Source organism: Pecten maximus, chromosome 1 (assembly GCF_902652985.1).
Source record: "Pecten maximus chromosome 1, xPecMax1.1, whole genome shotgun sequence".
NCBI lineage: Eukaryota > Metazoa > Mollusca > Bivalvia > Pectinida > Pectinidae > Pecten > Pecten maximus.
In genome coordinates this window covers 59,666,180-59,810,358 of record NC_047015.1, presented here as the reverse complement: position 1 = coordinate 59,810,358, position 144,179 = coordinate 59,666,180, and the positions used below count along the sequence as shown (strand labels likewise).

The 144,179-nt window shown below is 37.2% G+C and overlaps 2 protein-coding genes across 2 annotated transcripts; one reads left to right on the top strand and one right to left on the bottom strand.

Annotated features, from left to right (window-relative positions):
* Window positions 1–40,749: 40,749 nt before the first annotated feature.
* On the bottom strand, window positions 40,750–43,144 carry LOC117339621. The gene is made up of 2 exons (XM_033901317.1): window positions 43,035–43,144; window positions 40,750–42,230 (listed from the first exon to the last, which is right to left on the bottom strand). The coding sequence occupies exons 1-2, from the start codon at window positions 43,071–43,073 to the stop codon at window positions 40,980–40,982; spliced, it is 1,290 nt and encodes a 429-aa protein (XP_033757208.1). The 5' UTR covers window positions 43,074–43,144; the 3' UTR covers window positions 40,750–40,979.
* A 21,839-nt stretch (window positions 43,145–64,983) lies between these two features.
* Window positions 64,984–129,081, top strand: LOC117339614 (substance-P receptor-like). The gene is made up of 5 exons (XM_033901305.1): window positions 64,984–65,542; window positions 112,362–112,801; window positions 124,226–124,330; window positions 125,146–125,254; window positions 128,522–129,081. Exons 1-5 carry the CDS (start codon window positions 65,167–65,169, stop codon window positions 128,623–128,625), a joined length of 1,134 nt encoding a protein of 377 aa, XP_033757196.1. The 5' UTR covers window positions 64,984–65,166; the 3' UTR covers window positions 128,626–129,081.
* The last annotated feature ends 15,098 nt before the right edge of the window (window positions 129,082–144,179 follow it).

Sequence of the window (144,179 nt, the reverse complement as noted above, 5' to 3'; positions counted from 1 at the left end):
TTTTATATAATAAAAAAATTGTTCAATCTCCGCTTCGTCTGTGCGGCCAAGTTGAAGACGCTACCCATTTCCTTTTAGAATGTGCCAGGTACGACGACATAAGAAGGCAGTATTTATATTTCTTACCTTTTAATATTACAACAGATGTCCTACTATTTGGGAACCAAACACTTTCACTACAAGAAAATAAGGCCATCGTCTAAGCTGATCAAGATTATATACTTAAAACAAACAGGTTTTTATAAAATTTTATTTATCCCAAAAGCATGTTTTTGTACTTAAAGTCAAGTTATCTGTACCAACAACCTAAACTCTACACCAAGTATTCACCATTTTCCTTTTCTTCTCCTTGCTTGAACTTTTGTTATTTATTGTTATTATATAGTCTTATATGGCAAATAATATGTTGTCCATCCTCATTATATTTGCTGTCTATGATAAGGTGATAGATTTACATAAGTGTCCGAGACACTTTTTTCTATTTCCTATTCTGTACATTCTATTTTGTAACAGCGGGCTGAAGTTAGCAGCGGATACGTTATTCGTTATTGGGGATTAGAATCCCCAATCACATATTATAAGAAAAATACTTCGATGTTACTGAATCCCCAATCCACTTCTGCAGCGGATTTTTTTATTTGAATCCAATCGTCAAAATGTCAATAAAAAGAAATATCATTTAAACATAAAAAACTGCTTGCAGCGGATTCGTTATTCGAATTCCCAATAACGAATAACGAATCCGCTGCTAACTTCAGCCCGCTTTTTGTAACTATATATGTTTTGAAATGCCTGAATAAAAGAAAGTTTAAACCAGGGAGGTGTACAAATGATAAATGTTAAAAATAATATAGAAGGTCTTACGATAGGATGGACCAGGAGAAATTTTAGCTCATAAGATATAGGAATTCTAAAAAAATGTAGAAATACTTTCAGGAAAGATGTATTCCAGACTATATATAATGGTAGAGTTAAAACAGATCTTGTAGGAAATATTAATGATGATGAGGAGTGGACACTTCAAACTCCATTATTGTTTAACAAAAACATTGTTAATAGCCAGCCAATCGTATTTTATAGAAAATGGTACAATACAGGAGTCCGTATAGTGTATGATAAACGACAATATAACTTTCTCTTTTTATAATTTGATGAATTCTGTACTGTGTTTGGTACAATAACAAATTATTTATAGCATTAGGGAGTAATCCAAGACTTCAAGACATATTTAAGACCTTTTGAAGCTCCAAGTATAACATTGCCTTTCCCGCGAATTATCGTAATCATGAGTTAATCCTACAGATTAAAGGGCCGTAGGAATTCTACCGTTTATTGTTGAGAAATAATACCAACATAATTGGTCAGCAAAAATAGGGGGAAAATCTTTGACTATAATAAAGAGAATTGGAATTATTTTTACAACATTCCTTTTCGTACAACTCAAAAGTCTAAACTCAGCTGGCTACAGTTGAGGATTTACCCCGCCATCCTAACAACCAACTCCTATGCGTATCAATTAGGATTATCTAACAACCCTAATTGTAATATTTGCAATAGAGGAAGGGAGACAATCGTGGATATGTTCTGGGAATGTGAGAAGGCCCAGAAGTCTCTGGCAAGTCTTGAAAGATTGTTAGATGTACTAAAAACTACTTTACTAATTAATAAAGGAATATTGTTATTTGGAATGGCAAATAATATAGGCATTTATAATCGTGTCGATAATGAAATTGTTCTAATTAAGTCTTATATATACAGAACCAGAAATATACACGATGCTCTCCCTGTAATGGCTCTAGTAAAGGTAATAAAAGAAAACTATGTGGTTAAAAATATATCTAATATAGAAATGATGTCACATGTCTACATTTTTTTTTAAATGAATGGAAAAAATGGATCAAACTAATAGCTATTGCTTAAAACCTGACACAACTGATACAATATCTTTTCAACTTTTGAAATTTCAATATTCAGTTACTATCATATGACTAAATTAGCTCAATTTTGATTTCCTTCGATGATGTGCTTGTTCTGTTTTTTTTGCTGTTACATTTCCTTTTTTATTTTATTTTTTTATTTCTGCCTCATCATCATCTTTTCGCTCTTTTTTCCTCCTTTCCACTATATCAATACAGTATTTTATTATAAGAAATGATAATTTTCTTTATGCAGTCATTGAAAAACTTCTTTGTATAATCTATATACTGTATTAAGAGTTGTGACTGTATAAAAGACAATTTGTTTTAATGGATATTTATTTAGTATGAATGAACTACTATTGTCGCTGTTTTGAAAAAAAAAGAACACAAATTTGCCATGTTTCATCATTGATATTAGCTTGCAGTATCTCGTGTTGCATTTCCTTTGTCTAGTTTGTTCTATTTCATTGTTGTTAAGCTACACTTCATTGAAGTATTTTGTAAGGTAGCACACTACAGTAGGACAGCCTGGCCATGGGCGATTTTTTTGTTAAGTAAATAACTCCTGTATTATGATATGCATAAAGAAATGAAAAAAAATCAATGTACACTATAATTGGTATATTCAGTGTGAAGTAGTACATACAGGCTTCACATTTGTTAAAACAAAAATCAATAAATTGGTTCCGGATTTTAAATTTCCGGATTTTCCGAAAGTGCGTTTACAAAGGAAATTTAGTTTTGCCTACAGCGAAAAATGGAAGCCCACAGAAAAGGTAAGATAGTAGGAAAACTTAATTTACAACATATGTCAAAACAAGATTAATTCTGTCTTTAGGATAGAGATATTTAATTTTGAATAGGTTTCAGAAAAAAAATTGTGTAGAGAATTGTGTCATATTGGGTCAAATATCATAATATTTTGCAATTTTTGAGGCATTTTTACTCTACACTGCTGCCTAACTTTATCATTTTTTTTTTATTAATTTACTCTTTCATTTTGCAGTTAGTCGTCTGGATCAACACATTATTTCGTCCTCTCAGGATCCGCTTCCTACGGAAGCCAGTTAGGGTCACAGCGAAAAAATATATTATGTCGTAATAACGACATAGTATCTCGTAATAACGACTTAGCTATGTCGTAATAACGACTTAGCTATGTCGTAATATCGACTTAGTATCTCGTAATAACGACTTAGCTATGTCGTAATAACGACTTAGTATCTCGTAATAACGACTTAGCTATGTCGTAATAACGACTTAGCTATGTCGTGATAACGACTTAGTATCTCGTAATAACGACTTAGCTATGTCGTAATAACGACTTAGCTATGTCGTAATAACGACATAGTATCTCGTAATAACGACTTAGCTATGTCGTAATAACGACTTAGTATCTCGTAATAACGACTTAGCTATGTCGTAATAACGACATAGTATCTCGTAATAACGACTTAGCTATGTCGTAATAACGACTTAGTATCTCGTAATAACGACTTAGCTATGTCGTAATAACGACATAGTATCTCGTAATAACGACTTAGCTATGTCGTAATAACGACTTAGTATCTCGTAATAACGACTTAGCTATGTCGTAATAACGACATAGTATCTCGTAATAACGACTTAGCTATGTCGTAATAACGACATAGTATCTCGTAATAACGACTTAGCTATGTCGTAATAACGACTTAGTATCTCGTAATAACGACTTAGCTATGTCGTAATAACGACTTAGCTATGTCGTAATAACGACATAGTATCTCGTAATAACGACTTAGCTATGTCGTAATAACGACTTAGCTATGTCGTAATAACGACTTAGTATCTCGTAATAACGACTTAGCTATGTCGTAATAACGACTTAGTATCTCGTAATAACGACATAGCTATGTCGTAATAACGACTTAGCTATGTCGTAATAACGACTTAGCTATGTCGTAATAACGACTTAGCTATGTCTTAACTTGGAGCAAGTCATGTGTGGTATTATTGCGTGCACAAATATACAACAGATCAACAACGACCGGGGTTAAAGCAACATACTCCCAAACAATCTAAAATTCTAGTTGCACACATGTATTAATAGCAATCCAAGATGCTCATTCACTCTCTCCTAACATTAAAATGACCACTGGCCTGGACGCTTGACCGGGGGAGTCATTGATATATCAGTGTATACAAATATTTATCGCGAGATTTGTCACGGAGCCGAGAACGAGGCTACTACATCTGTATAACAACGTGCACTGCACATAAACTACACACATGGCCGTTCACATATCGAGCATACATGAACAAATGTATGTATGTATGTCTAATAATGCTTTCATTTAAACATATTAACAGAATATTCGCGTAATAACTGAACAAGATAATCATAGTTTAGATTTAGATACGTAGTTTTTTAATGTAGCAATATGCATACAACAAAAATTCGATAAAATTTAGATCGGTGAAGTTTGATTGAAATGCAGTGATTTGGTTGATTATTGGATGACAACTTGACTTGCCATACAAAAAGTCAAAACATTAAGATACAGGTTCAAAACTTTGGGTCTTCGTGACCGTCTTGGTTTAATGAGGACCATAAAATACTTACCGACAATGATAATACCTTGAACTCATATTTATGGCTGTACGTATAATCTATTTTAATACACTTGCTGTGTAAAACCATCGAAAGAGTAGGTGATGAGTAACACTTTTGTCGGTGCTAAGCAGAATTCATGTCTCAACAGTTGCAATATGTTCGTTATACTTATTTCTGAGTGTGCTTACCATGAACACCATAGTACAAACTTATTGAAGTACGCAATCCCATGGACATATATCTTTAACCGGATGATACTTAGCAAAACGAACATCAAGCTAACATGTATTTCTTACTTTTACTCATTTCGTTGGGTTCACTTAAATTTAAACAATGATAGTTCAATCACTTTATAGTCAAGTGCATTCATCGTGAGTCCCAAACACCGGTCTCATTGTTGCATTACTCAATCCATGTTCAAAGAGTAAGAGCCGTTTCACAAAACGTTTGGTTGTAGCTATTAGTGTGTAAACATTTTACAAATTCAACGATGTTTGCATTAAACCGATCAAATTGATGCTACAGTAACTAACTGTTACATTTTGAAAGAAATAAGGAACACAATACAAAAATGTAGTTACATATTTTGTCGTAACAAGTTTGTACAAATGATTGTTTTTAACTTGATGGACGTTGGACCATCTATATTCTATCATGTTTCGGAGTTGAGAAGCAGATTTTTGAAATATGTGTCATTTTGACCTTTTCTGGCCCCGCCTCTCAGGCTTCCTGGTGGTGAGGACCACATATTTCACAGTTTTGGTTGAACATTCATCGAATTTTGTCGCAGGTAAATTGTTTACAAACGCACAAAGGAAAACGATGGATAAGGGCAACCTAAAATCATGTCTGAAAGTGGCACTGGAACAAAGAGCTTCACCTTTACCTCTCACCAATTATGACCTTTCAAATTGTTCCTTGCCAAAATGCCAACAACGTATATAATATTTAGATACTAAATGACTTGCTTAGCCATATTTTACACTGCGCTCCAATATTTATATATATATATATGCATATAATGTACCAAACTTGTAGAGTCCAGTTGAACATTACCAGTTTTTGTGTACTCTTAAAACCCGAAATGACCACTTGGTGGCGATATTGTGATTCTGGTCAGTCCCTAAATTAGAATGTACAACTAAATTAAAATGGGATTTGAAAAAGTTATGTGCAACATTTTCTGATAATAAGCAATCAAAAGCTGAAACTGATCAATCCAATGAAGTCACATGTCCCAACAGATGACTTGCTGCAAGTTAAGACGATTACGAGATACTAAGTCGTTATTACGACATAGCTAAGTCGTTATTACGAGATAGCTAAGTCGTTATTACGAGATACTAAGTCGTTATTACGACATAGCTAAGTCGTTATTACGACATAGCTAAGTCGTTATTACGAGATACTATGTCGTTATTACGAGATACTATGTCGTTATTACGACATAGCTAAGTCGTTATTACGACATAGCTAAGTCGTTATTACGAGATACTATGTCGTTATTACGACATAGCTAAGTCGTTTTTACGACATAGCTAAGTCGTTATTACGAGATACTATGTCGTTATTACGACATAGCTAAGTCGTTATTACGACATAGCTAAGTCGTTATTACGAGATACTATGTCGTTATTACGAGATACTAAGTCGTTATTACGACATAGCTAAGTCGTTATTACGAGATACTAAGTCGTTATTACGACATAGCTAAGTCGTTATTACGACATAGCTAAGTCGTTATTACGAGATACTAAGTCGTTATTACGACATAGCTAAGTCGTTATTACGACATAGCTAAGTCGTTATTACGAGATACTAAGTCGTTATTACGACATAGCTAAGTCGTTATTACGAGATACTAAGTCGTTATTACGACATAGCTAAGTCGTTATTACGAGATACTAAGTCGTTATTACGACATAGCTAAGTCGTTATTACGACATAGCTAAGTCGTTATTACGAGATACTATGTCGTTATTACGAGATACTATGTCGTTATTACGACATAGCTAAGTCGTTATTACGAGATACTAAGTCGTTATTACGAGATAATATGTCGTTATTACGACATAGATAAGTCGTTATTACGAGATACTAAGTCGTTATTACGACATAGCTAAGTCGTTATTACGAGATACTAAGTCGTTATTACTACCGTAGAACTCTACAAATCCCATCTCTTATAATATTTTTCTGTGCGCCTTTCAAAAGATATAAAACAATTTCTTTACCACAATATCATCAATAAAAGAAATTATATTAAAAACCAATGTTTGTAGAAATCAGATCTCATTATGCCAAATCGGTTGAGCAACAATTTCTTCTGAAGTTGTGCGTGGCTTATCTTCGAATACGGATGCCCTTGCAAATGTTAATTCCTTAAAAAAGCTAAAAAAAAAAAAACAAAAAAAAACGTTGAACATTTTTGAGATTCTAACTTATCCTTTTTAGTCATTTTGAAAATGTTATACCTTCCTAAATATTATATCTTATCTAAATACTAATGTTTTCCATTTAAAGCAATGGACGGGATTCAAATTCATTTTTCATTCAGGAGAGTTTTGTTTGATTATCAGGAAAACGGGCCATTGTCTTATGAATGAAGGCTATTTTTTGTACACTAGTAGACACCTGTCGATGTTCCGTTAGTGACTGTGGAGGTTTTTAGCGCTAAAACCATAGGTCTTAGCAGCTATTGTCAGCGCTTTTGAGAGATGGGCACGCAACGCGCTTTTTACCCCCCCCCCCCCCCCCCCCCCGGTTGGTGTTTTGTAAAATTACTTGACTACTATGATATCTATAGTGGCACATTTGCACAAATAAACAACACTGTAAGGTTTGTCATCATTCTGTTAAATTATTTTGCAATGAAAATATAATATAAAGATGAATTTTGAAAGAAAAGAAAACTAATGTTTGACTGAGTAGCCTCTTATTTATAAAATATCACCATTTTGAAGAACTACCCGGATATCTCAGTAGGTTGAGGCGAAGTATTCTACCGGGAGGCCGGGGTTCAATTCCCGACAGCGGAGTTTTTTTTTTTTTTTTTTTTTTTTTATAAATATATTTATTATAATAATATCTATCTATATTTCAAGAAAAGATATATATTCGCATGTGTGTTTTAATTCATATTTGCTCGGAATGTAAATTGTCATTTAACACAAACAACAGTAAGGCTAAGCTGTAGTACAGTAGGCTAAGATAGATTTAGTACTATCTTTTCGTAGCTCATTTGCAAATATAATTTTATAATAATTTCAATATCTTAAATCAGTGCATTGACGCAGAAAATAATTTGAGCCGCTCGTCAATTTGACGCTTCAAATTATGACTAACACTAGTGCTGTACGTTCTTTTGTGTTGTTGTTTATACAGACTTCCCAAAGTGTAGGTTAGCTATGGTCAGTGACACTAATTGACCCCAAGGGGTTAATTACAAGAGTCAGCCAACCGTGAAACACTCTGACTGTTGCCAAATTAGGTCACAGGTGAATTTTCCAATTAACAACTTTACCTGAAGTGAAATTATGTTATTTACAACCTAGATATATTTGCTAAAAAACAGTATATTTCAATTGACTTAAAAATATTGGGACTGAACTGCAGCCATTCTCTCACAAAAATCGGCAAAATCTCTCTCTCTCTCTCTCTCTCTCTCTCTCTCTCTCTCTCTCTCTCTCTCTCTCTCTCTCTCTCTCTCTCTCTCTCTCTCTCTCTCTCTTTTTCTTCAAACGAAACTTATAAACATGAATTTTTACAAAAAAAAGACAGAGACGTATATACTTATATACATATTGTGACTGTAATAACTATATGTTTAAAATGTTCTGAGTATAAAAGAAACACAGATATATTAAATAAATTCTTGTAAAAACTCTGTCGTCTATCTTCACCGGAAATCGTTTTAATATTGATCCGAAATTTACTTTATCAATTTAAATTGGAATGTAACAACTTTTTAATCATATCTGCACCGTGTAAATTTTGAATTTTTATAGCCATCTAACATTTGATGGTCTTATTCTAATTATTATATTAATTGTACAAGTACATATGTTTTAATGCAAAAGAAGTGTAACTAGATCTAGCTCAGTAGAGTTTTCTAATCCGATACAAAACGATAAATTATACTGTATCTTTAAACCTACAGTCAAAGATGATTTACATCTAGTTAAAGTTATTATAAAGACAATCTTAAGAAATTCTGGGTAAACCTCGCAGGTGTCTTCCCACTCATCCAACATATCCTATTTTAACATTGGGGGTAGGAACAATAGAGAACAATAGGCACTAATTACAGGTAAGTTATAGCCTGTTTTGGAGAAGTAATTGATTCTCAGGTTACCTATGTTACCTGAATTACCTGTGCTACATGCTGTTAACAGTTTGTAGATAATGTATACTAAATATATGTATATCAAAAAGACTTTAATATAATTAAAAAATTTAAAATAAAATAACTCATAACTCATATTTTCATAAATTAGTGAAAATAATTCATTTTTCTATATCTTTCATTGTTACAAATTTCACACTTTATCATAATTATTATGTTTTATAAATAAAACAGAAAATGCATTTGTTCAATTTTAACCTTTACATTGAACGGTCACATTATCAATAAGTTTAAGTCAACGTCCTGTTTCATTGTGATATATAACATGTATATATAATGTACTTAAGAGAAAACGATTAAAAACAACACATTATTTCTTTGAATGTGAAAATTATGTAAATTGCAGAGGCATTTTATTTGACAATTTAAGAAACTTAAATATTAATATAACATTGAATGCTTTATTGTATGGTAACAATCTATATGCCGATAATGTAAATCTAAATATTTTCAGACATGTGCATTATTTTATAAAGTCCAGCAAAAGATTTTAAGATATACATTCGTACATATATATACATGTATATAATGTGTTATATTTCATTAATATTGTCTAGGCCAATAAATATTATATTGTATTTAGGAGAGGGCGTCAATAAGTTGACATAACTTGTGCCTTATCCCTTTGTTCACTTAATTGACAATAAAATATGTTTAAACTAAACTAGTATCAATATTTCATTTTGGGACCACGCATGTGGGTTAATGTTGCATTTATAATTAAAAAGAACAAAAATCGTCATGTTTTTATATAAATTCAATATTTAATGATTTCCCGGTAAGTTCTGTTTGTTTTCTTGATCGGATTTTAATGTTAGGTGTCCAACGTCTTTATCGGGATGTTTTCGTCGGTCCTCCAGTTCTCGCGTGGTCACGTGACCGGCACGAAGGACTACATTAACACTTGGTCGGTAAATATGGCCAGAGCACCCGACCAACGTATTTTGTCGTACAAACAAATATGATGCACTTATTCATCGTGCTAAGAAACCGAGAAAAAGTGCTGTACATTCTTCTATTTATTCAAGTATGGTTACATAACGGCGTTATAAACTGGTCTTAATTGACGAAGTGCCGATTAATTGACTACTTTTTTATGGGCGGCCGTTTTAGGATAAAATACAGACACTACTTAAGTGCAAAAACTTTTGCACTTAAGTGCAAATCTTTTGCACTTAAGTGCAAAAAAATTAACATAATGGCAAAAAATTACATAATGGCAAAAACTTTTTCACTTAAGTGCAAAAACCACATAATGCAAAAAAAACTCTTTTGCCATTATGTAGTAATCTTTTTACATTATGTACCTGTGCACATAAGTACAAAAAAATTCTTCGTATCCCTCTCTTCAAAATGGATCGTTCCAGTAATACTAGAACTCTTTAGCACTAAACAACACAAATGTTATCCCTTGTCTGCGCATGTCGGGTGACCCTTAAATACATGTACGCCATAGGAAAATATACGCCATAGGGGTTTTACTTGCATTTTGGGAATTACTCAACAAATAGAGATTTTGATATTTTCTTTTCTAAAACACATTTGTTATCATTATTTTCCTTAAGGAAACCATGACAATATCTCCCAAGAGGAGTAGCATAGCAAAAAACTTTTTTTTACACTTAAGTGCAAAAAACTTTTTTTTTACACTTAAGTGCAAAAAACTTTTTTTTTACACTTAAGTGCAAAAAACTGTTTTTACACTTAAGTGCAAAAAACTGTTTTTTTACACTTAAGTGCAAAAAACTTTTTTTACACTTAAGTGCAAAAAAACTTTTTTTTACACTTAAGTGCAAAAAACTGTTTTTACACTTAAGTGCAAAAAACTTTTTTTTTTACACTTAAGTGCAAAAAACTTTTTTTACACTTAAGTGCAAAAACCTTTTTTTTTACACTGAAGTGCAAAAAACTGTTTTTACACTTAAGTGCAAAAAACTTATTTTTTTACACTTAAGTGCAAAAACCTTTTTTTACACTTAAGTGCAAAAAACTATAAATTTGTCCCTAGATTATCATCCATTTACATTATCAGGCCTGGGGGGGGGGGGGGGGGGGGGGGGGAGGCTTTTACTTTATATTTTTTACTAAGAATTTCCTGTAATTGTAAATATGTCTAAATTAATACATAAAAGCATGTGAAGTGTCCTTATTCCTTCACTGTTTACATTATTTTGGTCATAAATGTTACAGTTAATCCCATTTATCATGCTACACTCCGGAAATGTCGATATTCGCAATGACATGTGATACTCTTTGCAAAATAGGAATATTTCTTTAAACAATACTTGGGGTGTGACATAATAATTCAACCAGCACAGTTTCAAGCTCTGGTTTTCAGCTTTGCATTCAAGTCAAATGCAGTTGCATTTATTTCCACAAAAAGTAAGTAAATTCATAGATATTTGCGTGGTAAAGACAGTACTATGTAATATTACCATAATTATAACTTGTTACCAAACATATACTGGAAGACGTGGTCAAAGAAGGTCTACTGTAAAAAAACCTTCTATTATGGTTTATATTTCACATTGATCGATTGTACCATTTCAAAGCAACAAAGCTTTTTTTTTATGATTGTTTCACTTCTATATGTACGGGTTACTTCCCTCATCACTACAGCTAATTTCGATAAAATTGTTTACATTCTATCTTTATATTAATTGCCGAGCATTTGTTTCAACTGAGGACACCTGCATGAAATTCGTGTCTCGGGCGACATTTGTCGGTTATAATTTATTTATCTATTTATTTATGGGTTTTACGTCCGCTATTACGGCCTTTCAGCTGACGAGTCGCTCGGTTACAAGAATAACACGAGGTTATATAGAAGCCGCCATATTGTTTACGTATCGCTAGGGCACACTGCGACAGTATGTATGATTTGATTGGTCGATACGAAATTGATAGAACTTCGCCCATTGGTCGACCAATCATTGTACTTCATTTTGGACCAGTCGAAAAAATTACTTCTGTAGGTGAATTTCTTGTTGGAAACCGTTTCATTTTTTTGCACTTAAGTGCAAATAATTTTTTTGACACTTAAGTGCAAATCTTTTGCACTTAAGTGTAAAAAGAACATAATGGCCATTTGGCTTTTTTTGCACTTAAGTAGTGTCTGTATTTTATCCTAAAACGGCCGCCCATACTTTTTAAGTAATTTTGACGATGTTTGTCATTTTCGTAAGAATGTACAGCACTTCACTGATCTTGGATGGAACAGAGGAATCCCTTAAAGAATCTATTGATGAATTAAAATCTTTTGCAAAAATATCAGGATTGAAAATAAATGTATCTAAAACCCAGGCTATTTGGATTGGAAGCAAAAAATATAGTGATGAAGTTGTCTACCCTGAACTGAATCTACAGTGGGGAAATCAAACATTTACACTTTTAGGAATCGAATTTCATGTTGACCTTCATCGAATACCTAAACTAAATTATGATAAGAAATTAGTAAAGTTAAAGGCACTTATTAGAATTTGGGAACGACGAGTCTTAACTCCAATCGGTAGAATTCATATTATAAAGGCTTTATTAATTTCTCAGTTCAATCATCTCTTTATCTCTTTGCCAAATCCAGATGAGAATTTCTTGAACAAATTAAACACAGAACTGTATTGTTTTCTTTGGAAAAGTAAAATAGATAAGGTGAAAAGAGATGTAACTATTAAAAAATACATTGATGGGGGGCTAAAAATGTTACATGTGAAGTCATTCATTGAATCTTTGAAGCTAACATGGTTAAGGAGACTTTTTACAAGTTCAAGTAAATGGCAGTTAATTCTTAGATCTTTTGTTGATGATCACCTTATGGCTAACTGTGGGATGGAATATATCTCAATATGTCACAATAAATGTAAAAATCTATTCTGAAAGATGTCTTTAAAGCATGGATAAAACTATCTAATAAAAGCTACTTATAAATCCCCAGATATGTTGGCTAAAACACCAATTTGGTATAATAAATTAATTAAAGTAGATAATCAGAATATTTTTTATCAAGATTGGTACAATAAAGGAATTATTGTAATTAGTGACTTAATTAACAAAAACAATAATTCATTTTACTCCTTCGAAGAATTTCAACGGGTCTTTGATATTAATACAAACATCCTTAAATATCGAGAACTTATCTCAGCTATTAGAAAACATATTAAGAAACAGGAATTATCATCTCCTATCTACCCATTTATACCAATTGATATGGAAATTCTTTTTCGCAGTAAAAAGGGAACAAAAGACTTTTACTATTTACTCAGTAAAAATAACATAATATCCACTGGAAGAAAAAAATGGGATATCTTCAACTTTGATAATGAAACATGGAGGAAAATATACAAATTGCCTTTTTATATAACCAAAAATTCAAAACTACAGTGGCTACAATATAGAATTAATCAACACATCTTAACAACAAATTCATTTCTATTTAAGGCAGGAATAGCAGAAAATCCGTATTGCTACTGGTGCAAAACTGATATTGAAACAATAGAACATACACTTTGGGAATGTGATAAGGTGCAAGTTATGTTACAAAATTTTGAGTTTTTATTAGATTCTTTAATGATACCTTTCGCATATAATAAGGAAACTTTTATTTTTGGATTATATAATCAAGATGGAATAAGAACACCAATAGACAGTACAATCATTTTAATTATTAAACAGTATATTTATTCAACAAGGTGTCTACAAATTAATTTATCTTTGACTGGTCTCAAAAAAACTATTAAAGATCATTATGTTACACAAAAATATATTGCAATGGGTAAAGGGGACAAGTATAAGGAAAATTTTCAAAATGAATGGAAAAAATGGCAAAAATTACTTAATATCTCTTAGAACTTCAATTTGCTGATTATTGTCCTTAGATTCTTGTTTACTGCTATACTTTGTAATGTTATATGTAACCAAAGTTAACACATATTATTGTTTCTATAAGATTTCAAAATAAAATTTTATTGCTATAATCATATGTGGTGACACTTGCTGACGACAATACATGTTTAAATCCTCTTGTCTTTCCCTTGCCAGTCTTCATTCATATACAGTAAGGCTGGTCTAATTATAAGTCAGACCTAAATTGTCTTACCAGCAATTCTGTCTGTCCTGGGTACATCTGGGTTAGACTACAGTCCATACTGTAAATATTAGATTTTCTGACACCTCTCTCTGTCTCTCTCTCCCTCGCTCTCTGTCTCTATGTCTGTCTTTGTTACTATATATATGTCTTTGTCCATGTTTCTTGTTTCGTCCCTATTGCTTTATTGCTTTGATTTTTCTGTCTGCTCTACACCTTCTCTTCTGCTTTCTTCCTTTCTTTAAATACAGTGGGAAAGTAACATTTAGAAAATTCATCAAAAGTAAATGATTTTATGAATCTGGATTAAGATGTGTGTATTTGTGTTGGATCATCTACAATTCTATGGTGCTGTAATAATGATTATTCTGAATACAATTGTATACTATGTACTTTACACTGTATGAAAATCTCTGAAAAAATAAAACAAATACAAAAAAAAAAAAGAATGTACAGCACTTTTCGTTCTTCTCATACAATTACCTTCACGCTCTTACCTGTAATTATTTATAATTATTGATTTAGGGTAGTCGGGTGCTCTAGAACGATTTATAGAGCAAGTGTTAATGTTCATTCTCCAATATTGGAACTCTTCAGTGTTTTAGGTATCGAAATCGGCATATAGAAAAGAACAAACGTTAATAAACGAATGCAATGGATCGTAATTAATTCAAATTATTATTTACAGATGATTTCCAAAGACATAAGGTATAGTTAGACGTTTTCAGCTGTACATGCAAGTTTGTAAATTCGACACTGTTATAAAACCACCGTCCTCGTCGTTGCCATGACAGCCGATCGAAGCTCCGATCACGAATGCACTGTCAAAGTGAAAGTTGAAGTATTTTTCGCAACATGCCGTTTAAACTTAAAATTACATTCACACCTCATATTGATTGGGATTGTTTAATCATACCTGATCAATTGAATTGTAAGAAAACTAACAAAACACTAAAAAACACAGAATGAAGCCTTCGTGTCAGGCAGTGCAGACACAACGCGGGATTTGTAAACAATGTGACGTCATTGGAATGTACAAGTTGCAACAATGTACAACAATGTATTTTTTACATGAATACACTAATGAGCAACAAAACGGGACGCAACATTAACCCACATGCGCAGTCAGAAAACAACATGGCCGACAGGCAGCCATCTTGGATTTTGACAATTGAAGTTTGTTATCGCTATTTCTCAGAAAGTACTAAAGGGATCTTTCTGAAGTTTCATATGTAGGTTCCTCTTAATCCCTCGTATTGCATTTTGGGACCAATCTGAAAACAACATGGCCGACAGACAGCCATTATCGCTAAATCTCAAATTTCATATATAGGTTCCCTTTGTACTGACCGTAGGCCGGTGTTTTTTTCTCCGGGTACTCCGGCTTTCCTCCACCTCCAAAACCTGGCACGTCCTTAAATCACCCTTGCTATTTATAGGACTTTAAACAAACTAAACCAAACCAATTTGTTTGAAAAGTACTGGAGGGAAGTTTCTCAATTTGCTCAGGCTAGTAAGAGGAAGAGAAAATAGAGAGAAGATCAATCTGACATGGAATCTATAAAGATCATTCAATGGTGGACGCCAGGATCCCTCTGGGATCTCTTGTTTCTCTCCGTTTCGGTAATTCTAAGTCCGTTTCGGCAAATACATCAAATCCACCAAACACCGTTGCCAGCTCCCGGTACTCTTCGTCATAACTCCGTCCCCCATTTTTTTCGCAATTTCATGGCATTGACATAGAAAACAGATATAAATATTATGGAGGCATCGACCAAGCCATATATATGTGATCTTGGGTTGCCATTAATACATGTGTGCAAGTAGAATTTTAGGTTGTTTGGGAGTACGTGTAGTCCGAGAGATTTCCATCAAACTTAGTAACAGGTTGACATGCCTTAACAGTTCGGCCATGTTCGATTGCCACTTTTGCATTCGGTGGATTTGTGGCCCGTTTATTGATAAGATATACCACCTACCCTTTCCATGTATTGGCTGAATCAGAATATGGCGGGTTTACTTAAACTTAGAAGAGTCCGACCAAATTCTTCATTCTTTAAGATCTAATTAATCTGATAGCGTTGAGAGTCGGAATAGTCTTTTCACTAAATCTTCTCAATACAATGACCAGGGTAAAAGCTTCAAAATGTTGCAGTGTCCGTCTGACATTCATTTTTACCTTGACACTGCTTCACAAAATCAAAAGGCCCTAAATTAGTAACAGTTGACTTGTGCGTTCATGTAAAACAACATGTGTTGGAATAAGTTAACATCAACCATATTCAATGAAACACCTGTGTTAACACTTTCAAACGGCTTTTGGCTAACTAAATGAATACAATGGACATGTGAGTTTGGTCAGGTCCAAACGTGTCATCTGTCAAATTACGGTATCGAACCAATTGAAGAACTGAATATCGACTTGCTCAAAAATAAGGGAAATCCTGTTTGTGATACAATTCCAACAGAAAAAAACGTGTAAAATATTGTCAACTGATAAAATTGCACAAGAGTTTTAGCGCTACAGTACTTACAGTACTTTGATCAGTTCCGTTATTGACTGTGAAGGTTTTTAGTTCCGTTATTGACTGTGAAGGTTTTTAGTTCCGTTATTGACTGTGAAGGTTTATAGTTCCGTTATTGACTGTGAAGGTTTTTAGTTCCGTTATTGACTGTGAAGGTTTTTAGTTCCGTTATTGACTGTGAAGGTTTATAGTTCCGTTATTGACTGTGAAGGTTTTTAGTTCCGTTATTGACTGTGAAGGTTTTTAGTTCCGTTATTGACTGTGAAGGTTTTTAGTTCCGTTATTGACTGTGAGGGTTTTTAGTTCCGTTATTGACTGTGAGGGTTTTTATAAACTAGTGTCGATACCTGTTGATTTACGCTGTAATACTAAAGAAACCAACGTGATGCTAATGTAGGATGGTCCGTTTGATTAAAAATCCATATTTATTTTATTACGAGGTGAACTAGTCAGTGTTTGTAGAGATTTAAATGGTGACTTTGATGCCAAACATGCTATCTATTTCATTAACCATTGATCTACAGGCTGCCGTCCCTATCAGCTGACATCCTGTTACATGAGTTATGGGCGAGTTCTGTCCACTCGTGCCACTTTTATTCATTTTCTGTGTTATTTATAATCAATATGTTTCACGGTTACACAGCGATCGTTATCACTCCGACGCTTGTAGCGTGCCGATCTCGATGTGCACCGCTTTGTGATCGTGATCTCCCAGATGCTTTGCTTGTTTGTTTTGTCGCCCACTGATTTCATGTCAATATGCATGTGTGATTTTATGTGATTGAGTTTAAGGTATTTAAAATGGATGGAACACAAGTTCCGTAGAGAAATAAAATATGATGTAACCTTTACAAATATCAGTTTTACAATGTATGTAGTAATTATACAGGTGTTTATGTATATTATAATGTATATTATAATTATACATGTGTATTATGTACATTACAATGTATGTAATAATTATACAGGTATATTATGTATAGTACAATGTATGTAATAATTATACAGGTGTTTATGTACAGTACAATGTATGTAATAATTATACAGATGCATTATGTATAGTACAATGTATGTAATAATTATACAGGTATATTATGCATAGTACAATGTATGTAATAATTATACAGGTATATTATGCATAGTACAATGTATGTAATAATTATACAGGTATATTATGTACAGTACAATGTATGTAATAATTATACAGATGTATTATGTATAGTACAATGTATGTAATAATTATACAGGTGTATTACGTGCATTTATTTGAAACAAAATGATAATATGTATTCCCCTATAATGACTATCGATTATATTATAATAGACTAACTATCGAATATATCAATTATTCATTTATTGTTAATGTTTCTTACTTTTGTACACTAGAATAAAAGTAACTGATTAAAAAAATAAACTTAAAACGATAAAACGAGTCCAAAACATATATATTAACATTGGTACCCTGAACAGGGAGAATTAGAGTCTCGGATGTGACACTGTTTCTTTGACAATCGCTTACAATTATGGGCCGAATCCGGGTAATGTCACGTTCTCAAGGCGAGAACTAGGGTAGAGACGACCATAAAATTGGTGGCCAATCAATAGGCGCAGTGATAAATTGGCAAAACAACAATTGTAAGCGGGGTACTTTCATTGCGTAATAATATTAACACCAACATGCGTTTATTGCTATAATTGAAATTTCAGTTTTCCTTTTTGCATTTTGTGAAAAAAACATGACTGTAACAGTGTGATAATGATTTGTCCATTTGTGATGTGTTTGAGATAAAGTTCTCATCTTGTCCATTTGTGATGTGTGTGAGATAAAGTTCTGATCTTGTCCATTTGTGATGTGTGTGAGATAAAGTTCTCATCTTGTCCGTTTGTGATGTGTGTGAGAGGAAGCTCTCATCTTGTCCATTTGTGATGTGTGTGAGAGGAAGCTCTCATCTTGTCCGTTTGTGATGTGTGTGAGATGAAATTCTGATCTTATCCATTTGTGATGTGTGTGAGATAAAGTTCTGATCGTGCTCTGATTTGTAGGCCACTACTAGGAATTCCAGGAAATAGTGTTAAGTTATCACAATCTACTTAGCTATTGTATTAGAGGGCGTGTACTATATATAACTGTGAATCATCATGTCGTGGGCCGAAATGGACGTTTGGATGTCATCGATTCATGAACTGACGTGGAGTCAAGAAAGTCATTATCAAGTCTAGTTTGATAAGTCTTATTATCTACTTTTATAATCTGCTATCAACGATTGTAACCTACATGTACTTACAATACGACATTCCCGTCATTGGACTACGGCCGAAGAGCGGAGACATTATCGTCAGGCAACACGTGACTGTGTATGTCGTTAAGTGCGCAGGCGCCATCTTTGTTGATAAGTGAAGTGGTGTAACGACCTTGTTATATTACAGGAATAACGATAGACTTTCGGAATAACTTCGATAATTATGTTAGAGTACTTTATGATTGATTAAGAATGTTGTATCACATATGGAGAGTGAGGCGTGCGGACTACATTATGTGTGAGACAGTATTAGTACGCTCCTGGAACTACAATCGTCGTTAATAAATAGTGCAGGACATGCTTAGAAAAAAAGTGTCACACGCCTTACGGAAATCGAGGAACGTACAATATGTATTTACCAGCTGATAAATAAAGAGAAATGAACGAATGCATAACAAAAATGCTATCCATTTAAGAGTGTTTTTCGGAACCCTGTCCGAGTTTTAGATATCAGACCAATTGAATGGGAGTAAATATGAAGACTGTTATTGATTATACTTGTAAATAGTTTTCCAAGACAAAGTAATAACACTGTATTTGTCTGGGTCAGCAGTATTTCCTTTATTTTATAAGTAGGTTTGATCTCACCAATTGTCCAATTTCCCGGATTAGACCAGCATCAAATATAATGATATATTAATGTTAAGCCACGGAATTCTAGTGGCTTTGTCAGATGTGCTCAGTGACAGCTAGTTCTTGATCATTGCTCCTTCAAGGTATTCAGTCCAGCCAAGATGGCTTGGGATTTATAGATTTTTCATATATTCTCATTGTAACAGAGCGCATGATTAATTAAATTCAAATCACTGCTTCCGCTAGGATCGAACCCAGAACCTTTGGCTTAGTAGTCTTATGCTCAACCGGCTAAGGGGATATCTCTCTAGCCGAGCGGTATATTGAGGCTAGTATACACCAGGGTAACAACATTACTAAGCCATAGGAAACATTTCGTAATTAAGGTAATTACAATATAAAAGTTTAGTTCCATGCATAACAGTCTGTTTCTATATAATCATTGAAGTAGTTATCTCCCCTTTACTAGTTACATGTATAGAGTTGGTATATACAAGAGGTCCAATGGGCCTGAATCGCGCCTAAAGCAACTTTAGAGTTGATTTAGGTCATATTATATGTAGATATTAACTAGTGCTCGTCACCACTTCATTAAATTATTAGAGAAAGCCGACTCCATGTACATTTTGTAAGCCTTCATTCCAGCATACTAATGGCCCAATGCCAGGTCTCAGGATTCTCTTGGCTATCAAATATTTGACCCTTGCAACTGTAAGTCAAAGTCATTTATAAGAACAAACTTGGTAGCCCTTCACCAAATCATGCTTCACGCATAATAGCAAGTCTCTTGGCCTCTTGGTTATTGAGAAGAAATCGTTTAAATATGTTAGCCTATTTGACCATTGTGATCTTGAATGTAGGTCAAGGTCATTCATTTGAACAATATTGGAAGTCCTCCATTTAAGCATGATACATGCTTAAAATCACCTTCCTGGACCTTTTGTTTATTGAAAAAAGTCGTTTACACGATTTTAACATATTTGACCTCTGCAACCTTAAATGTGAATCAAAGTCATTCATCTGAACAAACTTGGTAGCCCTTTACCCATGCTGTGTCGCTGTGTGTCCTATCTCTCTCGAAACAAGCGGGAGAAAATGTGACTATAAGGAAAGTCATTGGTGTTATTGCAAAAATAAAATACGTTCTTCTGTAACAATTCAATAGACTTGGAGAATTTCTTCATTTTTTTTATAAGTGGCTCCAAGGTGTAGTTATTAATTTTGGGAGTTTTCCGTATGCTTCCATAAATACACATTTTCCTCCAGGAAGACCCAAGATCCTGTAGAATGAACGGACGTTTGATATGTTGAACATGATTGATCTATTGAATGAAGGAACTATTGCAACTCCGAACAGATTCATATTTTATCCGTTAAGTGTGTTAAGAGTGGGCGGTCAATTCGTCACAGCGGGAGAGTGGTCGGTCAATTCCTCACGGCGGGAGAGTGGTCGGTCAATTCGTCACAACGGGAGAGTGGTCGGTCAATTCCTCACGGCGGGAGAGTGGTCGGTCAATTCCTCACGGCGGGAGAGTGGGCGGTCAATTCGTCACAGCGGGAGAGTGGGCGGTTAATTCCTCACGGCGGGAGAGTGGGCGGTCAATTCGTCACAGCGGGAGAGTGGGCGGTTAATTCAACACAACGGGAGTGCGGTCGGTCAATTCGTCACAGCGGGAGAGTGGTCGGTCAATTCAACACAACGGGAGTGTGGTCGGTAAATTCGTCACAGCGGGAGAGTGGGCGGTCAATTCGTCACAGCGGGAGAGTGGGCGGGTAATTCAACACAACGGGTGTGGGCGGTCAATTCAACACAGTGGGAGTGTGGTCGGTTAATTCAACACAACGGGAGTGTGGTCGGTCAATTCGTCACAGCAGGAGAGTGGTCGGTCAATTCAACACAGCGGGAGTGTGGTCGGTAAATTCGTCACAGCGGGAGAGTGGGCGGTCAATTCGTCACAATGGGAGTATGGTCGGTCAATTCAACACAGCAAGAGAGTGGGCGGTCAATTCGTCACAGCGGGAGAGTGGGCGGTTAATTCAACACAACGGGTGTGGGCGGTCAATTCGTCAAAGCGGGAGAGTGGTAGGTCAATTCAACACAACGGGAGTGTGGGCGGTTAATTCAACACAACGGGAGTGTGGGCGGTCAATTCAACACAACAGGAGTGTGGTCGGTAAATTCGTCACAGTTGGAGTGTGGTCCGTCAATTCGTCATAGTGGGAGTGTGGTCGGTAAATTCGTCAAAGTGGGAGTGTGGGCGGTCAATTCCACGCAGCGGGAGTGTGGTCGGTCAATTCAACACAGCGGGAGTGTGGTCGGTCAATTCAACACAGCGGGAGTGTGGTCGGTCAATTCGTCATAGTGGGAGTGTGGTCGGTAAATTCGTCACAGTGGGAGTGTGGTCGGTCAATTCGTCACAGCGGGAGAGTGGTAGGTCAATTCAACACAGCGGGAGTGTCGACGGTCAATTCAACACAGCGGGAGTCTGGTCGGTCAATTCAACACGGCGGGAGTGTGGTCAGTCAATTCCACACAACGAGAGAGTGGTCGATCAATTCGTCACAGCGGGAGAGTGGTCAGTCAATTTAAGGATTGTGGAGTGTTTATTTTTTCCATTTTCAAAACAATGACAATTTTCTTCTCTCTCCTTTTCCAATATCAACGCTTATAGAAATCAGAGCGGCCCTTTCATCCGAAATGAACAAGATGTCAGTCATCGTTTTTCACTGATTCTGTTGACGGTGATTATCAGTATGCTGGCTTCGTCATGCCGAAATTTTTCGGTTAAATCAAAATGACAGGGGTTATTTTCTATGATGTCGACTCAATAGAATATTCGGAATAACTGGTTTCTCATCCTTCTCAGTGTTAAGCGTTACTACAGAGGACTCCAGCTCTTTACAAATACAATTCGCCTGGAATATCACTTTCAATAACTGTCAATGACGGGCGTTGAAGACCCGCTGGCGTATAATACCCATTTCTCTCCTGTCAATACATTAATGACGAACCACACTTTATTGACATTCAAAATGGGAACCATCACAACAAAAGAGAATCAAAATATGAAGTTGATTCAGATTATTTCAGATGGATTCAATAAAATCAGCGGTAACAAACGTGATTCCACAGCTATTAAGTGGTCTTGGTGAAATAACTACACGAAATGAAGTTTCTACGGGTTATTTCAGAGACTGGAAATGAAATCGTGATTATTATACGGTTGATACGGAGCCTAGATATGTCACCAGTACGGACACAAATGGTAATACGTTTGTGTGAGAAACACTGATGTCAATCATGAAGTGGTGTCAATTAAAATATGTTACTGTTAGCTAATATACGATACAGTCAATCAAAATATGCTAATGTTAGCTAATATATGATACAGTCAATCAAAATACGTTACTGTTAGCTAATATACGATACAGTCAATTAAAATATGTTACTGTTAGCTAATATACGATGCTGTCAACTAATATTAACAAATCTTAATTAAGTACGAAAGTGTCAAGTTACATACCGTAAACATAAATATATACCTGCTAGTGTCATGTAATACACGCTACTAAAAATAATAAAGTAAATAAAAATAGGCAAGTCATTAATGAAAAATCTCCATAATAACTACCACAGTCCTGAACACGCAAATAACGATATGACAGTCGTAATCTCTATTAACATAGCAGGCTTGGTTACGATTTTGACATTAAACAATTACATTGTAACATAGCAGAGTTGATTAAGATTTTGACACTAAACAATTACATTGTAACATAACAGTCTTGATTACGATTTTGACAATAAAAATTTAACATATATCAGCTACTATATAAAAAAAAAAAAAAAAAATAACAATAATAAAAAAAAAAAAAAAAAAAAAATCTAGATTTACATATAAGCCTGTGATGATACTAATACGGGATATTTATTGATGGAAATTGACCCATTCTCCGCCCAGTGTCCATAACTTGTTATCGGGATCATTTTATACCCTTCTGTATGCTTGACCTTTACTGTTCGATAAGAAAAACAGGAAACGAGAGCTTAGAAACAGCACTAATGAATTCCACAATGGCTCGGAAACTTGGTTTATCATGGATTGGTGTCGTAGAAAATCTGTTGGAATAAATAAAACCTTCCTGGATCGATAGACAGTTGACAATGTAATCGGCCCGCTGAGCGACAGTCGTTAACGATACACACTGTCAGCTTTTCTTTAAGGTTTACATTTTATGAATCTTTGGAAAGTCGTTTAATTCTGTGAAAATATAGCCATATTAGAATGTTTTGAACGGTTCCGTTGAATTCCGATATTACTGAGGAATTATGGTGAGGATTTTCATGAGATAGTAAATATGAAGACTAGTGGTTAGCCTGTGGACACTTTAGGTGATTGACGGTTTTACTGAGGAGTACAGTCATGCTGTATCCGTCTAATTAATGAAGAAATAAATATACTTTGTACACTTAAAGGACAAGATACAAACAAGGAATATGGTGTCATGGATTCCCTCAGCGTCAAATTGTCATGGAAATGGATGAGTCGAAATGCTGATTTCATTATCGGGATCACTTTCCAGCGCTTTCTCGTAGATCATGTAATTAATTGAAGTCAAAGGGACAGAGCCTCAAACTGGAAGGTTCTTTGTAGGAGATAGCAAGGTTATCCACGGTACACGGGACACCAAACAGCACGGGGATTACACTTAACTCAGGGGTGAAATCATAGAATAACAGGAAGGGTTAAATCAATTAATGTAACGGAACGAATTATTGGAAATACGACGACATGGGACAGAGAAACAGATAGACAGAAAGTAAGACTGGTCATGGAAAAAGAGCGGACAGAGGACACAAGGTCAGGTAGAGGACGGACAGAGGACACAAGGTCAGGTAGAGGACGGATAGAGGATACAAGGTCGGGTACAGGACGGACAGAGGGCAAAATATCGGATACAGGACGGACAGACGACAAAAGGTCGGATACAGGACGGACAGAGGACACAAGGTCAGGTACAGGACGGACAGAGGACAAAAGGTCAGATACAGGACGGACAGAGGACACCAGGTCGGATACAGGACGGACAGGGGACACGAGGTCAGATACAGGACGGACAGAGGACAAAAGATCGGATACAGGACGGACAGAGGACACAAGGTCAGGTAGAGGACGGACAGAGGACACCAGGTCGGATACATGACGGACTGAGGACAAAAGGTCGGGTACAGGACGGACAGAGGACAAAAGGTCGGGTACAGGACGGACAGAGGACAAAAGGTCGGGTACAGGACGGACAGAGGACAAAAGGTCGGGTACAGGACGAACATAGGACAAAATGTCGGGAACAGGACGGACAGAGGACAAAATGTCGGGTACAGGACGGACAGAGGGCAAAAGGTCGGGAACAGGACGGACAGAGGACACCAGGTCGGATACAGGACGGACAGACGACAAAAGGTCGGGTGGAGGACGGAGAGACGACAAAAGGTCGGATACAGGACGGACAGAGGACAAAAGGTCGGGTACAGGACGGACAGACGACAAAAGGTCGGGTGGAGGACGAAGAGACGACAAAAGGTCGGATACAGGACGGACGGAGGACAAAAGGTCGGGTACAGGACGGACAGAGGACAAAAGGTCGGGTACAGGACGGACAGAGGACAAAATGTCGGGTACAGGACGGACAGAGGACAAAAGTCGGGTACAGGACGAACATAGGACAAAAGGTCGGGAACAGGACGGACAGAGGACAAAAGGTCGGGTAGAGGACGGACAGAGGATAAAATGTCGGGAACAGGACGGACAGAGGACAAAAGGTCAGGTAGAAGACGGAAAGAGGACAAAAGGTCGGATACAGGACGGACAGAGGACACCAGGTCGGGTACAGGATGGACAGGGGATAAAAGGTTGGGTGAAGGACGGACAGAGGACAAAAGGTGGGGTACAGGACAGACATAGGACAAAAGGTCGGGTAGAGGACGGACATAGGACAAAAGGTGGGGTAGAGAACGGACAGAGGACAAAAGGTCGGGTACAGGATGGACAGAGGACAAAAGGTGGGGTACAGGACGGAAAGAGGACAAAAGGTGGGGTACAGGACGGACAGAGGACAAAAGGTCGGGTAGAGGACGGACAGAGGACAAAAGGTCGGGTAGAGAACGGACAGAGGACAAAAGGTCGGGTACAGGATGGACAGAGGACAAAAGGTGGGGTACAGGACGGACAGAGGACAAAAGGTGGGGTACAGGACGGACAGAGGACAAAAGGTCGGGTAGAGGACGGACAGAGGACAAAAGGTCGGGTAGAGGACGGACAGAGGACAAAAGGTGGGGTAGAGGACGGACAGAGGACAAAAGGTCGGGTAGAGGACGGACAGAGGACAAAAGGTCGGGTAGAGGACGGACAGAGGACAAAAGGTCGGGTACAGGACGAACAGAGGACAAAAGATCGGATACAGGACGGACAGAGGACAAAAGGTCGGATACAGGACTGACAGAGGACTGGGGACCTCCAGATGGTATATCGTTCCAATCAGAATGTTGTTGGTTCTTTAGCGTGACTCTTTGATTCCTGTTAAAGATAAAATTGACCGTTCCTTTGCTAAGATCCTCGCTGATTCCGTATGACGACTAGAACTGCATCGAACGCTTTCTGAAAATCCATGTATATGCAATCAATCGAGTTACCGTTATCCAATTGTTCGGTCCGTTCATCTAAAACCTTCAACAGATGTAATGACGTAGCCCTTCCAGATATGAATCCATACTGCCTTTTTTTAAAAGAATGCATTTTGATTCATATATTTATTGATGTGATATCTCACTATGGTTTCTAATAGTATTTTGCATCAAATTGAGGTCAAACTAACCGGTTGGTAATTACTCGGTCCATATCTGTCCCCCTTTCTAAACATTGCGGTTATCTGAGCTTTCCTCCAGACATCCATGACTTTACTTGTTTTGAGGGAAATATTAAATAGCCTAGCTAATGGCGGTGCTATCGTTTCTGCCATTTTTCGGCATAGCCTTTTAATTTTCTTTTGGCCCCGGATATGACGCGACAGGTGGCGTTACTGGTCAAGATGCAGTATGTGATTGGTCAATGTAGCGGTAAATGCAAAATGCAGATATGCAGTTAAAAACGAAACAATTAAAGATAAAATTGAATGCAAGCTGAATAAGTAGATTATCTTTTTAAATGATACATTAATAAAATCATATTCCTGATTCAAATGCAGTCTTATTATTTCCAAAAATGATTCAAACTGATATAATTTTGTTATTCGTGCTAAAACGCATTAGTTCGTTAATTTATTTCACCATCAGTTTTACTTTATAATCACCAGCATTAAAACTATGCCGTTTATCTTTTTTAAAGATATTTCTTGTTAGATTTAAAACGGACTCTCACTGATTGGCTCCATCAGTGACATTCTTTATCTAGAAGAGTAGGTATTTCTACATCCTTGTCCGGTTCTGTTGCAAACATTAAATATTTTTTTTTATACATTTGATATATCTACTTTCTCTTTATCGTTGAGTTCCTTGCGAGATTGTTTCCGGGCTCTGTTTACAGATCTCCTATTTCCGCTTTCGATTTTGACTTTGATCGATCTTCAAATTACTTTTGGATTGTATGTATTGTATTTTGCGCCTGTTGATATTTCATTTTCGCAATCTGTCCTTAGTTTTCCTGTTACTGACCTTTCTTTATATCTAATTTTACTGTAGTCCCTCCTTCCTTGTGTGCCACCTGAAATTGCTTTTTTTCCGAGAGTGTTTTTATTCTTTTAAGATTGGTATCGTTGTTTATGGGAAAACATCTCGTTAATATGCTAACTTCGGCATTTTACGGTGACTGATTTGTGCCATTTCGTCCTTTCGTGTTTTCACCCCGGGAGAATTAAGATATTTGATTTTCATCCTTTCGGGGCGAAAAGACGAAAGGACGAAACGGCACAAATCAGTCACTGTAGTTAAGAGAGGGAGCCAAAGAAAAGGAGAAAAAGTCATCGTGAGAATTCGTGTATAGGGTGCTGGGACTCCCGTGAGCGAGGCAGATAGTCAAGATCGCAGCAAAGGGATCCCAAACCGATGTAAAAGGAAGGAAATCAAAAAAGGAAACGCTTATAAACAAATGCAGATCAATTAAGAAATAAATTGGATGAACTCTCGATTCGAGCGGCGACAATAGAAAGCCTTATTAAAGCATTATTGGAATTACAGAAGTTAAAGCATAAAACAGCAAAACTATGGTTACGGAATCGGAATATCGGAGAAAATTTTAATATGTTTTCGAAAAACTTAGACAACACCACTGGAAGGGGTCTTATGCTGTACAATAGTAAGGACCTTTTAAGCGGGGAAGTAATTTAACACAACTTACGAGAAATACATCTGCGTAAGTATAACTTTACACGTTACAGGTGAAATTTTGCTGTGTTTAATTAACAGGTCTAACAGTGGATCGAGAGAAAACAATGAACAATTGTTAACATTTTACACGATAAATCTGATAAGGAATACTCACATGTTCTTGTGTTTGGGGACTTCAGTTATCCTGAAATAAACTGGACAATTTGGAATACAAAAGTAAAAAGCTCAAAATCACAGGAATACAATTTTCTTGCATGTGTCAAAGATTGGTTAATTTACCAACATGTAACCAAGGAAACAGCATGGCGAGGTACAAATAAACCGAACTTGTTCCATCCGGTATTGACAAATAAGGGAAATATGGTAGCCACCATCAAAGTCCACTCGGTAAAGGTGATAGTTGTGTTCTTGTCTTTAATTTCCGATGTTGTTCAGAGACAACGAAATCCCTTCCACAAAAGAAGTTATATGATGAAGCAGATTTAACATTCAAACCGAAAAATCGAGGAATTCGATTGGATGAAACCTTTCAGGGACAATGATGTAAATTACATTTGGAAAATATTTTACAATAAAATTAAGGAGTTTGAGGAAAGATATGTCCCAGACAAAATACTACGGTGGCTGATTTGTGCAATTTCATCCTTTCGTCCTTTCTCCCCGAAAAGCCGAAAGAACGAGAATTGCGATATTTGATTTTCGTCTTTTCCGGACGACATGACGAAAGGACGAAATTGAACAAATCAACCACCGAACTTAACTTCTTTTCGGATCTTCTTTCATTCAGGGAAATATTATGGCTTACATTTTTATCCTTGAACATGTCTTTGTTCCTAAGATTACTGGTATTTCCGATCCTAAAACAACTAGTATGGACCTCTTCGAAGTTTCACCGGCTTCCTAGTGTTGAGATTTGCAGAACTTCCTCTCCCTCAAGCCGTATTTGGTTTTATGCATGCCGAAAATATGTTCTGTATTCTTTCGAAATCCATCTCCTTTCTGTCGTTACCTCGCTCTTGTTAATGTGAGATTGCTTGGCCCATTTGTTACGTGCCATGTATGTAACTATCTTGAGCACGAACGTATTATGAATGGGTATGAGGATGTTTCAATACGCTTTCTAAAATTATTCATACTTTTGTGTGCTGACGATATCACTCTGATAGCTAGTTCCAGTACAAGTTAACAAAATGAATTGAACATGTTGGATAATTATCATAAATGGTGGAAACTGAAAATAAATGTTGAGGAATCTAAGGTAATGGTGTTCAGGAAAGGGGAACGAATACCTGGAATTTAACATTCTATTTTGGGGAGAAGGTTGTACAGATAGCTAAAAACTTTGCTTTTTAGGGATTATTTTTACATCGTGAGTTTTTTTTCTGAAGCTTAATTGACTAGCGGGTCAATGTTCAAATTTCATCTGGAAAAATATCTACATCTATATTTGGTTATGTTTGGCTTTAACAAGGATTTGGCGATATTGGTATATTTTATTCCAATCAAGGGTACGAGACATATTTATACAAGACTGACATAGAGAGTTTGTAGACTCGCCACGAGCCAGATGGTATATGCCTTTCTTAAATGAATTTGGTTACAAGAGATATCTTGATATTCTTGATATTAAAATAAAAACAAGGTTTCGGGTATTTCTCTTAGATTAAACATAGAAGCGGGAAGATGGCATCGCCCGATTCCAATACCTCCGGAAATGCGTTATGGTAATTTTCGAACTCAAAACGAATGTCACGTAATTATGGAATGTCCCTTATAATCAGAAATTAAGGCAAAATTTGTGTACATGAAATATTATGTTAGACCTAATACATGTTTGTTTAAATTTGTGGAACTGTTGTTATCAGAGAACTGTACCTTCATTAACAACCTGGCAATGTATATTTACCAAGCAAATAAATTAAGAAATGAAATACTGTTTAACTAGAGAGACACTTGAAATAACGTGTATATTATCATTCGCTTACTTTATGGAAATACTGTTTTCCATGTTTTAATTGTCTGTCAAAAATACTACAAAGACATATTTCATTGATCATTTTATCAATTGTTGTTGGCTGAAATCGTACGAAAATAGCATTATTATTATTTTTTTACCAGTGAAATATCAAAAATTATTCATTCTATAAAAGTGATATTTTTCACATATTTTTCACTAGTGAAAATATCACTTTTGCTGATTTGACCAATCAAATTAATGATTAGAAAATACCAAAATGATTGACCAATCAGAAAGCCCGACATATATGTCAGCACCTGGACAGGGGAAACTACTTTTTTTGTTTACAAATTATCGCTGTAGGCCTAGTTAGCATACGGGGTAGGTTTTTCGTTGATAAAAAATATAATAAACAGAATATCTAACAGTGTCTTCAGTAATACCAAATATATTTCACGAGTGGGGCTAATATTTTGATATTTTTCACTCGTGCTGCTGCGCACTCGTAAAAAATATCAAAATATTAGCCCCACTCGTGAAATATATTTGGTATTACTGAAGACACTGTTAGATATCCTCTATATATGTAACTGTTCCCGCTGAATATTAAAAAAATAGTATTATTAAATTAACTTCCATAGAAAGTCGGGTCGACTTAAGATTTTGTACTCATTGTCTTTTATTTTTAGGCATTTAATGCAAAAACGATCTTTACAACGCCCGCATTCTGTTTTTTTTTTAGTGTTTCTCCGTTTTGCATTCGGAACGCTCGATTGGACTTTTCTGTTCTCCTTCCGAGTTCGAGTTCAAAGTGAAAGTAGACTCCGCATCCTTTGTTTTGCCCTGCGTATCGCCCTTTCTAAACAATCGCGTTGTTCTTACTAGACGGTCGCGTTGTTCTAACTAGACGGTCGCGTTGTTCTTACTAGAAGGTCGTGTTGTTCTTACTAGACGGTCGCGGTGTTCTTACTAGACGGTCGTGTTGTTCTTACTAGACGATCGCGTTGTTCTTACTAGACGGTCGCGTTCTCTTACTTGACGGTCGTGTTGTTCTTACTTGACGGTCGTGTTGTTCTTACTTGACGGTCTCGTTGTTCTTACTAGACGGTCGCGTTGTTCTTACTAGACGGTCGCGTTGTTCTTTCTAGAAGGTCGTGTTGTTCTTACTAGAAGGTCGTGTTGTTCTTACTAGACGATCTCGTTGTTCTTACTAGACGGTCGTGTTGTTCTTACTAGACGGTCGCGTTGTTCTTACTAGAAGGTCGTGTTGTTCTTACTAGACGGTCGCGTTGTTCTTACTAGAAGGTCGCGTTGTTCTTACTAGAAGGTCGTGTTGTTCTTACTAGACGGTCGCGGTGTTCTTACTAGACGGTCGCGTTGTTCTTACTAGACGGTCGCGTTGTTCACTAGACGGTCGCGTTGTTCTTACTAGAAGGTCGTGTTGTTCTTACTAGACGGTCGTGTTGTTCTTACTAGACGGTCGCGTTGTTCTTACTAGAAGGTCGCGGTGTTCTTACTAGACGATCGCGGTGTTCTTACTAGACGATCGTGTTGTTCTTACTAGACGGTCGTGTTGTTCTTACTAGACGGTCACGTTCTCTCACTAGACGATCGCGGAGTTCTTACTAGACGGTCGTGTTGTTCTTACTAGACGGTCGTGTTGTTCTTACTAGAAGGTCGCGTTGTTCTTACTAGACGGTCGCGGTGTTCTTACTAGACGGTCGTGTTGTTCTTACTAGACGGTCGCGGTGTTCTTACTAGACGATCGCGGTGTTCTTACTAGACGGTCGTGTTGTTCTTACTAGACGGTCACGTTCTCTCACTAGACGATCGCGGAGTTCTTACTAGACGGTCGTGTTGTTCTTACTAGACGGTCGTGTTGTTCTTACTAGAAGGTCGCGTTGTTCTTACTAGACGGTCGCGGTGTTCTTACTAGACGGTCGTGTTGTTCTTACTAGACGGTCGCGGTGTTCTTACTAGACGATCTCGTTGTTCTTACTAGACGGTCGTGTTGTTCTTACTAGCCGGTCGCGTTCTCTTACTAGACGATCTCGTTGTTCTTACTAGACGGTCGCGGTGTTCTTACTTGACGGTCGTGTTGTTCTTACTAGACGGTCGCGTTCTCTTACTAGACGATCTCGTTGTTCTTACTAGACGGTCGCGTTGTTCTTACTAGAAGGTCGCGTTGTTCTTACTAGACGGTCGCGTTCTCTTACAAGACGATCGCGGTGTTCTTACTAGACGATCGTGTTGTTCTTACTAGACGGTCGCGTTCTCTTACAAGACGATCGCGGTGTTCTTACTAGACAATAGAGACGGTCGTGTTGTTCTTACTAGACGATCTCGTTGTTCTTACTAGACAGTCGCGGTGTTCTTACTAAACGGTCACGTTGTTCTTACTAGACGGTCGTGTTGTTCTTACTAGACGGTCGCGGTGTTCTTACTAGACGGTCGCGGTGTTCTTACTAGACGGTTGTGTTGTTCTTACTAGACGGTCGTGTTGCTCTTACTAGACGGTCGCGGTGTTCTTACTAGACGATCTCGTTGTTCTTACTAGACGGTCTTTGTGTTCTTACTAGACGGTTGTGTTGTTCTTACTAGACGGTCGTGTTGTTCTTACTAGACGGTCGCGTTCTCTTACTAGACGATCTCGTTGTTCTTACTAGACGGTCGCGGTGTTCTTACTAGACAGTCGTGTTGTTCTTACTAGACGGTCGCGTTCTCTTACTAGACGATCTCGTTGTTCTTACTAGACGGTCGCGTTGTTCTTACTAGAAGGTCGCGTTGTTCTTACTAGACGGTCGCGTTCTCTTACAAGACGATCGCGGTGTTCTTACTAGACGATCGTGTTGTTCTTACTAGACGGTCGCGTTCTCTTACAAGACGATCGCGGTGTTCTTACTAGACAATCGAGACGATCGCGGTGCTATGAGCCGCCATCTTTGGTGTCCTTTTCCTGGGATTCTCTTGTCATTTCCGAGTTGGTAGATGAATTTAGTAGCTAATAAATTGTCCAACGTAAAGAGGAGGCTCTGTGTGCTTGTTATATAATTTTTCCTGATTTTATTTTTCTGTAAATGAAAATGATGCGAAGAGTATGAGCTGGAAGAGGAGACAATGATTAAGAAGTGTGTAAAATGTTGTGCGAATCCGTTGGAAATTAAGAGGAAATAAAGAGGAAAATTGACATTTTTATTGTATTTTTCCACCCGGGTGTGTAATATCGATGGCTTTGTATGTATAAATGCCTTGAGTTTGATTTTCGCATTTTAGCTGGATTTGTTTTCCTGTTTATAGGACTTCCATTTAGAAAACTCAGTCAATAAATTAAGATTAAGAAATAAGCATCCGCCGTCTACGGGACCAGAGAAAAACTTTTCGGAATCATGATTGCCAACACCTCTGCCAAACTTGTAGGTTTTTAGGGCCTCTACTTGTTGTGATATATGTCACTTTCTCGACATAATTTATGTCGATTTGTTCACTTCTAACAAGACATGTCGTCATTGAGATGTCGACATGTTAAAATAACATCACAATTTGTCGTAATATTTAAGTCGCGAAACAAAAATATCAAGATGCATCAAGTCGATTTAGTTATGATGTCGATATATGAAAGTCGACTTTTTCGTAACAACACAACTTACCGTCGTATTTAAGTCGTATAAACAAATTAAAATGTTGAAATGTGTTGCGACTTGTCGTGAAAACTAAATTACGTCGATATCACGAACATCGACTTGATGCTTTAGATCGCCTTTTTCGGTGTTCACTAAGAAATACCATTGATAAAATACCATTGATACAGGACTTTTGGCTAACTGGGGTCCAGAATACATCAAAGAATGTTAAAGGAAGTGTAAAAATAGTTTTTGGAAAGATGTATGCAAAGCTTGGAGATATCTTAAAGATCACGAAAACCTTTTAACTAGTAAGAATGCTTCCATACTGAAAACTCCTATTTGGTTTAATGAAAATATAAAAGTAAATACATTTTTTTTGTAGAAAACGGTATTTTACAGGAACTGGTACAGTAAGGGCGCAAGTTTAATTAATGACCTGTTTATATTACCAATTTCAAGAATTTAAAGAAAAAATATGACATCAATACCAACTTTCTTATATTCCATGGTATAATAAGTTCTGTGAAAAATTACATTGCACATAAGGAATTAGATAACAAACTTCCATCTTATTCGATAATACCCCCTAACCTTGAAATTTTGTATGACAAGAGACTCAAAAGATTTCTATAATAGACTTTCTTTAAATAACTGTGTTTCTACTGGGAAAAGAAAATGGAATAACATATTTCAATTTGATGAGCAAACTTGGAAAATTATTTATCTGACTCCTTTTATTGTCACTAAAAGTTCAAAATAACACTGGCTTCAATATAGAATAAACCAGCATATATTAACTACCAACTCATATTTATTCAAAATTGGATTATCTGATCATCCGCAATGTTTCTTTTGCAAAACAGAACAAGAAACAATAGTGCATTTACTGTGGGAGTGTAAGGAAGTGCAGACTTTTTTTGAGGAGTTTGTGTTTTTGTTAGATTCTTTATTTATACCATTTACTATCAATAAAGAAACTTTCATCTTTGGTATGAGAAACAACAAAAATGTGTATTTTAAAACTGATAATTTTATTTTACCCCTGATAAAGCAGTATATTTACTCAGCAAGATGTTTACAACAAGCCTTCTCAATACCCGTTCTAAAATCTATAATCAAAGACAACTACAGAATTCAGAAATATGGATGCACAAGTAAAGGTAATGAAAGCCTAGTGCTTAGTATAATTTAATGATAACTGGAAAAAATGCCATGAGGGCTGTTTTAAATAAAAATCTCCAAGAAGTTCACAAAATTGATATAATTTTAAGAATTACTTGTCATGACTAGAAACTAAGCATTGGCCACGGATTGTTGACATTAACAGTTCAGGCTTTTGTAAATACGAGTTATTAACTAATGAAATGTCAATTGCACTTTTTTCTCAGGGGCTCTTTCCCAAATTAGCTGACAAAAACCCTGCTGCAACCGATTCCCACATCTCTTTAGTCGCAGGATGTGGGAAAGTTAAAAGAGGTTTTTTTTAAAAATGTTTTTTAACTTTGTGGATGTGAGGGTTTCATGGGTTAATATAGAGAGATGTGCATAGTAACCCTCAAGTTGTGTGCATTTTACTGCTGCTTGTGGCAGGAGGTTCCATTGTATTATTGAATGAAAGAATGAACATTTATATGTGTCCTTTGTTTGAAGTGATAGGTTTGAGTGTGAGTGAGTGTGTGAGTCTGGTTCCTGGGTTAGTTGGTATTAGTGTGGAGTACAATTCTGTAGAGTAGTATGAGACAGGTTTGCATGCGTCTTGCTTGTAGTGCTGGGTACTGTAGTGTATGTAAAATGTCAGAGACTAAACTAGTGTTGTGGTATCTGATTTGTACGTATCATGCTGCTCCGCGTTGTGTTTTAGCTCACCTGGTCCGGCCGTCCGTCAACAATTTCTTCAAATGACTTCTTCTTCATAACCGCTGATCATAATCTAACCAAATTTGACTGGAAACATCCATATGAGATAGGAATTCAAAATTGTACAAATGGTGGGGCTACCCCCCCGGGGCCTGATGGGCGGAGCCTAAAGGGATCAATTTGTCTATAATGATATAAACGACTTCCTCTGTGAAAGTAAGCAATGGATCTGACTCATATTTGGCTGGTAGCATCCTTATGGGTTGGCAATTCATAATTGTACAAATGGTGGGGCTGACCTCCCTGAGTGGTCTGAAGCGCGGGGTCAAAAGGGGTCACTTAACCTATAATAATATACAGCAGTACTATTGTAGCAGATCTTTCCAATATTTACTGAAATATCCAGGTGAGCGATACAGGCCCTGTGGGCCTCTTGTTTCCATTTGTTGTGTTTCAATTTAGTGCGTGGGTCCCAGATGGAGGCACAGTACTCCAGTTTGGGTCTTTCTATGGCTTTGAATGCATGTTTATCTATGTGTGCTGAATTTATGTTTCAGTTGCGTTTAAGAAAACCTAGTGACCTGTTCGCGTTACATGTAATGTTATTGATAGGCTTGTGTTTTGCAGTGTAATGCCTAGCTATCTGCTGGAGTCAACTGACTGTAGAATGGGATTGTAAAGTGTGTATTGGTGGGTTATCTTGTTATGTTTGGGTGTGATGTACATTACATTTGTCTGGGTGAAAAGACATGAGTAAGTCAGACTCCCATTTTTTGCTACTGTGCGGTCGTGTTGTAGTTTGAAATTGTCGTTTGCAAGTGATGCATGTGAAATATATGGATCTGTAATTTACATAGTACTTATTATAAAAATTACAACATCGGATTTCGGTATAATTGAAGTTTAACATGTCAATCAAATTTAGCACCACTGAGGAGTCCTAAGTGTATGGTGCGGTTAAACTTACTTGGGTATTTTACCCGGATTTTACCTACATTTGTATGGCGAGTGTCGTCGATGAAGCAGAGAACGCTTACTCTTCTGGAACACCTGGTTCTATTCTCCTTGTACCTTTCAGGAGTCTCCATGCATGTCTAGATTTTTGTTGATGTTTTGCCCTTGTTTAATCGATGTTGAGTTTGAATTATGATTATGTTGAGATGATGGTATTTCTTATTATTTGCAAGACATTTAATAACGGACGATGAATGGCTTCTTTTTTCGTTTATGCAACTTTTGTTCCTATTTTGTTTTGTAACTCCTAGTCTATTGCAACAAGAGCATATTTAACTAAAAATTTCGATCAATCATGGTTTGCAACGAATGGTGTTTCAATTTCTTAATTTGAGCCGACTCTCATACAATGCACTTAACATCCACGCTGCACAACAAATTGTCTTCCCAAATGTTATTTCAACAAGACTTTGGAGATATGATGCAGTCGTTTGTTAGTGACCAGAAAGAACTAAACCTACAGTGATCAACTGCTGGCAGAAGATGCAGAACAATCATCCTGATAACTATGAAAGCCAAAACAAGTGGTTGTTTGCTTACCACTGTAAACGTCAAACCATAGAATGATCTTTAAAGAAGGCTGGATATCACATGACTGTGATAAAGGCGGGTAAAGTAGAGTATACGGTAAAAGTAGATCATAATTTTTCGAGTTTAGAATTAGGGTTTAGGATTGATCAATTTAAAGGTTGGGGTTAAGGTTAAGGAGTTTGTGTTGAAGGTTAGGTTAGGGAATAATAATCAATATGCTACCATCACCAGTGACATTTGTCAGCTAAGATTACAATGTCGGTATTTCATATTATTTATTGCAGAATAAAAACCTCTGTGAAAATAATGCAAAGAAACATTAAAGAAAGTTGAACCCCAATCATCGCACCTCCATCTCAACAGCTTCAATTAGTCCACGAAATGAAACTGGGAATGGTGTCCACAATGACTTACAGCTGGACTGGATTTTCCGAGGTTATCGTCATCTCTAAAAAGAGTTGCACAGATGAGAATCTCACAATCTTTTTGTTGTGGTAGAAGCCATGTTTTGATGTAATATTAGGTTGACAAAATAGTACTTTATGCACCAGTCAACCTTAAAGGCCGAAATCTGTTTAGGTACTGATGTCAAAATTGCAAAAATGCAAACGTTCCAAGTAAGTTGGCAAATATTATTCATTATCGACACAGTCACAATATCATACCTGAAACTCAAAATCGGTCAAACGAGGGCAAACCATATTGTAAAATGTAAAATATTCATTAGCTCACTTGCCCTTATGCCATGGTGCGGTGTCCGTCGTCCGTCCGTCCGTCCGGCGTCAACTTTTTCCATTTAAACGACTTCTTCTCATTAACTAAAAGGCCTAGACACCTCATATTGGTCCAGTAGCAAGCTTGGATGGAGGGCTACAAAGTTTGTTCAAATGAATGACCTTGACACTCATTCAAGGTCACATGGGTCAAATAGGCTAAACTCTTCAAACGACTTCTTCTCATGAACCAAGAGGCCTAGTGACCTGATATTGGGCCAGTAGCAAGCTGGGATGGACCGCTACCAAGTTTGTTCAAATGAATGACATTGACCTTCATTCAAGGTCACAGGGATCAAATAGTCTAAAATCTTCAAACGACTTCTTCTCATGAACCAAAATGCCCAGAGACCTGATATTAGGCCAGTAGCAAGCTTGGATGTAGGGCTACAAAGTTTGCTCAAATGAATGGCCCTGACTTTTATTCAAAGTCTTTAAAGTGGTTTAACTCACACTATGTTCATAAGTTAGCAGGTGAGCGATTCGGGCACATTGTTACTTATTTTGCTGGTAACTATAATAATCCCCCAATAAACAAGAAATTGAATAAAAGACTTGGACGCTTGTTAATTCTAAGATAAAGCAGTATATATATATTCTCTAGCATATACTGTATGTATTATAAATAAACAAAGCAAAACCTGCTTAATGTAGACGATATATAGAGGATCTCAAATGGGTTTTCATTTCGTATTCGATTTTATGAAACGACTCTTGAAGTTACTTATTGTTTTGCGAGCCTGTGGCGAGCAAAAATAATAACTTCGAGACGAGTTTCATAAAATTGAATATGAAATGAAAGCTCATTTGAGATATTTTTTATCGCATAACTTAATAGGTTTCTCTTTTGATAGATGAAAGTCCAAATCGTGTTGGAATAGGCAGATATTTCTATTCCGCCATCTTCATTTCATAACATCGCATAATTGTTTCCAATGTCACGTCATTGTTCTTGTCAGCACGTCATTGACTCTGTCACAACGTCACAAAGGTTCATATGTAACTAGTTACAAATACGAAAAATATTAAACGGGCGAATTCACTGGATAACAGCCAAGTTGTGGGATAATATGAATTATCCAATATATCGAATGCAGAGATGAAATCAGCAATTAAAACATGTACCGCAAGTAAGTAGTAATTTTTTGGATATATACATGATAAATGATCTTCTGTTTGGATAATTCTTCCCCGTTAAGAAGATTCACACAAAAAGTTGCCCAAACAAACTTTTTCATATAATTCACCCCTATTTTCACATTTGAATGGCAGACATCTTCAAAAATATCGAAAGTAGTTTTGTCATCTTATTTTATAAACTTTACATTTTAATGGTCTGAAAGTGCTTCCTGGATATTTAAGGATTAGCTTGAATATATTTTTATGTTATGGAGATGTAACACAAAAATCAGAGTAAGCGGTTTATGAAAAAGAGTACACTCTGATTTTTGTATTACAGCTTCATAACATAAAAATATGTTCAATTTAATCCTTAGAATTTAATTTACTACACGAAATTCTGTGAAAATTCCAATTTGTTCAGCGAATATATTTTTGAAGAAATCACTGCGCCATATTGTATCAGCCAATGAAAAACGACGTTACAAATGGTGACGTCATTTTTACGTAATGAGATGACAATCTCTCCCAGGGTTCCTTGCGCTATGCCCCATTCACCTCTGTCAACGTCTCACAAAGTACGCCAAATCGCGACGTTATGTATTGTTATGTGCATTATGACGTCACATAACACAGCGGCCGGCGTATGCAAATCGTGACAATTGGCTCACAAATACCCGTCCGCGATATAAAATCCATAACGTTTATGTAAATATTCTAACGGTCTGGTTATTTTCACGAACAATTAGAAATATTTTATAAATGAACCAAACAGAAAGAAGTTAAGAAATGCTTTAAAAATATTATCAATGGTCTGAAATACGTTTTACAAGAATCTTGAAATTCTGGTAAGACGTTGACAGAGGTGAATGTAGCAGAGCGCAATGCACCCTGGGAGAGATTGATGAGATGATAACGTTATTTTTTCAGTCAAAAGAAATGCTTGTTGCAAGGAAAATTGAATTTTATATATACAAAGTTTAATATGATTGAAGGCAAAGCCTTGGAAGAGCGCAGTTACATATGTAATCTTTTAAACTAATTAAAACAGCGTTACTCGGATTAGCATTCGTACTGTCAACTGCAGAACTGATCAAACTGATTGCCTGTATCGAAATTCTCTGGAAATAGTAGCGTCATCTTTGACGTAGACTGGATTACCTGCCTTAGTACCAATTCTCTCCGCTAGGCTGCGCTCATTAATACTAATTTTCGGAGCGAAGCCTAGCGGAGAGAAGAAAAACTACGGCAGGCAATCCAGTCTATCTTTGATGTTGTATTTAATGACGTCACTCATGGCAACAAACAGCGTTATCTCGTATGCGTTTTTGTTTCCGACGCAATTTCAATGCGAAAATAAAAAACAAAAGCAAATTAGTCATACTTTCTTTTTTTTTAATTTAAAGCAAAAGAAATGTGGCTAAAATATTTCCATACTCCAATTAAGTTTTTTTAAAAGATAGCAACTTCCGGTGACTTTGGTTTAAGGTTATTTCATCATTAGACTGGATTGCCTGCCGTATTTTTTCTACTCTCCGCTAGGCTTCGCTCCAAAAATACAACTACGCGAAATTCTTTGAAATTAGTATTAATGAGCGCAGTCTAGCGGAGAAAATTGGTACTAATGCAGGTAATCCAGTCTATTTCACCATGAAATACTACTTCCGGTTTTGGACCATTAGACCATCTTTGTCCGTATGTATGGAAAGGGAGGCAACTCTTTTTAGAGGTACCACTTATCAGTCATAGACAGAGCTCCGCTCGCGGCCCTTCGAGCTGCGCTCTTATAAAACTTGGTTTAGTACCCTTACCTCACCATGCTTTAAATTCATTATCAGCGTTATAGATACATAACCTTGCAAATAGTTGTAGATAACTTCTCATAAGGGCCGTTCAAGTAGCACTTAATTCCAGGTACCTACTTTCTAAACACAACTTTAAAGAGCTTTTTTGTTACTGAGAAGAAGTCGTTTGAACGAAAAGTGTTCGTGCAGCGGACGACGACGGACAGAGCAAGATGGCTATCTGTCATCCTGAACCTCCGAGTCAGATGACCTTAGTGATAGGTATCAATGTATCATGAAAAAGAAACAAACAATGTTTCCATACAACGTCTATCAATTATTTAATCACGCATACTAAGAAATTGATAATTAATCACATGTAAGTAATCTAACAATCAAAACATTAACACTTAAAGCTATCTAATGAAGTAGAGATTCGAATGCATTATATCTTTTTTTTATCTATATGCATCAAAATAAGATCCACACTCAAATCCTGAAAGGTTAGCATGTAGATTGTTCCAATATTATGAACGTAATCATTCTTTATTGAGGTCCATTAAATTGGTCAAACATCTGTATCAAAGCAATCAAGAACTCATCAGCATCCCTTAGTGTTTGAATACGAGGAATTTCGTCTCTAGCCATTCCAGTTGCAAGTTCAAGAATTTGCAGCAACTCATCTTTACAACCTCGAGACGGATATTCTGTTGTGTATTCACTTGCGATTTCGTCTATGGTCTCCAAATTACAAGGAAGTGGATGAGAGCAATCAGAAGTTTCGTAGATATCAGGTTGATGGTAAAGTACATCTGGGATTCCGTGAGGTATTCGGAGTTGTCGTTGGGCTCTGATTCGGTGAGAGTTCCAGTTCAAGACGAATATATCCAATTGTTCTTGAATGATGGGTAAATAACAAAATCGTATGCATTCAATATGCAGAGGATTTGTTGTATCCAACATGCCGCTATCTCTCATGTCTTGGAATTTATTTCTCCAAAAGTCAGTGAATGTAGTTCTTAAGGTACCCCATAAACGTTCAATTCGTTGGTTACCGCTTGATCTGGCTGTAATGTAACTTCTAATGCCGTCCATTTCATCACCGTGATGCATTCGGAGACTCGTTTGCAAGTCCTTTACTAATACATTCTCGGTACCAGCATCTCCTCTTACAATGTGCGGAACCCTTCCCAGCGTGATGATGAACTTAAGATATAAGTTTGCAATTAATTTTGGATTGTTATTAGAAAATCCAGCTTTTAACCACAATATCTTTCTTGAGAATCCATCTATAGCTCCATGAATAGCAACACCAAACGGTTTAAGCTTATCATATCCATCGATGTGTACGAGGTAGTTAGGACCTTTGCTATAATATAATCTCCGTCTTAAGCAACGTCTTGATCTCAGATACACTCCTTCTACGTCCATGATGCTTAAACATGCTCTTACTGTGTTCTGAGTTACTCTTATCCCATGGACAACATTTAGTAATCTCCACATTGCTTTGTAACCTAAATTGCAAAAACCATCTCGGTGCATATCAATAATTTTCTGTATTATTATTTGTAATGGAACTTCACATGCGTGTCTCCTTAATCCAAGTCTTAATTTCATTCTTTTCAGTGTTGACGTACTTATGAGAACTCCATGAACAAACAAAAGAAAACCGCATATTTCGCGTGAATTATACAAAAGTCCGAAGTAGTATCTGACTAGGTCTTCAACTTGTGCATTATCGCCTGGGTATGGAATAACAGCCTCTGACCGCATTAAACAACACAGAAATATCAGGTACTGAAAATAGAACCACATTATTTTGATATATATAAGCACCTTTATAAGCTTAGTACACATACAGCTATAAATAATGCACGATATACACAAAGAAAACCTCATTTTAAGTTATGGAGATAAGCCTCAAACTGTGTAATATGTGTGAGAATGAACAGTATCCGTCAGGGCCGAGATTTGTTCATTCTCACACATATTTCACAGTTTGAGGCTTATTTCTAACTTAAAACATAGCCATCCTTTGTGTTAATATAGAACACATATACGTTTAATTTAAACCAGAAATGCAGCCTTTTGTTTATTAACTTTCTAAAACAATGCAAACTCTAGAGCAACATACTAGTAATATATGCAGGTGCATTTTGTGCAAGTTAACAAGTTTTGTTCTCATTCAATTTTCCCCTATTTTGCTTTGAAATACAGAAAATGTGACCTTTTGTTTGTTGCTTAATGCGAATACAAGGGGATTATGACGATATTACCTTTTACTTTGTTATATGTTACTGTGTTATATTAGAGTCACATATAAGACGGTAAAAGGTAACATTTAGAACAGTTACAGGAAAATAATTTTGCATATGTAGATATTTCTTTCTTTTTTTTTAACAAATCAAGAATTTATCGATCTTCAATATAAATAGACAAACAAAAACAATAAAGCTTAGTTATAGTAATTCACTCATATTGTTTTCATCAAATACATTGTATTTTCATTACGTTCATGATAATAAAATCCTTGGCAAACTATGTAAATTACTTGTATCATGCATATACTTATTTGTACTGCATTAACAGTGTTGAACCTACCTTTGATAATTCCATCTTTATTATCAGCGTCGCCAACATCCAGCTATACACTCATGCATGGACATCACCAATGATGACTGTACACGAAGGAAGTTACCAAGTGATTTCACAACAAGACAACATCATGATGTCGACTTCTTTATGTTTCAAAGACAAGTCAATTTGATCATGTCGACATGGTGTTATAACTTTTGTTATACGGGCGACTTTATTAAGTCGTCTTTATGTCTAGATCGGTACAAGTCGATTTTGCACTAAGTCGTCTGTCGACTTTCGAAACAATTATCGCGATGGTTCATCTCGACATTCTGTGTTCTTTACTGCCAAGTCGAACAAAACATATCGCCAAGTCATGATAAATGCTCGTCATGTCGTTTTATTTAAGTCAATTTAAGTAAGTTTTATCACACCAAAAGAAGGTCCAAATACGTTTCCATATGTAGGTCTTGCTACCAAAACAAAAAGTAGACAGGAGAGAATAATAATGAATTCAAGTGTTGAAATGGGAGCAACGGTCTTCGTTGTCTTATTGATAATATGAATACCTTTTTGATTTTGCACGGAGTCTACCTTTTAATCCTCATAACGAAACTGGTACTAGAGGGTACAAGGAACAAAAAGACCACCTCAAATTCAAAAAAAGGTCGTTATGGATAGTACGGAGGGGAAGTGAGCAAGGTTTATGGGTAGGACGGAGGGGAAGTGGGTGAGTGTTATGGGTAGGACGGAGGGGAAGTGGGCAGTGTTATTGGTAGGATGGAGGGGAAGTGGGCAGTGTTATGGGTAGGACTGAGGGGAAGTGGGCAGTGTTATGTGTAGGACGGAGGGGAAGTGGGCGAGTGTTATGGGTAGGACGGAGGGGAAGTGGGCAGTGTTATGGGTAGGACTGAGGGGAAGTGGGCAGTGTTATGTGTAGGACGGAGGTGAAGTGGGCGAGTGTTATGGGTAGGACGGAGGGAAAGTGGGCAGTGTTATTGATAGGATGGAGGGGAAGTGGGCAGTGTTATGGGTAGGACGGAGGGGAAGTAGCCAGTGTTATGGGTAGGACGGAGGGGAAGTGGGTGAGTGTTATGGGTAGGACGGAGGGGAAGTGGGCGAGGTTTATGGGTAGGATGGAGGGGAAGTGGGCAGTGTTATGGGTAGGATGGAGGGGAAGTGGGTGAGTGTTATGGGTAGGACGGCGGGAAAGTGGGCAGTGTTATGGGTAGGATGGAGGGGAAGTGGGTGAGTGTTATGGGTAGGACTGAGGGGAAGTGGGCGAGTGTTATAGATAGGATGGATGGGAAGTGGGCTGTGTTATGGGTAGGACGGAGGGGAAGTGTGGAGTGTTATGGGTAGGACGGAGGGGAAGTGGGTGAGTGTTATGTGTAGGACGGAGGGGAAGTGGGCAGTGTTATGGGTAGGACGGAGGGGAAGTGGGCGAGTGTTATGGATAGGACGGAGGGAAAGTGGGCAGTGTTATGTGTAGGATGGAGGGGAAGTGGGGCAGTGTTATGTGTAGGTTGGAGGGGAAGTGGGCAGTGTTATGTGTAGGACGGAGGGGAAGTGGGCAGTGTTATGGGTAGGACGGAGGGGAAGTAGGCAGTGTTATGGGTAGGACGAGGGGGAGTGGGAAGTGTTATGTGTAGGACGGAGGGGAATTGGGCAGTGTTATGTGTAGGTTGGAGGGGAAGTTGGCTGTGTTATGTGTAGGTTGGAGGGGAAGTTGGCTGTGTGATGAGTAGGTTGGAGGGGAAGTTGGCTGTGTCATGTATAGGATGGAGGGGAAGTGGGCAGTGTTATGGGTAGGATGGAGGGGAAGTGGGCTGTGTTATGTGTAGGTTGGAGGGGAAGTGGGAAGTGCTATGGGTAGGATGGATGGGAATTGGGCAGTGTTATGTGTAGGTTGGAGGGGAAGTGGGCAGTGTTATAGATAGGATGGAGGGGAAGTGGGTGAGTGTTATGGGTAGGACGGAGGGGAAGTGGGCAGTGTTATGTGTAGGATGGAGGGGAAGTGGGCGAGTGTTATAGATAGGATGGAGGGGAAGTGGGCGAGTGTTATGGGTAGGACGGAGGGGAAGTGGGCAGTGTTATGTGTAGGACGGAGGGGAAGTGGGCAGTGTTATGGGTAGGATGGAGGGGAAGTGGGCAGTGTTATGTGTAGGTTGGAGGGGAAGTGGGCAGTGTTATGTGTAGGACGGAGGGGAAGTGGGCAGTGTTATGGGTAGGACGGAGGGGAAGTGGGCAGTGTTATGGGTAGGACGAGGGGGAGTGGGAAGTGTTATGTGTAGGACGGAGGGGAATTGGGCAGTGTTATGTGTAGGTTGGAGGGGAAGTTGGCTGTGTTATGTGTAGGTTGGAGGGGAAGTTGGCTGTGTGATGAGTAGGTTGGAGGGGAAGTTGGCTGTGTCATGTATAGGATGGAGGGGAAGTGGGCAGTGTTATGGGTAGGATGGAGGGGAAGTGGGCTGTGTTATGTGTAGGTTGGAGGGGAAGTGGGAAGTGCTATGGGTAGGATGGATGGGAATTGGGCAGTGTTATGTGTAGGTTGGAGGGGAAGTGGGCAGTGTTATGTGTAGGACGGAGGGGAAGTGGGCAGTGTTATGGGTAGGACGGAGGGGAAGTGGGCAGTGTTATGGGTAGGACGAGGGGGATGGGAAGTGTTATGTGTAGGACGGAGGGGAATGGGGCAGTGTTATGTGTAGGACGGAGGGGAAGTGGGCAGTGTTATGGGTAGGACGGAGGGGAAGTGGGCAGTGTTATGTGTAGGACGGAGGGGAAGTGGGCAGTGTTATGGGTAGGATGGAGGGGAAGTGGGCAGTGTTATGGGTAGGATGGAGGGGAAGTGGGCATTGTTATGAGTAGGACGGAGGGGAAGTGGGCGAGTGTTATAGATAGGATGGAGGGGAAGTGGGCGAGTGTTATAGATAGGACGGAGGGGAAGTGGGCAGTGTTATGTGTAGGATGGAGGGGAAGTGGGCAGTGTTATGTGTAGGTTGGAGGGGAAGTGGGCAGTGTTATGTGTAGGACGGAGGGGAAGTGGGCAGTGTTATGGGTAGGACGGAGGGGAAGTAGGCAGTGTTATGGGTAGGACGAGGGGGAGTGGGAAGTGTTATGTGTAGGACGGAGGGGAATTGGGCAGTGTTATGTGTAGGTTGGAGGGGAAGTTGGCTGTGTTATGTGTAGGTTGGAGGGGAAGTTGGCTGTGTGATGAGTAGGTTGGAGGGGAAGTTGGCTGTGTCATGTATAGGATGGAGGGGAAGTGGGCATTGTTATGGGTAGGATGGAGGGGAAGTGGGCTGTGTTATGTGTAGGTTGGAGGGGAAGTGGGAAGTGCTATGGGTAGGATGGATGGGAATTGGGCAGTGTTATGTGTAGGTTGGAGGGGAAGTGGGCAGTGTTATAGATAGGATGGAGGGGAAGTGGGTGAGTGTTATGGGTAGGACGGAGGGGAAGTGGGCAGTGTTATGTGTAGGATGGAGGGGAAGTGGGCGAGTGTTATAGATAGGATGGAGGGGAAGTGGGCGAGTGTTATGGGTAGGACGGAGGGGAAGTGGGCAGTGTTATGTGTAGGACGGAGGGGAAGTGGGCAGTGTTATGGGTAGGATGGAGGGGAAGTGGGCAGTGTTATGTGTAGGTTGGAGGGGAAGTGGGCAGTGTTATGTGTAGGACGGAGGGGAAGTGGGCAGTGTTATGGGTAGGACGGAGGGGAAGTAGGCAGTGTTATGGGTAGGACGAGGGGGAGTGGGAAGTGTTATGTGTAGGACGGAGGGGAATTGGGCAGTGTTATGTGTAGGTTGGAGGGGAAGTTGGCTGTGTTATGTGTAGGTTGGAGGGGAAGTTGGCTGTGTGATGAGTAGGTTGGAGGGGAAGTTGGCTGTGTCATGTATAGGATGGAGGGGAAGTGGGCAGTGTTATGGGTAGGATGGAGGGGAAGTGGGCTGTGTTATGTGTAGGTTGGAGGGGAAGTGGGAAGTGCTATGGGTAGGATGGATGGGAATTGGGCAGTGTTATGTGTAGGTTGGAGGGGAAGTGGGCAGTGTTATGTGTAGGACGGAGGGGAAGTGGGCAGTGTTATGGGTAGGACGGAGGGGAAGTGGGCAGTGTTATGGGTAGGACGAGGGGGATGGGAAGTGTTATGTGTAGGACGGAGGGGAATGGGGCAGTGTTATGTGTAGGACGGAGGGGAAGTGGGCAGTGTTATGGGTAGGACGGAGGGGAAGTGGGCAGTGTTATGTGTAGGACGGAGGGGAAGTGGGCAGTGTTATGGGTAGGATGGAGGGGAAGTGGGCAGTGTTATGGGTAGGATGGAGGGGAAGTGGGCATTGTTATGAGTAGGACGGAGGGGAAGTGGGCGAGTGTTATAGATAGGATGGAGGGGAAGTGGGCGAGTGTTATAGATAGGATGGAGGGGAAGTGGGCGAGTGTTATAGATAGGATGGAGGGGAAGTGGGCGAGTGTTATAGATAGGACGGAGGGGAAGTGGGTGAGGTTGATGGGTAGGACGGAGGGGAAGTGGGCATTGTTATGGTTAGGACGGAGGGGAAATGGGCGAGTGTTATGGGTAGGACGGAGGGGGATTGGGCAGTGTTATGTGTAGGATGGAGGGGAAGTGGGCGAGTGTTATAGATAGGATGGAGGGGAAGTGGGCGAGTGTTATAGAGAGGATGGATGGGAAGTGGGCGAGTGTTATGGGTAGGACGGAGGGGAAGTGGGCAGTGTTATGTGTAGGATGGAGGGGAAGTGGGCGAGTGTTATAGATAGGATGGAGGGGAAGTGGGCGAGTGTTATGGGTAGGACGGAGGGGAAGTGGGCAGTGTTATGTGTTGGATGGAGGGGAAGTGAGCAAGAAGGGTCAGAACCTTTATAATTGCTTCAGAAAGGCACTTTACTAAACGTTGCGACTATGAGCCAAAATTTATGTGAATGAATATTGAGAAATCGATGTGGGCTGGAGACAAACGCTGGGGGCCATTTACATGTTCTCCAAACAATGATGTTTCTCGTCCAAAACCATAACAGTAATTTAATAGTCTCCACTCCGTAACGACAATTCTATGTGCTTTTAAGGGAGATGTGCATGCAGACAGATCATAAATGCTTTACTGACTAACTGAATAACATGTGCATTATGTAAATAACGATTGCGCGATGTCCTCAGCTTAGAGGCAAGTTTGATTACGGAATAGGATACAGGTTAGTTGATAATAAACACTAACTCGTTTGTCCGACATTGTTATTACAATGGTATACGCATGTCGAGTGTCTAGCGATAAGTGCGCTGGATAATGTGACACTAATTTAAATAATCAGCGTGGATCTACAGATAAGTAGTTACGATAGTTTTCTCCGAATAGGATAAAACCTGTCAGATTTGGTAATGTAAACAGAACAGAGAGTGTTCATTTGGGCATTTTCGCACGTGCGGAACTAACCCTGTATTACATGTAGTTTCGTCATTTCAATGAAAATGTTTTATTTTTTACTCCGGTAGAGAAGACTTCTAGGGGTAATTACCGTATCAGATAGCTTTGGGGGCGACATACTGCAATTTAGATTCATTTATATATGTGTGTGTAAGGGAGGGTGTGTGTGTGTGTGTGTGTGTGTGTGAGGGAGTGAATGTGTGTAAGGGTGTGTGAGGGTGGGGATGGGTGTGTGTATGTGAGGGAGGGTGTGTGTGTGTGTGTGTGTAAGGGAGGGTAGGTGTGTAAGGGTGTGTGAGGGTGGGGATGGGTGTGTGTATGTGAGGGAGGGTGTGTGTGTGTGTGTGTGTGTAAGGGAGGGTATGTGTGTAAGGGTGTGTGAGGGTGGGGATGGGTGTGTGTATGTGTGAGGGAGTGAATGTGTCTACGGCGAATATTCAAAGTATCATACTTTGTGTTGCCATTTCAGGATTTAAGGATGTACCATTAACACGAGGTTCACTTCACTTCATCAGGCCATACACCATTAACACGATGTTCACTTCTCTTCATCAGTCCATGAACCATTAACACAAGGTTCACTTCCCTTCATCAGTCCATACACCATTAAAACGAGGTTCACTTCCCTTCATCAGTCCATGAACCATCAACACGAGGTTCGCTTCACTTCATCAGTCCATACACCATTAACACGACGTTCACTTCACCTTATCAGTCCATACAGAATTAACACAAGGTTCACTTCCCTTCATCAGTCCATACACCATTAAAACGAGGTTCACTTCCCTTCATCAGTCCATGTACCAGTAACACAAGGTTCACTTCCTTTCATCAGTCCATGAACCATTAACACGAGATTCACTTCCCTTCATCAGTCCATTAACCATTAACACAAGGTTCATTCTCCATCAGTCCATACACAATTAACACGAGGTTCACTTCCCTTCATCAGTCCATACACCATTAACACGAGGTTCACTTGTCTTCAACAGTCCATACACCATTAACACGAGGTTCACTTCACTTCATCAGTCCATACACAATTAAAACGAGGTTCACTTCCCTTCATCAGTCCATGTACCATTAACACGAGGTTCACTTCACTTCATCAGCCATGAACCATTAACAAGAGGTTAACTTCCCTTCATCAGTCCATACACCATTAACACGAGGTTCACTTGTCTTCAACAGTCCATACACCATTAACACGAGGTTCACTTCTCTTCATCAGTCCATACACCATTAAAACGAGGTTCACTTCCCTTCATCAGTCCACTTACCATTAACACGAGGTTCACTTCCCTTCATCATCCATGAACCATTAACAAGAGGTTAACTTCCCTTCATCAGTCCATGAACCATTAACACGAGGTTCACTTGTCTTCATCAGTCCATACACCATTAAAACGAGGTTCACTTCCCTTCATCAGTCCATACACCATTAACACGAGGTTCACTTCCCTTCATCATCCATGAACCATTAACAAGAGGTTAACTTCCCTTCATCAGCCATGAACCATTAACATGAGGTTCACTTCCCTTCATCAGTCCATGTACCATTAACATGAGGTTCACTTCCCTTCATCAGTCCATGTACCATTAACATGAGGTTCACTTCACTTCATCAGGCCATACACCATTAACACGAGGTTCACTTCCCTTCATCAGCCCATGTACCAGTAACACAAGTTTCACCTCCCTTCATCAGTCCGTACACCAGTAACACGATGTTCAGTTCTCTTCATCAGTCCATACACCATTAACACGAGGTTCACTTCTCTTCATCAGTCCATGTACCATTAACACGATGTTCACCTCACTTCATCAGTCCGTACACCATTAACACGAGGTTCACTTGTCTTCATCAGTCCATACACCATTAAAACGAGGTTCACTTCCCTTCATCAGCCCATGTACCAGTAACACGAGGTTCACTTCTCTTCATCAGCCCATACACCATTAACACGATGTTCACCTCACTTCATCAGTCCGTACACCATTAACACGAGGTTCACTTGTCTTCATCAGTCCATACACCATTAAAACGAGGTTCACTTCCCTTCATCAGCCCATGTACCAGTAACACAAGGTTCACTTCTCTTCATCAGTCCATACACCATTAACACGAGGTTCACTTCCCTTCATCAGTCCATGAACCATTAACACGAGGTTCACTTCCCTTCATCAGCCCATATACCATTAACACGAGGTTCACTTCCCTTCATCAGTCCATTCACCATTAACACAAGGTTCACTTCTCTTCATCAGTCCACTTACCATTCACACGTGGTTCACTTCCCTTCATCAGTCCATGTACCATTAACACGAGGTTCACTTCCCTTCATCAGCCCATGTACCAGTAACACAAGGTTCACTTCTCTTCATCAGTCCATACACCATTAACACGAGGTTGACTTCTCTTCATCAGTCCACTTACCATTAACACGAGGTTCACTTCCCTTCATCAGCCCATATACCATTAACACGAGGTTCACTTCCCTTCATCAGTCCACTTACCATTCACACGTGGTTCACTTCCTTTCATCAGTCCATGTACCATTAACACGAGGTTCACTTGTCTTCATCAGTCCATGTACCATTAACACGAGGTTCACTTCCCTTCATCAGCCCATGTACCAGTAGCACAAGGTTCACTTCCCTTCATCAGTCCATGAACCATTAACACGAGGTTCACTTGTCTTCATCAGTCTATACACTATTAAAACGAGGTTCACCTCCCTTCATCAGCCCATGTACCAGTAACACAAGGTTCACTTCCCTTCATCAGTCCATGAACCATTAACACGATGTTCACCTGACTTCATCAGTCCGTACACCATTAACACGAGGTTCACTCACTTCATCAGTCCGTACATGTACCATTACCTCGAGATGAACATTACCGATGTTAATTTCAATCTGGCCTTTCTGTCGTATTATCATTACTCCTTTGAATAATATAGTTCCACATATGTGACACAAGTTTCAAAGAAAAACTGATATATATATATAAAATAATAATAATGATGCAATGCTCAAACAGTTAAATACAATTATCCTAGGAGCAAAATATCATATGTTTTACCTCTGAAAAACAAAATGTTTGCGCAATAATTACACCGGCAATACAGCTGTCACAATATGTCGAAGTGATATGTCTGTGACTGTGAATATTGAAGTCGTTTGCAGACGGACACGGAACTTGGATACCAACATATCTTGACTGTAGAGACATGACTCTGTGTGTCATATTGAATCACTGTCAAAGTCAGGAAATAACCTCATGCGTTTGTTATTCGTTTTAACTGGCCCCGGAGATGGTATTTATCGTTACGAGTCACGTTATCGTTCAACGTGAGCTGAGCTCTAAAACTGGTTTGTTGTCCATGCAAGTTGATTTTTACTGACCCATTACTGATCGGATTCTCAGTGAACATTCCATAGTTAAAAAGCTCATAAAAGAAAATTGATGTCTAGACGAGTTTAACTTTTACTTGTGCGCGATTCCGGAGAAGTTTGGACGAGGGAAGATGATCGTGAGGGGTGATCATGATTTGGTGATGACAGAATACAGGAGATGTTAATTCAATCTTTGTCGTAGTTATCTAGATTGTTTCTTGTTTGCTGAGCAGCTTCAGTGATTGACGATAGCAGATATTGTACAACATGTGGTAAATGTAAAGGAACGTTAAATTCCTGGAGATAGATCCTTTGTTTTAATATTTACTTCAATGGCGAAATTGTGATGTTCAATCGAGTGTACATGTTCATCACAAAACATTTTATTTCACTTCGAATAATTTGATGAATAGAAATGTTTTATCTAACGAAACTTTAAACAGTCGATAGGAAAAGAAATTTACAAAATTTGGAAGTGCTAGGAATTAAAAAATCTTTCCTGAAAGTTTAAAAAAAAAAAAAAATGATTTCAACTGTCCCTTTTCATCAGATACGTAATCCAATCACCAAAATATGTAACTTGATCAAGAGGATCACAAAATACAACAATCATTATTGGGTTTGTCAATATCGGTTACAGTCACAACGTTTCTGGTATCTGACGTCACAGACCATTGGCCAGGCGCCGAGGTTTCTGGTATCTGACGTCACAAACCGTTGACCAGACGCCGAGGTTTCTGGTTTCTGACGTCTCAGACCATTGACCAGACGCCGAGGTTTCTGGTATCTGACATCTCAGACCATTGTGCAGACGCTGAGGTTTCTAACGTCTCAGACCATTGACCAGACGCCGAGGTTTCTAACGTCTCAGACCACTGACCAGACGACGAGGTTTCTGACGTCTCAGACCGTTGACCAGACGCCGAGGTTTCTGACGTCTCAGACCATTGACCAGACGCCGAGGTTTCTGACGTCTCAGACCGTTGACCAGACGCCGAGGTTTCTGACGTCTCAGACCACTGACCAGACGCCGAGGTTTCTAACGTCTCAGACCATTGACCAGACACTGAGGTTTCTAACGTCTCAGACCATTGACCAGACGCCGAGGTTTCTGACGTCTCAGACCATTGACCAGACGCTGAGGTTTCTAACGTCTCAGACCATTGACCAGACGCCGAGGTTTCTGACGTCTCAGACCGTTGACCAGACGCCGAGGTTTCTAACGTCTCAGACCATTGACCAGACGCCGAGGTTTCTGACGTCTCAGACCATTGACCAGACGCTGAGGTTTCTAACGTCTCAGACCGTTGACCAGACGCCGAGGTTTCTAACGTCTCAGACCATTGACCAGACGCCGAGGTTTCTGGTATCTGACGTCTTAGACCGTTGACCAGACGCCGAGGTTTTTGACGTCTCAGACCATTGACAAACCCACCACCCCTACCACCACCAAAAAATGAGGTTGTGTCACGTGATCCTGACGGTTTGTCGTATTTCTTGGTCTCCAAACATGGACCCTGCCGTATGCTGGCCAAATTATATATAAGCATTACTTGTTTGCACCTTCCAGTCATCAGAGGACGTTTTACTGATGTGTTGACTGTACGGCGGATAACGCGAGCGTTGTTGTTCCACTATGTTTTCTGAGACTGTTGACAGTGGTGAATCGCATCGCCTGTCAACACAGAAGTCGATCTTCTGTAACCGTAGTCTTTGGAGGTCTGCCAGACCTTGGACGCTCGTCAACATGCCCGGTTTGGTTCAGATGCTGTTACACCCGAGGTATAACAGTATCTTTAACATTCAAACGTGCCACTACTTGCCTGTATGTTATACCGAGTTTCCAGTCGTTTGCCATCTTTCAGCGTTTATTATTTGAACACGTGTATCACTTACCAGTAATACACGCGCAAAAGCAGATTTAGGTGGCAAAACAAACTTGATATGATTCTCGTGGTCATTGGTAACTGTTATACCCGAACAGTGGCTTAGTAACACTATTGAAAACACCTTTTGACCAGTTTAAATTTGTTCAAAGTGATGCGTTTTGGATATTAACAGGAGATCAGTATTTTGAATATTTATTTGTTTTTTGCTTTCGCCACCTGTATTACTGTGACAAACAAAGTCACATGTATTACTGTGACAAAGTCACCTGTATTACTGTGACAAAGTCACCTGTATTACTGGGACAAACAAAGTCACCTGTATTACTGTGACAAAGTCACCTGTATTACTGTGACAAACAAAGTCAACTGTATCACTGTGACCAAGTCACCTGTATTACTGTGACAAACAAAGTCACCTGTATCACTGTGACAAACAAAGTCACCTGTATTACTGTGACAATCAAAGTCACCTGTATTACTGTGACAAACAAAGTCACCTGTATTACTGTGAAAAACAAAGTCACCTGTATTATTGTGACAAACAAAGTCACATGTATCACTGGGACAAACAAAGTCACCTGTATTACTGTGACAAACAAAGTCACCTGTATTACTGTGACAAACAAAGTCACCTGTATTTCTGTGACAAACAAAATCACCTGTATTACTGTGACAAACAAAGCCATCTGTATCACGTTGACAAACAAAGTCACCTGTATTCTTACAAACAGTCACCGTTTGACAAACAGTCACTGTTATTACTGTGACACAATCCATTACGACACAAGTCACCTGTTTACGTGCAACAATGACACAGTCACCTGTATTTCTGGAACGTCCGATACGTGACACAAAGCCCTGTTACGTTACAAGTCACCGTATTACTGTGACAACAGTCACCGTTACTGTGAAACAAAGCACGTATTACGTTGACAACAAGCCACTGTATTACTCTGACAACAAAGCCACCGTATTACGTCAACAATCACCGTACATGAAGTGCACCTGTATACTCTGACAGTCCGTATTCTGTGACAAACAAAGCCACGTATCGTGACACAAAGACCTGTATACTTGACAACAAGTACTGTTACTTGCACAGTCCTGTAACGTCATCAAGCACTTTTACTGTGCAACAGTCCCTGTTACTGTGACACAAGTCACTGTATTACTGTGCAAGTCCTGTATTCTGTGAACAAGCATGTTTACTGTGAAAACAGACGTCCACCTGTATTACTGTGACAAACAAAGTCACCTGTATTACTGTGACAATCAAAGTCCACCTGTATTACGTGACAAACAAAGTCCACCTGTATTACTGTGACAACAAGTCACCTGTATTACTGTGACATTCACGTATACTGTGACAAAGTCACCTGTATTACTGTGAAAAACAAAGCACATGTATACGTGACAAACAAAGTCACCTGTATTACTGTGACAAACAAAGTCACTGTATTACTGTGACAATCAAAGTCACCTGTATTACTGTGACAAACAAAGTCACCTGTATTACTGTGACACAAAGTCACCTGTATTACTGTGACAACAAAGTCACTTTATTACTGTGACAAACAAAGTCCACCTGTATTACTGTGACAAACAAGTCACTGTATTACTGTGACAAACCAAAGTTCACCTGTATTACTGTGACACAAAGTCACCTGTATTACTGTGACAAACAAAGTCACCTGTATTACTGTGGACAACAAAGTCACCTGTATTACTGTGACAACAAAGTCACCTGTATTACTGTGACAAACAAAGTCACCTGTATTACTGTGACAACAAAGTCACCTGTATTACTGTGACAAACAAAGTCACCTGTATTACTGTGACAACAAAGTCACCTGTATTACTGTGACAAACAAAGTCACCTGTATTACTGTGACAACAAAGTCACCTGTATTACTGTGACAAACAAAGTCACCTGTATTACTGTGACAAACAAAGTCACCTGTATTACTGTGACAAACAAAGTCACCTGTATTACTGTGACAACAAAGTCACCTGTATTACTGTGACAACAAAGTCACCTGTATTACTGTGACAAACAAAGTCACCTGTATTACTGTGACAAACAAAGTCACCTGTATTACTGTGACAAACAAAGTCACCTGTATTACTGTGACAAACAAAGTCACCTGTATTACTGTGACAACAAGTCACCTGTATTACTGTGACAACAAAGTCACCTGTATTACTGTGACAAACAAAGTCACCTGTATTACTGTGACAAACAAAGTCACCTGTATTACTGTGACAAACAAAGTCACCTGTATTACTGTGACAAACAAAGTCACCTGTATTACTGTGACAAACAAAGTCACCTGTATTACTGTGACAAAGTCACCTGTATTACTGTGACAAACAAAGTCACCTGTATTACTGTGACAACAAAGTCACCTGTATTACTGTGACAACAAAGTCACCTGTATTACTGTGACAAACAAAGTCACCTGTATTACTGTGACAAACAAAGTCACCTGTATTACTGTGACAAACAAAGTCACCTGTATTACTGTGACAAACAAAGTCACCTGTATTACTGTGACAAACAAAGTCACCTGTATTACTGTGACAAACAAAGTCACCTGTATTACTGTGACAAACAAAGTCACCTGTATTACTGTGACAAACACAGTCACCTGTATTACTGTGACAAACAAGTCACCTGTATTACTGTGACAAACAAAGTCACCTGTATTACTGTGACAAACAAAGTCACCTGTATTACTGTGACAACAAAGTCACCTGTATTACTGTGACAACAAGTCACCTGTATTACTGTGACAACAAAGTCACCTGTATTACTGTGACAAACAAAGTCACCTGTATTACTGTGACAACAAGTCACCTGTATTACTGTGACAAACAAAGTCACCTGTATTACTGTGACAAACAAAGTCACCTGTATTACTGTGACAAACAAAGTCACCTGTATTACTGTGACAACAAAGTCACCTGTATTACTGTGACAAACAAAGTCACCTGTATTACTGTGACAAACAAAGTCACCTGTATTACTGTGACAAACAAAGTCACCTGTATTACTGTGACAAACAAAGTCACCTGTATTACTGTGACAAAGTCACCTGTATTACTGTGACAAACAAAGTCACCTGTATTACTGTGACAAACAAAGTCACCTGTATTACTGTGACAAACAAAGTCACCTGTATTACTGTGACAACAAAGTCCACCTGTATTACTGTGACAAACAAAGTCACCTGTATCACTGTGACAAACAAAGTCACCTGTATTACTGTGACAACAAAGTCACCTGTATTACTGTGACAAACACAGTCACCTGTATTACTGTGACAAAGTCACCTGTATTACTGTGACAAACAAAGTCACCTGTATTACTGTGACAAACAAAGTCACCTGTATTACTGTGACAAACAAAGTCACCTGTATTACTGTGACAAACAAAGTCCACCTGTATTACTGTGACAAACCAAGTCACCTGTATTACTGTGAAAAGTCCATCCTGTATACTTGTGTACAACCTAAGTCACCTGTATTACTGTGAAAAACACAGTCACCTGTATCACGGTGACAACAAAGTCACCTGTATTACTGTGACAAACCAAAGTCACCTTGTACTACTGGGACAAAAGCAACCTGTATTACTGTGGACACAAAGTCACCTGTATTACTGTGACAACGGTCACCTGTATTACTGTGACAAACAAAGTCACTGTATAATACTGGTAGCAAACACAGTGCATCCTGTATTACGTGACAAACAAAGTCACCTGTATTCTGGGACCAAACAAAGTCACCTGTATTACTGTGACAATCAAGGTCACCTGTATTACTGTGACAAACAAGTCACCTGTATTACTGTGACAAACAAAGTCACCTGTATTACTGTGACAACAAAGTCACCTGTATTACTGTGACAAACAAAGTCACCTGTATTACTGTGACAAACAAGTCACCTGTATTACTGTGACAAACAAAGTCACCTGTATTACTGTGACAAACAAAGTCACCTGTATTACTGTGACAACAAAGTCACCTGTATTACTGTGACAATCAAAGTCACCTGTATTACTGTGACAACAAGTCCACCTGTATTACTGTGACAACAAAGTCACCTGTATTACTGTGACAACAAGTCACCTGTATTACTGTGACAAACAAGTCACCTGTATTACTGTGACAAACAAGTCACCTGTATTACTGTGACAAACAAGTCACCTGTATTACTGTGACAAACAAAGTCACCTGTATTACTGTGACAAACAAAGTCACCTGTATTACTGTGACAACAAAGTCACCTGTATTACTGTGACAAACAAAGTCACCTGTATTACTGTGACAACAAAGTCACCTGTATTACTGTGACAAACAAAGTCACCTGTATTACTGTGACAAACAAAGTCACCTGTATTACTGTGACAATCAAAGTCACCTGTATTACTGTGACAAACAAAGTCACCTGTATTACTGTGACAAACAATGTCAACTGTATCACTGTGACAAACAAAGTCACCTGTATTACTGTGACAAACAAAGTCACCTGTATTACTGTGACAAACACAGTCACCTGTATTACTGTGACAAAGTCACCTGTATTACTGTGACAATCAAAGTCACCTGTATTACTGTGACAAAAGTCACCTGTATTACTGTGACAAACAAAGTCACCTGTATTACTGTGACAACAAAGTCCCTGTATTACTGTGACAACAAAGTCACCTGTATTACTGTGACAACAAAGTCACCTGTATTACTGTGACAAACAAAGTCACCATGTATTACTGTGACAAACAAAGTCACCCTGTATTCACTGTGACAATCAAAGTCACCTGTATTACTGTGACAAACAAAGTCACCTGTATTACTGTGACAAACAAAGTCACCTGTATTACTGTGACAAACAAAGTCACCTGTATTACTGTGACAAAGTCACCTGTATTACTGTGACAAACAAAGTCACCTGTATTACTGTGACAAACAAAGTCACCTGTATTACTGTGACAAACAAAGTCACCTGTATTACTGTGACAACAAAGTCACCTGTATTACTGTGACAAATCAAAGTCACCTGTATTACTGTGACAAACAAAGTCACCTGTATTACTGTGACAAACAAAGTCACCTGTATTACTGTGACAAACAAAGTCACCTGTATTACTGTGACAAGCAAAGTCACCTGTATTACTGTGACAAAGCCACCTGTATTACTGTGACAAACAAAGTCACCTGTATTACTGTGACAAACAAAGTCACCTGTATTACTGTGACAAACAAAGTCACCTGTATTACTGTGACAATCAAAGTCACCTGTATTACTGTGACAAACAAAGTCACCTGTATTACTGTGACAAACAAAGTCACCTGTATTACTTTGACAAAGCCATCTGTATTACTGTGACGACTAAAGTCACCTGTATTACTGTGACAAACACAGTCACCTGTATCACTGTGACAATCAAAGTCACCTGTATTACTGTGACAAACAAAGTCACCTGTATTACTGTGACAAAGTCACCTGTATTACTGTGACAAACAAAGTCAACTGTATTACTGTGACAAACACAGTCACCTGTATTACTGTGACAAACAAAGTCACCTGTATTACTGTGACAAACAAAGTCACCTGTATTACTGTGACAAAGTCACCTGTATTACTGTGACAAACAAAGTCACATGTATCACTGGGACAAACAAAGTCACCTGTATTACTGTGACAAACAAAGTCACCTGTATTATTGTGACAAACAAAGTCACCTGTATTACTGTGACAAAGCCATCTGTATTACTGTGACGACTAAAGTCACCTGTATTACTGTGACATACAAAGTCACCTGTATTACTGTGACAAACAAAGTCACCTGTATTACTGTGACAAACAAAGCCATCTGTATCACGTTGACAAACAAAGTCACCTGTATTTTTGTGACAATCAAAGTCACCTGTATTACTGTGACAAACAAAGCCACCTGTATTACTGTGACAAACAAAGTCACCTGTATTACTGTGACAAAGCCATCTGTATTACTGTGACGACTAAAGTCACCTGTATTACTGTGACAAACACAGTCACCTGTATCACTGTGACAATCAAAGTCACCTGTATTACTGTGACAAACAAAGTCACCTGTATTACTGTGACAAAGTCACCTGTATTACTGTGACAAACAAAGTCAACTGTATTACTGTGACAAACACAGTCACCTGTATTACTGTGACAAACAAAGTCACCTGTATTACTGTGACAAAGTAACCTGTATTACTGTGACAAACAAAGTCACATGTATCACTGGGACAAACAAAGTCACCTGTATTACTGTGACAAACAAAGTCACCTGTATTACTGTGACAAACAAAGTCACCTGTATTACTGTGACAAACAAAGTCACCTGTATTACTGTGACAAAGTCACCTGTATTACTGTGACAAAGTCACCTGTATTACTGTGACAAACAAAGTCACCTGTATTACTGTGACAAACAAAGTCAACTGTATTACTGTGACAAGCAAAGTCACCTGTATTACTGTGACAAAGCCACCTGTATTACTGTGACAAACAAAGTCACCTGTATTACTGTGACAAACAATGTCACCTGTATTACTGTGACAAACAAAGTCACCTGTATTACTGTGACAAACAAAGTCACCTGTATTACTGTGACAAACAAAGTCACCTGTATTACTGTGACAAACAAAGTCACCTGTATTACTGTGACAATCAAAGTCACCTGTATTACTGTGACAAACAAAGTCACCTGTATTACTGTGACAAAGTCACCTGTATTACTGTGACAAACAAAGTCACCTGTATTACTGTGACAAACAAAGTCAACTGTATCACTGTGACAAAGTCACCTGTATTACTGTGACAAACAAAGTCACCTGTATTACTGTGACAAACAAAGTCACCTATATTACTGTGACAAACAAAGTCAACTGTATCACTGTGACAAAGTCACCTGTATTACTGTGACAAACAAAGTCACCTGTATTACTGTGACAAACAAAGTCACCTATATTACTGTGACAAACAAAGTCAACTGTATCACTGTGACAAAGTCACCTGTATTACTGTGACAAACAAAGTCACCTGTATTACTGTGACAAACAAAGTCACCTATATTACTGTGACAAACAAAGTCAACTGTATCACTGTGACAAAGTCACCTGTATTACTGTGACAAACAAAGTCACCTGTATTACTGTGACAAACAAAGTCACCTATATTACTGTGACAAACAAAGTCAACTGTATCACTGTGACAAAGTCACCTGTATTACTGTGACAAACAAAGTCACCTGTATTACTGTGACAAACAAAGTCACCTGTATTACTGTGACAAACAAAGTCACCTGTATTACTGTGACAAACAAAGTCACCTGTATTACTGTGACAAACAAAGTCACCTGTATTACTGTGACAAAGTCACCTGTATTACTGTGACAAACAAAGTCACCTGTATTACTGTGACAAACAAAGTCACCTGTATTACTGTGACAAACAAAGTCACCTGTATTACTGTGACAAACAAAGTCACCTGTATTACTGTGACAATCAAAGTCACCTGTATTACTGTGACAACAAAGTCACCTGTATTACTGTGACAACAAGTCACCTGTATTACTGTGACAACAAAGTCACCTGTATTACTGTGACAACAAAGTCACCTGTATTACTGTGACAAACAAAGTCACCTGTATTACTGTGACAAACAAAGTCACCTGTATTACTGTGACAAACAAGTCACCTGTATTACTGTGACAAACAAAGTCACCTGTATTACTGTGACAAACAAAGTCACCTGTATTACTGTGACAATCAAAGTCCATCCTGTATTACTGTGACAGACAAAGTCACCTGTATTACTGTGACACAATCACCTGTATACGGACAAGCCCTGTATTACTGTGACAAACAAAGTCACCTGTATTACTGTGACAAAGCCATCTGTATTACTGTGACGACTAAAGTCACCTGTATTACTGTGACAAACAAAGTCACCTGTATTACTGTGACAAACAAAGTCACCTGTATTACTGTGACAAACAAAGTCACCTGTATTACTGTGACAAACAAAGTCACCTGTATTACTGTGACAAACAAAGTCACCTGTATTACTGTGACAAACAAAGTCACCTGTATTACTGTGACAAAGCCATCTGTATTACTGTGACGACTAAAGTCACCTGTATTACTGTGACAAACAAAGCCACCTGTATTACTGTGACAAACAAAGCGATCTGTATTACTGTGACAAACAAAGTCACCTGTATTACTGTGACAAAGCCATCTGTATTACTGTGACGACTAAAGTCACCTGTATTACTGTGACAAACAAAGCCACCTGTATTACTGTGACAAACAAAGCGATCTGTATTACTGTGACAAACAAAGTCACCTGTATTACTGTGACAAAGTCACATGTATTACTGTGACAAACAAAGTCACCTGTATTACTGTGACAAACACAGTCACCTGTATTACTGTGACAAAGTCACATGTATTACTGTGACAAACAAAGTCACCTGTATTACTGTGACAAACAAAGTCACCTGTATTACTGTGACAAAGTCACATGTATTACTGTGACAAACAAAGTCACCTGTATTACTGTGACAAACAAAGTCACCTGTATTACTGTGGCAATCAAAGTCACCTGTATTACTGTGACAAACAAAGTCACCTGTATTACTGTGACAAACACAGTCACCTGTATTACTGTGACAAAGTCACCTGTATTACTGTGACAAACAAAGTCACCTGTATTACTGTGACAAAGTCACCTGTATTACTGTGACAAACAAAGTCACCTGTATTACTGTGAAAAACAAAGTCACCTGTATTACTGTGACAAACAAAGTCACCTGTATTACTGTGACAAACAAAGTCACCTGTATTACTGTGACAAGCAAAGTCACCTGTATTACTGTGACAAACAAAGTCACCTGTATTACTGTGACAATCAAAGTCACCTGTATTACTGTGACAAGCAAAGTCACCTGTATTACTGTGACAAACAAAGTCACCTGTATTACTGTGACAATCAAAGTCACCTGTATTACTGTGACAAACAAAGTCACCTGTATTACTGTGACAAACAAAGTCACCTGTATTACTGTGACAAACAAAGTCACCTGTATTACTGTGACAAAGCCATCTGTATTACTGTGACGACTAAAGTCACCTGTATTACTGTGACAAACAAAGCCACCTGTATTACTGGGACAAACAAAATCACCTGTATTACTGTGACAAAGTCACCTGTATTACTGTGACAAACAAAGTCACCTGTATTACTGTGACAAACAAAGTCACCTGTATTACTGTGACAAACAAAGTCACCTGTATTACTGTGACAAACAAAGTCACCTGTATTACTGTGACAATCAAAGTCACCTGTATTACTGTGACAAACAAAGCCACCTGTATTACTGTGACAAACAAAGCCACCTGTATTACTGTGACAAAGCCATCTGTATTACTGTGTCGACTAAAGTCACCTGTATTACTGTGACAAACAAAGTCACCTGTATTACTGTGACAATCAAAGTCACCTGTATTACTGTGACAAAGTCACCTGTATTACTGTGACAATCAAAGTCACCTGTATTACTGTGACAAACAAAGTCACATGTATTACTGTTACAATCAAAGTCACCTGTATTACTGTGACAAACAAAGTCACCTGTATTACTGTGACAATCAAAGTCACCTGTATTACTGTGACAAACAAAGTCACCTGTATTACTGTGACAATCAAAGTCACCTGTATTACTGTGACAAACAAAGTCACCTGTATTACTGTGACAAAGTCACATGTATTACTGTGACAAACAAAGTCACCTGTATTACTGTGGCAATCAAAGTCACATGTATTACTGTGACAAACAAAGTCACCGGTATTACTGTGACAAAGTCACCTGTATTACTGTGACAAACAAAGCCATCTGTATTACTGTGACAATCAAAGTCACCTGTATTACTGTGACAATCAAAGTCACCTGTATTACTGTGACAAACAAAGTCACATGTATTACTGTGACAATCAAAGTCACCTGTATTACTGTGACAAACAAAGCCATCTGTATCACTGTGACAATCAAAGTCACCTGTATTACTGTGACAAACAAAGTCACATGTATTACTGTGGCAATCAAAGTCACCTGTATTACTGTGACAAACAAAGTCACCTGTATTACTGTGACAAACAAAGTCACCTGTATTACTGTGACAAACAAAGTCACCTGTATTACTGTGACAAACACAGTCACCTGTATTACTGTGACAATCAAAGTCACCTGTATTGCTGTGACAATCAAAGTCACCTGTATTACTGTGACAAACAAAGCCATCTGTATTACTGTGACAATCAAAGTCACCTGTATTACTGTGACAAAGTCACCTGTATTACTGTGACAATCAAAGTCACCTGTATTAATGTGACAAACAAAGTCACCTGTATTACTGTGACAAACAAAGTCATCTGTATTACTGTGACAAATTAGCCCTGGAGACTTCTATAACACTTCAACTTGAGTAATGTTGTATTCGTTAAAAGCATTACGCGATATGCTCTAAAACTCACGCCTAATTTTACCAGAGCTCGCCAACATTCGTAACCCCTTTGGCTTGAACTTATTTATCGAACTTCATGTCTGGAGAAATAAATTAATGAAATGAACATCATTTTTAGCACTTGTTGCCCTATTGATTTGTCGTACTAAAGTTACCTAAATAAATAATTGCTTTTAAAAATCAAAAGACTCTTGTTATCCAATGGCATAACATGTTATAACAATATTTTTTGTGTCCAAAACGAAAACTGTAACTCAGAAAGTTAGAGTTAAGAGAAACTAATTTTCAACATACTTGAGATAAGTATTCTTTATCTATTCTACCCACGTGGAATTTAATGTAATTTCCGTAAAACTGACTTTTCAAAGTCTTTATAATGACATTAGATTAGGAGATATTGTTCGGCATCGAGACAGCATTATTAGCCACTGTATATTCCTCGCCATAACACCAATGAAGCATTCTTTAGTCCATATATTTGTCCATTCATCATTCAGTCGACGATGACGTTTCCTATTAAGCTACTTGGGCCTGTAATAGAGGACACAGTAGTGATGATGGGGCTTACTGCTATACCTGGCCACTTTATGGCAAATCCCACGTTCCGCTGTTCATATTGACTGCTGCTGAGGCTGCGCCAGTAGGGAAAGCGCACGTCACTTCGCGTGCTGACACAGACACGCGAGTTATTTGGATCCATGCTCGTGTGATACCTACTCCGATTCATGTTTCAACACCTACTGTACATTTAATTGTGTGTTCATTTTTTATCAATTATATTTTTTTATTTAATTTATTTGCGGAATTGTACCGTAAATAAATAACTGCTGTCTCGCATTGCCTTGATATCGCTACACACCGCTAAACTTGGTCGAGATGGAGGACAACTCCACAAACTCGGACATGGCCAACATTACGGAAATGTACCATTATGAGGATCTATTTAACAAAATCGGAAACATGTCGTATTATGACTTATATTTGAAGAAACATGTTGCATTATGGGAGATTATTGTGAAAACGGTTTTTGTATTGAGTATAATTGTGGTTTCTTTGATTGGGAACATTTTGATCATTGTGATTGTGTTTCGGAACAGACAGATGCATACGGCGACGAATTATTACATTGTAAACCTGGCCGTGGCTGACCTCATGGTCACGCTATCGTGCACGTGGGTCGCTCTGGTGGAGGACCTTACTAACGACTGGGTCCTGGGAGCTTTCTTCTGCAAGTTCAACACTTTCATGCAAGGTGAGTACATATTTCAACTATATATCATTTATGTTCTTTGTGAAACAACTACAAAGTCTCACAAGCCTTCTGTAGCGGGACTGGACTGGGTAGATCTTCGGTGACCAGGTAGCTCAATTGGTAGAGCATCCGGCTAGTGTTCGGAGGTCCCGGGTTCGAACCCCGGTCTGGCCGCTACATTTTCTCCTCTCCTGTTACACGCATATAAAATGTTATGATCTCAGAACATTTCTTTCTGAAGTGTTTAATCAACCGACTTGGTTAAGAGGGACCTTACGTTGCGTCACCCGCGAAGAGGCACTTTGAGCTAGTTACGGTTCCTAACATACATCTACTCAAATCCCTATATCTGGCCGCCAAATTCAAAACTGTTCCCCGATTGAGCGAGTGCGCGTTCTAATCGCTTGGCCCCTCGTTCGTCCGAAAATTTTGTAGAAATCAAACTTCAGATTGACTTAGTATGTCTGTCAAGTACTCTGTATTTTAGTCGTACGTATATTTATAAAATTAAATTTGTAGCGTTCTGCTCGCCCATATATTAAAAACTAAATATGCACTGTTATGTTAATCCGTATATTTAACAAATTACCTCTTTTGATGCTGTTTGAATTTCATATTGAAACATTCAACAAAAGTTTATAACACCTAGAGCATCGGAATGAGATAAACTAAACATAGAAATAATTAACAAAAACAAATCAACAACAAAAGCAAACAAATTACAAGAACAAACAAATAAATAAAAACCAAACAAACACCTGCAACGATACATTAATGTTGTCCGTACTGAATACCCGTAAGTTTTAATGAAAAGGTTTAATCGGCAATCTTGATGTTCAGAATTGACAAAAATGTGAAAAATGTTATATAAATGGCTGGCGTCGTTATTTGTAAATTCCTGTGCTTTTCAGGGCTTTCGCTGTGGTAACTTATGAGTGTAATTTCTTATTCTCTCCCATCATATCCAAGAAATACCGAGAACCTAAACATTAATTATTTAGATGTTAATAATTCCCTTCCGTGTTGACCTGTAGTAATTGATACTAACGAGCCAGTGTTTAGACTGACGTTAATGGAACTCTCCTGTAAGAAGTGGCAGAAGTCCTAGGTACATCGGTCAGATGACCTCTGACCACAATTAATTTCCCTCTTTGTTCTACCAAAGAAATATCGAAATTAAAATATTTCAGAATTTTGCCAAAATAAATCTGGTTTTCACATCACGTTTTTGAACTATTCAAGCTGAACCAACAGTGAGCTAGAAAGTACCCCATGACCGACATTTAAGAAAGATATTTATATTTGAATGTAACCACCCCACTATATTGGGGGAAAATCCGGAAAATCACAAAATATTACTACTCAAGCCTTATAACTCCCTGTGTCCTGGCACACAAACAAACATGGAAATGGTGTCAAAACAAAATTCTATCACTAGATTAAATATTGCGCTATAAATCTATGCTAAAATTATGCCCATATCTGTAACAGCTAAATCAGGAAAAAATATTTAGCAACAGTCCTGAAATGTCCATACGTACTACAATTGTGGTCTGAGGCCAGATACCGGGAAGGTGGAATGGCGAATACGTCACAGGGACATAGCATGGGTGCTGACGTCAGTAAAGATGTAGTAACCGTATGTTAGTCAGTACGAAAACGTCCCGCTACTTTTTCTAATTAAATTACCGTACTTTCAGAGGTATGCAATGTTCATAGTGGGTCTGGTTAAACATCCGTTTTCCTACAAAACGATAATTTGGATATTTTCTAAACATGCCATACTTTGCTCTGCCACATACGATATATGTCGCTTCTTCAAGATGATGATGTATGACTTACAAATAACATGTCTCGTGCAGTAAGTGTCTGACTGTGTCTGTCGTAAACTTGGTTATCGTCAGAGCGCTATTCAATGGTTCGTTTCCACTGCGAGTTCAGTGGCAGTCAGCGTGCCTCGCACCATTACAGCGAGCCCTTCGCCCGGCCTGCTCTCACAAGAATATAAACTTACTAATACAAAGCATCATACTTGTAACAACATTTCTCGCTACACATTAACTAAACTGTTAACATTAAGCTATATAATTTAGTATGTTGGAAATGTTTTCTGGCGCAGTGACTCTAACGAATCAGAGAGCAGGCACTTAGTTCGCTCAATATACACAAGGGTATGCACTCTGTTGAACGTTCCTGGGGGAGGTGTTTATAGAAAAAAAAAATATGTGTACAAAAATATCAATAAAATTAGATTCTTTGGTAGACAGATATCCGAACATGGGCACTTAAAACGGCGCTGGAAAAGGGGGAGTTTGGACATTAAAAAAGACTTTTACAGAATTCTGTTTTACAATTGTGTTTGAAAGCCGTTGAAATCCCGTACATATCGAAGGCGTCATTCCCTAAGTATCGTTGTAAGAGGTTTTTGATAGTGAGTGTGAATTTGATTGTAGAGTTCAGACGTTAGGGGTAATCAATAGAATAATCATTTAATTATCACAAGGTTAGTCATTATAGTTGAAAGTTAACTCTGGATGAAACCCTGGTAGCAATGTCAAAACAAAGAGGGGGAGGGGTCAGATATACGTGAAATCTAAACAGCATCAATGGAATTGATCAATGGAAATCGATAAATCAATCAATCGAGTGTAAATATGGCTGAAAGTAGAGAGATTTACCAACTAAAGCTGTTGTTGAGGAGAGTAACCGTGTTTTTTTAAGACTCGCATTATAGGTTTTTCCTCAACGACGATAATATGATAACGGTAAGACAAATGAGCAACGTTACTATAGATAGGGAACTTCCATAATACCGTCATTAATGGTTACGGTTATATATAAACAGAACTTCCATAATACCGTCATTAATGGTTACGGTTATATAGAAATAGAACTTCCATAATACCGTCATTAATGGTAACGGTTATATAGAAATAGAACTTCCATAATACCGTCATTAAACATTAATGGTTACGGTTATATAGAAATAGAACTTCCATAACACCGTCATTAAACATTAATGGTTACGGTTATATATAAACAGAACTTCCATAATACCGTCATTAATGGTTACGTTATATAGAAATAGAACTTCCATAATACCGTCATTAATGGTTACGGTTATATATAAACAGAACTTCCATAATACCGTCATTAAACATTAATGGTTACGGTTATATATAAACAGAACTTCCATAATACCGTCATTAATGGTTACGGTATATATAAATAGAACTTCCATAATACCGTCATTAAACATTAATGGTTACGTTATATAGAAATAGAACTTCCATAATACCGTCATTAATGGTTACGGTTATATATAAATAGAACTTCCATAATACCGTCATTAATGGTTACGGTTATATATAAACAGAACTTCCATAATACCGTCATTAAACATTAATGGTAACAGTTATATAGAAATAGAACTTCCATAATACCGTCATTAATGGTTACGGTTATATATAAATAGAACTTCCATAATACCGTCATTAAACATTAATGGTTACGTTATATAGAAATAGAACTTCCATAATACCGTCATTAATGGTTACGGTTATATATAAACAGAACTTCCATAAACCGTCATTAAACATTAATGGTTACGGTTATATATAAACAGAACTTCCATAATACCGTCATTAAACATTAATGGTTACGGTTATATATAAATAGAACTTCCATAATACCGTCATTAAACATTAATGGTAACAGTTATATAGAAATAGAACTTCCATAATACCGTCATTAATGGTTACGGTGTATATATAAAATAGAACTTCCATAATACCGTCATTAAACATTAATGGTTACGTTAGATAGTAAATAAGTAACTTGCCATAATACCGTCATTAATGGTTACGGTTATATAAAATAGAACTTCCATATACCGTCATTAAACATTAATGGTTACGTTATATAGAAATAGAACTTCCATAATACCGTCATTAATGGTTACGGTTATATATAAACAGAACTTCCATAAACCGTCATTAAACATTAATGGTTACGGTTATATATAAACAGAACTTCAATAATACCGTCATTAAACATTAATGGTAACGGTTATATAGAAATAGAGCTTCCATAATACCGTCATTAAACATTAATGGTTACGGTTATATATAAACAGAACTTCCATAATACCGTCATTAATGGTTACGGTTATATATAAACAGAACTTCCATAATACCGCCATTAAACATTAATGGTTACGGTTATATATAAACAGAACTTCCATAATACCGTCATTAAACATTAATGGTAACAGTTATATAGAAATAGAACTTCCATAATACCGTCATTAATGGTTACGGTTATATATAAACAGAACTTCCATAATACCGTCATTAAACATTAATGGTAACGGTTATATAGAAATAGAACTTCCATAATACCGTCATTAATGGTTACGGTTATATATAAACAGAACTTCCATAATACCGTCATTAAACATTAATGGTTACGTTATATAGAAATAGAACTTCCATAATACCGTCATTAAACATTAATGGTAACGGTTATATAGAAATAGAACTTCCATAATACCGTCATTAATGGTTACGGTTATATATAAACAGAACTTCCATAATACCGTCATTAAACATTAATGGTAACGGTTATATAGAAATAGAACTTCCATAATACCGTCATTAATGGTTACGGTTATATAGAAATAGAACTTCAATAATACCGTCATTAAACATTAATGGTTACGGTTATATAGAAATAGAACTTCCATAATACCGTCATTAATGGTTACGGTTATATAGAAATAGAACTTCCATAATACCGTCATTAAACATTAATGGTTACGGTTATTTAGGTTTGGTTAATAACTTAAGATCAATGTTAGAGTTTGGTTTGTCTTTTTGATCGAGATGATCATGGTAAATTCTTTGTTTGGCAAAGACAACACGTCACCGGTACATTTAAAAGCCTGGCAATTTCTTTATCACCATATACGTGATACCGACTCTGTCATTGTCTTGTACTGCAGAAATAGATGTCTCTTTCATACGGCTGTAAATGGGACATAAAATATCCGGTAGACGATTTTTATCATCCTAATCCGAACGAAATGACAGAAGTGCATTATAATTCGTATTACTGTCTTGTCACTATGCGTAAGTTGTCACCGTTTCTATTGGGTTGATGGGCTGGCCATGAAACCCGAAATGGACTACAATATCTGGCCGGTGTCAGCTGCAGATTATATCGTTTCCGTAGGAAATGTCACCATTGTCCCAGCGGGGATCACCTTGACAACGTTCTATGGACTTGTTTGTGGTTTTCGCTCTCCGAAGATCTTCTTTGCAATAAGACCTGGAGGCTTGACTGTCTTGTACAGCTGTTCCTGATGTCATCCAGTCGACGTCACTTACTAGTGGATAAAATCAGTCATTAACCTAAATCACAGTGTTAGCCACGGAAAATGTTTGGATATTATTTTATTAAAGTTAAGCATCAGGGATACTTTGACTGTTCCCACGGATACTGACGTCAGAAGAGACACCATTGATGCTATTTTAGAGTCGCCTGTCCGGTCTTCTAACAAAATATCTACAAGTAAATTAAAATGATTATTGCTTAAAGCTCTACTAATTTGCTATTGTCTAGTTTAATCGTAAAATGTTAATTGTTAATCGCCAAATAAAAGAATTGCCGTCGTCGCTGTTTTTTTGTATTGGGATAAGAATTCTGTAGGACACGGACTTAACAATCCATTTATCCTATTGTCTTTGATTGGTTTGGAATGTTTTTTCAAATAAGTTAAAGGTGGCAAAGATAGGTGAGAGGTTGTGTTTTGATCCTCAGTGACTGTCAATAGGACAATTCGTATGGTATAAAACTTTACAGCATTTCTCAATAAAAATAAAATTATGTAAAATCGACAAAAACGACAAAATACTGATACGTCCGTTATTAAAAGAAATCGAGAAATGAGAGTAAAATATGGACAAATATATTAAGACTATTAACACAGGCACAACAGATCTTAGAACACAAGAACAGATGATCCTAAAAGGTAATCATTGACGACAACCGCCATATCAATTTAGGTAATGTCATGTTCTCAAAATGAACCCCGGGATATTGAAAACATAAACCAGGAGGCTTATCAACCCGGGGATAGTGACAACAGAACCAACAGGTTTATCAACCCGGGGATAGTGACAACGGAACCAGTAGGTTGATTAACCGGGGATAGTGACAACTGAACCAACAGGTTTATCAACCCGGGATAGTGACAACTGAACCAGCAGACTTATCAACCCGGGGATTGTGACAACTGATCCAACAGGTTTATCAACCGGGGATAGTGACAACTGAACCAGCAGACTTATCAACCCGGGGATTGTGACAACTGATCCAACAGGTTTATCAACCGGGGATAGTGACAACAGAACCAACAGGTTTATCAGCCCGGGGATAGTGACAACGGAACCAACAGGTTTATCAACCGGGGATAGTTACAACGGAACCAACAGGTTGATCAACCCGGGGATAGTGACAACGGAACCAACAGGTTGATCAACCCGGGGATAGTGACAACGGAACCAGTAGGTTTATCAACCCGGGGATAGTGACAACGGAACCAACATGTTTATCAACCCGGGGATAGTGACAACGGAACCAGTAGGTTTATCAACCCGGGGATAGTGACAACAGAACCAACAGGTTTATCAACCCGGGGATAGTGACAACGGAACCAACAGGTTTATCAACCCGGGGATAGTGACAACGGAACCAACAGGTTTATCAACCCGGGGATAGTGACAACAGAATCAGTAGGTTTATCAACCCGGGGATAGTGACAACAGAACCAACAGGTTTATCAACCCGGGGATAGTGACAACGGAACCAGTAGGTTTATCAACCCGGGGATAGTCACAACGGAACCAACAGGTTTATCAACCCGGGGATAGTGACAACGGAACCAACAGGTTTATCAACCCGGGGATAGTGACAACGGAACCAACAGGTTTATCAACCCGGGGATAGTGACAACAGAATCAGTAGGTTTATCAACCCGGGGATAGTGACAACGGAACCAACAGGTTTATCAACCCGGGGATAGTGACAACAGAACCAACAGGTTTATCAACCGGGGATAGTGACAACGGAACCAGCAGGTTTATCAACCGGGGATAGTGACAACAGAACCAGTAGGTTTATCAACCCGGGATAGTGACAACAGAACCAACAGGTTTATCAACCCGGGGATAGTGACAACAGAACCAACAGGTTTATCAACCGGGGATAGTGACAACGGAACCAACAGGTTTATCAACCCGGGGATAGTGACAACAGAACCAACAGGTTTATCAACCCGGGGATAGTGACAACGGAACCAACAGGTTTATCAACCGGGGTAGTGACAACGGAACCAACAGGTTTATCAACCCGGTGATAATGACAACGGAACCAGCAGGTTTATCAACCCGGGGATAGTGACAACAGAACCAGTAAGTTTATCAACCGGGGATAGTGACAACGGAACCAACAGGTTTATCAACCGGGGATAGTGACAACAGAACCAGTAAGTTTATCAACCGGGGATAGTGACAACGGAACGAACAGGTTTATCAACCCGGGGATAGTGACAACGGAACCAACAGGTTTATCAACCCGGGGATAGTGACAACGGAACCAGTAGGTTTATCAACCGGGGATAGTGACAACGGAACCAACAGGTTTATCAACCCGGTGATAGTTACAACAGAACCTGTAAGTTTATCAACCCGAGGATTGTGACAACGGAACCAGTAAGTTTATCAACCGGGGATAGTTACAACGGAACCAGTAAGTTTATCAACCCGGGGATAGTTACAACGGAACCAGTAAATTTATCAACCCGGGATAGTGACAACAGAACCAACAGGTTTATCAACCCGGGGATAGTTACAACGGAACCAACAGGTTTATCAACCCGGGGATAGTTACAACGGAACCAACAGATTTATCAACCCGGGGATTGTGACAACGGAACCAGTAAGTTTATCAACCGGGGATAGTGACAACGGAACCAACAGGTTTATCAACCGGGAATAGTGACAACGGAACCAACAGGTTTATCAACCCGGGGATTGTGACAACGGAACCAGTAAGTTTATCAACCGGGGATAGTGACAACGGAACCAACAGGTTTATCAACCGGGAATAGTGACAACGGAACCAACAGGTTTATCAACCCGGGGATAGTGACAACGGAACAAGTAGGTTTATCAACCCGGGGATTGTGACAACGGAACCAGTAATTTTATCAACCGGGGATAGTGACAACGGAACCAACAGGTTTATCAACCCGGGGATAGTGACAACGGAGCCAGCAGACTTATCAACCGGGGATAGTGACAACGGAACCAGTAAGTTTATCAACCCGGGGATAGTGACAACAGAACCAACAGGTTTATCAACCCGGGGATAGTGACAACAGAACCAACAGGTTTATCAACCCGGGGATAGTGACAACGGAGCCAGCAGACTTATCAACCGGGGATAGTGACAACGGAACCAGTATGTTTATCAACCCGAGGATAGTGACAACGGAACCAGTATGTTTATCAACCGGGGATAGTGACAACGGAACCAACAGGTTTATCAACCCGGGGATAGTGACAACGGAACCAGTAGGTTGATTAACCGGGGATTGTGACAACGGAACCAGCAGGTTTATCAACCCGGGGATAGTGACAACGGAACCAGTAAGTTTATCAACCCGGGGAAAGTGACAACGGAACCAGTAGGTTGATTAACCGGGGATAGTGAAAACAGAACCAGTATGTTTATCAGCCCGGGGATAGTGACAACGGAACCAACAGGTTTATCAACCCGGGGATAGTGACAACAGAACCAGTAAGTTTATCAACCGGGGATAGTGACAACGGAACCAACAGGTTTATCAACCGGGGATAGTGACAACAGAACCAGTAAGTTTATCAACCGGGGATAGTGACAACGGAACGAACAGGTTTATCAACCCGGTGATAGTGACAACGGAACCAACAGGTTTATCAACCCGGGGATAGTGACAACGGAACCAGTAGGTTTATCAACCGGGGATAGTGACAACGGAACCAACAGGTTTATCAACCCGGGGATAGTGACAACGGAACCAACAGGTTTATCAACCCGGGGATAGTTACAACGGAACCAACAGGTTTATCAACCGGGGATTGTGACAACGGAACCAGTAAGTTTATCAACCCGGGGATTGTGACAACGGAACCAGTAAGTTTATCAACCGGGGATAGTGACAACGGAACCAACAGGTTTATCAACCCGGGGATAGTGACAACGGAACCAGTATGTTTATCAACCCGGGGATTGTGACAACGGAACCAGTAAGTTTATCAACCGGGGATAGTTACAACGGAACCAACAGGTTAATCAACCCGGGGATAGTGACAACAGAACCAACAGGTTTATCAACCCGGGGATAGTTACAACGGAACCAACAGATTTATCAACCCGGGGATTGTGACAACGGAACCAGTAAGTTTATCAACCGGGGATAGTGACAACGGAACCAACAGGTTTATCAGCCCGGGGATAGTGACAACGGAACCAACAGGTTTATCAACCGGGGATAGTTACAACGGAACCAACAGGTTGATCAACCCGGGGATAGTGACAACGGAACCAACAGGTTGATCAACCCGGGGATAGTGACAACGGAACCAGTAGGTTTATCAACCCGGGGATAGTGACAACGGAACCAACATGTTTATCAACCCGGGGATAGTGACAACGGAACCAGTAGGTTTATCAACCCGGGGATAGTGACAACAGAACCAACAGGTTTATCAACCCGGGGATAGTGACAACGGAACCAACAGGTTTATCAACCCGGGGATAGTGACAACGGAACCAACAGGTTTATCAACCCGGGGATAGTGACAACAGAACCAGTAGGTTTATCAACCCGGGGATAGTGACAACAGAACCAACAGGTTTATCAACCCGGGGATAGTGACAACGGAACCAGTAGGTTTATCAACCCGGGGATAGTCACAACGGAACCAACAGGTTTATCAACCCGGGGATAGTGACAACGGAACCAACAGGTTTATCAACCCGGGGATAGTGACAACGGAACCAACAGGTTTATCAACCCGGGGATAGTGACAACAGAATCAGTAGGTTTATCAACCCGGGGATAGTGACAACGGAACCAACAGGTTGATCAACCCGGGGATAGTGACAACAGAACCAACAGGTTTATCAACCGGGGATAGTGACAACGGAACCAGCAGGTTTATCAACCGGGGATAGTGACAACAGAACCAGTAGGTTTATCAACCCGGAATAGTGACAACAGAACCAACAGGTTTATCAACCCGGGGATAGTGACAACAGAACCAACAGGTTTATCAACCGGGGATAGTGACAACGGAACCAACAGGTTTATCAACCCGGGGATAGTGACAACGGAACCAACAGGTTTATCAACCCGGGGATAGTGACAACGGAACCAACAGGTTTATCAACCGGGGTAGTGACAACGGAACCAACAGGTTTATCAACCCGGTGATAATGACAACGGAACCAGCAGGTTTATCAACCCGGGGATAGTGACAACAGAACCAGTAAGTTTATCAACCGGGGATAGTGACAACGGAACCAACAGGTTTATCAACCGGGGATAGTGACAACAGAACCAGTAAGTTTATCAACCGGGGATAGTGACAACGGAACGAACAGGTTTATCAACCCGGTGATAGTGACAACGGAACCAACAGGTTTATCAACCCGGTGATAGTGACAACGGAACCAGTAGGTTTATCAACCGGGGATAGTGACAACGGAACCAACAGGTTTATCAACCCGGTGATAGTTACAACAGAACCTGTAAGTTTATCAACCCGAGGATTGTGACAACGGAACCAGTAAGTTTATCAACCGGGGATAGTTACAACGGAACCAGTAAGTTTATCAACCCGGGGATAGTTACAACGGAACCAGTAAATTTATCAACCCGGGATAGTGACAACAGAACCAACAGGTTTATCAACCCGGGGATAGTTACAACGGAACCAACAGGTTTATCAACCCGGGGATAGTTACAACGGAACCAACAGATTTATCAACCCGGGGATTGTGACAACGGAACCAGTAAGTTTATCAACCGGGGATAGTGACAACGGAACCAACAGGTTTATCAACCGGGAATAGTGACAACGGAACCAACAGGTTTATCAACCCGGGGATTGTGACAACGGAACCAGTAAGTTTATCAACCGGGGATAGTGACAACGGAACCAACAGGTTTATCAACCGGGAATAGTGACAACGGAACCAACAGGTTTATCAACCCGGGGATAGTGACAACGGAACAAGTAGGTTTATCAACCCGGGGATTGTGACAACGGAACCAGTAATTTTATCAACCGGGGATAGTGACAACGGAACCAACAGGTTTATCAACCCGGGGATAGTGACAACGGAGCCAGCAGACTTATCAACCGGGGATAGTGACAACGGAACCAGTAAGTTTATCAACCCGGGGATAGTGACAACAGAACCAACAGGTTTATCAACCCGGGGATAGTGACAACAGAACCAACAGGTTTATCAACCCGGGGATAGTGACAACGGAGCCAGCAGACTTATCAACCGGGGATAGTGACAACGGAACCAGTATGTTTATCAACCCGAGGATAGTGACAACGGAACCAGTATGTTTATCAACCGGGGATAGTGACAACGGAACCAACAGGTTTATCAACCCGGGGATAGTGACAACGGAACCAGTAGGTTGATTAACCGGGGATTGTGACAACGGAACCAGCAGGTTTATCAACCCGGGGATAGTGACAACGGAACCAGTAAGTTTATCAACCCGGGGAAAGTGACAACGGAACCAGTAGGTTGATTAACCGGGGATAGTGAAAACAGAACCAGTATGTTTATCAGCCCGGGGATAGTGACAACGGAACCAACAGGTTTATCAACCCGGGGATAGTGACAACAGAACCAGTAAGTTTATCAACCGGGGATAGTGACAACGGAACCAACAGGTTTATCAACCGGGGATAGTGACAACAGAACCAGTAAGTTTATCAACCGGGGATAGTGACAACGGAACGAACAGGTTTATCAACCCGGTGATAGTGACAACGGAACCAACAGGTTTATCAACCCGGTGATAGTGACAACGGAACCAGTAGGTTTATCAACCGGGGATAGTGACAACGGAACCAACAGGTTTATCAACCCGGTGATAGTGACAACGGAACCAACAGGTTTATCAACCCGGGGATAGTTACAACGGAACCAACAGGTTTATCAACCGGGGATTGTGACAACGGAACCAGTAAGTTTATCAACCCGGGGATTGTGACAACGGAACCAGTAAGTTTATCAACCGGGGATAGTGACAACGGAACCAACAGGTTTATCAACCCGGGGATAGTGACAACGGAACCAGTATGTTTATCAACCCGGGGATTGTGACAACGGAACCAGTAAGTTTATCAACCGGGGATAGTTACAACGGAACCAACAGGTTAATCAACCCGGGGATAGTGACAACAGAACCAACAGGTTTATCAACCCGGGGATAGTTACAACGGAACCAACAGATTTATCAACCCGGGGATTGTGACAACGGAACCAGTAAGTTTATCAACCGGGGATAGTGACAACGGAACCAACAGGTTTATCAACCGGGAATAGTGACAACGGAACCAACAGGTTTATCAACCCGGGGATTGTGACAACGGAACCAGTAAGTTTATCAACCGGGGATAGTGACAACGGAACCAACAGGTTTATCAACCCGGGGATAGTGACAACGGAGCCAGCAGACTTATCAACCGGGGATAGTGACAACGGAACCAGTAAGTTTATCAACCCGGGGATAGTGACAACGGAACCAACAGGTTTATCAACCCGGGGATAGTGACAACAGAACCAACAGGTTTATCAACCCGGGGATAGTTACAACGGAACCAACAGGTTTATCAACCCGGGGATTGTGACAACGGAACCAGTAAGTTTATCAACCGGGGATAGTGACAACGGAACCAACAGGTTTATCAACCGGGAATAGTGACAACGGAACCAACAGGTTTATCAACCCGGGGATAGTGACAACGGAACAAGTAGGTTTATCAACCCGAGGATTGTGACAACGGAACCAGTAATTTTATCAACCGGGGATAGTGACAACGGAACCAACAGGTTTATCAACCCGGGGATAGTGACAACGGAGCCAGCAGACTTATCAACCGGGGATAGTGACAACAGAACCAACAGGTTTATCAACCCGGGGATAGTGACAACAGAACCAACAGGTTTATCAACCCGGGGATAGTGACAACGGAGCCAGCAGACTTATCAACCGGGGATAGTGACAACGGAACCAGTATGTTTATCAACCCGGGGATAGTGACAACGGAACCAGTATGTTTATCAACCGGGGATAGTGACAACGGAAGCAAAAGGTTTATCAACCCGGGGATAGTGACAACGGAACCAGTATGTTTATCAACCCGGGGATAGTGACAACGGAACCAGTATGTTTATCAACCGGGGATAGTGACAACGGAACCAACAGGTTTATCAACCCGGGGATAGTGACAACGGAACCAGTAGGTTGATTAACCGGGGATTGTGACAACGGAACCAGCAGGTTTATCAACCCGGGGATAGTGACAACGGAACCAGTAGGTTGATTAACCGGGGATAGTGAAAACAGAACCAGTATGTTTATCAGCCCGGGGATAGTGACAACGGAACCAACAGGTTTATCAACCCGGGATAGTGACAACTGAACCAACATATTTATCAACCGGGGATAGTGACAACTGATCCAACAGGTTTATCAACCCGGGGATAGTGATAACTGAACCACATGTTGATCAACCCGGGGATAGTGACAACGGAACCAACAGGTTTATCAACCGGGGATAGTGACAACAGAACCAGTAGGTTTATCAACCGGGGATAGTGACAACGGAACCAACAGGTTGATCAACCGGGGATAGTTACAACGGAACCAGCAGACTTATCAACCGGGGATAGTTACAACGGAACCAACAGGTTGATCAACCGGGGATAGTGACAACAGAACCAGTAGGTTTATCAACCGGGGATAGTTACAACGGAACCAACAGGTTGATCAACCGGGGATAGTGACAACAGAACCAGTAGGTTTATCAACCGGGGATAGTTACAACGGAACCAACAGGTTGATCAACCGGGGATAGTGACAACAGAACCAGTAGGTTTATCAACCGGGGATAGTGACAACGGAACCAACAGGTTTATCAACCCGGGGATAGTGACAAAGGAACGAACAGGTTTATCAACCGGGGATAGTGACAACGGAACCAACAGGTTTATCAACCCGGGGATAGTGACAAAGGAACGAACAGGTTTATCAACCCGGGGATAGTGACAACAGAACCAGTAGGTTGATTAACCCGGGGATAGTGACAACAGAGCCAGGAGATTGATCAACCGGGGATAGTGAAAAATGTAAACTCTGGCCTATCGACCCGGGACAGTTACAATATAAACTCTGGCCTATCAACCCGGGACAGTTACAATGTAAACTCTGGCCTATCGACCCGGGACAGTAACAATGGAAACACTGGCCTATCGACCCGGGACAGTAACAATGGAAACACTGGCCTATCGACCCGGGACAGTAACAATGGAAACACTGGCCTATCGACCCGGGACAGTAACAATGGAAACACTGGCCTATCGACCCGGGACAGTAACAATGGAAACACTGGCCTATCGACCCGGGACAGTTACAATGTAAGCTCTGGCCTATCCACCCGGGACAGTAACAATGGAAACACTGGCCTATCAACCCGGGACAGTAACAATGGAAACACTGGCCTATCGACCCGGGACAGTTACAATGTAAGCTCTGGCCTATCGAAGAGCCCTTATAAGGTATTATAGCAATTACAAGAACTACATGTATTGTCTGTATGTCCTTATCCCGGAATGTTAATCTGTAGTAACGTCTCGACTTCCACGCGGAGATTCCTGGTTTGATACTGACCATGCCTCAGTTAAACCCCGATAACAATGTATGGGATATATTTCGGAGTAAATCCTGATCAGAGTAAAATAAACCCTCCATTGTTATCTAATGCCTTCCCTCAGTTATGTCTGTGTTGGCTACACTCCATACTTTATATCAGACCAAGGTCAGGCCTATCACGTGACACTTGGACGCCTTCAAATATATATTTAGTAAATTTCTAATGGTTTTACCAATTTTAAGCCAATTTGTCTTATAGGGATGTGTTTTATGCTGACAAACGAGACAAAATGGCATATTTCATCCTCTGGGCGATGTTTGTTAGGACAAATTGATGGGGTATTGCATTTGGATAAACGAGAAAATAATAACTTTATTTGATCTTATAGGGTTGAGGGCGAGAGGAACGATTTGACGAATTGTTTTAAATATCAGGCTATGTTTCTTAGTACGCGGCGACCATAGAACCACGTGACCAAGTCTGATATCAGAACACGTGGTACAATAAGAATTAAGGGAATGCTGATTGTTTCGCCCCACTCGGAAGTTCCAGAGTTCTATAACACCGTGTCTGAACCAGCTTTTAACAGATATGTCTTTAATCAAAGTACATTTAAAGCGAGCCGAGTTCAATTACCGACAAATTAAGAGGCAATTGCGAGAATATCTCACAATTACAACCATCAATATAGATATTGTACGGCGTGGTACTAGTGACATCATCATGGGAATTCTAAAACGTCAAATGTCTCTCACAAAATGGAAATGGGTTCCTGCGCCATCATCATGGGGGAATTCGACAAACCCTGAAATATAAAACAATTGGTTCCCTATAGTCGTTACAAACGGGGTCTCCAGCTGCTCTGTTAGCTTGAAGGAAACAGTAAATTTGTATGTGTGGTTCAGAGCCGATATAAATATTGTACATTCTTATCGTTTCCCGGGGGGACGAAGACGACGCAATACTTCCATTGCTTTATACGGTATGAATTATCGGCGATATCTCTACCTTATACAGCAGACAGATCTACCGTTCGTCTGATTCCTCCATTAGGTTTCATTTCCTTTACATTTGATTTTATATTACCGTTTTGTACACTTAAATAGATGATAGCCTTCCTTAACTAGTGGGGTGACACCTAAAGGATGTCACAGAAAGAATGAAGTGTAGTGAGGGGCGATAACTCTGTTTCAGCAGTTTTCATCAAAACCGCTCAAGTTTCAACCAATAAAAAGACTGTGTGGCTCCTAAGACCAAAAAAAAAAAAAAAAAAACAACCCCAATACAGTTGAACCTGCAGTCCCCTAATGCCTCCTTTCACAAAATTAAATGGAAATTGAACTACATGTATATCTAAATTTCCACCAATCAGAGGCAAGAAATTAACGGCCATTTTGTTTAAAGCGTGAAAGTGAGGCTACGTATTACCGCTTTGTACACTTTGATAGATGATAGCCTTCCTTAATACAGCAACGTTTTATAACTTAAACATGAAATACTTATTATTCTTTTAAATTATTAAATCATAACACCTTTTACGGTCCGAGTATATTGTTGTTAACAAGAATACGGTCCCATTCCTAGTTACACGTATTTCAAGAAATCCTAATTAGTTATACATGACCCGTGACATGACAAGCTTGTGGAACAAGACAAACAACTAAACCATGGATTGGATTGAAATTGGCCGTTTATTTATTAAAAGCCAATTGAAATTAACTTGCAATACTTGTTGGTTTGGTTTATTTTGTGTAACGACCTATTAACAGCCAGAGTCATTTAAGGACGTGCCAGGTTTTGGAGGCGGAGGAAAGCCGGAATACCCCGAGAAAAACCACCGGCCTACGGTCAGTACCAGGCAACTGCCCCACGTTAGTTTCGAACTCGCAACCCAAAGGTGGAGGGCTAGTGATAAAGTGTCGGGACACATTAACCACTCGGCCACCTCGGCCCCAATTTGCAATACAAGTTGATATTTCAACTACATAAAATCAAGCGTATGTATCGAACTATGGTCTAAGGTGTGGATACAAAACCGCCATAATGGTATCTGATTATCCTAAAGATAGGAAATCATACCTCACACGAATACCAATTTTAATCTAAATTGAAAATGGATTACTATTATTATCAACATGTAAGAGAGGCTATCCACGTGAGCTGGGATTTAGATATAGTGTCGCCCCAAACTGTTCTATATTTAATTTTGGATGTTATCACACCTGGTTATAGGCCACCGCGTTAACCATTAAGCCACATTACTCGTCTTTACCATTATGTGTGTTTTCAAATTTAGATAAAACCGTGATTACGTTTCCCCTCAAACTTGTCATGAATCTAATGAGAGTTGATATGTAAATGAGGTTTGTTGATATGAAAACGAGGTTAGTATATATGTAAATGAGGTTTGTTGATATAAAAACGAGGTTAGTATATGTAAATTAGATTTGTTGAATTAGAAATGAGGTTAGTTGATCTAAAATCGAAGTTTGTTGGTATAAAAATGAGGTTAATTGGTATGAAAACGAGGTTAATTGATATAAAAATGAGGTAAATTGATATGCAAATTATGCTGATTGATATGTAAATGAGGTTTGTTGATATGTACATTTTTTTTTAATGATCGAGGTTTGTTGATATGCAAATTATGTTTATTGATATGTAAATGAGATTAGTTTATATGTGAATGAGGTTTGTTGATATGTAAATGAGGTTATCACGTTTTTACACTCGTTTTAGAGTATAAATAAGCTAATCTTTAGAATTACAAACATCTGTCATGTACATCTATATTCCTCTCGTTATATGGTCTAGTTAATAAGGTTCTCTAGTCAAACACAACATGGCAGGTCGTTAGAGACACGGGTTCTCTCAGTACGCTCACATGGACTGCTATCAACAGCTAACCGTCAGGATTAAATAGTCGTTAACCAACACAGAATCCACAGTTCTTAGCTAGCATGCGGGGAAGATCGACAGATGGTCAACACAGAATCCACAGTTCTTAGCTAGCATGCGGGGAAGATCGACAGATGGTCAATACGCTAAAATGTCTTATGGGAGATAAATGTATGGAAGATTGTTGTATGAGTTTGAGTGAACTTGGTGGCAGTATATCGCTACACTGGTTGTCACGTGACACTTCCATGACAGTTGTCGTTTTTAAACAGAAGACGTTTGCTCTTTCGAAGCATATTTTTTCTCTTTGTTTAAAAATGATATCTTTGTTAATATAGTTCTGTTGATGTCTAGTATCGTGGATTTAAACCACGTGCCGGTATTCTCTGCTGATTGTGAATCTTACTGTCGTAACATGTTCGAGGATTACTGGCAACACGTGACGGATCCAGACATCCGGGTGATTCTTACACTAAGGCGGAATTTCATTGACGAGGTCGCGCTGTTTTTCTTGACGCCATTTCCGAAATACCTCAGGGCTTGTGTCTGGATTAGATATACTGCTATAGTCACATCAAAAAGCGATTAAATGTCAACACATTGCACAAAAAATACTGTACGTAAATCGTTTGTATAATAAGCCGTCTTTCTCAATTTACGCCATCTTATGTTTGTAAAGATGTGCGGCTTTGGAATAATTGGTTAAGTGTAAACAGAGATATCACTGAAATGTTTCTGAATGAATGGAGTGTATATTGGTATCAGCACTAATCGCCAAAGTCCTTCGACGATTGATGATAGACATTGAGGGACGATGTGCTGCGCTGTGTAATTGACTCTAACCAATATTTGACAATTTTCACAACTCGACGAGTAGGGATCCCCAAGCGCCAATATCACCGTGTGCAGGGGAATGTGGCGTGAGGTTATGTGTGAACTACAGCAATATAACAAGTTGTCTTATCTATCTAACTACAACAATATAACAAGTTGTCTTATCTATCTAACTACAGTAATATAACAAGTTGTCTTATCTATCTAACTACAGTAATATAACAAGTTGTCTTATCTATCTAACTACAGTAATATAACAAGTTGTCTTATCTATCTAACTACAGTAATATAACAAGTCTTATCTATCTAACTACAGTAATATAACAAGTTGTCTTATCTATCTAACTACAGTAATATAACAAGTTGTCTTATCTATCTAACTACAACAATATAACAAGTTGTCTTATCTATCTAACTACAGTAATATAACAAGTTGTCTTATCTATCTAACTACAGTAATATAACAAGTTGTCTTATCTATCTAACTACAGTAATATAACAAGTCTTATCTATCTAACTACAGTAATATAACAAGTTGTCTTATCTATCTAACTACAGTAATATAACAAGTTGTCTTATCTATCTAACTACAGTAATATAACAAGTTGTCTTATCTATCTAACTACACAATATAACAAGTTGTCTTATCTATCTAACACAACCATATAACAGGTTGTCTTATCTATCTATCTGCAACAATATAACAAGTTGTCTTATCTATCTAACTACAGTAATATAACAAGTTGTCTTATCTATCTAACTACAGTAATATAACAAGTTGTCTTATCTATCTAACTACAGTAATATAACAGGTTGTCTTATCTATCTAACTACAACAATATAACAAGTTGTCTTATCTATCTAACTACAGTAATATAACAAGTTGTCTTATCTATCTAACTACAGTAATATAACAAGTTGTCTTATCTATCTAACACAACAATATAACAAGTTGTCTTATCTATCTAACTACAGTAATATAACAAGTTGTCTTATCTATCTAACTACAACAATATAACAAGTTGTCTTATCTATCTAACTACAGTAATATAACAAGTTGTCTTATCTATCTAACTACAGTAATATAACAAGTTGTCTTATCTATCTAACTACAACAATATAACAGGTTGTCTTATCTATCTAACTACAGTAGTATAACAGGTTGTCTTATCTATCTAACTACACAATATAACAAGTTGTCTTATCTATCTAACACAACAATATAACAAGTTGTCTTATCTATCTAACACAACAATATAACAGGTTGTCTTATCTATCTAACTACAGTAATATAACAGGTTGTCTTATCTATCTAACTACAACAATATAACAAGTTGTCTTATCTATCTAACTACAACAATATAACAAGTTGTCTTATCTATCTAACTACAGTAATGTAACAAGTTGTCTTATCTATCTAACTACAGTAATATAACAAGTTGTCTTATCTATCTAACTACACAATATAACAAGTTGTCTTATCTATCTAACTACAGTAATATAACAAGTTGTCTTATCTATCTAACTACAACAATATAACAAGTTGTCTTATCTATCTAACTACAGCAATATAACAAGTTGTCTTATCTATCTAACTACAACAATATAACAAGTTGTCTTATCTATCTAACTACAACAATATAACAAGTTGTCTTATCTATCTAACTACAACAATATAAACAAGTTGTCTTATCTATCTAACTACACAATATAACAAGTTGTCTTATCTATCTAAACTACACAATATAACAAGTTGTCTTATCTATCTACTACAACAATATAACAAGTTGTCTTATCTATCTAACTACAACAATATAACAAGTTGTCTTATCTATCTAACTACAGCAATATAACAAGTTGTCTTATCTATCTAACACAACAATATAACAAGTTGTCTTATCTATCTAACACAACAATATAACAAGTTGTCTTATCTATCTAACTACAGTAATATAACAAGTTGTCTTATCTATCTAACTACACAATATAACAAGTTGTCTTATCTATCTAACTACAGTAATATAACAAGTTGTCTTATCTATCTAACTACAGTAATATAACAAGTTGTCTTATCTATCTAACTACACAATATAACAAGTTGTCTTATCTATCTAACTACACAATATAACAAGTTGTCTTATCTATCTAACTACAGTAATATAACAAGTTGTCTTATCTATCTAACTACAGTAATATAACAAGTTGTCTTATCTATCTAACTACAGTAATATAACAAGTTGTCTTATCTATCTAACTACAACAATATAACAAGTTGTCTTATCTATCTAACTACAGTAATATAACAAGTTGTCTTATCTATCTAACTACAACCATATAACAAGTTGTCTTATCTATCTAACTACAGCAATATAACAAGTTGTCTTATCTATCTAACTACAACAATATAACAAGTTGTCTTATCTATCTAACTACAACAATATAACAAGTTGTCTTATCTATCTAACTACAGCAATATAACAAGTTGTCTTATCTATCTAACTACAACAATATAACAAGTTGTCTTATCTATCTAACTACAACCATATAACAAGTTGTCTTATCTATCTAACTACAGTAATATAACAGGTTGTTTTATCTATCTACAACAATATAGCAAGTTGTCTTATCTATCTAACTACACAATATAACAAGTTGTCTTATCTATCTAACTACACAATATAACAAGTTGTCTTATCTATCTAACTACACAATATAACAAGTTGTCTTATCTATCTAACACAACAATATAACAAGTTGTCTTATCTATCTAACTACAGTAATATAACAAGTTGTCTTATCTATCTAACACAACAATATAACAAGTTGTCTTATCTATCTAACTACAGTAATATAACAAGTTGTCTTATCTATCTAACTACACAATATAACAAGTTGTCTTATCTATCTAACTACAGTAATATAACAAGTTGTCTTATCTATCTAACTACAGTAATATAACAAGTTGTCTTATCTATCTAACTACAACAGTATAACAAGTTGTCTTATCTATCTAACTACACAATATAACAAGTTGTCTTATCTATCTAACTACAACAATATAACAAGTTGTCTTATCTATCTAACTACAGCAATATAACAAGTTGTCTTATCTATCTAACTACAGTAATATAACAAGTTGTCTTATCTATCTAACTACAGCAATATAACAAGTTGTCTGATCTATCTAACTACAACAATATAACAAGTTGTCTTATCTATCTAACTACAACAATATAACAAGTTGTCTTATCTATCTAACTACAACAATATAACAAGTTGTCTTATCTATCTAACTACAACAATATAACAAGTTGTCTTATCTATCTAACTACAACAATATAACAAGTTGTCTTATCTATCTAACTACAGTAATATAACAAGTTGTCTTATCTATCTAACTACAACAATATAACAAGTTGTCTTATCTATCTAACTACAGTAATATAACAAGTTGTCTTATCTATCTAACTACAACAATATAACAAGTTGTCTGATCTATCTAACTACAGTAATATAACAAGTTGTCTGATCTATCTAACTACAGTAATATAACAAGTTGTCTTATCTATCTAACTACAGTAATATAACAAGTTGTCTTATCTATCTAACACAACAATATAACAAGTTGTCTTATCTATCTAACACAACAATATAACAAGTTGTCTTATCTATCTAACTACAGTAATATCACAAGTTGTCTTATCTATCTAACTACAGTAATATAACAGGTTGTCTTATCTATCTAACTACACAATATAACAAGTTGTCTTATCTATCTAACACAACAATATAACAAGTTGTCTTATCTATCTAACTACAACAATATAACAAGTTGTCTTATCTATCTAACTACAGTAATATAACAAGTTGTCTTATCTATCTAACTACAGTAATATAACAAGTTGTCTTATCTATCTAACTACACAATATACCAGTTGTCATTAGCTATCTAACTACAACAATATACAGTTGTCTTATCTATCTAACTACAACAATATAACAAGTTGTCTTATCTATCTAACTACAGTATATACAAGTTGTCTTATCTATCTAAACTACAGTAATATAACAAGTTGTCTTATCTATCTAACTACAGTAATATAACAAGTTGTCTGATCTATCTAACTACAACAATATAAACACAAGTTGTCTTATCTATCTAACTACAAACAATATACAAGTTGTCTTATCTATCTAACTACAAACAATATAACAAGTTGTCTTATCTATCTAACTACACAATATCACAATTGTCTTTCTTACTACACAATTAAGTTGTCTTATCTATCTAACTACAGTAATTAACAAGTTGTCGTAATCTATCTAACTACAGTAATATAACAAGTTGTCTATCTATCTAACTACAGTCAATATACAAGTTGTCTTATCTATCTAACTACACAATATAACAAGTTGTCTTATCTATCTAACTACACAATATAACAAGTTGTCTTATCTATCTAACTACACAATATAACAAGTTGTCTTATCTATCTAACTACAACAATATAACAAGTTGTCTTATCTATCTAACTACAGTAATATAACAAGTTGTCTTATCTATCTAACACAACAATATAACAAGTTGTCTTATCTATCTAACTACAGTAATATAACAAGTTGTCTTATCTATCTAACTACAACAATATAACAAGTTGTCTTATCTATCTAACTACAGTAATATAACAAGTTGTCTTATCTATCTAACTACAGTAATATAACAAGTTGTCTTATCTATCTAACTACAACAATATAACAAGTTGTCTTATCTATCTAACTACAACAATATAACAAGTTGTCTTATCTATCTAACTACAACAATATAACAAGTTGTCTTATCTATCTAACTACACAATATAACAAGTTGTCTTATCTATCTAACTACACAATATAACAAGTTGTCTTATCTATCTAACTACAACAATATAACAAGTTGTCTTATCTATCTAACTACACAATGTAACAGGTTGTCTTATCTATCTAACTACAACAATATAACAAGTTGTCTTATCTATCTAACTACACCATGTAACAAGTTGTCTTATCTATCTAACTACAACAATATAACAAGTTGTCTTATCTATCTATCTACACAATATAACAAGTTGTCTTATCTATCTAACTACAGTAATATAACAAGTTGTCTTATCTATCTAACTACACAATATAACAAGTTGTCTTATCTATCTAACTACAGTAATATAACAAGTTGTCTTATCTATCTAACTACAGTAATATAACAAGTTGTCTTATCTATCTAACTACACAATATAACAAGTTGTCTTATCTATCTAACTACAGTAATATAACAAGTTGTCTTATCTATCTAACTACACAATATAACAAGTTGTCTTATCTATCTAACTACAGTAATATAACAAGTTGTCTTATCTATCTAACTACACAATATAACAAGTTGTCTTATCTATCTAACTACACAATGTAACAAGTTGTCTTATCTATCTAACTACAGTAATATAACAAGTTGTCTTATCTATCTAACTACACAATATAACCAAGTTGTCTTATCTACTAACTACAACCATAGTAACAAGTTGTCTTATCTATCTAACTACAACATATCTAACAAGTTTTGTCTTCATCTATCTAACTACAACAATATAACAAGTTGTCTTATCTATCTAACTACAACATATATAACCAAGTTGTCTTATCTATCTAACTACAGTAAATATACAAGTTGTCTTATCTATCTAACTACAGTAATATAACAAGTGTCTTATCTATCTAACATACAGCAATATAACAAGTTGTCTTATCTATCTAACTACAACAATATAACAGTTGTCTTATCTACTCTAACTACAACAATATAACAGTTGTCTTACTATCTACTACAACAATAGAACAAGTTTGTCTTATCTATCTAACCAAATATAACAAGTTGGTCTTATCTATCTAACTACACAATATAACAAGTTGTCTTATCTATCTAACTACAACAATATAACAAGTTGTCTTATCTATCTAACTACAGTAATATAACAGGTTGTCTTATCTATCTAACAGAACAATATAACAAGTTGTCTTATCTATCTAACTACAGTAATATAACAAGTTGTCTTATCTATCTAACTACAACAATATAACAAGTTGTCTTATCTTTCTAACAGAACAATATAACAAGTTGTCTTATCTATCTAACTACAGTAATATGACAAGTTGTCTTATCTATCTAACTACACAATATAACAAGTTGTCTTATCTATCTAACACAACAATATAACAAGTTGTCTTATCTATCTAACTACTGTAATATAACAAGTTGTCTTATCTATCTAACTACACAATATAAAAAGTTGTCTTATCTATCTTTAAATAAACGAAATTACAGAAATGTAGAAAGGATACCTCGATAGTGATTTTATATGACTCGATAAGGAGAGACTGCCCCCCCCAGTAACAAACTGTCGAGGGTACATTTTAGGTGATTTAGATGTGGCGACATTACATCCCAGTTGTTTTGATATCTAAGAATACTTGGTATCTAAGGATACTTGGTATCTTGTGATACTGGTATCTTAGAATACTTGGTATCTTGGGATACTTGGTATCTTAGGATACTTGGTATCTTGTGATACTGGTATCTTAGAATACTTGGTATCTTAGGATACTTGGTATCTTGTGATACTGGTATCTTAGAATACTCGGTATCTTAGGATACTCGGTATCTTAGAATACTCGGTATCTTAGAATACTTGGTATCTTAGAATACTCGGTATCTTAGGATACTTGGTATCTTAGAATACTTGGTATCTTAGAATACTCGGTATCTTAGGATACTTGGTGTCTTAGAATACTTGGTATCTTGTGATACTGGTATCTTAGAATACTTGGTATCTTAGAATACTTGGTATCTTAGAATACTTGGTATCTTAGTTAACTTGGTGTCTTAAAATACTTGGTATCTTAGTTAACTTGGTGTCTTAAAATACTTGGTATCTTAGAATACTTGGTATCTAAGAATAATTGGTATCTTGTGATACTGATATCTTAGAATACTTGGTATCTTAGAATACTTGGTATCTTAAAATACTTGGTATCTTAGAATACTTGGTATCTTGTGATACTGATATCTTAGAATACTTGGTATCTTGTGATACTGGTATCTTAGAATACTTGGTATCTTAAAATACTTGGTATCTTGTGATACTTGGTATCTTAGAATACTTGGTATCTTGTGATACTGGTATCTTAGAATACTTGGTATCTTAGAATACTTGGTATCTTAGGATACTCGGTATCTTAGAATACTTGGTATCTTGTGATACTTGGTATCTTAGAATACTTGGTATCTTAGAATACTTGGTATCTTAGAATACTTGGTACTTAGGATACTTGGTATCTTGTGATACTGGTATCTTAGAATACTTGGTATCTTAGAATACTTGGTATCTTAGGATACTCGGTATCTTAGAATACTTGGTATCTTGGGATACTTGGTATCTTAGAATACTTGGTATCTTAGAATACTTGGCATCTTAGAATACTTGGTATCTTAGAATACTTTGTATCTTAGGATACTTGGTATCTTAGAATACTTGGTATCTTAGAATACTTGGCATCTTAGGATACTTGGTACTTAGGATACTTGGTATCTTAGGATACTTGGTATCTTAGAATACTTGGTACTTAGGATACTTGGTATCTTAGGATACTTGGTATCTTAGAATACTTGGTATCTTAGAATACTTGGTACTTAGGATACTTGGTACTTAGGATACTTGGTATCTTAGGATACTTGGTATCTTAGAATACTTGGTACTTAGGATACTTGGTATCTTAGGATACTTGGTATCTTAGGATACTTGGTATCTTAGAATACTTGGTACTTAGGATACTTGGTACTTAGGATACTTGGTATCTTAGGATACTTGGTATCTTAGAATACTTGGTATCTTAGAATACTTGGTACTTAGGATACTTGGTATCTTAGGATACTTGGTATCTTAGAATACTTGGTACTTAGGATACTTGGTATCTTAGAATACTTGGTACTTAGGATACTTGGTATCTTAGGATACTTGGTATCTTAGAATACTTGGTATCTTGTGATATTGGTATCTTAGGATACTTGGTATCTTGTGATACTGGGATCTTTCCAAATTAGTGGAACTTAGTATTTGTTATGCCATTATTTAAAAACAGGATAAGCACGTCTCTACGAACTAAAGACCATTAGCACTACTTAGTACTGTCGGGAAAGTTTCCGAATGTGTAGTCGTAAAATATCTCGATAATTATCTGCTATCTACGCTAATCTATAAATGCCAATCTGGGTTTTGTCAGAGAAATTCTACTGTTCATCAAATTATTTATGCGAAAATTTTGAAAAATGTGATCAATGGTGCTTAGTTTTTTTGTGATAATTCTGAAGCGTTCGATCGTGTGTGGCACAAGGGATTTAAAGTGAAACTAGCTAACTTTGGTATTTATATAGGTGGTAAACGTCAGATTTGGTTAAATAATTTTACAACTGTAATCGCAAACAGTGTGTATCTGATGTAGATAGGAAATCTTCCGTTAAAGTAACTATTACTGGCGTACCAAAGGTAGGTCAAGGTTACTTTTTATCATATATTAATTATCTGGTAACCCTGGAAGTCTTTCTAATTGTTTGATGGTTACACTTGTGGGCAATTAAAACGTATACCAACAACGACTTAGATAAAATTCAAAATTGGGCAGAAAAATGTCCGGAAAAAAATATAATCATTCAAAACTGAACAGGTTCATGTCATCGATTATTAAATACCACAATGTTTGTGGAGACTTTGTAGATTATCACCAGTACCTAGACGTTACTTTATAGGCAGATCGTAAATGGAGTAACCACAGAGACAACAGAATGTAAAAATGTATAAAAACAGCTAAGTATTGTGATGGTTCATGGAGATGGCTAGCTTTTGTGACTGTGCCGTCCAGTGTCGTTTCTGTGTACCAAAGTTAAGCAACGTCGAGCGTGGTCAGCTCTTGGATAGGTGACCGCTCCGTTGTATCCCTGGTGCACGTTACAGTATACTGATGAATTTTAACCAAATATTCTTCAACTATTTGAATATCGTTTTGAAGTTTGCGATGAGTGCTTTTTCTGTGACGCAGATAAATTATAGAATTGAAATAAGCTAGAATCTCCTGGACTAATTGCAGGTGAACTATCGTGTACTTGTAGACAATCATCATGTTCTGACAGCGGGTTGGAACCAATTGCTCATGGTCATTCTGGGAGGTCAACTTTTCTTTAAAATTACTAACAAACCAACGCCACGCTACATTAAATGAGTTTAACCCCCATTCGACCTCAGCCCCACCCCTAGTATCAACGCCCAGTTATTTATATTCATTGATACCCCCATATCCACCCCACCCCCTAATGTTATCAACTAGCTATTGATATTTATTGCTACCCCCCCCCCCCCCCACCAAGCTCCACCCCTACTCTCAACCCCAGTTATTTATATTCATTGTTACCCCCCCATACCCACCCCACCCCCTAATGTTATCAACTAGCTATTGATATTCATTGCTACCCCCCCACCAAGCCCCCCCCCCCCCACCAAGCTCCCCCCACCAAGCCCCCCCACCAAGCTCCCCACCAAGCCCCCCCACCAAGCCCCACCCCTACTCTCAACTCCAGTTATTTATATTCATTGTTACCCCCCCATACCCACCCCACCCCCTAATGTTATCAACTAGCTATTGATATTCATTGCTACCCCCCCCCCCCACCAAGCCCCCACCCCACCAAGCCCCACCCCTACTCTGTTACCCCCTCACCTCCTCATTACCCACTCACCCCAAACCCGTCCACACCCGCTAGTCTCAACGGTCAGCTATTTATATACATTGTTAGCTATCCAGCGACGAAAACTGTTCACGAGAATTCTCCTGGTTCGGTGACTTTGAAATAAATTCCCTGGAAAACAGCTAACGTGAATGGATTTGATCATAAATCATTTCAAACTTGTTCTTTGTTTGCACTGTTCTAAAAGTGCTGTAAAACACGATGGCCGTTATTGTAAATGGTATTGTTTGTTTATTACGTAATGCTGCGGAATCATGTCCGCTGAATTTGAAACTGAGAAATTCATTGTTGGAGATACGGCTGTGCCTCACGAGAAGGCAAACGTATGCATGGTATTGTTGGCCCAATACAGCGTTGATAGGGGTACGAACCTGCATACATGTGGTGTCAGCTAGGTGACAATCTACATATATACTAAATCATGCTACACATTCCGACAATCAGGAGGACCTCACATGGCGGGCAGTGAGTTTATTCGATTCCATCCAAAAAATAATAAGATATGGTAATTTAAGGGGAATAAATAAAGTCACGGCTTTTCTATAAGTTCTCGTTTAAACGAGAGTTTGGCCACCTTGATATCATGTTCGTATTCGTACTCAATTCGGTTCATAGGACCAATTTCTGTTCATAGGACCAATTTCTGTTCATATGACCAATTTCGGTTCATAACACCAATTTCGATTCATAGGACCAATTTCAGTATATAGGTCTACGAACCGAAAGGGGCTTATTTGAAGGCGAAAATTTAAATTATATTCCACAACAAACTTTTAAGATATTCATAGCAATGACAATTTGCTATGCAGTTACAAGTATATGTGTAAAATTAAAGAGTATAGTTCCTCTGAATATACAGGAAAGTTGGAATATATCTTTAACCTTAGTTTAAGGCTTGCCTCGAGAGCGAAGGTCGCTAGTCCGAAGTCCGGCACGGGCAGGTTATTTTTTATAACTCGTTCCTATTACATATACACAATAGGTAGCAACAATAATTCCTCGTGATGTTTGGGTGAAATACAAACCTCAATCAAGATCGGCCTCGAGCAGGATGTGTCAATGGAAACCTATTTCCTGAAGCAATTAAAACCTAGATCGTGTCAGAATCCTATTGATCAACCTACTGACAGCTCGGGACAAATATGTGTAAAAAATGGCGACGCTTGTTTCCGGCTTTCCGTGTCGGAAGGGAAATCACTGCGACTGTGATCGGTTAACACCATGAGGGCATTCAATGGAGGAATCGATAATTAGGGTCGAGAAGGAAGTTCGGGGACTGTGGAACATGTCATAGTGGGGGAGGATAGAGAAGGAAGGGGTCAGGGACTGTAGAACATGTTATAGTGGGGAGGATAGAGAAGGAAGGGGTCAGGGACTGTAGAACATGTTATAGTGGGGAGGATAGAGAAGGAAGGGGTCAGGGACTGTAGAACATGTTATAGTGGGGGAGGATAGAGAAGGAAGGGGTCAGGGACTGTAGAACATGTTATAGTGGGGGAGGATAGAGAAGGAAGGGGTCAGGGACTGTAGAACATGTTATAGTGGGGAGGATAGAGAAGGAAGGGGTCAGGGACTGTAGAACATGTTATAGTGGGGGAGGATAGAGAAGGAAGGGGTCAGGGACTGTAGAACATGTTATAGTGGGGAGGATAGAGAAGGAAGGGGTCAGGGACTGTAGAACATGTTATAGTGGGGAGGATAGAGAAGGAAGGGGTCAGGGACTGTAGAACATGTTATAGTGGGGGAGGATAGAGAAGGAAGGGGTCAGGGACTGTAGAACATGTTATAGTGGGGGAGGATAGAGAAGGAAGGGGTCAGGGACTGTAGAACATGTTATAGTGGGGAGGATAGAGAAGGAAGGGGTCAGGGACTGTAGAACATGTTATAGTGGGGAGGATAGAGAAGGAAGGGGTCAGGGACTGTAGAACATGTTATAGTGGGGGAGGATAGAGAAGGAAGGGGTCAGGGACTGTAGAACATGTTATAGTGGGGGAGGATAGAGAAGGAAGGGGTCAGGGACTGTAGAACATGTTATAGTGGGGAGGATAGAGAAGGAAGGGGTCAGGGGCTGTAGAACATGTTATAGTGGGGGAGGGTAGAGAAGGAAGGGGTCAGGGACTGTAGAACATGTTATAGTGGTAGAGGATAGAGAAGGAAGGGGTCAGGGACTGTAGAACATGTTATAGTTGGGGAGGATAGAGAAGGAAGGGGTCAGGGACTGTAGAACATGTTATAGTGGTAGAGGATAGAGAAGGAAGGGGTCAGGGACTGTAGAACATGTTATAGTGGGGAGGATAGAGAAGGAAGGGGTCAGGGACTGTAGAACATGTTATAGTTGGGGAGGATAGAGAAGGAAGGGGTCAGGGACTGTAGAACATGTTATAGTGGTAGAGGATAGAGAAGGAAGGGGTCAGGGACTGTAGAACATGTTATAGTGGGGGAGGATAGAGAAGGAAGGGGTCAGGGACTGTAGAACATGTTATAGTGGGGAGGATAGAGAAGGAAGGGGTCAGGGACTGTAGAACATGTTATAGTGGGGAGGATAGAGAAGGAAGGGGTCAGGGACTGTAGAACATGTTATAGTGGGGGAGGATAGAGAAGGAAGGGGTCAGGGACTGTAGAACATGTTATAGTGGGGGAGGATAGAGAAGGAAGGGGTCAGGGGCTGTAGAACATGTTATAGTGGGGGAGGATAGAGAAGGAAGGGGTCAGGGACTGTAGAACATGTTATAGTGGGGAGGATAGAGAAGGAAGGGGTCAGGGACTGTAGAACATGTTATAGTGGGGAGGATAGAGAAGGAAGGGGTCAGGGACTGTAGAACATGTTATAGTGGGGGAGGGTAGAGAAGGAAGGGGTCAGGGACTGTAGAACATGTTATAGTGGGGGGGGGATAGAGAAGGAAGGGGTCAGGGACTGTAGAACATGTTATAGTGGGGAGGATAGAGAAGGAAGGGGTCAGGGACTGTAGAACATGTTATAGTGGGGGAGGATAGAGAAGGAAGGGGTCAGGGACTGTAGAACATGTTATAGTGGGGGAGGATACAGAAGGAAGGGGTCAGGGACTGTAGAACATGTTATAGTGGGGAGGATAGAGAAGGAAGGGGTCAGGGACTGTAGAACATGTTACAGTGGGGAGGATAGAGAAGGAAGGGGTCAGGGACTGTAGAACATGTTATAGTGGGGAGGATAGAGAAGGAAGGGATCAGGGAGTGTAGAACATGTTATAGTGGGGGAGGATAGAGAAGGAAGGGGTCAGGGACTGTAGAACATGTTATAGTGGGGAGGATAGAGAAGGAAGGGGTCAGGGACTGTAGAACATGTTATAGTGGGGAGGATAGAGAAGGAAGGGGTCAGGGACTGTAGAACATGTTATAGTGGGGAGGATAGAGAAGGAAGGGGTCAGGGACTGTAGAACATGTTATAGTGGGGAGGATAGAGAAGGAAGGGGTCAGGGACTGTAGAACATGTTATAGTGGGGGAGGGTAGAGAAGGAAGGGGTCAGGGACTGTAGAACATGTTATAGTGGGGGAGGGTAGAGAAGGAAGGGGTCAGGGACTGTAGAACATGTTATAGTGGGGAGGATAGAGAAGGAAGGGGTCAGGGACTGTAGAACATGTTATAGTGGGGGAGGATAGAGAAGGAAGGGGTCAGGGACTGTAGAACATGTTATAGTGGGGGAGGATACAGAAGGAAGGGGTCAGGGACTGTAGAACATGTTATAGTGGGGAGGATAGAGAAGGAAGGGGTCAGGGACTGTAGAACATGTTACAGTGGGGAGGATAGAGAAGGAAGGGGTCAGGGACTGTAGAACATGTTATAGTGGGGAGGATAGAGAAGGAAGGGGATCAGGGAGTGTAGAACATGTTATAGTGGGGGAGGATAGAGAAGGAAGGGGTCAGGGACTGTAGAACATGTTATAGTGGGGAGGATAGAGAAGGAAGGGGTCAGGGACTGTAGAACATGTTATAGTGGGGAGGATAGAGAAGGAAGGGGTCAGGGACTGTAGAACATGTTATAGTGGGGAGGATAGAGAAGGAAGGGGTCAGGGACTGTAGAACATGTTATAGTGGGGAGGATAGAGAAGGAAGGGGTCAGGGACTGTAGAACATGTTATAGTGGGGGAGGATAGAGAAGGAAGGGGTCAGGGAACTGTAGAACATGTTATAGTGGAGAGGATAGAGAAGGAAGGGGTCAGGGACTGTAGAACATGTTATAGTGGGGGAGGATAGAGAAGGAAGGGGTCAGGGACTGTAGAACATGTTATAGTGGGGAGGATAGAGAAGGAAGGGGTCAGGGACTGTAGAACATGTTATAGTGGGGGAGGATAGAGAAGGAAGGGGTCAGGGACTGTAGAACATGTTATAGTGGGGGAGGATACAGAAGGAAGGGGTCAGGGACTGTAGAACATGTTATAGTGGGGGAGGATAGAGAAGGAAGGGGTCAGGGACTGTAGAACATGTTATAGTGGGGAGGATAGAGAAGGAAGGGGTCAGGGACTGTAGAACATGTTATAGTGGGGGAGGATAGAGAAGGAAGGGGTCAGGGACTGTAGAACATGTTATAGTGGGGGAGGATAGAGAAGGAAGGGGTCAGGGACTGTAGAACATGTTATAGTGGGGAGGATAGAGAAGGAAGGGGTCAGGGACTGTAGAACATGTTATAGTGGGGAGGATAGAGAAGGAAGGGGTCAGGGACTGTAGAACATGTTATAGTGGGGGAGGATAGAGAAGGAAGGGGTCAGGGACTGTAGAACATGTTATAGTGGGGGAGGATAGAGAAGGAAGGGGTCAGGGACTGTAGAACATGTTATAGTGGGGAGGATAGAGAAGGAAGGGGTCAGGGACTGTAGAACATGTTATAGTGGGGAGGATAGAGAAGGAAGGGGTCAGGGACTGTAGAACATGTTATAGTGGGGGAGGATAGAGAAGGAAGGGGTCAGGGACTGTAGAACATGTTATAGTGGGGGAGGATAGAGAAGGAAGGGGTCAGGGACTGTAGAACATGTTATAGTGGGGAGGATAGAGAAGGAAGGGGTCAGGGACTGTAGAACATGTTATAGTGGGGGAGGATAGAGAAGGAAGGGGTCAGGGACTGTAGAACATGTTATAGTGGGGGAGGATAGAGAAGGAAGGGGTCAGGGACTGTAGAACATGTTATAGTGGGGGAGGATAGAGAAGGAAGGGGTCAGGGACTGTAGAACATGTTATAGTGGGGGAGGATAGAGAAGGAAGGGGTCAGGGACTGTAGAACATGTTATAGTGGGGGAGGATAGAGAAGGAAGGGGTCAGGGACTGTAGAACATGTTATAGTGGGGGAGGATAGAGAAGGAAGGGGTCAGGGACTGTAGAACATGTTATAGTGGGGGAGGATAGAGAAGGAAGGGGTCAGGGACTGTAGAACATGTTATAGTGGGGGAGGATAGAGAAGGAAGGGGTCAGGGACTGTAGAACATGTTATAGTGGGGGAGGATAGAGAAGGAAGGGGTCAGGGACTGTAGAACATGTTATAGTGGGGGAGGATAGAGAAGGAAGGGGTCAGGGACTGTAGAACATGTTATAGTGGGGGAGGATAGAGAAGGAAGGGGTCAGGGACTGTAGAACATGTTATAGTGGGGGAGGATAGAGAAGGAAGGGGTCAGGGACTGTAGAACATGTTATAGTGGGGGAGGATAGAGAAGGAAGGGGTCAGGGACTGTAGAACATGTTATAGTGGGGGAGGATAGAGAAGGAAGGGGTCAGGGACTGTAGAACATGTTATAGTGGGGAGGATAGAGAAGGAAGGGGTCAGGGACTGTAGAACATGTTATAGTGGGGGAGGATAGAGAAGGAAGGGGTCAGGGACTGTAGAACATGTTATAGTGGGGGAGGATAGAGAAGGAAGGGGTCAGGGACTGTAGAACATGTTATAGTGGGGGAGGATAGAGAAGGAAGGGGTCAGGGACTGTAGAACATGTTATAGTGGGGGAGGATAGAGAAGGAAGGGGTCAGGGACTGTAGAACATGTTATAGTGGGGGAGGATAGAGAAGGAAGGGGTCAGGGACTGTAGAACATGTTATAGTGGGGGAGGATAGAGAAGGAAGGGGTCAGGGACTGTAGAACATGTTATAGTGGGGGAGGATAGAGAAGGAAGGGGTCAGGGACTGTAGAACATGTTATAGTGGGGAGGATAGAGAAGGAAGGGGTCAGGGACTGTAGAACATGTTATAGTGGGGGAGGATAGAGAAGGAAGGGGTCAGGGACTGTAGAACATGTTATAGTGGGGGAGGATAGAGAAGGAAGGGGTCAGGGACTGTAGAACATGTTATAGTGGGGAGGATAGAGAAGGAAGGGGTCAGGGACTGTAGAACATGTTATAGTGGGGGAGGATAGAGAAGGAAGGGGTCAGGGACTGTAGAACATGTTATAGTGGGGAGGATAGAGAAGGAAGGGGTCAGGGACTGTAGAACATGTTATAGTGGGGAGGATAGAGAAGGAAGGGGTCAGGGACTGTAGAACATGTTATAGTGGGGGAGGATAGAGAAGGAAGGGGTCAGGGACTGTAGAACATGTTATAGTGGGGGAGGATAGAGAAGGAAGGGGTCAGGGACTGTAGAACATGTTATAGTGGGGAGGATAGAGAAGGAAGGGGTCAGGGACTGTAGAACATGTTATAGTGGGGAGGATAGAGAAGGAAGGGGTCAGGGACTGTAGAACATGTTATAGTGGTGGAGGATAGAGAAGGAAGGGGTCAGGGACTGTAGAACATGTTATAGTGGGGGAGGATAGAGAAGGAAGGGGTCAGGGACTGTAGAACATGTTATAGTGGGGGAGGATAGAGAAGGAAGGGGTCAGGGACTGTAGAACATGTTATAGTGGGGAGGATAGAGAAGGAAGGGGTCAGGGACTGTAGAACATGTTATAGTGGGGGAGGATAGAGAAGGAAGGGGTCAGGGGACTGTAGAACATGTTATAGTGGGGGAGGATAGAGAAGGAAGGGGTCAGGGACTGTAGAACATGTTATAGTGGGGAGAGGATAGAGAAGGAAGGGGTCAGGGACTGTAGAACATGTTATAGTGGGGGAGGATAGAGAAGGAAGGGGTCAGGGACTGTAGAACATGTTATAGTGGGGGAGGATAGAGAAGGAAGGGGTCAGGGACTGTAGAACATGTTATAGTGGGGGAGGATAGAGAAGGAAGGGGTCAGGGACTGTAGAACATGTTATAGTGGGGGAGGATACAGAAGGAAGGGGTCAGGGACTGTAGAACATGTTATAGTGGGGGAGGATAGAGAAGGAAGGGGTCAGGGACTGTAGAACATGTTATAGTGGGGGAGGATAGAGAAGGAAGGGGTCAGGGACTGTAGAACATGTTATAGTGGGGGAGGATAGAGAAGGAAGGGGTCAGGGACTGTAGAACATGTTATAGTGGGGAGGATAGAGAAGGAAGGGGTCAGGGACTGTAGAACATGTTATAGTGGGGGAGGATACAGAAGGAAGGGGTCAGGGACTGTAGAACATGTTATAGTGGGGGAGGATAGAGAAGGAAGGGGTCAGGGACTGTAGAACATGTTATAGTGGGGGAGGATAGAGAAGGAAGGGGTCAGGGACTGTAGAACATGTTATAGTGGGGAGGATAGAGAAGGAAGGGGTCAGGGACTGTAGAACATGTTATAGTGGGGGAGGATAGAGAAGGAAGGGGTCAGGGACTGTGAACATGTTATAGTGGGGGAGGATAGAGAAGGAAGGGGTCAGGGACTGTAGAACATGTTATAGTGGGGAGGATAGAGAAGGAAGGGGTCAGGGACTGTAGAACATGTTATAGTGGGGAGGATAGAGAAGGAAGGGGTCAGGGACTGTAGAACATGTTATAGTGGGGGAGGATAGAGAAGGAAGGGGTCAGGGACTGTAGAACATGTTATAGTGGGGGAGGATAGAGAAGGAAGGGGTCAGGGACTGTAGAACATGTTATAGTGGGGAGGATACAGAAGGAAGGGGTCAGGGACTGTAGAACATGTTATAGTGGGGAGGATAGAGAAGGAAGGGGTCAGGGACTGTAGAACATGTTATAGTGGGGAGGATAGAGAAGGAAGGGGTCAGGGACTGTAGAACATGTTATAGTGGGGAGGATAGAGAAGGAAGGGGTCAGGGACTGTAGAACATGTTATAGTGGGGGAGGATAGAGAAGGAAGGGGTCAGGGACTGTGAACATGTTATAGTGGGGAGGATAGAGAAGGAAGGGGTCAGGGACTGTAGAACATGTTATAGTGGGGAGGATAGAGAAGGAAGGGGTCAGGGACTGTAGAACATGTTATAGTGGGGAGGATAGAGAAGGAAGGGGTCAGGGACTGTAGAACATGTTATAGTGGTGGAGGATAGAGAAGGAAGGGGTCAGGGACTGTAGAACATGTTATAGTGGGGGAGGATAGAGAAGGAAGGGGTCAGGGACTGTAGAACATGTTATAGTGGGGGAGGATAGAGAAGGAAGGGGTCAGGGACTGTAGAACATGTTATAGTGGGGAGGATACAGAAGGAAGGGGTCAGGGACTGTAGAACATGTTATAGTGGGGAGGATAGAGAAGGAAGGGGTCAGGGACTGTAGAACATGTTATAGTGGGGGAGGATAGAGAAGGAAGGGGTCAGGAACTGTAGAACATGTTATAGTGGAGAGGATAGAGAAGGAAGGGGTCAGGGACTGTAGAACATGTTATAGTGGGGGAGGATAGAGAAGGAAGGGGTCAGGGACTGTAGAACATGTTATAGTGGGGAGGATAGAGAAGGAAGGGGTCAGGGACTGTAGAACATGTTATAGTGGGGGAGGATAGAGAAGGAAGGGGTCAGGGACTGTAGAACATGTTATAGTGGGGGAGGATACAGAAGGAAGGGGTCAGGGACTGTAGAACATGTTATAGTGGGGGAGGATAGAGAAGGAAGGGGTCAGGGACTGTAGAACATGTTATAGTGGGGGAGGATAGAGAAGGAAGGGGTCAGGGACTGTAGAACATGTTATAGTGGGGGAGGATACAGAAGGAAGGGGTCAGGGACTGTAGAACATGTTATAGTGGGGGAGGATAGAGAAGGAAGGGGTCAGGGACTGTAGAACATGTTATAGTGGTGGAGGATAGAGAAGGAAGGGGTCAGGAACTGTAGAACATGTTATAGTGGGGGAGGATAGAGAAGGAAGGGGTCAGGGACTGTAGAACATGTTATAGTGGGGAGGATAGAGAAGGAAGGGGTCAGGGACTGTAGAACATGTTATAGTGGGGAGGATAGAGAAGGAAGGGGTCAGGGGCTGTAGAACATGTTATAGTGGGGAGGATACAAAAGGAAGGGGTCAGGGACTGTAGAACATGTTATAGTTGGGGAGGATAGAGAAGGAAGGGGTCAGGGACTGTAGAACCTGTTATAGTGGAGAGGATACAGAAGGAAGGGGTCAGGGACTGTAGAACCTGTTATAGTGGGGAGGATACAGAAGGAAGGGGTCAGGGACTGTAGAACATGTTATAGTTGGGGAGGATAGATAAATACATACCTTTATGTTATCTTTAATACAAACCTCCATGTAGTCCCGGTTCGGTGTGTAATGTTTTTTTTTATTTTTTTTTTATTTTTAGGACTGATGTCAAAATTGTTTTAAAATCAATCGATAAACACGTTATGAGTTAATTTCCTGTTGGAGCTGAAAACACTACCAAACCTTAAAGCACAGTTCCAATTTTCAGTTGTTGTGAAATAATTGTATGTTGAGAGCTCAATAATTCAGCTTATAAGAAACGGAAGACATTAATTTCAAGAACAGAGTTCGATTGTGAGTTTGAAATAAATATCATGTAGCCAAAAGCAGCAATCATAACTCAAAACAGTTGCGATAATTTAACAAGCCGCCATCTCGAGTTGTGATACAGCCATTTAATCATTTTCAGGTTTTTGTGCTAATTGATGTTTGTGAGATTCCATTTACTGTTGAAGGCACATATCAAACCTACGGAAGTCACGTGTAAGGCTAAAGAGACTTGGCTAGAGTATCGGGGTTTATATCTCAGACTAGAGTATCGGGGTTTATATCTCAGACTAGAGTATCGGGGTTTATATCTCAGACTAGAGTATCGGGGTTTATATCTCAGACTAGAGTATCGGGGTTTATATCTCAGACTAGAGTATCGGGGTTTATACCTCAGACTAGAGTATCGGGGTTTATATCTCAGACTAGAATATCGGGGTTTATATCTCAGACTAGAGTATCGGGGTTTATATCTCAGACTAGAGTATCGGGGTTTATATCTCAGACTAGAGTATCGGGGTTTATATCTCAGACTAGAGTATCGGGGTTTATATCTCAGACTAGAGTATCGGGACTAATTTCTCTGACTAGAGTATCGGGGTTTATATCTCAGACTAGAGTATCGGGGTTTATATCTCAGACTAGAGTATCGGGGTTTATATCTCAGACTAGAGTATCGGGTTTTATATCTCAGACTAGAGTATCGGGGTTTATATCTCAGACTAGAGTATCGGGGTTTATATCTCAGACTAGAGTATCGGGGTTTATATCTCAGACTAGAGTATCGGGGTTTATATCTCAGACTAGAGTATCGGGGTTTATATCTCAGACTAGAGTATCGGGGTTTATATCTCAGACTAGAGTATCGGGGTTTATATCTCAGACTAGAGTATCGGGGTTTATATCTCAGACTAGAGTATCGGGGTTTATATCTCAGACTAGAGTATCGGGGTTTATACCTCAGACTAGAGTATCGGGGTTTATATCTCAGACTAGAGTATCGGGGTTTATATCTCAGACTAGAGTATCGGGGTTTATATCTCAGACTAGAGTATCGGGGTTTATATCTCAGACTAGAGTATCGGGGTTTATATCTCAGACTAGAGTATCGGGGTTTATATCCTCAGACTAGAGTATCGGGGTTTATATCTCAGACTAGAGTATCGGGGTTTATATCTCAGACTAGAGTATCGGGGTTTATATCTCAGACTAGAGTATCGGGACTAATTTCTCTGACTAGAGTATCGGGGTTTATATCTCAGACTAGAGTATCGGGGTTTATATCTCAGACTAGAGTATCGGGGTTTATATCTCAGACTAGAGTATCGGGACTAATTTCTCTCGACTAGAGTATCGGGGTTTATATCTCAGACTAGAGTATCGGGGTTTATATCTCAGACTAGAGTATCGGGGTTTATATCTCAGACTAGAGTATCGGGGTTTATATCTCAGACTAGAGTATCGGGGTTTATATCTCAGACTAGAGTATCGGGGTTTATATCTCAGACTAGAGTATCGGGGTTTATATCTCAGACTAGAGTATCGGGGTTTATATCTCAGACTAGAGTATCGGGGTTTATATCTCAGACTAGAGTATCGGGGTTTATATCTCAGACTAGAGTATCGGGGTTTATATCTCAGACTAGAGTATCGGGGTTTATATCTCAGACTAGAGTATCGGGGGTTTATATCTCAGACTAGAGTATCAGGACTAATTTCTCTGACTAGAGTATCGGGGTTTATATCTCAGACTAGAGTATCGGGGTTTATATCTCAGACTAGAGTATCGGGGTTTATATCTCAGACTAGAGTATCGGGGTTTATATCTCAGACTAGAGTATCGGGGTTTATATCTCAGACTAGGGTATCGGGGTTTATATCTCAGACTAGAGTATCGGGGTTTATATCTCAGACTAGAGTATCGGGGTTTATATCTCAGACTAGGGTATCGGGGTTTATATCTCAGACTAGGGTATCGGGGTTTATATCTCAGACTAGAGTATCGGGGTTTATATCTCAGACTAGAGTATCGGGGTTTATACAATGTATCTCAGACTAGAGTATCGGGGTTTATATCTCAGACTAGAGTATCGGGGTTTATATCTCAGACTAGAGTATCGGGGTTTATATCTCAGACTAGAGTATCGGGGTTTATATCTCAGACTAGAGTATCGGGGTTTATATCTCAGACTAGAGTATCGGGGTTTATACCTCAGACTAGAGTATCGGGGTTTATATCTCAGACTAGAGTATCGGGGTTTATATCTCAGACTAGAGTATCGGGGTTTATATCTCAGACTAGAGTATCGGGGTTTATATCTCAGACTAGAGTATCGGGGTTTATATCTCAGACTAGAGTATCGGGGTTTATATCTCAGACTAGAGTATCGGGGTTTATATCTCAGACTAGGAGTATCGGGGTTTATATCTCAGACTAGAGGTATCGGGGTTTATATCTCAGACTAGAGTATCGGGGTTTATATCTCAGACTAGAGTATCGGGGTTATACAATGTATCTCAGACTAGAGTATCGGGGTTTATATCTCAGACTAGAGTATCGGGGTTTATATCTCAGACTAGAGTATCGGGGTTTATATCTCAGACTAGAGTATCGGGGTTTATATCTCAGACTAGGGTATCGGGGTTTATATCTCAGACTAGGGTATCGGGGTTTATATCTCAGACTAGAGTATCGGGGTTTATATCTCAGACTAGAGTATCGGGGTTTATATCTCAGACTAGAGTATCGGGGTTTATATCTCAGACTAGAGTATCGGGGTTTATATCTCAGACTAGAGTATCGGGGTTTATATCTCAGACTAGAGTATCGGGGTTTATATCTCAGACTAGAGTATCGGGGTTTATATCTCAGACTAGAGTATCGGGACTAATTTCTCTGACTAGAGTATCGGGGTTTATATCTCAGACTAGAGTATCGGGACTAATTTCTCTGACTAGTGTATCGTCTTCTTCATAGGGGAACATTGTCAGCGGTAGATGTCCGTCTGTTAACAGATATCCGATATTCTTACTTTTCGTTTGTAGATCATTTCTGTTATAATAGTGAATGGAACATAATCAACGTACAGGACACACTCACGCGCGCCCGCACACGCACACATTAAACATCCTCACACATGTACACACATCTACACAACCTCACACATGTACACAAATGCACATACCCCCACACACTCTCATGCGCGCGCGCACACGCACACACATGTACACACCCTCACACATGTACACAAATGTACATACCCCCACACACTCGCGTGCACACACACGTACACATGCCCACATACGCACCTTATGATTATTCTCACATTCTAACCTTTAAACCGTTAAACGTGTTATCATAAATATTTCCTTTTCTTACAAACCCTTTGACAGATGTGTGACACATCAAATGACACAATGACAGGTGTCTTTAATGATGTGTTGCTTTAAATTCTCCTGGATATAATGTTAAACCCAGCTTTATCACTTAATCAGAGCAAGTTATTCATAAAATGAAAGCTCGGATAAAAATCATGCGGGCTGCTGACGTTTTCGTCGATTTCAATTTGACCCCTATGAATAAGAGAATAAGGGGTCTGACGTTTAAATGTAATTTACTATTATATAATGTTAGAAACCTAATGCTGAGCGACCGCTTTACTGACAGGCGGCTTGTCACAAATCAAGAACTTCATCTTACGAATCATGGTTTTTAATGTTGAAGGTGAGTTAAACACATCCGTACTGTAAATTTATCGTGACAACCTGAGTGATGTGGAGATGGATGTTCACGATCAACGTTTGGAAAGAAAATTATCGATGGACCAGTATGGAGTAACTACTTTGAATAGGAATTCATAATCCGGCTTGTGTGCATCTTTATTGCGCATGTCATGTCATCATGTAGATAGTTACTTCCGCTGAAGCAGCACGCGTCAATGGTGTCGTTGCTTGAGCACTTTGGACACTGTTTGCCTAAATCATTTCAAAAAGTGGAAAAAAATTAAGATCCTCTTTGTCCATCGATCAGATCGAGGTACTTTTATTCTTGACACTAAATTCCATCGCGTCGTGTATTGGGGTTTTCCGTGTGTTGATGTAGAGATTAATCAACTGAAAAACCAATTTGCATGGCTATCCACCTAAGGTATCTACTGTCCGCCAGGTTCGCGCTCAGCTCACAAGTGTGTAGCGTCCGTAAGGGGAGGTAACTGGGGTACCAGGTCTCACACAACTCATTTAGCCAATCCGCTGCTGTTTCTCCTGAATCAAGTCCCTGAAGAAAATGTATTTCCTAGGTTTGTAACCGTTTTCCTTAGTAAATAGCATATGAAATTGGTACTTTCTATATACAAGTATAGATAGTGTCTTGAGATTTTGAAATAAAAAAATAAATACTGCTAGTAAAATTAGAATGACTTAGGATTGCATGTGTAAAAACACGGGAATTCCCCGGTCCACTGTAAAAATAACGGGGTTACTGTCTTTGAAGTACTGGTGTACTCTTATATGCTATTAAATCTATCCAAAAACATCGTGTTCTAGGTAAGGAAATGTTTAAACTTTAATTTGATATAAATTTCATTTCATTTGAACTTCAAATGAGCGATTGAGGGGATGGAATCACTGGTAATAACATCTATAGTGAAATAATTATTAGTGTGGGACTGCCATCACAGATCCTTTGAGAGCGGAGCGCGGCCCTGGCGGAGAGTAGAGAACTAACAGAGGGACCCAGTCCTTACATTTCATGTTAGCTTGATAAATTGAAGAACAACACAGTTATCTTGCAAAGGAATTATGAGGTCGTGTTTCCATTGGGAACTGGAATCAGTCGAAGCTCCTATACTCCCACTGATATCAGCGACGTGATCAAATGTGGGGATTAATAAACTGTTTAACTGTAACTGTAAACACCTTAATGTCATAGACGTCACACAACGTCACACGACGTCACATACTGTCATAGACGTCACACGACGTCACATAATGTCATAGACGTCACACGACGTCACATAATGTCATAGACGTCACACGACGTCACACGACGTCACATACTCTCATAGACGTCACACGACGTCACATAATGTCATAGACTTCACACAACGTCACATAATGTCATAGACGTCACACGACGTCACATAATGTCATAGACGTCACACGACGTCACACGACGTCACATAATGTCATAGACGTCACACGACGTCACATAATGTCATAGACGTCACACGACGTCACATAATGTCATAGACGTCACACGACCGTCACATAATGTCATAGACGTCACACGACGTCACACGACGTCACATACTGTCATAGACGTCACACGACGTCACATAATGTCATAGACGTCACATAACGTCACATAATGTCATAGACGTCACACAACGTCACATAATGTCACAGAATGTCACAGACCTCACAGACGTCACAAAATATCATCGACGTCACATAATGTCACAGACCTCACATAATGTCACAGACCTCACATAATATCACAGACGTCACATAATGTCACAGAATATCACAGACCTCCCAGAAATAGCCACACAATAGCTGCTTTATTATAACCACATTTAAATGTTTCCCTTTTCTTCAAGACTAGGCCTGCATGCAAGTAATAAAAACACAGTCTGTTTCAGTTATAAAATTTCAATTATGTGAATTCAATATCAACAAAAACATTCTAGCGCTGTCTTTTTCAGAAGCAATCCTTTGCAATGCTTCTTCTTGAAGCCATTTTCCTAAATGTTCCTGTAGCATTTTACTCGAACGAATTTAGTAAACAAACTGTGTCTGCTTCGCCTAGCTGGGCCTTGAAAACGCTTACCTTAGAGCATTTTCGAATGTTATCGTTTTAAAAGGGATGGCGATGGAGACATATTATACATTGTCCAAACAGAAAGAACCGAGCAAAAAAAAAAAAAAAAATCCGTAAAAATTTGAATGCAGGTAAATAGCTCAATCCCGATAAATAGCACTTTTGACTATTAACCTGGTTTATGACATTTTTGGAGGAGGTGGTTCAAATAGCATTTATATTGTCTACTTTTTATATAGTGTAAAATAAGGACAGGTTTTACAACAACTTAGTAATCACGCTTGATTGCCCGGGTGGAAGCGCTCGAGGGGTCTTAGCATGCGAGGAAACCAGGGGAAAACCCACGTGGTCAGGCAGGTTACCCCTTTTCACGTCCTATTGGTGAATCGAACCCCGGCCGCATTTTTGAAAGGCATGTGTGTTACCACTGTACCACCCGACAACCCGTAACTTCCATTTGATGACAGGGTGATTGAGAAGATGTGGCCATCGATTTGACATATCTACAGTTGACACCATCATCGTAAGACCTTAGGGATCTGTAGTTGTGTGGGAATAACGGTGGACGAGATTGTATGGAGAATGTGATTAAAGTCATTGTCGTAATGGTATGGAGAATGTAAATAAAGTCATTATGTCGTAATGGTATGGGGGATGTAAATAAATTCATTGTCGTAATTGTATGGGGGATGTAAATAAAGTCATTGTCGTAATGGTATGGGGGATGTAAATAAATTCATTGTCGTAATTGTATGGGGGATGTAAATAAAGTCATTGTCGTAATGGTATGGGGAATGTAAATAAAGTCATTGTCGTAATGGTATGGGGGATGTAAATAAAGTCATTGTCGTAATGGTATGGGGGATGTAAATAAAGTCATTGTCGTAATTGTATGGGGGATGTAAATAAAGTCATTGTCGTAATTGTATGGGGGATGTAAATAAAGTCATTATGTCGTAATTGTATTGGGAATGTAAATAAAGTCATTGTCGTAATGGTATGGGGGATGTTGATAAAGTCATTGTCGTAATTGTATGGGGGATGTAAATAAAGTAACTTTACACCTTATTTGCATGCGCGAATTAAGACTTGGTCACGTTTTCCCCTTTGATTCAAGCCGATATTATTGTGGTAGAAACAGGTCACACGACTCGTGATTTTTGGATATGGAATGTATTTTACACTCGTAACTTACATTTTAAGAGTTAACTTTTAAGAAAGAACTTACTCGTGTGAAATGAATTCCATATCCAACAACCACTCGTTGTGTAACCTCTATTATCGTAATGGTATGGGGAATGTAAATATGTATCGTAATGGTATGGGGAATGTAAATATGTATCGTAATGGTATGGGGAATGTAAATATGTATCGTAATGGTATGGGGAATGTAAATATGTATCGTAATGGTATGGGGAATGTAAATATGGTATGGGAAATACATAAAACAATATTATATATAATCAAACACATTAACCACACTGAGTATTGAACCTTTATACTAGTATTATATAACTCTGATTTCCTATCTATTTCCTCCCGACTGTAAGATTGTTAATGGAGTCTAACGCGTTCTCAATTGTCACGTAATTCCTCAGAAATAAAGAGAAATGACGTCATCAGGTTTTTTTTTTATGATTCGCCTATAGTGCTGTCAATGATAGAGCTGTAAAAGACAACGAAACGCGTCATAAGTACATTTTGTCTCACAGAGTGAACTTTGATATCTTATATTGATGATGACATAACGACACCGCCGTGGACAAAAAACTGAGTTCAGTCTTATTTCTTAGTAACACACACAGGTAAGGATACGTCCTGTTACTTACTGTATATATATAGTAACATACACAGGTAATGATACGTCCTGTTACTTACTGTATATATAGTAACACATACAGGTAAGGATACGTTCTGTTACTTACTTTATATATAGTAACAAACACAGGTAAGACACGTCCTGTTACTTACTGTATATATAGTAACAAACACAGGTAAGGATAGGTCCTGTTACTGTATATATAGTAACACACACAGGTAAGGATACGTCCTGTTACTTACTGTATATATAGTAACACACAGGTAAGGATACGTCCTGTTACTTACTGTATATATAGTAACAAACACAGGTAAGACACGTCCTGTTACTGTATATATAGTAACACACAGGTAAGGATACGTCCTGTTACTGTATATATAGTAACACACAGGTAATGATACATCCTGTTACTTACTGTATATAGAGTAACAAACACAGGTAAAGATACGTCCTGTTACTTACTGTATATATAGTAACACACAGGTAAGGATACGTCCTGTTACTTACTGTATATATAGTAACACAGAGGTAAGGATACGTCCTGTTACTTACTGTATATATAGTTACACACAGGTAAGGATACGTCCTGTTACTTACTGTATATATAGTAACACATACTGGTAAAGATTCAAAAAAATAGATATTTCACAGTTGTTGAAATGACTGACTACTATTAGTTAACAACGAAACTGTCTAAACGCATAAAACCAAGATGTAAAATATTCACGGCACGCCTTTAAACAAAACCTTAATGTTACGTATGATATCAGACATACATTTCAATACAATCATTGATAAACACTTGTTTATCAAGTCTGACTATATATTTGTTGATCTTTTTCTACTTTCAGTTCTTTCACTGGTGGCTAGTGTTCTGTCCCTCACACTCATTGCCTACGACAGATTTTTCGGGATTGTGTTTGCTTTGCGTGCCCACATGACGGAGAAGCGGGCTCGGACATCTCTAATAGTCATCTGGATGTGTGCTCTGGTCGTCACTGTTCCCATCCTCCTCTATCGGAAGTTAAACGTCCGCCATTGGTCAGATCACTTAGAGCAGTGGTGTGATGACGATTTTCCAACATCGACGTCAACAATCAACAATGTGACAATCACAAAGCAGACGTCGAGGGCTGCGTACTACGTCATCGTTTCTGTGGTCCTCTACTTTGTTCCTATGATCGTCATGACATTTGCGTATTCCATTATAATAATGAAATTATGGATAAGTACAATACCTGGAGAAATCGTCGATAAACGTGTAGAAACACAGGCTAGAACTAAACGTAAGGTAAGTAAACAACAGGTCAAGTTGTCTACCGATACACAGAACTTAACGTAAGGTAGGTAAACAACAGGTCAAGTTGTCTACCGATACACAGAACTTAAACGTAAGGTAAGTAAACAACAGGTCAAGTTGTCTACCGATACACAGAACTTAACGTAAGGTAGGTAAACAACAGGTCAAGTTGTCTATCCGATACACAGAACTAAAAGTAAAGGTAAGTAAACAACAGGTCAAGTTGTCTACCGATACACAGAACTAAACGTAAGGTAGGTAAACAACAGGTCAAGTTGTCTACCGATACACAGAACTAAACGTAAGGTAAGTAAACAACAGGTCAAGTTGTCTACCGATACACAGAAATAAACGTAAAGTTAGTAAACAACAGGTCAAGTTGTCTACCGATACATAGAACAAAACGTAAGGTAAGTAAAAAACAGGTCAAGTTATCTATCGATACACAGAACTAAACGTGAGGTAGGTAAACAACAGGTCAAGTTGTCTACCGATACACAGAACTAAACATGAGGTAGGTAAACAACAGGTCAAGTTGTCTACCGATACACAGACCTTAACGTAAAGTAAGTAAACAACAGGTCAAGTTGTCTACCGATACACAGAACTAAACGTAAGGTAAGTAAACAACAGGTCAAGTTGTCTACCGATACACAGAAATAAATGTAAGGTAGTAAAACAACAGGTCAAGTTGTCTTCCGATACACAGAACTAAAAGTAAGGTAAGTAAACAACAGGTCAAGTTGTCTACCGATACACAGAACTAAACGTAAGGTAGGTAAACAACAGGTCAAGTTGTCTACCGATACACAGAACTAAACGTAAGGTAAGTAAACAACAGGTCAAGTTGTCTATCAAAACACAGAACTAAACGTTAGGTAGGGAAGCAACAGGTCAAGTTGTCTACCGATACACAGAACTAAACGTAAGGTAAGTAAACAACAGGTCAAGTTGTCTACCGATACACAGAAATAAACGTAAAGTTAGTAAACAACAGGTCAAGTTGTCTACCGATACATAGAACAAAACGTAAGGTAAGTAAAAAACAGGTCAAGTTATCTATCGATACACAGAACTAAACGTGAGGTAGGTAAACAACAGGTCAAGTTGTCTACCGATACACAGAACTAAACATGAGGTAGGTAAACAACAGGTCAAGTTGTCTACCGATACACAGACCTTAACGTAAAGTAAGTAAACAACGGGTCAAGTTGTCTACCGATACACAGAACTAAACGTAAGGTAAGTAAACAACAGGTCAAGTTGTCTACCGATACACAGAACTTAACGTAAGGTAGGTAAACAACAGGTCAAGTTGTCTACCGATACACAGAACTAAAGGCAATGTAGGTAAACAACAGGTCAAGTTGTCTACCGATACACAGAACTAAACGTGAGGTAGGTAAACAACAGGTCAAGTTGTCTACCGATACACAGAACAAAACGTAAAGTTAGTAAACAACAGGTCAAGTTGTCTATCAAAACACACAACTAAACGTAAGGTAGGTAAACAACAGGTCAAATTGTCTACTGATACACAAAACTTAACGTACATGTAAGGTAGGTAAAAAACAGGTCAAGTTGTCTACCGATACACAGATCTAAACGTAAGGTAGTAAAACAACAGGTCAAGTTGTCTACCGATACACAGAAATAAATGTAAGGTAGTAAAATAACAGGTCAAGTTGTCTACCGATACACAGAAATAAATGTAAGGTAGGTAAACAACAGGTCAAGTTGTCTACCGATACACAGAACTTAAACGTAAGGTAAATAAACAACAGGTCAAGTTGTCTATCGATACAGAGATCTAAACATGAGGTCGGTAAACAACAGGTCCATATTTGCTGTTTATGTTGTACTAGGATAGCTATCCGGTGCTGTGTAGATCTGTGTGTATTGTTCATTTATAAAATAGTGTTGTTTACTTGTGTTTTATTACGGTTTAACATGTAGAAACGAAATCATCAAACTGAGACATAGGTAACTGTCCAGTTTACCTGGAGGTTAAAAAGCCTGATAATTTGAAAGTCCTTTCATACAATACTAATAATTATGCAAACTATAGGTGATCATATATCAGTAGATTTGTTGGAATCTGCGGTTTGGAATTAAGGTACTTAATTCTGTAAATAGCATTGTTAGCTCACCTGCCCGAAGGGCAAGTGAGCTTATGCCGTGGCGCGGCGTCCGTCGTCCGTCCGTCCGTCCGTCCGTCCGGCGTCAACTTTTCCATTTAAACAACTTCTCATCAATAACCAAAAAGCCCAGAGACCTAATATTGGGCCTGTAGCATGATGGGGTAAAGGGCTGCCAAGTTTGTTCAAATGAATAAAGTTGACCTTCATTCAACGTCACAGGGGTCAAAAAGGCTAAAATCTTGAAACGACTTCTTCTCAATAACCAAGAGTCCCAGGGAGTTGGTATTGGGTCTGTAGCATGCTGGGGTGAAGGGCTACCAAGTTTTTTTAAATGAATGACCCTAACTCACATTCAAGGTCACGTCGGTCAAGTATGCCTAAATCTTTAAATGACTTCTAGTGAATAGCCAAAGTGCAGAGAGACATTATATTGGCCCTGTAGCATGCTTTCAAATAACTGCAGGATCCATATATGAAAAGATCACTGCATTGCAGGTGAGCGATTCAGGCACAATGGGCCCTTGTAAAATTATATTAGATTCTGAAATAGCATGTTATTTAAATCATTTCTGAATTCATGGCATCCCCCCCCCCCCCCCCCCCAATTTCATCTGTGTTGTGGGCATGTTGACTCTTAATGTGTTAAAGTTCCTCATCATTTTTTAAAAATATTTTAATTGTTTCCAATCTAAATCATGAAAATGTTTGGTTAAGTGCAGGTCGACATTAAACTCGAAACCTAAAGGTGTGGATTGATATCCTTTGGCATAATTTTGTTACGGAAGAGCGACTTTTACTTACTTAATATACACCCGATTTTAATTCTAAGCTACATGGTAACTGATGACTCGCCCCGCCATGTTTTCGTTTTCGGCCTATTCTTATCCAACCATTCCAGGATTCTAATTGTTTCAAGCATTTTATTCCAAGACCTTCCCTTGGAGACTGATCCTGGAAACTCGGCATTTGCTTTTTTGTTTTTCAGGAAGTAATTTGCATAATGACGTGTTTATAGTGTCTACAAACTACTGGCTTCCTCAGTGAGCTTTAAGTTTGTTGTTTTTTCTTTTTTTACAATGGATACCTTTATAAATCGTTGTCATGATTGTTTCCTGTAGAAATGTTTAACAAAGTTAGATCGATCAATACTCCATCAATCTGAAACAAATCTTTGTATGCAAGTTAAAAAAAGAGAATCTAGCAATCACAATTTAATAATGTCAACCGAGACGCAGTAAGTTTCAGGAAAGCCACGGCAAATGGCAATTGTCACGGGAGGCACAAAAACTCACAGAAATAAACGAGTTTATTGTGTTTATTGGGGCCTGATTTTCTCTGACTTGTAGAACAATAGGCGATGTAGTCTGTTCGTCTCTGACTTGTAGAACAATAGGCGATGTAGTCTGTTCGTCTCTGACTTGTAGAACAGTATTAACAATAGGCGATGTAGTCTGTTCGTCTCTGACTTGTAGAACAGTAGGCGATGGAGTCTGTTTGTCTCTGACTTGTAGAACAGTATTAACAGTAGGCGATGGAGTCTGTTTGTCTCTGACTTGTAGAACAGTATTAACAGTAGGCGATGGAGTCTGTTTGTCTCTGACTTGTAGAACAGTATTAACAGTTGGCGATGGAGTCTGTTTGTCTCTGACTTGTAGAACAGTATTAACAGTTGGCGATGGAGTCTGTTTGTCTCTGACTTGTAGAACAGTATTAACAGTTGGCGATGGAGTCTGTTTGTCTCTGACTTGTAGAACAGTAGGCGATGGAGTCGGTTTGTCTTTGACTTGTAGAACAGTATTAACAGTAGGCGATGGAGTCTGTTTGTCACTGACTTGTAGAACAGTATTAACAGTTGGCGATGGAGTCTGTTTGTCTCTGACTTGTAGAACAGTATTAACAGTAGGCGATGGAGTCTGTTTGTCTCTGACTTGTAGAACAATAGGCGATGTAGTCTGTTCGTCTCTGACTTGTAGAACAGTATTAACAATAGGCGATGGAGTCTGTTTGTCTCTGACTTGTAGAACAGTATTAACAGTAGGCGATGGAGTCTGTTTGTCTCTGACTTGTAGAACAGTATTAACAGTTGGCGATGGAGTCTGTTTGTCTCTGACTTGTAGAACAGTATTAACAGTTGGCGATGGAGTCTGTTTGTCTCTGACTTGTAGAACAGTATTAACAGTAGGCGATGGAGTCTGTTTGTCTCTGACTTGTAGAACAGTATTAACAGTTGGCGATGGAGTCTGTTTGTCTCTGACTTGTAGAACAGTAGGCGATGGAGTCTGTTTGTCTCTGACTTGTAGAACAGTATTAACAGTAGGCGATGGAGTCTGTTTGTCACTGACTTGTAGAACAGTAGGCGATGGAGTCTGTTTGTCTTTTACTTGTAGAACAGTATTAACAGTAGGCGATGGAGTCTGTTTGTCTCTGACTTGTAGAACAGTATTAACAGTTGGCGATGGAGTCTGTTTGTCTCTGACTTGTAGAACAGTATTAACAGTAGGCGATGGAGTCTGTTTGTCTCTGACTTGTAGAACAGTATTAACAGTAGGCGATGGAGTCTGTTTGTCTCTGACTTGTAGAACAGTATTAACAGTAGGCGATGGAGTCTGTTTGTCTCTGACTTGTAGAACAGTATTAACAGTTGGCGATGGAGTCTGTTTGTCTCTGACTTGTAGAACAGTATTAACAGTTGGCGATGGAGTCTGTTTGTCTCTGACTTGTAGAACAGTATTAACAGTTGGCGATGGAGTCTGTTTGTCTCTGACTTGTAGAACAGTATTAACAGTTGGCGATGGAGTCTGTTTGTCTTTGACTTGTAGAACAGTATTAACAGTAGGCGATGGAGTCTGTTTGTCTCTGACTTGTAGAACAGTATTAACAGTAGGCGATGGAGTCTGTTTGTCTCTGACTTGTAGAACAGTATTAACAGTAGGCGATGGAGTCTGTTTGTCTCTGACTTGTAGAACAGTATTAACAGTTGGCGATGGAGTCTGTTTGTCTCTGACTTGTAGAACAGTATTAACAGTAGGCGATGGAGTCTGTTTGTCTCTGACTTGTAGAACAGTATTAACAGTTGGCGATGGAGTCTGTTTGTCTCTGACTTGTAGAACAGTAGGCGATGGAGTCTGTTTGTCTTTGACTTGTAGAACAGTATTAACAGTAGGCGATGGAGTCTGTTTGTCACTGACTTGTAGAACAGTAGGCGATGGAGTCTGTTTGTCTTTTACTTGTAGAACAGTATTAACAGTAGGCGATGGAGTCTGTTTGTCTCTGACTTGTAGAACAGTATTAACAGTTGGCGATGGAGTGTGTTTGTCTCTGACTTGTAGAACAGTATTAACAGTAGGCGATGGAGTCTGTTTGTCTCTGACTTGTAGAACAGTATTAACAGTAGGCGATGGAGTCTGTTTGTCTCTGACTTGTAGAACAGTATTAACAGTTGGCGATGGAGTCTGTTTGTCTCTGACTTGTAGAACAGTATTAACAGTTGGCGGTGGAGTCTGTTTGTCTCTGACTTGTAGAACAGTATTAACAGTTGGCGATGGAGTCTGTTTGTCTCTGACTTGTAGAACAGTATTAACAGTTGGCGATGGAGTCTGTTTGTCTTTGACTTGTAGAACAGTATTAACAGTAGGCGATGGAGTCTGTTTGTCTCTGACTTGTAGAACAGTATTAACAGTTGGCGATGGAGTCTGTTTGTCTCTGACTTGTAGAACAGTATTAACAGTTGGCGATGGAGTCTGTTTGTCTCTGACTTGTAGAACAGTATTAACAGTTGGCGATGGAGTCTGTTTGTCTCTGACTTGTAGAACAGTATTAACAGTTGGCGATGGAGTCTGTTTGTCTTTGACTTGTAGAACAGTATTAACAGTAGGCGATGGAGTCTGTTTGTCTCTGACTTGTAGAACAGTATTAACAGTAGGCGATGGAGTCTGTTTGTCTCTGACTTGTAGAACAGTATTAACAGTTGGCGATGGAGTCTGTTTGTCTCTGACTTGTAGAACAGTATTAACAGTTGGCGATGGAGTCTGTTTGTCTCTGACTTGTAGAACAGTAGGCGATGGAGTCTGTTTGTCTCTGACTTGTAGAACAGTATTAACAGTTGGCGATGGAGTCTGTTTGTCTCTGACTTGTAGAACAGTATTAACAGTAGGCGATGGAGTCTGTTTGTCTCTGACTTGTAGAACAGTATTAACAGTTGGCGATGGAGTCTGTTTGTCTCTGACTTGTAGAACAGTATTAACAGTTGGCGATGGAGTCTGTTTGTCTCTGACTTGTAGAACAGTATTAACAGTAGGCGATGGAGTCTGTTTGTCTCTGACTTGTAGAACAGTATTAACAGTAGGCGATGGAGTCTGTTTGTCACTGACTTGTAGAACAGTATTAACAGTTGGCGATGGAGTCTGTTTGTCTCTGACTTGTAGAACAGTATTAACAGTAGGCGATGGAGTCTGTTTGTCTCTGACTTGTAGAACAATAGGCGATGTAGTCTGTTCGTCTCTGACTTGTAGAACAGTATTAACAATAGGCGATGGAGTCTGTTTGTCTCTGACTTGTAGAACAGTATTAACAGTAGGCGATGGAGTCTGTTTGTCTCTGACTTGTAGAACAGTATTAACAGTTGGCGATGGAGTCTGTTTGTCTCTGACTTGTAGAACAGTATTAACAGTTGGCGATGGAGTCTGTTTGTCTCTGACTTGTAGAACAGTATTAACAGTAGGCGATGGAGTCTGTTTGTCTCTGACTTGTAGAACAGTATTAACAGTTGGCGATGGAGTCTGTTTGTCTCTGACTTGTAGAACAGTAGGTGATGGAGTCTGTTTGTCTTTGACTTGTAGAACAGTATTAACAGTAGGCGATGGAGTCTGTTTGTCACTGACTTGTAGAACAGTAGGCGATGGAGTCTGTTTGTCTTTTACTTGTAGAACAGTATTAACAGTAGGCGATGGAGTCTGTTTGTCTCTGACTTGTAGAACAGTATTAACAGTTGGCGATGGAGTGTGTTTGTCTCTGACTTGTAGAACAGTATTAACAGTAGGCGATGGAGTCTGTTTGTCTCTGACTTGTAGAACAGTATTAACAGTAGGCGATGGAGTCTGTTTGTCTCTGACTTGTAGAACAGTATTAACAGTTGGCGATGGAGTCTGTTTGTCTCTGACTTGTAGAACAGTATTAACAGTTGGCGATGGAGTCTGTTTGTCTCTGACTTGTAGAACAGTATTAACAGTTGGCGATGGAGTCTGTTTGTCTCTGACTTGTAGAACAGTATTAACAGTTGGCGATGGAGTCTGTTTGTCTTTGACTTGTAGAACAGTATTAACAGTAGGCGATGGAGTCTGTTTGTCTCTGACTTGTAGAACAGTATTAACAGTTGGCGATGGAGTCTGTTTGTCTCTGACTTGTAGAACAGTATTAACAGTTGGCGATGGAGTCTGTTTGTCTCTGACTTGTAGAACAGTATTAACAGTTGGCGATGGAGTCTGTTTGTCTCTGACTTGTAGAACAGTATTAACAGTTGGCGATGGAGTCTGTTTGTCTTTGACTTGTAGAACAGTATTAACAGTAGGCGATGGAGTCTGTTTGTCTCTGACTTGTAGAACAGTATTAACAGTAGGCGATGGAGTCTGTTTGTCTCTGACTTGTAGAACAGTATTAACAGTTGGCGATGGAGTCTGTTTGTCTCTGACTTGTAGAACAGTATTAACAGTTGGCGATGGAGTCTGTTTGTCTCTGACTTGTAGAACAGTATTAACAGTTGGCGATGGAGTCTGTTTGTCTCTGACTTGTAGAATAGTATTAACAGTAGGCGATGGAGTCTGTTTGTCTCTGACTTGTAGAACAGTATTAACAGTAGGCGATGGAGTCTGTTTGTCTCTGACTTGTAGAACAGTATTAACAGTAGGCGATGGAGTCTGTTTGTCTCTGACTTGTAGAACAGTATTAACAGTTGGCGATGGAGTCTGTTTGTCTCTGACTTGTAGAACAGTATTAACAGTTGGCGATGGAGTCTGTTTGTCTCTGACTTGTAGAACAGTATTAACAGTTGGCGATGGAGTCTGTTTGTCTCTGACTTGTAGAACAGTATTAACAGTAGGCGATGGAGTCTGTTTGTCTCTGACTTGTAGAACAGTATTAACAGTAGGCGATGGAGTCTGTTTGTCTCTGACTTGTAGAACAGTAACAACAGTAGGCGATGGAGTCTGTTTGTCTCTGACTTGTAGAACGGTATCAATAGTAGGCGATAGTTAGATAGAGCGTAATGCAGATAATCTCAGGTCAAATGTACCTCAGTTGTTCATGTCCAAACTATTTAAGTCGTTCTGGTAATGGGTCCACAGTGTTCATTATTTATGTATCAGTTAACACAGTTTAGAGGTAAACTTATTGATTAACAATTATCTAAAGACATCGGCCATTAGTAATCCTATATCATACTCACGAGAAACTGACATTGCTCGGGAAGAGTGTAATTAATGGAGGTCACATAAATATTCATTACTCATTGATAGCATCTGGTCTCTAGCGCGCGCTCATTAACATAATTGTCAGATAAAAATGAACCTAGTTGTGTATCCCTTATAACCCTCCATCACAACATTCTCAATAATAGTGTATTAGTTCTATACCCCCTTAACCACTCAGCAGTTCCTTTACTATACAATGCTGTCGCATTTTAAAGTGAGCCTTTTTGGGTATAATGTGGCCGGGTGGTAAGCCCTGCTTGGTGTCTGTGTCAGTACAATGTGACCGAGTGGGGTGTCCTGCTGGGTGTCTTTGTCAGTATAATGTGACCGGATGGAGTGTCCTGCTGGGTGTCTTTGTCAGAATAATGTGACCGGGTGGAGTGTCCTGCTGGGTGGCTTTATCAGTATAATGTGACCGGGTAGTGTGTCCTGCTGGGTGTCTTTGTCAGAATAATGTGACCGGGTGGAGTGTCCTGCTGGGTGGCTTTGTCAGAATAATGTGACCGGGTGGAGTGTCCTGCTGGGTGTCTTTGTCAGTATAATGTGACCGGGTGGAGTGTCCTGCTGGGTGGCTTTGTCAGAATAATGTGACCGGGTGGAGTGTCCTGCTGGGTGTCTTTGTCAGAATAATGTGACCGGGTGGAGTGTCCTGCTGGGTGTCTTTGTCAGAAGAATGTGACCGGGTGGAGTGTCCTGCTGGGTGACTTTATCAGTATAATGTGACCGAGTGGAGTGTCCTGCTGAGTGTCTTAGTCAATTAATGTGACCGGGCGGAGTGTCCTGCTGGGTGTCTTTTTCAGTATAATGTGACCGGGTGGAGAATCCTGCTGGGTGGAATTGTCCGTATAATGTGACCGGGTGGAGTGTCCTGCTGGGTGTCTTTGTCAGTATAATGTGACGGGTGGGGTGTCCTGCTGGGTGTCTTTGTCAGTATAATGTGACAGAGTGGAGTGTCCTACTGGGTGTCTTTGTCAGTATAATGTGACCGGATGGAGTGTCCTGCTGGGTGTTTTTTTCAGTATAATGTGACCGGGTGGTGTGTCCTGCTGGGTGTCTTTGTCAGAATAATGTGATCGGGTGGAGTGTCCTGCTGGGTGTCTTTGTCAGAATAATGTGACCGGATGGAGTGTCCTGCTGGGTGGCTTTATCAGTATAATGTGACCGAGTGGAGTGTCCTGCTGAGTGTCTTAGTCAATTAATGTGACCGGGTGGAGTGTCCTGCTGGGTGTCTTTTTCAGTATAATGTGACCGGGTGGAGAATCCTGCTGGGTGGAATTGTCAGTATAATGTGACCGGGTGGAGTGTCCTGCTGGGTGTCTTTGTCAGTATAATGTGACGGGTGGGGTGTCCTGCTGGGTGTCTTTGTCAGTATAATGTGACAGAGTGGAGTGTCCTACTGGGTGTCTTTGTCAGTATAATGTGACCGGGTGGAGTATCCTGCTGGGTGTCTTAGTCAATTGATGCGACCGGGTGGAGTGTGCTGCTGGGTGTCTTAGTCAAATAATGTGACCGGGTGGAGTGTCCTGCTGGGTGTCTTTTTCAGTATAATGTGACCGGGTGGAGAATCCTGCTGGGTGTAATTGTCAGTATAATGTGACCGGGTGGGGTGGCCTGTTGTCCTCGGTTGTACATCAGAGACCTTTCTTACCACAGTTATCGATTCGATGTTAAACAATATAAAGGGAAATATGGGAATTTGTAGGTAACATTTTGTACATATTTCTCTATTGTTTGTATATATGTTTTCTATTGTTTTTAATATAATATTTTTTTTTTTTTTATTGTTTTGGTTCTCTATTTTCTATTTTTAATATATGTTTTCTATTGTTTTATATATATGCTGTTTATTATTTTTAAGATATGTTTTTTATTGTTTTGAATGTGATAAAATGTTGTTTTTTTATTGTTTTTGCTTTCTATTTTCTATTGTTTTTAATAAATGTTTTCTATTGTTTTATATATGTGTTGTTTATTGTTTTTAATATATGTTTTCTATTGTTTTATATATGTGTTTTCTATTGTTTTATATATGTGTTTTCTATTGTTTTATATATGTTTTGTTTATTGTTTTATATATGTGTTTTCTATTGTTTGATATATGTGTTTTCTATTGTTTTATATATGTGTTGTTTATTGTTTTTAATATATGTTTTCTATTGTTTTATATATGTGTTGTTTATTGTTTTTAATATATGTTTTCTATTGTTTTATATATGTGTTGTTTATTGTTTTTAATATATGTTTTCTATTGTTTGATATATGTGTTTTCTATTGTTTTATATATGTGCTGTTTATTATTTTTAAGATATGTTTTTTATTGTTTTGAATGTGATAAAATGTTGTTTTTTTATTGTTTTTGCTTTCTATTTTCTATTGTTTTTAATAAATGTTTTCTATTGTTTTATATATGTGTTGTTTATTGTTTTTAATATATGCTTTCTATTGTTTTATATATGTGTTTTCTATTGTTTTATATATGTGTTTTCTATTGTTTTATATATGTTTTGTTTATTGTTTTATATATGTGTTTTCTATTGTTTGATATATGTGTTTTCTATTGTTTTATATATGTGTTGTTTATTGTTTTTAATATATGTTTTCTATTGTTTTATATATGTGTTGTTTATTGTTTTTAATATATGTTTTCTATTGTTTTATATATGTGTTGTTTATTGTTTTTAATATATGTTTTCTATTGTTTTATATATGTGTTGTTTATTGTTTTGTATATATGTTTTCTATTGTTTTATATATGTGTTGTTTATTGTTTTGTATATATATTTTCTATTGTTTTCACTGTTGTATTTTAGGTGATTATGATGCTGGTTGTGATACTGGTTGTATTCGCGGTCTGCTGGCTTCCTTGTCAAATCATTCTACTTTACAGCGAGCTCCGATCTGACAAAGAAGAGAGGGTAAGTCCAAGTTTATCGTACATCGTCTACACTAGCAGTTTTACCAGATAATACTGGCGCTTTATATAGCACCATACTTACTGAATTATTAGGAATTTTATAGAAATATATCTCATACAAAGAAACATTCACTACGGTAAGAAACGTATATGTTAAGTATTGTCCCGATCAAGGTGATATCGGGCGAACTCTGTGGTGACACCGGTAGACCAATCTGGGTTAATCCCTAACAAGAAATATCTTTAAAAAAGATAAACGGCATAGTTTTAATGCTGGTGGTTATAATATAAAACTGATGGTGAAATGAATTAACGAACTAATGTGTATCAGCACCGATAACAAAATTATATCAGTTTTAATCATTTTTTGGTGATAATAAGACTGCATTGGAATCAGGAATATAATTTTACTAATGTGTCATTTAAAAAGATACATTTCGACTTATTCAGCTTGTATTCAATCTTAACTTTGTTTCGTTTTTAACTGCATATCTGCATTTTGCATTTACCGCTACATTGACCAATTACATACTTCAACTTGACAAGTAACGCCACCTGTCGTGTCATATCCGGGCCAAAAGAAACTTATACGGCTATGCCAAAAAACCTGGTAGATCACCATACCACGAGGGACAGATAGAGTCTGGACCGATCTTACTTCGAGTGCTACTACGCGTTACTCTAACATATTCTGGTACAAATGTGACATGTAATCTTCCTTACAATGTAATGGGGTTCGACATACAGGAATAGAAGAAAATTGTATCTAATTAACCTTAATGTTTTCTCATTAAGTTATCTGCCTTGTTCCCACAGCTTGGAGACTGGTTCAGAGATCTACAGTTCTCCGGGTATTGTATGGCATACTCTAATAGTGCTCTCAATCCACTCATCTACGCAGGATTCAATGCTAATTTTAAACGTGGTAAGAGTATATATATATATATTTATATATCATATAAGAAAAAGAAATCTGTCCTTGCGAAGGTGTATAAAAAATAACAAAAACACAAAACTTTGCCGCAAGGCATTTCTGCCCTATCAGGCTTCTTCAGGCGGACAGTAATTTTGTTTATTTGTACTTTGCTTGGATATGTATGACGCCATCAATTGTGATGACGTCATCAGTTTACAATAGCGTGACGCAATAAACAAAGTCGGAACAGATGGAATACTGTACATGAGACAATCAGACTACATCCCCTACTGTTGATATATAGAGGTTCCCCAACGAGTGGAGATTGTTTATCATTTTTATCCAACTCTCGTTAGTTAATTTTCTAATTTTCAAAAGACACGAGCTTTAGCGAGTGTCTTTTGAAAATTAGAAAATTAACTAACGAGAGTTGGATAAAAATGATAAACAATCGTCACGAGTAGGGGAACTTGTTTATCCCATAACTTCTTTACTTACAAATGTAAGTCTGTCATGTTCAAATTCTCCCAACGTAGCAACTAAATTCCGTGAACCAAATCACTACCCGACAAAATATAGGTCGTTTTAAACGAAAGCTTATCATCTATTTTAGATGCACGACTCATATCCTCTGTACTATATTTGTAAATGATATTATTTTACAAAACGAAATATTAGTTTGAAAGTCAGTGTGTCGGTGTAATTTATTAATAGGTAACTTGTTTAAATAACTCCGCTCAAAATATTCGAAGACGACACCGTCATCGCGAAGTCGAACGTCACCGCTGAATATTAGACTAATCATTGTCATATTCAATTATCGGTCCTTTCCTGGATTTCGTAGGTACGCTATTACTGGTTATTATGATGTTAAATGTTCATTCTGAGATTTATTCATTCAAGACATCGTGCATTTCAACAAATATTTCGGAAACCGAGCTGGAGTGTGGAGCAATAGGCCTATGCAGTTTACGTTAGTCCATGTGTTTACACGAAATCTCATCAGTTTCAGAGACATAGAGTATAAGAGTTTACTGACATGAGACAAATGTTCCAAGATGATTTTTACATTTTTGTGTTTGGGATAAATATATTCGTAATAAACGTAAGTGAAATGATAAGAAAGTGTTTATTCGTTGATTTTTTTCTGTTGGTACAATATCCGTACCAAATGATATCGAACTAGAAAAAGGGAAGCTGCCTAACAGTAACAGTTACGTTAGATGCTGTGGCCGTTTCATTCAAATGACTACGATTAAAGACAGCGATTAAACCATTTTGTATTACATTTGTTCATTATTTTGATAATTCATTCGAGGCTCTCGGGGTCCAATGCATATATATCTAGAACAGGGAGGGGGTGTCATTTTGGTTCGCTAGGCCCATCGATTTAATATCTCGCTTCCGTGCGTCGTCTATTTTACCATCATCAAATTATATTTCGTACGACTCAAACCCCAGATTAATCGACATTTCCATGAGAACACCCCTCTCATCCAGTTATGCTAATGTTGAGCACCGACAACTCCAAAAAATATGTACATGCTGATCTTTTGAAGACAGACGAGAGAAAAAAAAAGATAAGTGAGAGTAGTAAAAATAGTCCATGGTCAAAGGCCAGAGGTTAGCCAATCAGATTTGTTGGAGGTCACAAATGACCAATCGGAGGCTTAGAAAGTGGTTACACACTGCGGTGTGTAAACAAAAACAATAACACACTGCTACGAATTTTATCACGTGAAATATCAGTTGTGAAACAAGCGTAGTTATGGGATAAATATTTATATTATATTCAGTCCGTCTGAAGAAGCCCGAGAGGGCAGAAAGGCCTTGCGGCAAAGACTTGTTTTTGTTGTTGTTATTTTTTATATTTATATATATATTGCATGGCGACACGAGTGAAGCCTTGTAAATCGGCCAGCTACCGTAAATATAACTCGTTCTGCTGGCTGACTTTAGCGGGTTGATACATGTAGGTCATTATTAGTGCGCAAAAATAGGTCAATTAGAACTACCAGTCTCAAATATGATACGTTATATTCTTTTGACACTCAAAAACAAAAATATATAGAGGTTATTGAATGATTTCCATTTGATATAACATATATTTCACGAGTATGACAGAATATCGATCTGCACATTCTGTCATACTCGTGAAATATATGTTATATTCAACGGGAAACAATTCGATTTTCTTCTTATTGCACTTTCTATTCTTAACAACAAAATTAAGAACTTCGAGAACTTCAGAAAGTACGGGAATCAGTAACATAATTCATGACGTCATCTCTTTGAAAGGACTGATCAACGCAATTTAAGCGTTTTCTGCTGTTATCGGAGAATCTGTGCATGAATAGCTAATGTCAAGTGAGTATTTCGTCAAAAACTAGTCAGAATATTTCAGAAATACAGCAAAACAATCAATTGATCTATCTTCGCTTCGACTGGAAATATCGGTTTCAATGAAAAGAATACCAAGGTTCGCTCTGATTGGTTAAACAATGAAAAACTTATATTTTCACTGCAAAATGATATATTTTCACTGCTTATCACTGCAGTGAAAATATAAGTTTGATTAGTTGGATAAACTTCTATATTTCACTGGCAAAAATGCAATAAATATATATATATTTAATAGCGATACACGAGTGAAGCTTTGTAAATCGACCAGGTACCGATATTATAAATACCGGCTGTCGTTAGCGGTTTGATACATGCAGGTCAATGTTAGCACACATAAATTGGTCAATTATAATTACCAGCTTCAAATATGATACGTTATATTTTTTTGACACTCAAAAACAAATTATATTGTTATACACAACATATGCTCTAAAAGAGAATTCACACCTAAAGTTAATGTACAAACCGATGGACATCAGTAAGTGTAAATATGCTCGCTGACGGCGACGATGATTAATAAACGATCAGTAAACCAAACACCGAGGAATCTCCGCTAGATCTTGTTTGTATAAAATCATTTTTTACGACATTGATTTTTTTATGGCAGCGTTCAGTGATACGTTTGGTTGGAGATATTCTGATATAGCTATGACAATTCTTATTAAGAAAAAAGTTCTAAAATATACTGCGTGTAGCGAAAACGTTTTCAGATGGTATCAGGCTGCTACTGTTTTACAGATATCAAAATGATTTCGTTTCTGATAACAATTTATATGTTTTAAAAGCTAAGTAATTTCGATGATGTTGTAATATCCATTAATTTAAGGTTTTGTTGAAGGCCGATGTCAAGTGATTTTGATGTATCACCCACAGGTCTGGCCGATGTATGGCGGTGTGTATCGTGCAAGGAGAACCATTCCAGTCACAAGACATACGGGACTTATGAACTGTCGGCAACCACCGCCACTCATGTGTGACGTCATCTACACCGCCACTTATGTGTGACGTCATCTACGCCGCCACTTATGTGTGACGTCATCAACACTGTCACTCATGTGTGACGTCATCTACAGCGCCACTTATGTGTGACGTCATCTACACCGCCACTTATGTGTGACGTCATCTACAGCGCCACTTATGTGTGACGTCGTCTACAGCGCCACTCGTGTGTGACGTCATCTATACCACCACTCACGTGTGACGTCATATACACCGCCACTTATGTGTGACGTCATCTACACTGCCACTCATGTGTGACGTCATCTACAGCGCCACTCATGTGATGTTGGCAGATCACATTGTTGATCAAACGGGTAATTGCTGACTTCACAAAACAGAGTAATTTGCTCAGTTTAGCTTTATTTTATTGACATAATGTTGTAACGGTGATACTTATATCTAAATAAAGGTTTAACAAGTGTACACGGTACATACACAACTCGTCCACTTACTTATTTCCGGATTAATGCGAATTTTCTCATTTGAACGACATTTTATGACGGACTGGTTGCTCTTGCATCTACACTACAGTGCGTATTACATGTAGTTTGAACCTTTAGCCTATGATCGAAAGCGGAAACCGCTTAAATAAGTAGGTTTGAAGTGGTCAAATGGTGTGTCATCAGTCCCCAGTGTGTGTCATCAGTCCCCAGTGTGTGTCATCAGTCTCCAGTGTGTGTCATCAGTCCTCAGTGTATGTCATCAGTCCCCAGTGTGTGTCATCAGTCCCCAGTGTGTGTCATCAGTCCCCAGTGTATGTCATCAGTCCCCAGTGTGTGTCATCAGTCCCCAGTGTGTGTCATCAGTCCCCAGTGTATGTCATCAGTCCTCAGTGTGTGTCATCAGTCCCCAGTGTGTGTCATTAGTATCAAACGGTGTCTGCACGATGTTTTTGGAACGTTGTGCGACCACCCAACTGTACATAGACATTTATAGATATACAAACATATACAGAAATTTATAGATATACAAACATATACAGACATTTATAGATATACAAACATATACATAGACATTTATAGATATACAAACATATACAGACATTTATAGATATACAAACATATACATAGACATTTATAGATATACAAACATATACAGACATTTATAGATATACAAACATACACATAGACATTTATAGATATACAAACATATACAGACATTTATAGATATACAAACATATACATAGACATTTATAGATATACAAACATATACAGACATTTATAGATATACAAACATATACATAAACATTTATAGATATAAAAACATATACAGACATTTATAGATATACAAACATATACATATACATTTATATATATACAAACATATACATAGACATTTATAGATATACAAACATATACAGACATTTATAGATATACAAACATATACAGACATTTATAGATATACAAACATATACATAGACATTTATAGATATACAAACATATACAGACATTTATAGATATACAAACATATACATAGACATTTATAGATATACAAACATATACAGACATTTATAGATATACAAACATATACATAGACATTTATAGATATACAAACATATACAGACATTTATAGATATACAAACATATACATAGACATTTATAGATATACAAACATATACAGACATTTATAGATATACAAACATATACATAAACATTTATAGATATAAAAACATATACAGACATTTATAGATATACAAACATATACATATACATTTATATATATACAAACATATACATAGACATTTATAGATATACAAGCATATACAGACATTTATACATGTAGATATACAAACATATACAGACATTTATAGATATACAAACATATACATAGACATTTATAGATATACAAACATATACAGACATTTATAGATATACAAACATATACAGACATTTATAGATATACAAACATATACAGACATTTATAGATATAAAAACATATACAGACATTTATAGATATAAAAACATATACATATACATTTATAGATATACAAACATATACATAGACATTTATAGATATACAAACATATACAGACATTTATAGATATACAAACATATACAGACATTTATAGATATACAAACATATACATATACATACATAGATATACATACATATACAGACATTTATAGATATACAAACATATACATAGACATTTATAGATATACAAACATATACAGACATTTATAGGGATACAAACATATACAGACATTTATTGATATACAAACATATACATTTATATATATAAAAACATATACATAGACATTTATAGATATACAAACATATACAGACATTTATAGATATACAAACATATACATATACATTGATAGATATACAAACATATACATATACATTTATAGATATACAAACATATACATATACATTTAATAGATATACAAACATATACATTTAATAGATATACAAACATATACATTTATAGATATACAAACATATACAAACATTTAATAGATATACAAACATAAACATAGACATTTAATAGATATACAAACATATACATATACATTTATAGATATACAAACATAAACAGACATTTATAGATATACAAACATATACATATACATTTAATAGATATACAAACATAAACATTTATAGATATATAAACATATACATTTATAGATATACAAACATATCCAAACATTTATAGATATACAAACATATACAGACATTTATAGATATACAAACATATACATAGACATTTATAGAGATACAAACATATACAGACATTTATAGATATACAAACATATACATATACATTGATAGATATACAAACATATACACTTATAGGTATACAAACATGTACAGACATTTATAGATATACAAACATATACATTTATAGATATACAAACATATACATAGACATTTATAGATATACAAACATATACATAGACATGTATAGGTATACAAACATATACATTTATAGATATACAAACATATACATATACATTTATAGATATACAAACATATCCAAACATTTATAGATATACAAACATATACAGACATTTATAGATATACAAACATATACATAGACATTTATAGAGATACAAACATATACAGACATTTATAGATATACAAACATATACATATACATTGATAGATATACAAACATATACACTTATAGGTATACAAACATGTACAGACATTTATAGATATACAAACATATACATTTATAGATATACAAACATATACATAGACATTTATAGATATACAAACATATACATAGACATGTATAGGTATACAAACATATACATTTATAGATATACAAACATATACATATGCATTTATAGATATATAAACATACACAGACATTTATAGATATACAAACATATACATAGACATTTATAGATATACAAACATATACAGACATTTATAGATATACAAACATATACATAGACATTTATAGATATACAAACATATACAGACATTTATAGGGATACAAACATATACATAGACATTTATAGATATACAAACATATACATTTATAGATATACAAACATATACATATACATTTATAGATATACAAACATACACAGACATTTATAGATATACAAACATATACATAGACATTTATAGATATACAAACATATACAGACATTGATAGGGATACAAACATATACAGACATTTATTGATATACAAACATATACATTTATAGATATACAAACATATACAGACATTTATAGATATACAAACATATACAGACATTTATAGATATACAAACATATACAGACATTTATATATATACAAACATAAACATACACATTTATAGGGATACAAACATATACATAGGCATTTATAGTGATACAAACATATACATATACATTTATAGATATACAAACATATACATAGACATTTATAGATATACAAACATATACAGACATTGATAGGGATACAAACATATACAGACATTTATTGATATACAAACATATACATTTATAGATATACAAACATATACAGACATTTATTGATATACAAACATATACATTTATAGATATACAAACATATACAGACATTTATAGATATACAAACATATACAGACATGTATAGATATACAAACATATACAGACATTTATAGATATACAAACATATACATATACATTGATAGATATACAAACATATACATATACATTTATAGATATACAAACATATACATATACATTTAATAGATATACAAACATATACATTTAATAGATATACAAACATATACATTTATAGATATACAAACATATACAAACATTTAATAGATATACAAACATATACAGACATTTATAGATATACAAACATATACATATACATTTAATAGATATACAAACATAAACATTTATAGATATATAAACATATACATTTATAGATATACAAACATATCCAAACATTTATAGATATACAAACATATACAGACATTTATAGATATACAAACATATACATAGACATTTATAGAGATACAAACATATACAGACATTTATAGATATACAAACATATACATATACATTGATAGATATACAAACATATACACTTATAGGTATACAAACATGTACAGACATTTATAGATATACAAACATATACATTTATAGATATACAAACATATACATAGACATTTATAGATATACAAACATATACATAGACATTTATAGAGATACAAACATATACAGACATTATAGATATACAAACATATACATATACATTGATAGATATACAAACATATACACTTATAGGTATACAAACATGTACAGACATTTATAGATATACAAACATATACATTTATAGATATACAAACATATACATAGACATTTATAGATATACAAACATATACATAGACATGTATAGGTATACAAACATATACATTTATAGATATACAAACATATACATATACATTTATAGATATACAAACATACACAGACATTTATAGATATACAAACATATACATAGACATTTATAGATATACAAACATATACAGACATTTATAGATATACAAACATATACATAGACATTTATAGATATACAAACATATACAGACATTTATAGATATACAAACATATACATTGACATTTATAGATATACAAACATATACAGACATTTATAGGGATACAAACATATACATAGACATTTATAGATATACAAACATATACATTTATAGATATACAAACATATACATATACATTTATAGATATACAAACATACACAGACATTTATAGATATACAAACATATACATAGACATTTATAGATATACAAACATATACAGACATTGATAGGGATACAAACATATACAGACATTTATTGATATACAAACATATACATTTATAGATATACAAACATATACAGACATTTATAGATATACAAACATATACAGACATTTATAGATATACAAACATATACAGACATTTATAGATATACAAACATATACAGACATTTATAGATATACAAACATATACAGACATTTATAGATATACAAACATATACAGACATTTATAGATATACAAACATATACATATACACTTATAGGTATACAAACATGTACAGACATTTATAGATATACAAACATATACATTTATAGATATACAAACATATACATAGACATTTATAGATATACAAACATATACATAGACATGTATAGGTATACAAACATATACATTTATAGATATACAAACATATACATATGCATTTATAGATATACAAACATACACAGACATTTATAGATATACAAACATATACATAGACATTTATAGATATACAAACATATACAGACATTTATAGATATACAAACATATACATAGACATTTATAGATATACAAACATATACAGACATTTATAGATATACAAACATATACATTGACATTTATAGATATACAAACATATACAGACATTTATAGGGATACAAACATATACATAGACATTTATAGATATACAAACATATACATATACATTTATAGATATACAAACATACACAGACATTTATAGATATACAAACATATACATAGACATTTATAGATATACAAACATATACAGACATTGATAGGGATACAAACATATACAGACATTTATTGATATACAAACATATACATTTATAGATATACAAACATATACAGACATTTATAGATATACAAACATATACAGACATTTATAGATATACAAACATATACAGACATTTATAGATATACAAACATATACAGACATTTATAGATATACAAACATATACAGACATTTATAGATATACAAACATATACAGACATTTATAGATATACAAACATATACATATACACTTATAGGTATACAAACATGTACAGACATTTATAGATATACAAACATATACATTTATAGATATACAAACATATACATAGACATTTATAGATATACAAACATATACATAGACATGTATAGGTATACAAACATATACATTTATAGATATACAAACATATACATATGCATTTATAGATATACAAACATACACAGACATTTATAGATATACAAACATATACATAGACATTTATAGATATACAAACATATACAGACATTTATAGATATACAAACATATACATAGACATTTATAGATATACAAACATATACAGACATTTATAGATATACAAACATATACATAGACATTTATAGATATACAAACATATACAGACATTTATAGGGATACAAACATATACATAGACATTTATAGATATACAAACATATACATTTATAGATATACAAACATATACATATACATTTATAGATATACAAACATACACAGACATTTATAGATATACAAACATATACATAGACATTTATAGATATACAAACATATACAGACATTGATAGGGATACAAACATATACAGACATTTATTGATATACAAACATATACATTTATAGATATACAAACATATACAGACATTTATAGATATACAAACATATACAGACATTTATAGATATACAAACATATACAGACATTTATAGATATACAAACATATACAGACATTTATAGATATACAAACATATACAGACATGTATAGATATACAAACATATACAGACATTTATAGATATACAAACATATACATATACATTGATAGATATACAAACATATACATATACATTTATAGATATACAAACATATACATATACATTTAATAGATATACAAACATATACATTTAATAGATATACAAACATATACATTTATAGATATACAAACATATACAAACATTTAATAGATATACAAACATAAACATAGACATTTAATAGATATACAAACATATACATATACATTTATAGATATACAAACATATACAGACATTTATAGATATACAAACATATACATATACATTTAATAGATATACAAACATAAACATTTATAGATATATAAACATATACATTTATAGATATACAAACATATCCAAACATTTATAGATATACAAACATATACAGACATTTATAGATATACAAACATATACATAGACATTTATAGAGATACAAACATATACAGACATTTATAGATATACAAACATATACATATACATTGATAGATATACAAACATATACACTTATAGGTATACAAACATGTACAGACATTTATAGATATACAAACATATACATTTATAGATATACAAACATATACATAGACATTTATAGATATACAAACATATACATAGACATGTATAGGTATACAAACATATACATTTATAGATATACAAACATATACATATGCATTTATAGATATACAAACATACACAGACATTTATAGATATACAAACATATACATAGACATTTATAGATATACAAACATATACAGACATTTATAGATATACAAACATATACATATACATTTAATAGATATACAAACATAAACATTTATAGATATATAAACATATACATTTATAGATATACAAACATATCCAAACATTTATAGATATACAAACATATACAGACATTTATAGATATACAAACATATACATAGACATTTATAGAGATACAAACATATACAGACATTTATAGATATACAAACATATACATATACATTGATAGATATACAAACATATACACTTATAGGTATACAAACATGTACAGACATTTATAGATATACAAACATATACATTTATAGATATACAAACATATACGTAGACATTTATAGATATACAAACATATACATAGACATGTATAGGTATACAAACATATACATTTATAGATATACAAACATATACATATGCATTTATAGATATACAAACATACACAGACATTTATAGATATACAAACATATACATAGACATTTATAGATATACAAACATATACAGACATTTATAGATATACAAACATATACATAGACATTTATAGATATACAAACATATACAGACATTTATAGGGATACAAACATATACATAGACATTTATAGATATACAAACATATACATTTATAGATATACAAACATATACATATACATTTATAGATATACAAACATACACAGACATTTATAGATATACAAACATATACATAGACATTTATAGATATACAAACATATACATAGACATTTATAGATATACAAACATATACAGACATTGATAGGGATACAAACATATACAGACATTTATTGATATACAAACATATACATTTATAGATATACAAACATATACAGACATTTATAGATATACAAACATATACAGACATTTATAGATATACAAACATATACAGACATTTATAGATATACAAACATATACAGACATTTATATATATACAAACATAAACATACACATTTATAGGGATACAAACATATACATAGGCATTTATAGTGATACAAACATATACATATACATTTATAGATATACAAACATATACATAGACATTTATAGATATACAAACATATACAGACATTGATAGGGATACAAACATATACAGACATTTATTGATATACAAACATATACATTTATAGATATACAAACATATACAGACATTTATTGATATACAAACATATACATTATAGATATACAACATATACAGACATTTATAGATATACAAACATATACAGACATGTATAGATATACAAACATATACAGACATTTATAGATATACAAACATATACATATACATTGATAGATATACAAACATATACATATACATTTATAGATATACAAACATATACATATACATTTAATAGATATACAAACATATACATTTATAGATATACAAACATATACAGACATTTATAGATATACAAACATATACAGACATTTATAGATATACAAACATATACAGACATTTATAGATATACAAACATATACAGACATTTATAGATATACAAACATATACAGACATGTATAGATATACAAACATATACAGACATTTATAGATATACAAACATATACATATACATTGATAGATATACAAACATATACATATACATTTATAGATATACAAACATATACATATACATTTAATAGATATACAAACATATACATTTAATAGATATACAAACATATACATTTATAGATATACAAACATATACAAACATTTAATAGATATACAAACATATACATAGACATGTATAGGTATACAAACATATACATTTATAGATATACAAACATATACATATGCATTTATAGATATACAAACATACACAGACATTTATAGATATACAAACATATACATAGACATTTATAGATATACAAACATATACAGACATTTATAGATATACAAACATATACATATACATTTAATAGATATACAAACATAAACATTTATAGATATATAAACATATACATTTATAGATATACAAACATATCCAAACATTTATAGATATACAAACATATACAGACATTTATAGATATACAAACATATACATAGACATTTATAGAGATACAAACATATACAGACATTTATAGATATACAAACATATACATATACATTGATAGATATACAAACATATACACTTATAGGTATACAAACATGTACAGACATTTATAGATATACAAACATATACATTTATAGATATACAAACATATACATAGACATTTATAGATATACAAACATATACATAGACATGTATAGGTATACAAACATATACATTTATAGATATACAAACATATACATATGCATTTATAGATATACAAACATACACAGACATTTATAGATATACAAACATATACATAGACATTTATAGATATACAAACATATACAGACATTTATAGATATACAAACATATACATAGACATTTATAGATATACAAACATATACAGACATTTATAGGGATACAAACATATACATAGACATTTATAGATATACAAACATATACATTTATAGATATACAAACATATACATATACATTTATAGATATACAAACATACACAGACATTTATAGATATACAAACATATACATAGACATTTATAGATATACAAACATATACAGACATTGATAGGGATACAAACATATACAGACATTTATTGATATACAAACATATACATTTATAGATATACAAACATATACAGACATTTATAGATATACAAACATATACAGACATTTATAGATATACAAACATATACAGACATTTATAGATATACAAACATATACAGACATTTATATATATACAAACATAAACATACACATTTATAGGGATACAAACATATACATAGGCATTTATAGTGATACAAAACATATACATATACATTTATAGATATACAAACATATACATAGACATTTATAGATATACAAACATATACAGACATTGATAGGGATACAAACATATACAGACATTTATTGATATACAAACATATACATTTATAGATATACAAACATATACAGACATTTATTGATATACAAACATATACATTTATAGATATACAAACATATACAGACATTTATAGATATACAAACATATACAGACATGTATAGATATACAAACATATACAGACATTTATAGATATACAAACATATACATATACATTGATAGATATACAAACATATACATATACATTTATAGATATACAAACATATACATATACATTTAATAGATATACAAACATATACATTTAATAGATATACAAACATATACATTTATAGATATACAAACATATACAAACATTTAATAGATATACAAACATAAACATAGACATTTAATAGATATACAAACATATACATATACATTTATAGATATACAAACATATACAGACATTTATAGATATACAAACATATACATATACATTTAATAGATATACAAACATAAACATTTATAGATATATAAACATATACATTTATAGATATACAAACATATCCAAACATTTATAGATATACAAACATATACAGACATTTATAGATATACAAACATATACATAGACATTTATAGAGATACAAACATATACAGACATTTATAGATATACAAACATATACATATACATTGATAGATATACAAACATATACACTTATAGGTATACAAACATGTACAGACATTTATAGATATACAAACATATACATTTATAGATATACAAACATATACATAGACATTTATAGATATACAAACATATACATAGACATTTATAGAGATACAAACATATACATATGCATTTATAGATATACAAACATACACAGACATTTATAGATATACAAACATATACATAGACATTTATAGATATACAAACATATACAGACATTTATAGATATACAAACATATACATAGACATTTATAGATATACAAACATATACAGACATTTATAGGGATACAAACATATACATAGACATTTATAGATATACAAACATATACATTTATAGATATACAAACATATACATATACATTTATAGATATACAAACATACACAGACATTTATAGATATACAAACATATACATAGACATTTATAGATATACAAACATATACAGACATTGATAGGGATACAAACATATACAGACATTTATTGATATACAAACATAAACATTTATAGATATACAAACATATACAGACATTTATAGATATACAAACATATACAGACATTTATAGATATACAAACATATACAGACATTTATAGATATACAAACATATACAGACATTTATATATATACAAACATAAACATACACATTTATAGGGATACAAACATATACATAGGCATTTATAGTGATACAAACATATACATATACATTTATAGATATACAAACATATACATAGACATTTATAGATATACAAACATATACAGACATTGATAGGGATACAAACATATACAGACATTTATTGATATACAAACATATACATTTATAGATATACAAACATATACAGACATTTATTGATATACAAACATATACATTTATAGATATACAAACATATACAGACATTTATAGATATACAAACATATACAGACATTTATAGATATACAAACATATACAGACATTTATAGATATACAAACATATACATATACATTGATAGATATACAAACATATACATATACATTTATAGATATACAAACATATACATATACATTTAATAGATATACAAACATATACATTTAATAGATATACAAACATATACATTTATAGATATACAAACATATACAAACATTTAATAGATATACAAACATAAACATAGACATTTAATAGATATACAAACATATACATATACATTTATAGATATACAAACATATACAGACATTTATAGATATACAAACATATACATATACATTTAATAGATATACAAACATAAACATTTATAGATATATAAACATATACATTTATAGATATACAAACATATCCAAACATTTATAGATATACAAACATATACAGACATTTATAGATATACAAACATATACATAGACATTTATAGAGATACAAACATATACAGACATTTATAGATATACAAACATATACATATACATTGATAGATATACAAACATATACACTTATAGGTATACAAACATGTACAGACATTTATAGATATACAAACATATACATTTATAGATATACAAACATATACATAGACATTTATAGATATACAAACATATACATAGACATTTATAGAGATACAAACATATACAGACATTTATAGATATACAAACATATACATATACATTGATAGATATACAAACATATACACTTATAGGTATACAAACATGTACAGACATTTATAGATATACAAACATATACATTTATAGATATACAAACATATACATAGACATTTATAGATATACAAACATATACATAGACATGTATAGGTATACAAACATATACATTTATAGATATACAAACATATACATATGCATTAATAGATATACAAACATACACAGACATTTATAGATATACAAACATATACATAGACATTTATAGATATACAAACATATACAGACATTTATAGATATACAAACATATACATACACATTTATAGATATACAAACATACACAGACATTTATAGATATACAAACATATACATAGACATTTATAGATATACAAACATATACAGACATTGATAGGGATACAAACATATACAGACATTTATTGATATACAAACATATACATTTATAGATATACAAACATATACAGACATTTATAGATATACAAACATATACAGACATTTATAGATATACAAACATATACAGACATTTATAGATATACAAACATATACAGACATTTATATATATACAAACATAAACATACACATTTATAGGGATACAAACATATACATAGGCATTTATAGTGATACAAACATATACATATACATTTATAGATATACAAACATATACATATACATTTATAGATATACAAACATATACAGACATTGATAGGGATACAAACATATACAGACATTTATTGATATACAAACATATACATTTATAGATATACAAACATATACAGACATTTATTGATATACAAACATATACATTTATAGATATACAAACATATACAGACATTTATAGATATACAAACATATACAGACATGTATAGATATACAAACATATACAGACATTTATAGATATACAAACATATACATATACATTGATAGATATACAAACATATACATATACATTTATAGATATACAAACATATACATATACATTTAATAGATATACAAACATGTACATTTAATAGATATACAAACATATACATTTATAGATATACAAACATATACAAACATTTAATAGATATACAAACATAAACATAGACATTTAATAGATATACAAACATATACATATACATTTATAGATATACAAACATATACAGACATTTATAGATATACAAACATATACATATACATTTAATAGATATACAAACATAAACATTTATAGATATATAAACATATACATTTATAGATATACAAACATATCCAAACATTTATAGATATACAAACATATACAGACATTTATAGATATACAAACATATACATAGACATTTATAGAGATACAAACATATACAGACATTTATAGATATACAAACATATACATATACATTGATAGATATACAAACATATACACTTATAGGTATACAAACATGTACAGACATTTATAGATATACAAACATATACATTTATAGATATACAAACATATACATAGACATTTATAGATATACAAACATATACATAGACATGTATAGGTATACAAACATATACATTTATAGATATACAAACATATACATATGCATTTATAGATATACAAACATACACAGACATTTATAGATATACAAACATATACATAGACATTTATAGAGATACAAACATATACAGACATTTATAGATATACAAACATATACATAGACATTTATAGATATACAAACATATACATTTATAGATATACAAACATATACATAGACATTTATAGATATACAAACATATACATATACATGTATAGGGATACAAACATATACATTTATAGATATACAAACATATACATATACATTTATAGATATACAAACATACACAGACATTTATAGATATACAAACATATACAGACATTTATAGATATACAAACATATACAGACATTTATAGATATACAAACATACAGACATTTATAGATATACAAACATATACAGACATTTATAGGGATACAAACATATACAGACATTTATTGATATACAAACATATACATATACATTAATAGATATACAAACATAAACATTGATAGATATATAAACATATACATTTAATAAAGATTTATAGATATACAAACATATACAAACATTTAATAGATATACAAACAGAAAGATAGACATTTAATAGATATACAAACATATACATTTATAGATATACAAACATATACATAGACATTTATAGATATACAAACATATAAAGACATTTATAGATATACAAACATATACATAGACATTTATAGATATAAAAACATATACATATACATTTATAGATATACAAACATATACATATACATTTATAGATATACAGACATATACAGACATTTATAGAGATATAAACATATACAGACATTTATAGATATACAAACATATACAGACATTTATATATATACAAACATATACAGACATTTATATATATACAAACATATACAGACATTTATAGATATACAAATATATACAGACATTTATATATATACAAACATAAACATACACATTTATAG

What these genes read in the sequence shown, in the direction of transcription:
- LOC117339614 (XM_033901305.1), top strand. Translation starts at nt 65,167, where the DNA reads ATGGAGGACAACTCCACAAACTCGGACATGGCCAACATTACGGAAATG. An exon ending in AGGCTAGAACTAAACGTAAG is followed by an intron (nt 112,802 to 124,225) that starts GTAAGTAAACAA and finishes GTTGTATTTTAG; the next exon opens with GTGATTATGATGCTGGTTGT. An exon ending in GATCTGACAAAGAAGAGAGG is followed by an intron (nt 124,331 to 125,145) that starts GTAAGTCCAAGT and finishes TTGTTCCCACAG; the next exon opens with CTTGGAGACTGGTTCAGAGA.
- LOC117339621 (XM_033901317.1), bottom strand. Translation starts at nt 43,073, where the DNA reads ATGTTGGCGACGCTGATAATAAAGATGGAATTATCAAAG. An exon ending in TAAAGATGGAATTATCAAAG is followed by an intron (nt 42,231 to 43,034) that starts GTAGGTTCAACA and finishes TTCTATTTTCAG; the next exon opens with TACCTGATATTTCTGTGTTG.